Source organism: Gymnoscopelus braueri (assembly GCF_963280865.1).
Source record: "Gymnoscopelus braueri genome assembly, chromosome: 12".
NCBI lineage: Eukaryota > Metazoa > Chordata > Actinopteri > Myctophiformes > Myctophidae > Gymnoscopelus > Gymnoscopelus braueri.
Window position 1 is genome coordinate 48929537 of NC_137614.1, and position 144179 is coordinate 49073715.

Here is a 144179-nt window from a genome sequence, read left to right on the forward strand (position 1 = left end):
TAAAAACTAAATTCTATATTCCAATTTATTTCATAAATAACCCATCAATACAAGCTCAAAACTTTTAAATGTTGATGCTATATTAACTTATTTAGCCGGGGGAACCCCTGGAACACCTTCAAGGAACCCTGGGGGTTCCCGAATCCCCCACCCCACTTTGAGAACCACTGTAAATAAAGACTATAGGGTCAGTTATTTCAGTGCACGACCATAAGGCTTTATTTGAAGATGTGTGTTTTAGAGATGTCAAGGATTACAGATCTCTTTCCTCGGCGGTTGAGTTAACTACAGTTCTACAGATTGCAGCAGAGTGTCGTCTGCATACAGAGTCAGGAGTAATCAGCACAAATGGGAGTAAACAATTTAATTTTTTTTGCGGCTACATGTTTGGCTACGTCATTGTTTTTGTTTTTTTAAGCTACAAGGTGATCTTAAAGTGTACCTTAAGAGTACCATTTTAACATGCAAGAGTACTTCACTTATAGACTCTACTAATTGGATTGCACTTATTTTTGATGGCGTTAATTTCTCCAGAGTTTGATTACCGTGTTTCACTGATCTGAAGTTAACCTACTGTTATGGAAAACCATGCAGACATAAGTCAATAAAGTTCAGGACAAGTAACCTTTACCGATATGAAAGCAGGTCCTACATATGGATCAAAATGACACCCTTGGTTCAATTGCTCCACTGAGACCTTCTGAAGTTTTCAGACCCAAATACTTGTCCAGATTAACACAATTTACTAAGTATACAAACAAAGGCAAAAGCAGGAATGTAAAATGCATGTTGTCGTCATGGAATGGAAGGGGTTGACACTAAACGGTTGCCCGACTGCCCCGTGGTAAATAAAACGTTCGGGTTTGCTTTCAGATTGCCCGACGGGCAAGTGCATTCCGTCTTCATTAAATATTACTGGCTATTCATGAAGAACAATGCTAACTTTTTACAACTAGCAGTTGCGCTCATTCTGGTATTTCAAAGTGACTGTCACCAGTCGGCAGTTATCGATTGGATTTAACATTTATTAGTTCTACAAGCTATCATTTCATAATGGACAATGTACTTTTCGGGCAAGTAGGCATGACCTTTGGGGCAAGTAGAACATGACCTGTACTTGCCCGACGGGCAAGTGCCTCCGAGACCATAGTGTAAACCCCTCATAATACCAAATATCAAGCGATTATGGCAGTATTAATTAATGAAATGTGCATGCCAATGTGATGTAAGAACCACTGTCATGATTGGCCAAACAGACATGGCTTAAAAACATGAGCACTACTGTTTCATTGTTGCTTCACATCATCATAGGAACAAAATGGCACTTGATTTTTTTGAGTTTTTTCGATTGCACTGCTTTGTATCTGCGCGGTTTATTTGCACATTCCATATGAACATGAAATGTGAAATATCATGGCTAATAGAAAAAAATTGGCACCAAGAGGTAGAAAGGCCACTGCGTTTCGAACTAGTCAGAAGTTAAGTGGCAAGAAAGAGTTATCGGACAAACTGTCCCAAGTCCTTTTTTCACAGTTTCACATCAGCTGTACAATCTTCAAGGTCAAACAAAGAAAACCGCATTACACAGTTTCCACTGCAGCAAAAGTCCTGAAAATGTCTTAAATCTCGGGGGGCCAGAAATGAAAAGGATGAGATCTGATTCGAAGCTTCGTTTCTGTATCCAACAGGTTGATATCGCAAACCAATTAATAAACATAAAGGCACCCAGGCATTTGGGGTAAAGCAAACTTTAAAACCGAAAGATAAACCACGTTAAGTCCCTCAAAATATAACATCTTCACTTTCCACTTTGTCTTTAGTTTATTTTCCGAGTTCTGCTGCTGCCAACTGGAATAACAACAAAAATACTACAGCGTTAAAAAAATAAAAATGGAAGCTGAGAACCAGAGGAGGGCTGTGACAGGACAGTCATTCCCTGGATCTCAGCCTTGCTCTGATATGTACACAGGTGGAGGGCCACTACTGTATGGCCAATGCTAGGAATGGACACCGGTGGGGAACATTCTGAACCGATCGCCATTTAAGCCCGATTTAGACTGGGCAGCGCATCGCGTCTCTACACCGAAAGATAGCCGATCTACATGAGTATTCTGTTCATTCAAGTGTAATGTGCAAACAATCGTTACTATCTGACCATTTATTCCAGGTCTTAGCCTGGTAAACCATAGCCTGGCATGGCAAACCATCCCGGTCGCGTGAATTCACATTATCATTGTCTTCTGCAGAAACCAAAAAGTGGAAGAGCCAATCAACGTCTGCGCTCAGGGCCCTGTGATTGACAGACACTGAATGGCTCTTCCACTATTTTGGTTTTTTGCAAAACGCCCACCCAGAGCATCTGGGGCCACAGACCAGTCATTGTTGTTTTGTCCTCTGCGGGGAAAAAAAGCTGACCACAATCCAGCTCTTGCCGCCCCGCGGCCGTGTGCACAAGCGCGAGAATTTCACAGGGCCGCGCCCGCTTGCCTCTCCGCCCCTCAACTTCTCCACACGTCCCAAATAAATCACCCGTCTCTCATTGAGTCTTTGTGTCTCCTACCGGAACCCACTGCTCGTCGTCAAATTATTGGCTTAGGAATGAGACAAAAACAACAAAAAAATATCCATGAATTCAAGTCTCCATGGGGTGAGTGATCGATAGGAAAAAAAAGTAATTTTGGGGGGTGAACTATCCCTTTAACCCATTAAGACCTGAGGCGATTATTGAAAGTGTTTTCTAAATCCTAACAGTTTTTTTTTTTTTTTTAATACATTTTTTTTTTCAAGATTTTCGAAAAATAGCAGATCTACAAGCTCATAGCGCGGCACTCGGTGCCGCGCTATGAGCTTGTATATCTGCTATTTTTGAATAGCCAAAGAAATCTAAAGTGACACAGATGCGTTCCAGGTCTTAATGGGGTAACTCTTACTTTGAGGAAAATAGATGATATACAAGCTCACAACGCATTGTGAACTTGTAGATGGGCTCTTTTCGGTGCGAGACACCAGCGTGCCAACTAAATCAGTCGATATGCTATACTATAACTTCATCTTCCTCCGCACAGGGTCATCAACAACAATCAGATATTAAACTGATAAGAACAGATTCTACACTTGATCTTTAGCCAAAAGACAGAGGAGAGTGGAGGCTCAACGATGTGCCACTCACCGGTGTCCATTCTAGCCAGATTTGGGCCCCTTGGATGGAGATGGAAAGTAAATACATTGTACAATCTTTTTTTATATACAGTGTGATGGATAGGGCACAGTGTGTGTTAAATGAGGTGCTCTCCATTTTCTTTCTGTCACAGCAGTGAGTGTTGGGCCGGCTCCACTTCTCAGAGGATCCGAGATCTCTTGCTGGCCAGCGACCCATGCTGAAAGAAAGAAGAGATATATATTAAATCCGGGAAAGCATCTGTGTCATTTTAGAGTTCAGAGCAGGGGTCTTCAACGTTTTCAGGCCAAGGACCCCCTAGCTGAGAGAGAGATGAAGCAGGGACCCCCTCAATATTGTATAATATTGTGTTTCAGATAACATTTGGCTCCTCTTTTTTTCCCCTTGACACCTATAATAACTCTTTGCCAAAAATAGCCGATCTAGAGCTTGTAGATCTGCTATTTTTGGCTAAAGTTCTGTGTCAAGTGATGCTAGGGTTCAAGTGGTTAATGTAAAAAAAGAAAATCATGTCACACAAAGATTTGGCGGACCCCCTTTAGTAACTCTGAGGACCCCCTAGGGGTCCCGGACCCCCTGTTGAAGACCCCTGGTTTAGAGAGAAGAGAGAGATAGTGAGATAAGAGAGAAAAGACAGACAGACAGACAGACAGACAGACAGACAGACAGACAGACAGACAGACAAACAGACAGACAGACAGACAGACACACAGACAGACAGCACATTGGTTCTCAAAGTGGGGTCACAGCAGGGTTTCCGGCAGACCATTTCTGCCTCGGCGCCCCGCTGAGGCAGAAATTTGTAGCGACGAGCCCAAAGTTTCTGGTGAAAATGATGCAATGTTGCAATGCACATGCGCACGGCTCAGGAATGTTTGCAGCGCCGCAGAACAAATCTAAATAATGTAGCTCACGTTAGTTAACAAAAGGAATGGGCTCAAATCTGTCTTCATTTTAGTTCACGAAAAAAGACGAGACGAAATGTTTGCAGCGCTCTGTTTATAAACAGCTGCTGCTAACGTGCAGCGGCACACACACACACACACACACACAGTTGAATGGACAGTTATGCTGCACTCTTACAAATCCAAATGACTAGGGGTGTGCCGACACTAATTTCACGAAACGATACGATACGATATTGGGCTCACGACATCGCTACGAACGATATATGGCTTTTTTTTATTATGAAAATATATGGGGGGGGGGGGAAGCTTATGAAAATATATGGGGGGGAAAAAAGCTTATGAAAATATATGGGGGGGGGGGGGGGAAAGCTTATGAAAATATATGGGGGGGGGGGAAGCTTATGAAAATATATGGGGTAAAAAAAGCAAATGCAAACAAATACTTCTGTTTTTGCATTATTATTATTGAAAAAAATATATATAAAATTTTTTTCAAAACGATATTTTTTTCCCCCAAAACGATATCGTCACGAAAACATATCGCGATATATCGCGGGACAATATATCAATATATCGGCACACCCCTACAAATGACTGAAATCAGTTGGGGCGACTGAGAACTTTAATCCATGTGCAGCCCTGGAAACATCCACATTTTTCAGACCGAGGTGCAAAACAAACAGAGGATGAGTGTGTTAGTTTCTACGGCCTACCTTAGCCTGCTTGTAGAAGTGGGGAGCCAGTTCAACCAACCAGGATGATTCAACCGCAGTCACGTCACGCATGTAGTACTTTGAAGTCTGAACCACTTCATTGAAGATAACCCTGGAGAAGGACAGAATGTGATAGATTTAATTTGATTAATAATCATGTCGTCGCTGTCAGGCACAAACCTTCTATCTCTGTACTGCAACTTTTTTATTTTCTTTAATAAATCTCTGCTATTGAACACCCTTTACGTCTGTCTGTGGGTTTTACAAATATTGAACCAATAAAAAGTATTAAAAAGCGCTCCTTACTAAAGGCCTTTGCAGACAGGTCAATAGTCAATCAGTTTTTACCGCATGCGAAAAGACGCACAAATCGAACTGGGTTCGATCTGGGAAAAAAAACGCATTGCCGCAGCCACTTGCCACACGGCAAATTCGGAGGCGTTGTGCATGAGGTCATAGAGAACCATGTGTTCATGTAAAAAATGTTATTGTCCGTTTTTTCCGTGCGAAAAATCGCACCCCGTCTGCAAAGGCCTTAAACCTCCTAACTTCGTATGAAACGGAATAGTGATAGTCTGCACACTACTAGAACATGCTCCGATAGCATCTCATAATTCATGTTCGAAAAATCAGTTTTCACTTTAAATTGACCCATAAAATGTTAAAAGTAAAATAAAACCCCCCACTAGTTTGTCGTAAATTGCTAGAATATACAGTATGTGTATTGTATGAATGAATTTATCAATGACATATATGGACAGACTTAACGTACCATTTTGGAGGCGTCTCCCCAAACAGCACAGAGTTGGGGTGGATGAGAAGCTCACGGTCGTCACGTAGAGTCCTGAGAGGGAGAGGCAGTGGGTTATTATTATCCTTGTGATCGCTTAAATCAGACATCAAGCTTGCCATGCCTTAGTTTATGGGTTCCCAGACTTTTCAGGGCGTGACCCCCCAAAATAAATCATATTTGAACTGGGGAACCCCCGCCCCTGACAAGCACTTGGAATTGTATAGGAGTTGAGGCATTTACATTTAGTTTGACTCGGCTCCACAGATAAATATTGTGAAAATAGTCGCTCAAAAATTAAAAGTAATTAAATTGTAACTTTAGAAATGTGCAGATATACCCTGTACAGTTATACTGTATGTTGGTTTGTTTACTGTTAACTCTATAAACGCCATTGACTCGAAAACGCGTCAATTACTACTTAATCCACCCACGCCATTGACGCGTTTGACGCGTTGGACTCGCGTTCATTGTTTAATCTCTGATCGCGCTATGCTGCTTAAAATTCAATGTTATTTTCGAGTTCCACTTACTTGCATCCGGTTTCATGACCTGGGTTCCGTTTCCGGTTTTTGATTTTTTTCCCCGGTCATTTTCGTCAAGAATAGGTAAACAAACGGTTTTTCACACGGTATGACAGACAAACGGACAGGTTCTCTTCTATAATCTATGGTCTGGGTGACGATCAGTCATCGCCGTCGTGTATCACATCGTAATTTTGGCGATCAGACGATGTGTGACGACGTCACATCCGTTTTCATGTTTTTCCCTGTCTAATCACTCAAGAAGGGTGACAGAGACCCAACGACCTGATCAAGCTGTCATGTGCTGCTCTCTAGTGGCGGATTTGTGCTGCGTCTTTTAATTATTTTCATGAAAAAAAATCAAAATATAAAAATAAAAAAACACGAAAATTGCTGGCACTGGGGGGTACTTTATGAAAATACTCTGGCAGTCAAAGAGTTAAGTGAGAAAACAATGTTGCACATTAAGCTAATCATCTGAGGACCCCCCAAAATAATTTGGGTCCCGACCCCCAGTTTGGGAACCACTGGCACCGAGTTAGGAAACAACACAAAAACATAACAAAGTGCCACGACAGATACGCCCGAGTGTGTGTTTGGTGATGACTGACACAACAGGTGTGCCGTCTAGCTCTGACTCAGGCCATGTGTGACTGCTTAAATCAGCCATCATCCCATCTGAGAAATAGTTTCATATTGTACGTTTGACACATAAAAATCATTTCTCTTCCTTTCTCCATGGTCGGTCTCTCACCTGTAGGATCCTGAATGGTGAATGCGGGCCGCGTTGGCAAAGAACCCGACAGCAATGCACTTCAGGATCACATCAGGGTCACCTGGACAGCAACATAACGGCAGGAAAAATAAATTCAACGCCTTCAACTCCACATGATACTGTATGATGGTACTGGCACCACATGACACACATGCAGACACACACACACACACACACACACACACACACACACATACCTTCACTGGTGTTACGCGGCACTTTGAACTTGTTCATGAGCCGACGCAGCTGCTCTCGGACCGTCACGGCTCGCAGGAGACCCTTGTAATTGAGGAAGTGTTCCTGACACCACTGGGAACTCTTCAGGTGCTGAAGACAACAGAGAGAGACATGGGTGCAAGGTTAGCCAATGGAATACAACCACTACAACGACTACTAACCACTGTGTTTCCTGCACTATCTGTACCGAGTGGACCTCTGACATAGACCTACTGCACATATAAACGGAGGAGCTACTTTTAAACACACATAGGCTTTTTTGTATACTATTTAAATAGTTTTAAGAAAAATGCTGTTAATTATCCCAAAAGTGACGCAGAAAGTTCCCCCCAGAATAGGCATGCTGGGGTTCAAGTGGTTAATGTGGTTAAAGAAAAATGTATTGATATTCAGAGGCTTAGACAAAACACACTTATTGTGTATTTTACCTAACACCTTGGTGGTTTCATAAAACATCTGTAACATTTTAAATATTGACCTCTGCTAACATATAAAATGTCATACTGTATGATGTCATAACATATAGATATGTTATTTTATGCAGCTGATCTGAAATCAAACGAAATGTGTGGCAGCTCATTTTAACTTTTTTAGTTTCTTTACAGATCTTTCATTAGAACTCATTCATATCTCAGAATTAGAGTGACAGGATATCAAAATGGTTCAATAAAACTATTTGACATTCATCCAAACTCGTTCAGCGATTCTATAATTTATGAGGACGCTTTGTAGAAATAGATTAGAATATAGTATAGTTTATAATAAAATACATGTTAATCTTCCTTTATGCACTCATTATTATGACACTGCAAAAAGAAAACACTAAATGTTGAAAATGTTTGTAATTCACCATTTATGAAACTATCTTTTCAAATACTTAATAGAAATTACTCACCAGCGTTACTAAAATATTTCATGCCAACACACCCTGCGGTAAGACTAGACTAGAATCACACATGCAGTCATGAATCATGAAAATCCACTATTGTACATCCACTATTGTACACTATAAAACAACCAAGACTTCAGATTTCAACTTTTCAATAGTCAGACTTTAATTATGAATGCAGTCACATTACACATTACATCAGAAACACTGTGTCTCCCATCTCATTGAGTGACTATAATATAAACAGTTAACAGGGCATTTCAGTGAGCATGTAGACCATAGTACAGTTAAAACAACTCTACAGGATGGCTCTCTATCATTTTAGTTGAGTGTCTTGTTTTCCTGTTCATTTCCATCCTTCTCCTTATCTATCCCTTTAAGTGTATTCATACATTTCACTCCAGTTATTTATTTATCCTTCACATTCTTTTCTACAGCAGGACAGGTTATCAGTATGTAAATCAGTCATTTTCATTAGTAGGATCAACGTTTTTAACCACATGTTTGTGTTATTGTTCTGGGTATAATTACATGAAAATAATGAAAAAAATAAAATACAGAATTGGTACATTAGTCTGATACATTATACAGTAAAACTACAGATGCTACACAAATCAGAATATACATTACATTATTATATGTTTCAGTGTTGAACAAGGTGTGTAAAATGAATTTTAAATCTCCAAATAGGTGTAGCCATCAGTTCCAAACACATTCATTCATGGGTCTGGTGCAAATGTGGCCATAAATGAATGACAGTTTGTCCAAACATCAACTAACTAGATGGATATGTTTAATGATCCTATTGAAACCCATAAATGTCCCCTTAAATTGAAGAGTAGGGTGATGGCATTGCTGAAGAAGGCCATGACCTGGCACAGATTTTACCATGAATGATTTTTAGGATATGTCCTTTTGCACACCTACAAACGGACAGGTGCGTCGGAGTATGAATGCTGCATATGGAAGAGAGTGGGAGTCCCGCACACTGTCTTCACTTATAAAGAGGTTTTTATTTAGGATGCAATGTTTCGGCCGCTTGGACCTTCATCAGGCATAAAAGTAAATGATTGAAATGTCTGATTGTCATAAAATCTGTTAATTATCTTTAACTCTTAAACTGACAGGGTTTTTCAAAAAAAAATGTCAGAAACTGTCAAAGGACAAATTTCCGCTTTGCAGTTATATTTATCATTTTGATCATTTAACTCTGAACATAAAATATTATAATAATAATCATTGATAAACAATCATTACCATTATTAATTATAAACATTACATCATTTTTAGCATTACTATTATTATTGATAATAGACAGGTGATAATAGGATTTATAATTATTGGTTATGGATATTAACTAAAAACCGTAGATATTATTCATAACAACACAATCATCCCATCATATGAACATGTTGATGACATCACAGATCAGAGACTAGTGTTACTTTAGACACTTGATTGTCATCCATAGACACAACACATCATATGGTCTCTGTCGGGTGGAAACCTCATACAGTATGTTCCAAAACTGTTACTTTACAGGATTTAAATAAGCATCATTTTTTGATGCTTTTGTGTGACGCTGTTTAATGATCAAGTACAAGTAGGGCGTTCATTTACGAAAAATGTTTTGTTTAAAATGGAGATAAGAGGTTTCTGCCCGACAGCGACGAAATAGACACTATACTACTAGTAATGTTCCTTTACTTGTTCCCCTTTAAAGTACTTCTTACCATCCATCATCATCATGTCTAACTATCCAGAGTTACACTGACCTTCCCTGGTAATATCTTCAGAGTACCACCAATCTGACCAGTGTAAATGTATGGAAAGAGTGTGTCAGTGAAAGTGTGTCTGAAGGTGTGTAGGTGTGTGTTAGTATCAGGATCAGAGAAGGACAGATTTCTTTTCTTCCAGTCCAGCTGGACTCTGATTCTCTGAGGTTTCTGCTTCACTGAGAGATCAGTGGAGTGTGCTGTGTATTTACCATTATTTAACCTTATTCTACATTGTTTACCCCCTCTGTCTCCTTTCCTCTGGTAAGACTCTGCTAACACACCTACTATCCAGCATGTATTGTCTCCAACCTCAACATCCCAACTGTGAGTCCCTGAGTTAAAGCCCTCAGAACCCAGAACATAGCCTAAGTGATCAAACCTCTCTGGGTTGTCAGGAAGCTGCTGTTCCTCTCCACGTCTCACACTGGTCAGATCATCAGACAGGATGTACACTGGATGGGCAGTGTTGGGGTCCAGAATGACAGGAGTGTAGGAGACAATGTCCTTCATCTTGTCCCAGACTCTGAAGGTCAGGTTGCTCAGGTGTTTGGTCACGTCTATCAGTGCTCCTGAGACCGGCTGTGGGTCCTGCAGTGTGAACTGGACTCTTTGCATTGTGGTCTTGTAGTTCTGCAGGAATGAGACGTGTTCAGCTCTCAGCTCCACCTCTATGGCTCTGATTGTGTTTGAAAGGGTTGATATGTCTCTGTTTAGACCCTCAGTCTTCTGCCTCATCATCTGACTCTTCTGCTGCTCTTCCTCCCACAATGCAGCAATCCTAGCATCCTCTTCCTCTTGTAGAAACTGACGCATCTTCTTAAACTGTTCCTTAATCTGCATTTCTGTGTTCTGAGTCTGGGACTGAATGTGTGCTGCTGTTTTATCATAGTTTGTTTTAAATTCATTAAAAACCACCAGTTTCTCCTGTAAAGGCTTCAGTGATCTCTGGACTCCCTCCTTGTGATCAAGTGCAGCTTCATCGATGGGTCTGAATCTGTGGTCGATATGTTTTTTAGAATATCGACACACAACACACATTGGCTGTTGACATTCCAGACAGAACAGTTTGAGTTTCTCAGCATGTAAACGGCAGAGAACCTCAGACCCTGTTGAAGCTCTTTGATGTCTCTCCTGTATGAAGGCCTCACACACGTTCTTCAGAGCCAGGTTTCTGGGAGGATCCATTGAATGTCTCTTCTTACAAACTGGACATTCCTTTATTACCTTCTCTCTCCACCATTTCTGCAGACAGTCTTTACAGAAGCTGTGGCTACAGGACAGGATAACAGGATCTTTAAAGATGTCACGACACACGGGACAGGAATAATCCTCTTCAGGGCGAGACGACGTGGAAGCCATTTTGTCTTTGAGTGAAGCTACAAGCACTCTGCTCAATACAGGAATTCAGTCAGTCATAGTAACTCTCCCTCCTCTAGAATGTTGCCTGAAGTTTACTCACTGTGAATTCTGGTTCTTGTTAAAGTCCATTCAGCTGACAGAGTTAGCAGCAGGTTCCAGTGGTCTGGGTCAGTATTCCCTCCTGTAGCTGTCTATCCTCCTCACTGGAAGTTGTGTTTGATCTGAAGGTGATTCTTATTGTCAGTCTCTCCGTGTGTGTGAGGATGATAGTACTGCAGTGTGAGGAGTAAGGTTAACAACCTCTCTGTTTCCTGTTTTATGTCAGGTAGGACTGGCAAGGGGCAGAGCCTTGATAACACCATAAAATTGTTGCAAAGTTCAGTTATAATCACCTTTTCACCTACTGAGGGCGGAGGCAGCAATGCAAGTCACCTGCTGCTGCATGTCCACTCAGCGGGAGCAGTTACTGTAGGAGTTCAGTGTCTTGTTAAAGGACATTTTTAAACGCAGTGTCAGGAAGAGAGCTTTTCAGAGGATATCAAGACATCACAGAAAGACAGGAGAGACAGTCATGTGAAATGTCTTAAAGAGAATTTGGAAGTCAACAGACAAAAAACAGGAGGATTGATTTTTTTTTTTTTAATTTTTAAGGATTTGAGTTTGTGGCAGTGATGTAGTGTTGGTGGACATGGTGACATTAGTGGTAAACAAATGGCCCTCTAACAAAGATTTCCGTACCATAAACCATAGAAGAGACTTTAAAGAGAAGTTAAATATAGGCATCTACAAGTATATGCTGAAACACAAGAAGTGATCTCATACATGGAGATTCTGACCTCTGTCCCACTACCTAATAATTGAATCAAGTTTAATCATGTGACTTCAAATTACAGCACCAAACCTGGGGGGATTATATCTCCACCCTGGCCTTGGAACGCCTCAGGATCCCCCAGGAGGGAAGTGGCTAATGTTGCTCTGGAAAGGGAAGCTCTCTGCTGGAACTGTTACCCCCGCGACCCAATTCCAGATAAGCAGTTGAAGATGGATGGATGGATGTCTACGGGAATGTCCAAGTCCAGTCTTAAACTTACTGTACCTGTGTGCAGTTATTGCACAACCAACCAAGTATTAAGGCATTAGTCCACATACCTTGATGAATGCTTCATACACGTTCAGCATGGTGAGATGATCTCCCTCAGCCACAGCAAACTTCCTGTGTTCTCTAGCCTGCAGAGTCAAACATCAGACAGATGTGATTTATGTTTTATTAAGTACTTTTCTGTGACGATGTACATAACAGTGATTCTCAACCTTTTTTTTTTCATTTCAAGGACCCCAGTTTGATATGCAATAGAATAGGCCAAGGACCCCCACTTAATACAATGTGTTATCTCTGGGACCCATCTACACTCAGGGTTCCCTCACATTTTTAACAATCAATTTTCAAAACTTTTCCAAAGTATTTCATCCCATTTCCAGTCCTATAGCAAATCATACAGTGCAATAAGGCTCTTACACCAGTGTGTTAGCAATGCCCCAAGACAGAGTCGAGCGAAGACGTCACGTGACAAAAAGAACAGATCTGTAAGCTAACAACGTATCACAGTGTAGTTAGCTTGTAGATCTATTATTTTTGTCCTGTATACATTAGGCCTCACTCACGCAGCTTGCGCAGCGCAGCACTACATTCTACCATGTTACATATTTCAGGTAATGGACAAAAACAATGTACTGTATGTGTATATCCAAACATTTTCCAAAACATTTGACAAATTCCAAACCTTTTTCAGGCCTGGAAAACTGTTTTTCTAATTTCAAAATATTTCCAGGAATTTCATGACTGTGGGAACCCACACTGTAAATTCCTGAGTGTTGGAATCAAACGGACCGTAAGGGTCCATTTGGACCCCTGGTGGTCCCTCAGACCCGATGTTGAGAAACAGTGATGTACAAAGTATTGCTTTAGAAAAGCCCCAGTTTGGCCAGGACCGCTGGCGTAGCGGTCCAGGCACCTAGGCTCAGGGTAGCCTGACAGCGCGTCGCGGGTTCGAGTCCCATTCCCGACGGCCTTTGCTGCATGTCACTCCCATCTCTCTCCCCATTTCCTGTCAGTATCAATAAAGGCATAAAAAAAAATTTTAAGCCCCAGTTTCAACTCACAGCAGCTTTCTTCTGATTGGGCGGTACGACAAAGATGTTCTGAATCTGCATCATGGCGGCGATGGTGACGATCTCTTTGGAGCAGCCGAAGGTCCCCGACTCCAGGAGCATCTTGGCAAACATGGGGCTGAGAGGGAACTCTGCCATCCGCACGCCCATGGGGTCAGTCAGCCGGCCATACTGGTCCAGGCCTGCCAGTGTACACACACACACACACACACACACACACACACACACACACACACACACACACACACACACACACACACACACACACACACACACACACACACACACACACACACACACACTGCTGTGACGATGTACACAGCAGTGATTCTCAACCTTTTTCTTTTAATTTCAAGGACCCCCCAGTTTGAATGATGTGCTTTAGGCCAAGGACCCCCGCTTAATACAATGTGTTCTCTTTGGGACCAAAGGATTTTATCCCATTTCCAACAATCCCATTTATAGCAATTATACAGTGCAATAATGAGGCTCTTACACCAGTGTGCTATCAATGCCCCAAGACAGAGTCGAGCGAAGGTGTCACGTGACAAAAAGGAACAGATCTACAAGCTAATAACGTATCACGGTGCAACGTGTTGTTAGTTTGTAGATCCATGTGTTAATTGTTTTGAGACAAATTCATTTAAGTCGACTCCAATTAATAGTAATTAATATTTACCATTTGAGTACATACCTGCACTCCTCCATCCGTACTCAAATGTTTTATGTTTATAATATAACAGTGAAACAGCCTTGAGCCCATATTTGTATGTACATAATGCAATGTGTTTTATCAGTGACCTACAGTATGGAGTGGTGGATATCAGTTAAGATAAGATACTGAATAGGCTCATTTAAAGGTTATTGACCTGGATTGTTTTATGTAAGATTTATTTTCATTGTAACCCATGTACAGAGTACACCAGAGTGATACAGTATATTACAGCTGTTAAAAAAAAAAGAACATTCTTGTTGTGAAAGCAAGGACCTTATTTTAAAGTAGTCTGGCATGTCTACCAAATTCATGCAGTTTTAACATAATTCAGCACTTTTCAGCAAGTTTCAATGTGTGGCCCTTTACTCACTTTATCAAAGTCAGTATGGCCCTCTGGAAATAAATGCTGCCCACCCCTGCTGTACATTGTAAAATCCTGAGAGTTTATTTAACTCCATTTGTACACTCTAATGAGTCACAGACTCGTAAGGGTCCCTTTTGGACCCCTGGTGGTCTCCCAGACCCGATGATGAGAAACGGTGATGGTACAACGTATTGCTTTAGAAAAATCCGCACGCCCATGGGGTCAGTCAGCCGGCCATACTGGTCCAGGCCTGCCAACGCACGCACGCACGCACGCACGCACGCACGCACGCACGCACGCACGCACGCACGCACGCACGCACGCACGCACGCACGCACGCACGCACGCACGCACGCACGCACGCACACACACACACACACACACACACACACACACACACACACACACACACACACACACACACACACACACATATGGATTAAAGCAAAAATCCAATCAGATTCAACCAATCAAAAAACCCTAGAGCGTACAATGTAAGTCAATGAGAAGACCGTTTTTGATTGTAAATCTCTAATCCAACAAAGCAACTATAATTGAAGATATTAGACATATCATTGAAGATATTATATTTGGAATTACACCATGGCCAGATAACTACAACAGCCTAAACCTCTACCGACGTGTAAGGTTTGCTTTAAGGAGTCATTTCTTACCTCCTAGAGCGTAGAGCAGCTCCAGAGCCTGGACCATGGTCTGGGCAGGGGGAGGCTGTTCAATGACAACACAGGAGGTTATGTCAAGTCCAGCAATATAATTACAAAGTTTAACATTTAAAAACATAATGCCACATGCCTCTACATCCACTTTATTTGAACCATATAACACAGGGGTGGGCAACGTTGACCACTATATTTCCACACTTGCACTTCCACATTGCATACACTGTTGGGCAGACACCTCTTGTCTCCGTATTTTAACCTTTTTTCGTAAATGAATGCCGTACTTCGCCATTCTATGTCACACAAAAGTAGCAAAAATAGCCAATCTACAAGCTCAAAACGCCTATTTTTGAATTGGAATCCTGATATTTTTTTTTGCTATTTTTGAATTGGAATCCTGATATTTTTTTTTGCTATTTTTGAATTGGAATCCTGAAAAGTAACATTTGTATTTAATTTCAAATGCATTTAGTTATACTTATGTTAACTTTTTTAACTTAAATACAAATACATTGGACATGAAAAAGACAACAGAATTGTAATACTAGTCATTATGCTACTAATACAGACTGTAATTAAAGCGGGTCATGCTTGCATGTTTGGAATTGTAACAGCTGAAATCAATAATAATATCAGTAACTATTCCGCCATTTGCCCATGTATGATATAACCCCTAGTGCCATCTGGACTGAACTTTGAAATGGGAAAAGTTTGTTTTAGTAAGAGTTTTGTCCCTTCAGCCATTAGCTGCACTAAAAAAGCTGCCTCGCCAACCGGATGGTTTTTGTTTATACGGGGGACTGTCGTGTGCTATGTTGTTCTGTGCTATATGGTTGTGTGTTTTTCTGTTGGAACAGACTGTGAAGACGAATATCCCTGAGGGGACAATAAAGACTTTATTGTCCCTGAGGGGACAATAAAGACTATTATTATTATTAGTGCCCCTGTTCTGGGGCGAACATTCTGTGATAACATTCTGTCAAAATAAGTAAGTAGGTCAGAGTGGCGAGAACAAGGGAGTCCATCCCCTTCTCTGTGCCCTGGGAGATGGACTGCTGAGGTGGAGCACCACACCTACCATCAGCTCCCAGTAGTTACCACACATTTTAGTTACCCCCAAGCCCTCATATGCTGAGTTGGCGGTGCCCGGGATTGAACCTAGAACCTTGTGGTCCAAAGCTTTCTGCCGACTAAGCTATGTGACATGTTGTGAGCTTGTATATCATCTATTTTCAGCGAATATATAGGGTTTAAGTGGTTATTAAGGAAACATTTTCTCAGTGATTTCAGGAGCGCCACTATACAGATATAGCTAAAAGACTGTGTCAATTTCACAGATTTAATTCCAGTAGTCCTCTCGGGTGGACCAGTCTAAGTTAATTAAAAAAGCAGAGATCAAATCACAGCCACCTCTCCCTTGTGTAAAACCCAGAGTCAGTTATACTCACAGAGAGGAAGCTGAATCTCAGTACGTTGTCGATGCCCAGGGCCTTGAGCTGCAGGATGACGGGGGCCAGGTTGGTGCGCTGCATCTCTGGCACTGTGGTGGCGGGCAGTTTCTCAAAGTCTTCCTCTGATGACAGGTATAGGCAGAGAGAGAGAAGTTCAATTACATTTTATTATTGTGCCAAATCAGCCCAGGGGCCTTGTGGCAGAGTCCTGCAACGGGCCGGGTACCCATGGATACCCGATGGGCACCCGCGTTTAACGGGTGACAACGGGTGAAAAATATACTTTTATAAGGTGACGGGGAAGGGGACGGGCGGTACTGAACCAAACGCGGGTGGGTAACATTTTATTGTGAAATTGTTTCCGCCCAAACAACGTCACTTGTGTAACTTATCACAGCACGCCGGTCAGTTGTCTTAACTCACAAAAAACACATTGAACATCCTGTTCAACCTTCAAATTAAAATCATCTGACAATGTAAACAATGACACGTGCGTTCTGCATGTATGCGCGTTCTCGCGCGTGGCTATATGGAAAGCTTGCTCCTCCGTTCTTCACTTGACGTGCAGATTTCTGAACGAATCTGACCATTGAATGTATCGCTATTGTTGAAGGCTGCTATCTTGTGTTGAAAGCATTTTAAAACACGTTTAAATTGAGCGACTGAAGGCTATTCACTGCAATGTAATCACGGGTAACCGGGCGGACAACGGGTCCATTATTTGACGGGCGGGGCGGGTCTGTTTTTTTATTTTGATATAGTCAGGGGTGACGGTTTGGTCTACAGATCTGATTATTGATGGGGGCGGGGTGGGTGCGGGTTGTCAAACATTGGACCCGTGCAGGACTCTGCCTTGTGGTTAGAGTCATAGATATAGAAACCCCCCTGAGGACTGGGAGGTCGGGGTTCGATCCCCGGCCGGGTCATACCAAAGACTCTAACCAATGCCTCCTTCTCTACCCAATGCCCCCCTGCCTGGCACTCTGCATCAAGGGTTGAATTGGGAGCAAGCCCCTGTGACATACTAGCGTCATTCATGTACAGGGGGTGCACTTGTAAGTACATTTTGATACCAATATCAACATATTATACTAAAATATTGTACTTTTACTCAAGTACATTTTGAATTCCAGACTTGTACTTTTAACCAAGTATTTCTACATTGCAGTATTGATACTTTTACTTAGGTAAAACATTTGAGTACTTTTTCCACCACCGTAAAATACGTAGTTTGCTCGTGAGTTGGCCTGCAAGCAACTTTTAAATGTTTACTTCCGACTAAGGTTGGACTAATGTGTTTTTTTGTGTGTTCATTTGCTCATCTGGGTATGTGACATTAGATATGCTAAATCCCTGGGACATAAATATGTCTCTTTTGGTGCTCGAGATAAAAAGTTTGGGAGCCACTGCCTATGGGGTTTGGAACGTGTGACTAGGCTAACTGTAGACAACCTACGCATTGTGCAGTTCCCCACCCCACCGGCACACGCACTGTCGCGCGCACACGCACGTCAGAGCTTCTCCAAACCGAGTGGAATTCCTTGTACATGCGCAGAGCCCAGGGTCTGGCAGGGCGTTAGAGAGAACTCACTAATAACCTCTACACACTGTACGATATTTGACCCGATTTGGCTCTCGGGGATATTTTTTGGTGATCGCCGAGAAAACCACCGATCTCAGTCCAGATCGGGCGTTCCTCGGCGAGGTGTTGATCGCGCAGTGTGTAAGGTACTCCGAGAAGAAACACCCCGATAAATTGCGGTCGGCGAGCGGTTAGTCCCGATAATTTTTACTTTTCTAGCATGTTGGATATTTGGGTTTGTCGGATCCGATGAGAGCCGTGCTACAGCCAATGAGAGCACATTACAGCCACGCACCGGTCCGTGGCTAGTCCTCCCGCATAGAACCGCAATATTACCGTACAGACAGTCCAGTCCTGTATTAGATAAACATGATAAACAGATTGATAGAGTGAGCAATGCCTGCTCGACAATGGGGCTGTTTATTATTAGAGAGGAATAGGGCTTGCAGACAGAGAGAGAGAGAGAGAGCTGTGTGTGTGTGTGTGTGTGTGTGTGTGTGTGTGTGACGCAGGTATGTCTCTCTGTACAGTATTGCCAGGTTTTGCGCGAGAAATAAGCAACCAGGTCTAACGCTCTGGACCAGGGCTAGTCTGGACCAGACCTGTTCAGTAAAAAATATTAAGTATAGAATCAAATAAAAAAACAACATCACTGACTTCATGATTAAGATTAATGGAAATATAACTTAAAGAAAACTAAAAAAAATCTTAAACTGACCTCTTGCTGGCGCTGAAGTGAAAGCCGCTGGTCCTCCTGGAGTCCTGATCGGTCTCAAGGTTGCATCCTTCACACAGCTGGAGATGATAATTTTTTTTAATGTGGCTCGAATCTGAGAAAGAAGTTCTCTGGTCCTATCCAGTGGTGGAAAAAGTACTCACATTTGTTACTTAAGTAAAAGTATCAATACCGAAATGTAGTTATACACGCACCCTGTTACAAGTACATCGGTTCCGTATTCAAAATGCACTCGAGTAAAAGTACAAAAGTATCGGCATCAAAATATGCTTTAAGTACCAAATGTAAGATTAATCATTGGGCAAAATATTTTTAAAATAGCAGATCTACAAGCTCACTCACAACACATGTGATTTGTAATAATAATCCAAATCTACAAAGTAACTATACTTAACATTTTCAAATAATTGTAGTGGAGTAAAAAGTACAATATTTGCCTCTGAGATGTAGTGGAGTAGAAGTAAAAGTATTGAAAATTGGATATACTCCAGTAAAGTAAAAATACCTCAAAAATTCTGCTTAAGTACAGTGCTTGAGTACATGTACTTAGTTACTTTCCATCACTGGTCCTATCAGACAGTATAGTAGCCTACTGTACTACTAGAAGGCCTACTGTCCCTATGGCAGTGGTTCTCAAACATTTTCAAGCCAGGCAAGGACCCCAAAATGGATATGTATTTGGCCTCGGACCCCCATCTGAAAAGGTTTTGTGCCAGGGACCCCCAGACACTTTCAAGATTTAATCTAAAATGTTCAAAAATAGCAGATGTACAAGCTTGTAGATCTGCTATTTTTGAATAGCCAATGGATGAAGTGATTAAAATGATTGAGATTCCATATTAACTATGTTTGCTGGGGACCACTGTTGGTCCCTCCACTGGAGGAAATAGTCCTCTCTTGTTTACCACAGTATTAGTGTCTATTTTATTTTGAATTCGAACATAATGAGCGCATTGTATTTTTATTAGTGTGTAGTAGACGATGTCCATGTTTCAAGCTCACAATGGTTTAAAAGAACTATTTCTCTTAAACTCAAAAGGATGATGTGTGGGAACTCTTAAAAAGTTCCAAGTTCCAATTTGAGTTAAAGGGTTAGGTATAATTTAGCCTGTTATTACAAGCTAGATTTATATGTACATGTACACATAGGCCATTGCATTAAATAAGTCCTAAAATAAATCTAGAGACACACACACACACACACACACAGTTATGTATCATTGAAGTGGACAGCTGCACTGGTAAGTGGATCCTCAGCCAGCTTGAGTTAGCTACAAGCAGGTTCAATGGCAGGTGTCTAAATCACTACACCCCCTCCATTAACATTTTCACATTCATTTAAATAACATGGGACATATAAACCTACTTTTGTCAACGACACAACAACCCTACTCCTACCATAATCATCATTACATAAACTGATAGCTACTATTACTCTGAGCATATATTATCATATGCCTAAGAACACGTGGTGTGTGTGTGTGTGTGTGTGTGTGTGTGTGTGTGTGTGTGTGTGTGTGTGTGTGTGTGTGTGTGTGTGTGTGTGTGTGTGTGTGTGTGTGTGTGTGTGTGTGTGTGTGTGTGTGTGTGTGTGGACATGGATGTTGGAACCAACATCATAGACCAGGGGTCCTCAAAATTTTTCAGGCCAAGGACCACTTAGCTGAGAGAGATGAAGCAGGGACCCCCACTACATATTGTATACAATTGAGTTGCGGGAACTTGCGGATTCAACTTTTTCATAGATTTCATACTCAGCTTCATAGACTATCATCAGTGTCGTGTAAATGCATGTTTTGTTATGTTTGTTTTAGACATTTAACCACTTAAACATTCAATGCTTAGTAAACTTGACATTTGGCTCTGTACTTGGTCTGCTCTTTTTTCCCTCTACACCAAACCCTCCAAAAATAGCCGATCTGCAAGCTCACATGTGAGCTTGTAGATCGGCTATTTTTGGCTAAAGTTCTCCTCAGAATAGGGATGCTATAGGGTTGAAGTGGTTAATGTAAAATAAAATATATTTATATCAAACAAAGATTTGGCTGGCCCCACGTAGTAACTCTGAGGACCCCCCTAGGGGTCGTAGACCCCCTGTTGAAGACCCCTGGCATAGACAGAAGTACAGACATTTCTAATGATAGGGCTTTAGCAGTGAAAATACAAAGTATAAAACTCCTCCAAATAGTCATCATAATACAGAGGAGTAAATTCCCATTTATGATTAAACACTGCCACCTTCTGGTAAAAATAACACACTACAGGACTTGAGGAGTGAGTAGTATGCTTCACTGGCAGACATGGATTGAAACATGGATTCAATGTAATAAAGCCAGTGGTTCTCAAACGTTTTCATGTCAAGGACCCCCAAATTAACATGTGTTTTGGCTGCGGCGCACCCCATTTTGAAAAGATTGTATGCCAGGGACCCCCAGAAGAGAAGATTTTTCGCCCACCATTCAGTTTTTTGTATTTTATTTAAATAGTTTTAGGAAAAATGCTGCCAATCATCCCAAAAGTGACTGCAAAATATTGCTGCTATTTGTTTCAAAAAACGTTATACCCCTGTATATATATATACAGCCCCACTGGGGCAACAGAAGCTCAGGGGTAGAGAGGCCGGATGGAAACCGTGAGGTTCCCAGTTCGATCCCGGGCTCCCCCAGTCCCCCAGAGTTAGAGTCGAAGTGTCCTGGAGCAAGACGCTGAACCCCTAATGGCTCCCGATGAGCAGGTTAGTGCCTTGCATGATTTCCTCTGCCATCGGTGTATGGATGCGTGTGTATATGGGTGAACGTAATGCACAACCTATGTAAATCGCTTTGGATAAAAGCGCTATATAAATGCAACATTTACCATTTATTATTTTACCATATAACACAATGTGACATACTGTAGCTCTGTTTAACACAATGCTGCGACATGCTTTCCCCATTTTATTTCTTAATTATTTGTATTATGTTTTGACACTGGCTTTGGAAATGTAAACTCATGCCAATAATGCTCCTTTGAATTGAATTGGCATGTTCTTCAACAGTGTCAAATTAAAACCTTTGCTTGTCTCGATCCACAAGCCCCAATGTTGGTCTGCATTTCTACAGCGTCTTTTATCCCAAACACTTTACAATGTGCTTTTACATTTCACACACCAACAGCGGAGGCAACCGTGTGTGTCAACCTCTACCTGATGGCAGCAACACGGTTTAGTTTAGTTTTGAGTTTGCACCATTCAACACCCCACACTACATTTACCCCACATCCATACATTTCTGACACTACTGATTAACACATCTCATGTTATGTTTCAGTTATTGTTTATGTAAATAAATATATTGCTTTGTACACTTTTAAAATCTGTGTCTTCCTCCTTTTTGTTATGGTCTACGAACCGGGTCGTAACACCTTTGACCTTTGAGTATCTTCCCATACTCAAGAGAGAGCCCTCTGTCATCACGATCACAACATATCCATCTGCTCTGGCTTCTTCTAACATCCTGCCACCATCTACAATACCCGACATGCGGGTATTGTAACCTGAGTTACAACTGTACTTAGACCGCTTTTTTCCGTCTACACCAAAAACTCTTCGGCAAAAACGCAGAAAGTTCCCCCCAGAATAGGCATGCTGGGGTTCAAGTGGTTAATGTGGTTAAAGACAAATGTATTGATATTCAGAGGATTAGACAAAACAAACTTATTGTGTATTTTACCTAACACCTTGGTGGTTTCATATCTGTAACATTTTAAATATTGACCTCTGCCTACATATAAAATGTCATACTGTATGATGTCATAACATATAGATATGTTATTTTATGCAGCTGTTCTGAAATCACACGAAATGTGTGGCAGTTCATTTTAACTTTTTTAGTTTATCTTTACAGATCTTTCATTAGAACTCATTCATATCTCAGAATTAGAGTGACAGGATATCAAAATGGTTCAATAAAACTATTTGACATTCATCCAAACTCGTTCAGCGATTCTATAATTTATGAACACGCTTTGTAGAAATAGATTAGAATATAGTATAGTTTATAATAAAATACATGCTAATCTTCCTTTATGCAATCATTATTATGACACTGCAAAAATAAAACACTAAATGTTGAAAATGTTTGTAATTCACCATTCATGAAACTATCTTTTCAAATACTAAATCATAATTACTCACCAGTGTTACTGAAATATTTAATGGCAACACACCCTGCAGTAAGACTAGACTAGAATCACACATGCAGTCATGAATCATGACAATCCACTATTGTAATTCACTGTAAAACAACCACGACTTCAGATCATTTTTCGATAGTCAGACTTTAATTATGAATGCGGTCACATTACACATCAGAAACACTGTGTCTCCCATCTCATTGAGTGATTATACAATAAACAGTTAACAGGGCATTTCAGTGAGCATGTAGACCATAGTACAGTTAAATCATCTCTACAGGATGGCTCTCTATCATTTTAGTTGAGTGTCTTGTTATCCTGTTAATTTCCATCCTTCTCCTTATCTATCCCTTTAAGTGTATTCATACATTTCACTCCAGTTATTTATTATTTCTTCAAATTCTTTTCTACTGCAGGACAGGATATCAGTATGTAAATCAGTCATTTTCATTAGTAGGATCAATGTTTTTAACCACATGTTTGTGTTATTGTTCTGGGTATAATTACATGAAAAGAATGAAAAAAGAAAATACAGTATTGATACATTAGTCTGATACATGATATAGTAAAACTACAATTGCAACACAAATCAGAATATACATTAAATTATTATATGTTTGACTGTTGAACTAGGTATTGTATTTTAAATCTCCAAATAGGTGTAGCCACTAGCCACCAGTTTGAAACACATTCATGGGTCTGGTGCAAATGTGTCCATAAATGAATGACAGTTTGTCCAAACATCAACAAACTAGATGGATATGTTTAATGAAGCTGTTGAAACCCATAAATGTCCCCATAAATTGAACAGTAGGGGTGATGGCATTGCTGAAGAAGGCCATGACCTGGCACAGATTTTACCATAAATGATTGAAAGGTCTGATGGTCATAAAATCTGTTAATTATCTTTAATACATGTTGTCAGAAACTGTCAAAGGACAAATTGCCACTTTGCAGTTATATTTATTATTTTGATAATTTAACTCTGAACATAAAATATTATAATAATAATCATCATTAACAAACAATCATTAACATTATTAATTATATTACATAATTTTTTGCATTACTATTATTATTGATAATAGACAGGTGATAATAGGATTTATAATAATTGGTTATGGTTATTAACTAAAAACTGTAGATATTATTCATGACAACATAATCATCCCATAATATGAACATGTTGATGACATCACAGATCAGAGACTAGTGTTACTTTAGACACTTGATTGTCATCCATAGAAAACAACACATCATATGGTCTCTGTCGGGTGGAAACCTCATACAGTATGTTCCAAAACTGTTACTTTACAGGATTTAAATAAGCATAATTTTTTGATGCTTTTGTGTGACGCTGTAGAATGATCAAGTACAAGTAGGGCGTTCATTTACGAAAGAAATGTGTTTAATATGGATATAAGAGGTTTCTGCCCGACAGCGACGAAATAGACACTATACTACTAGTAATGTTTATGTTCCTTTACTTGTTCCCCTTTAAAGTACTTCTTACCACCCATCATCATCATGTCTAACTATCCAGAGTTACACTGACCTTCCCTGGTAACATCTTCAGAGGGACAGTATGACCAGTGTACATGTATGGAAAGAGTGTGTCAGTGAAAGTGTGTGTGAAGGTGTGTAGGTGTGTGTTAGTATCAGGATCAGAGAAGGACAGCTTTCCTTCATTCCAGTCCAGCTGGACTCTGATCCTCTGAGGTTTCTGCTTCACTGAGAGAACAGTGGCTGACCCTGGGTTGAAGCCTGCTGTGTATTTACCTTTATCTAACCTTACTCTCCAGTGTTTACCCCCTCGGTCTCCCTTCCTCTGGTAAGACTCTGCTGACACACCTACTGACCAGTTTGTATTGGCTCCAACCTCAACATCCCAGCTGTGAGTCCCTGAGTTAAAGCCCTCAGAACCCAGGACAAGATTGAATCGGTCAAACCTCTCTGGGTTGTCAGGAAGCTGCTGTTCCTCTCCAAGTCTCACACTGGTCAGATCATCAGACAGGATGTATTTTGGATGGGCAGTGTTGGGGTCCAGAATGACAGGAGTGTAGGAGACAATGTCCTTCATCTTGTCCCAGACTCTGAAGGTCAGGTTGCTCAGGTGTTTGGTCACATCTATCAGTGCTCCTGAGACCGGCTGTGGGTCCTGCAGTGTGAACTGGACTCTTTGCATTGTGGTCTTGTAGTTCTGCAGGAATGAGATGTGTTCAGCTCTCAGCTCCTCCTCTATGGCTCTGATTGTGTTTGAAAGGGTTGAGATGTCTCTGTTTAGACCCTCAGTCTTCTCCTTCATCATCTGACTCTTCTTCAACTCTTCCTCCCTCAGTGCAGTGATGCTGGCCTCCTCTTCCTCCTGTAGAAACTGATGCATCTTCTTAAACTGTTCCTTCATCTGCCTCTCTGTGTGCCGAGTCTGGACCTTAATGTGTTCTGCCGTTTGATCACAGTTTGTTTTAACTTTATTAAAGACCTTCAGTTTCTCCTGTAAAGGCTTCAGTGATTTCTGGACTTCCTCCTTGTGATCCAGTGCAGCTTCATCGATGGGTCTGAATCTGTGGTCGGTGTGTTTTTTAGAATCTCGACACACAACACACACTGGCTGTTGACATTCCAGACAGAACAGTTTGAGTTTCTCAGCATGCAGACTGCAGAGAACCTCAGACCCTGTTGAAGCTCTCTGATGTCTCTCCTGTATGAAGGCCTCACACACGTTCTTCAGAGCCAGGTTTCTGGGTGGATCCACTGAATGTCTCTCCTTACAAACTGGACATTCCTTTATTACCTTCTCTCTCCACCATCTCTGCAGACAGGCTTTACAAAAGCTGTGGCTACAGGACAGGAGAACAGGATCTTTAAAGATGTCACAACACACAGGACAGGAATAATCCTCTTCAGGGCGAGACGACGTGGAAGCCATTTGGTCTCTGAGTGAAGCTACTAACACACTGTTCAAGCCAGGAAATCAGCCAGTCAGTCGTGGTAACACTCCCTCCTCTAGAATGTTGCCTGAAGTTTACTTTCACTGTGAGTCCTGGTTCTTGTTAAAGTCCATTCAGCTGACAGAGTCAGCAGCAGGTTCAAGTGGTCTGGGTCAGTATTCTCTCCTGTAGCTGTGGACAGACAGTCTGTCCTCCCTCACTGGAAGTTGTGTTTGATCTGAAGGTGAATCATATTGTCCGTCTCTTTGCGTGTGAAGAGGCAGAATAACAACCTCTCTGTTTCCTGGTGTCTCTCGGATGAATATGGTAGGAGTGGCGCTATGACGCACACGCACGCACACACACGCACACGCACACACACACACACACACACACACACACACACACACACACACACACACACACACACACACACACACACACAGTTGTTTGTGCCTCACTCAGGTATGTTATCAAACAGGTATGTGGTGTGATTTCTTCAGAGGGTATTTATGGGAAAACAGGTACAGCCACGCAATGCAAATTCCTACGTGGAAGCCATTTTGTCCTTGAGTGAAGCTACAAACAGTCTGCTCAATACAGGAATTCAGTCAGTCGTAGTAACTCTCCCTCCTCTAGAATGTTGCCTGAAGTTGACTTTCACTGTGAATCGTGGTTGTTGTTAAAGTCCATTTAGCTGGCAGAGTCAGCAGCAGGTTCCAGTGGTCTGGGTCAGTATTTCCTCCTGTAGTTGTAGAAAGACTGTCCTCCACACTGGAAGTTGTGTTTGATCTGAAGGTGATTCTTATTATCGGTCTCTCCGTGTGTGTGTGTGTGTGTGTGTGTGTGTGTGTGTGTGTGTGTGTGTGTGTGTGTGTGAGGATGATAGTACTGCAGTGAGGAGTAAGGTTAACAACCTCTTGGTTTCCTGTTTTATGTCATACTGTATGATGTCATAACATAATAGATATGTTATTTTATGCAGCTGATCTCAAATCACACGAAATGTGTGGCAGTTTATTTTAACTTTTTTATTTTATCTTTACAGATATTTCATTATAAACCTCATTCATATCTCAGAATTAGAGTGACAGGATATCAAAATGGTTCAATAAAACTATTTGACATTCATCCAAACTCGTTCAGCGATTCTATAATTTATGAGGACGCTTTGTAGTAGGCCTGACCTCGAATTATGAAAAAAAAAAAAAGAAAACATATTTTGTATTTATTATTCGACTGAGAGATTGGCCTAATTTGTTATATTAATTAACTAATAGTTTGCCAAAAATAGGATATACATCATGATTTATTGGGAGAAACCAAGCAAGTATATGTTAAATCAGACATTAAGCACCCCTACAGCCCAAATGGAATGTTCCTCTATTGCATAACATCTTTTTTGCATGATTCGACTGAGAGATTGGCAGTCGAATCAGACTGCCAATCTCAGTCGAATCATGACATATATAAATAAATACATATTTAAAAAAAAAGATATATATTATTTTTTTGGTGTTGCATTAGTCGACCATAGGCAGCATTTGGCCAATCAGATTTGACTATAGAAATCCTTAGTCGGGGACAGGCCTACTTTGTAGAAATAGATTAGAATATAGTATAGTTGTTTTATAATAAAATACATGCTAATCTTCCTTTATGCACTCATTATTATGACACTGCGAAAATAAAACACTAAATGTTGAAAATGTTTGTAATTCACCGTTTGAAACTATCTTTTCAAATACTAAATAATAATTACTCACCAGTGTTACTCAAATATTTCATGCCAACACATCCTGCAGTAAGACTAGACTAGAATCACACATGCAGTCATGAATCATGAAAATCCACTATTGTACTTCACTATAAAACAACCACGACTTCAGATACCTTTTCGATAGTCAGACTTTAATTATGAATGCGGTCACATTACACATCAGAAACACTGTGTCTCCCATCTCATTGAGTGACTATACAATAAACAGTTAACAGGGCATTTCAGTGAGCATGTAGACCATAGTACAGTTAAATCATCTCTACAGGATGGCTCTCTATCATTTTAGTTGAGTGTCTTGTTTTCCTGTTCATTTCCATCCTCCTCCTTATCTATCCCTGTAAGTGTATTCATGCATTTCAATCCAGTTATTGTCTCCGCCAGGCCGAAAGGCATGGCGAGTGAGTATGTTTTTCCCCCTGTCCGTCCGTGTGTGTGTGTGTGTGTGTGTGTGTGTGTGTGTGTGTGTGTGTGTGTGTGTGTGTGTGTGTGTGTGTGTCCGTCCGTCTGTCACCAGTTTATCTCCGGCATCGTTGGCTTGACCGCAGCAAAACTGTGCACACACACTCCCTGGATGCCAATTCAGAACCTCTGCCCCAAATGTTTCTCATGGGCCTTTTATAGCGCCACCAGGAGGCTGATTTGTGCAAAACATATTTTTTGACAGTACTCCTGCAGATTTTGTCCAAAAATCCTGCAAATCGGTACACAATATCTCTATAGTCATTAAACAAAATATGTCTTTCAGATTTTTCATATTCCATCCTGATTGGCTAAAAATGTCTTCCAAAGTTATAAAAGCTATAACATGCCGATTCGTGTTTTTACCTATAACTGCACCGATCTGTGTAAAACTTTGTATGCACACTCCCTAAAGGTCAAGGAAAAACCTTTGCCCTGCATTTTTCACATTTGCCTTTTATAGCGCCACCAGGAGGCCGACGTATGTAAAACACATTATTTTATACTACTACTTCCAATTTTATCCAAATTTCATGCGAATCGGTACACATGATCTCTATAGTCATGTGATCAAGAGGGATGTGTTTGATTTTTCATATTCCATCCTGATTGGCTAAGATTGACATCAAAAGTTTGCATTATTGGCTTGTTTTGAACAAAATTCCGCAAATCATGAACGCACCGTCCGATTGCGGTCAAACTTTGCAGGCACATTCACACTATGTTGAGGAACAAATGTCACCCTTTTAAAATTGGCCTGTTATAGCGCCACCAGCAGGTCTAATTTAGCAAAACAAATGTTTTTAACAAAATGCCTCAAATCATGAATGCAGTCATTGTCCGATTGTCATGCAAGGCCTAAGACGAAATGGCACCCTTTTCACATTGGCCTATTATAGCGCCACCAGGAGGCCACAATAGCCTACCTGACCTGGCGGAGACCTGTGCTCCGAGGAGCACTTTATCTAGTTTATTTATCCATCACATTCTTTTCTACTGCTGGACAGGATATCAGCATGAATCAGTCGTTTTCATAAGTAGGATCAACGTTTTTAACCACATGTTTGTATTATTGTTCTGGGTATAATACATGAAAATAATTAAAAAATAAAATACAGTATTGGTACATTAGTCTGATACATGATATAGTAAAACTAAAAATGCAACACAAATCAGAATATACATTAAATTATTATATGTTTCACTGATGAACCAGGCATTGTATTTTAAATCTACAAATAGTTGTAGCCACCAGTCCGAAACACATTCATGGGTCTGGTGCAAATGTGGCCATAAATGAATGACAGTTTGTCCAAACATCAACAAACTAGATGGATATGTTTAATGAAGCTGTTGAAACCCATAAATGTCCCCATAAATTGGACAGTAGGGGTGATGGCATTGCTGAAGAAGGCCATGCCCTGGCACAGATTTTACCATAAAATGATTGAAATGTCTGATGGTCGTAAAATCTGTTAATTATCTTTAATACATGTTGTCAGAAACTGTCAAAGGACCCTTGCAATCTATGTGGGCTTGAAACCCCAAATTGCCGCGTTGCAGTTATTTATAATTTTGATAATTTAACTCTGAACCTAAAATATTATAATAATAACCATCAGTAACAAACAATCATTAACATTATTAATAATACAAAAATTACATACTTTTTAGCATTGCTATTATTATTGATAATAGACAGGTGATAATATGATTATAATTATTGGTTATTAACTAATAACTGTGATATTATTCATAACAACATAATCATCCCATCATATGAAAATGTTGATGACATCACAGATCAGAGACTAGTGTTACTTTAGACACTTAAGTTGATTGTTATCCATAGACCACAACACATCATATCGTCTCTGTCGGGTGGAAACCTCATGTGAGCAGGCCTGGTGTTTCGGGCATCAACTCGCGAGTTGAAAAACAGTAGAAACTAGCTAAATAACTTTTTTTTTTTTTTTGGCTGATTTTCGTTTTTTTCCATATTAACACAGTTCGAATGTTGAGGAAGCTTTCGATCCCAACAGATATCCGTTTTAGAATCATTAAGTGGTTTAAATTACATTACAAACACAGCAGTGTTTCTGTGTGTTTCTGTCGGTCTTGTGGGGGCGGAGAGTGGTTTTAACTTGCAGGGACAACAGTAGCATGAGTGGTTTTGGTTGGTCGTTGGCCCATTGTTCTCCGGTTACAAGCCTAATCCCCGCCCATCAGTTTCGCTCCTCTCTGTGGTGGTGTAAAGTGACTAAGTACATTTACTCAATTACTGTACTTAAGTACAATTTTGAGGTATTTTACTTTACTGGAGTAATATCCACTGGGTGAATATTCAACCTGAGGCTGAAACTAACTTCACCACGGTGGGAAGCGGCTAGCCCTGGTCCAGAGCGTTAGTCAGTTCCATCAAGTTCCCTCAAGAGTAGTGAAAATAAACAAAACCATTTCGCTACTCACCGAAACAAAGGCTGTTTTGTGGTGTTGAAAGTCTATTCTCGGAGGTGGGAAGCCTCTCAGCACCCCACCTACTCTGTAAAATACACTTTTTGGGCAGAAAATAAAATATGTCCACGAGACGGAAATTATTTTTATTTACTCCACAGTGCCCTCTACAGATTTGGTTAATGGTTAGTTCAAATTGTCCAGATCTGTAGAGGGCGCAGTGGAGTAAATAAAAATAATCTCACTAACGCTCTGGACCAGGGATAGGAAGCGGACAGTATTGCGTCTTTTTCGGGACAGAATCTAGTTGTATAAACAATATAACATTGTAGCGAACACAGCAGCTACAGTAGGTGAGGGCAGCCCCAGCTAAACAACAGGCCGCTCGACGTTCGTATGGGAGTATTACCCTGAAGGGGGTGCTCCTTCCATTCCGACATCTCACCACTCCGACTAGTGGCTTCCGCGTGCGGTTATGGTTAGGGTTAGGGTTAGGTATAGGGTTCGTCAACGTCGGAAAGGCGACATGTCGGAAAGGAGAAATGCACCCTCACTGAAGATGTGGCCAAAACAACAGTGGAGTAACGAGGCTAGGAGCTAGCATTGTTAGCTCGCGTCATGGCAGAACGTACACCTGGTGTTTGCATTTCTCCATGTACAACTCGTACATCTACATAAACGTTCATATTTCAAATATAAAGTGCTTATCTCATGGCCACGGGTGTTATAATTATCTACGGGCCCTCATAACACCCGTATCTTCCGTATTGTTCAATAAAAAGCATTTTGATCCGATTGATGGCCATCTCCGGTTTTTTTTTCAACTACGCGGCCGTATCGGTTGGGGGGTGTATTGCACTCCTGATACGTTATAACTCTATGAGAAAATGGCCGCCGATCGGATTAAAATGCTTTTTATTGAACAATATGGAAGATACGGGTACTTAGACCCACCCGAAGTGAATGGTAACATCCGTGGTCATGAGGTAAGCACTTTATATTTGAAATCTGAACGTTTATGTAGATGTACGGGTTGTAAATGGAGAGTGTAAACACCAGGTTGGAGTTAATCCAGGACCTATAGCTGGTGCGTATCTTTATCATTAGTAGGTAAACCTCGACTATAGTCGACTACCAGTGGGTCAAATTTAGTGGAGGAAGAAGCACTTGGTGGTAGCAATACCACAATATAAAAAGTAAAAGGCCTGTGCTCAAAATGTTACGTTCAAGCAAAGTAAAAGTACAAAAGTATTGGCATCAAAATATACTTAAAGTACCTAAAGTAAAAGTACTCAAATGTTTGAAAATAGCTGATCTACAAGCTCACAACACGTTGCAATGCGCATTGTGAGCTTGTAGAGCGGCTATTTTCAAATAGCCTATGTATAAAATACCTAAAAAAAATGTACTTAAGTACAGTAGCCTACTTGAGTAAATGTACTTCGTTACTTTCCACAGTAAAAATCCGAAAATGGGGGAGTGATTAGAGGAGTGGCTAGGTTGAATAAATTACCCATTGTTCACGCCCATTACCTGGAGCTGAGAGGTGCTAGAAAGTGGAAATCCTTTAGAAGGGATTATCTCAGTTCAGACTATTATAGATGACAAGATTCAAATGATCACATCTTCTTCAAATGTGTTCCAATTTCAATGAATGATACATCATATGAAAGCTTATATTCTGTACTTCAACAATCTGTAATAAAATGAAAAATAAAAAATGCCCCGTTGCTGCCTAAAGCACTGTACCCTATTATGTTCCAAAACTGCTACTTTTCAGGATTCAAAAGCATATTTTTTTTACACTTTTGTGTGACGCTGTAGTATGATCAAGTAGGGCGTTAATTTACGAAATTACGAAAATAAAAAGGTTTCTGCCCGACAGCGACGAAATAGATACTATACTAGTAGTGATGTTTTTTTACTTGTTCCCCTTTAAAGACTTCTTACCATCATCATCATCATCATCATCATCATCATCATCATCATCATCATCATCATCATCATCATCATCATGTCTAACTATCCAGAATTACACTGATCTTGCCTGGTAAGATCTTCAGAGGGACAGTATGACGATCAGTGCCAATATATGGAAAGAGTGTGTCAGTGAAAGTGTGTGTGAAGGTGTGTAGGTGTGTGTTAGTATCAGGATCAGAGAAGGACAGCTTTCCTTTGTTCCAGGTCATCTGGACTCTGATCCTCTGAGGTTTCTGCTTCACTGAGAGATCAGTGAGTGACCCTGATGAGGAGCGTGCTGTGTATTTACCTTTATTTAACCCTACTCTCCATAATTTACCCGCTCTGTTTCCCTTCCTCTGAAAGGACTCTGCTAACACACCTACTGTCCAGTATGTATTGTCTCTAACCTCAACATCCCAGCTGTGAGTCCCTGAGTTAAAGCCCTTAGAACCCAGGACGAAGGCATAGTGGTCAAACCTCTCTGGGTTGTCAGGAATGTGCTGTTTTGCTCCAAGTCTCACACTGGTCAGATCATCAGACAGGATGAGGTCTGGATGGGCAGTGTTGGGGTCCAGAATGACAGGGGTGTAGGAGACAATGTCCTTCATCTTGTCCCACACTCTGAAGGTCAGGTTGCTCAGGTGTTTGGTCACGTCTATCAGTGCTCCTGAGACCGGCTGTGGGTCCTGCAGTGTGAACTGGACTCTTTGCATTGTGGTCTTGTAGTTCTGCAGGAATGAGATGTGTTCAGCTATCAGCTCCTCCTCTATGGCTCTGATTGTGTTTGAAAGGGTTGTTATGTCTCTGTTTAGACCCTGAATCTTCTCCTTCATCATCTGACTTTTCTTCGACTCTTCCTCCCTCAGTGCAGTGATGCTGGCCTCCTCTTCCTCTTGTAGAAACTGACGCATCTTCTTAAACTGTTCCTTCATCTGCCTCTCTGTGTTCTGAGTCTGGACCTGAATGTGTTCTGCTGTTTGATCATAGTTTGTTTTAACTTTATTAAAGACCTCCAGTTTCTCATGCAAAGGCTTCAGTGACTTCTGGACTTCCTCCTTGTGAGCTAGTGCAGCTTCACCAATGGGTCTGAATCTGTGGTCGGTGTGTTTTTTAGAATCTCGACACACAAGACAAACTGGCTGTTGACATTCCAGACAGAACAGTTTGAGTTTCTCAGCATGCAGACTGCAGAGAACCTCAGACCCTGTTGAAGCTCTCTGATGTCTCTCCTGTATGAAGGCCTCACACACGTTCTTCAGAGCCAGGTTTCTGGGTGGATCCATTGAATGTCTCTTCTTACAAACTGGACATTCCTTTATTACCTTCTCTCTCCACCATTCCTGCAGACAGGCTTTACAGAAGCTGTGGCTACAGGACAGGAGAACAGGATCTTTAAAGATGTCACAACATACAGGACAGGAATAATCCTCTTCAGGGCGAGACAACGTGGAAGCCATTTGGTCTCCGAGTGAAGCTACTAACACACTGTTCAACTTCAAGCCAGGAAATGCGCCAAGCAGTGGTGGCAACACTCCCTCCTCTAGAATGTTCCCTGAAGTTTACTTTCACTGTGAATCCTGGTTTGTGTTAAAGCAGCAGGTTCCAGTGGTCTGGGTCAGTATTCCCTCCTGTAGCTGTAGAAAGACTGTCCTCCACACTGGAAGTTGTATTTGATCTGAAGGTGATTCTTATTATCGGTCTCTCCATGTGTGTGAGGATGATAGTACTGCAGTGTGAGGAGTAAGGTTATCAACCTCTCTGTTTCCTGTTTTATGTCAGGTAGGACTGGCAACGGGCAGAGCCTTGACAACACCATAAAGTTGTTTCAAAGTTCAGTTATAATCACCTTTTCACCCACTGAGGGCGGAGGCAGCAATGCAAGTCACCTGCTGCTGCATGTCCACTCAGCGGGAGCAGTTCAGTGTCTTGTTCAAGGAAATTTTTAAACGCAGTGTCAGGAAGAAAGCTTTTCAGAGGATATCAAGACATCACAGAAAGACAGGAGAGACACAGTCATGTGAAACGTCTTAAAGAGCGTATTGAAGTCAACAGACAAAAAACAGGAAAATTTAAGGATTTGAGTTTATGGCTGTGAGTGGACATGGTGACATTAGTGGTAAGCAAATGGCCCTCTTACAAAGATTTCCATACCGAAAACCACGCCAGTGGAAGAGATAAATACAGGCATCCACGAGTTCATGCTGAAACACAAGAAGTGATCTCATTCATGGAGATTCTGACCTCTGTCCCACTAGCCCATCCGCCGAATTGCGTAGTTTTCAGCAGGCATTTCGTACCTGCGTACCGAGACCTAAAATTGCAGCATTAAGGCATTCGTCCACATACCTTGATGAATGCTTCATACACGTTCAGCATGGTGAGATGATCTCCCTCAGCCACAGCAAACTTCCTGTGTTCTCTAGCCTGCAGAGTCAAACGTCAGACAGATGTGATTTATGTTTTATGTACTTCTCTGTGACAATGTACATAACAGTGAGTCTCAACTTTTTTTTTCATTTCAAGGACCCCCCAGTTTGAATGATATGCATTAGGCCAAGGACCCCCACTTAATACAATGTGTTATCTCTGGGACCCTGATCTACACTCAGGGTTCCCTCACATTTTTAACAATGAATTTTAAAAACTTTTCCAATGGATTTTATCCCATTTCCAGGCCTATAGCAATCATACAGTGCAATAATGAGGCTCTTCCACATGTGTGCTATCAATGACCCAAGACAGAGTCGAGTAAAGGTGTCACGTGACAAAAAGGAACAGATCTACAAGATAATAACGTATATGGTCCAATCCAATCCACTTTATTTATTGAGCACATTTAAAACAACAGTGTTGAACATAAGTGCAACGTGTTGTCAGCTTGTAGATCCATGTGTCAATTGTTTTGAGACAAATTAATTTAAGTCGAATCCAATTAATAGTAATTAATATTTACCATTTGAGCAAAATACCTGCACTCCTCCCTCCGTACTCAAATGTTTTATGTTTATAATGTAACAGTGAAACAGCCTTGAGCCATAACATAATGCAATGTGTTTTATCAGTGACCTATGGAGTGGTGCATATCAGTTAAGATAAGATACTGTATACATGTATAGGTTATTGACGTGGATTGTTTTATGTAAGAAATCTTTTCATTGTAACCTCGTACAGAGTACACCAGAGTGATACAGTATACTACAGCTGTAAAAAAAATATAAGAAAAAAAATCTTATTGTGAAAGCAAGGACCTTATTTTAAAGTAGTCTGGCATGTCTATACCAAATTCATGCAGTTTTAACATAATTCAGCACTAATGTGTGGCCTGAAGTAATTAAAGCGGGTCATGTTTGCATGTTTGGAATTGTAACAGCTGAAATCAATAATAATATCAGTATTCCGCCATGTATGATATAAGCCCAAGTGCCATCTGGACTGAACTTTGAAATGGGAAAAGTTTGTTTTAGTAGGAGTTTTGTCCCTTCAGCCATTAACTGCACTAAACAAGCTGCCTCGCCGACCGGATGGTTTTTGTGTATACGGGGGACTGTCGTGTTGCTATGTTGTTCTGTGCTATATGGTTGTGTGTTTTTCTGTTGGAACAGACTGTGAATACGAATATCCCTGAGGGGACAATAAAGACTTTATTGTCCCTGAGGGGACAATAAAGACTATTATTATTATTAGTGCCCCTGTTCTGGGGCGAACATTCTGTGATAACATTCTGTCAAAATAAGTAAGTAGGTCAGAGTGGCGAGAACAAGAGAGTCCATCCCCTTCTCTGTGCCCTGGGAGATGGACTGCTGAGGTGGAGCACCACACCTACCATCAGCTCCCAGTAGTTACCAAGCCCTCATATGCTGAGTTGGCGGTACCCAGGATTGAACCTAGAACCTTGTGGTCCAAAGCTGAGTTTTCTGCCGACTAAGCTATGTGACATGTTGTGAGCTTGTATATCAGCTATTTTCAGCGAATATATAGGGTTTAAGTGGTTATTAAGGAAACATTTTCTCAGTGATTTCAGGAGCACCACTATACAGGTATAGCTAAAAGAATGTGTCAATTTCACAGATTTAATTCCAGCAGTCCTCTCGGGGGGGGCCAGTCTAAGTTAATTAAAAAAGCAGAGATCAAATCACAGCCACCTCTCCCTCTCTCTCCCCTGTGTAAAACCCAGAGTCAGTTATACTCACAGAGAGGAAGCTGAATCGCAGTACGTTGTCGATGCCCAGGGCCTTGAGGATGACGGGGGCCAGGTTGGTGCGCTGCATCTCTGGCACTGTGGTGGCGGGCAGTTTCTCAAAGTCTTCCTCTGATGACAGGTATAGGTAGAGAGAGAGAAGTTCAATTACATTTTATTATTGTGCCGAATCAGCCCAGTGGCCTTGTGGCAGAGTCCTGCAACGGGCCGGGTACCCATGGATACCCGATGGGCACCCGCGTTTAACGGGTGACAACGGGTGAAAAATATACTTTTATAAGGTGACGGGGAAGGGGACGGGCGGTACTGAACTAAACGCGGGTGGGTAACATTTTATTGTGAAATTGTTTCCGCCCAAACAACGTCACTTGTGTAACTTATCACAGCACGCCGGTCAGTTGTCTTAACTCATAAAAAACACATTGAACATCCTGTTCAACCTTCAAATTAAAATCATTTGACAATGTAAACAATGACACGTGCGTTCTGCATGTATGCGCGTTCTCGCGCGTGGCTATATGGAAAGCTTGCTCCTCCGTCCTTCACTTGACGTGCAGATTTCTGAACGAATCTGACCACTGAATGTACCGCTATTGTTGAAGGCTGCTATCTTGTGTTGAAAGCATTTTAAAACACGTTTAAATTGAGCGACTGAAGGCTATTCACTGCATGTAATCACGGGTAACGGGGCGGACAACGGGTCCATTATTTGACGGGCAGGGCGGGTCTGTTTTTTAATTTTGATATAGGGTGCGTTCGAAAATACAGCACTGAGCGCACTGGCCAATACAAACTAATAGGCGAGTGTGCTCCGGTGCGTAATTTTCGAACGCGCCCATTGTCAGGGGTGACGGATCTGATTATTGACGGGGGCGGGGTGGGGGCGGGTTGTCAAACATTGGACCCGTGCAGGACTCTGCCTTGTGGTTAGAGTGTCCACCCTGAGGACTGAGAGGTCGGGGTCATACCAAAGACTCTAACCAATGCCTCCTTCTCTACCCAATGCCCCCGTGCCTGGCACTCGGCATCAAGGGTTGGATTGGGAGCAAGCCCCTGTGACATACTTGCGTCATTCATGTACAGGGGGTGTACTTGTAAGTACATTTTGATACCAATATCAACATATTATACTAAAATATTGTACTTTTACTCAAGTACATTTTGAATTCCAGACTTGTACTTTTAACCAAGTATTTCTACATTGCAGTATTGATACTTTTACTTAGGTAAAACATTTGAGTACTTTTTCCACCACCGTAAAATACGTAGTTTGCTCGTGAGTTGGCCTGCAAGCAACTTTTAAATGTTTACTTCCAACTAAAGTTGGACTAATGTGTTTTTTTGTGTGTTCATTTGCTCACCTGGGTCTGTGACATTAGATATGCTAAATCCCTGGGACATAAAATGTCTCTTTTGGTGCTCGAGATAAAAAGTTTGGGAGCCACTGCCTATGGGGTTTGGAACGTGTGACTAGGCTAACTGTAGACAACCTACGCATTGTGCAGTTCCCCACCCCACCGGCACACACACTGTCGCGCGCACACGCACGTCAGAGCTTCTCCAAAACGAGTTTTGAACGGCATAGGCCCGCTGCAAAAATATCATAAATAAATAATTGTCATAAAATCAAGACATTATAATACATATATATATATAATATATTTTTATTTACTCCACAGTGCCCTCTACAGATTTGGTTAATGGGAAGTTAAATTCCTCCAGATCTGTAGAGGGCACTGTGGAGTAAATAAAAATAATATCGCTGACATCTTTTATTTTCTGCCCAAAAAGTGTATTTTACAGAGTAGGTGGGGTGCTGAGAGGCTTCCCACCTCCGAGAATATACTTTCAACAACACAAAACAGCCTTTGTTGCCGTGAGTAGCAAATTGTTTTTGTTTATTTTCACTACTGTTGGAGCACTCGCAGGGCAGTGGAATTCCTTGTACATGCGCAGAGCCCAGGGTCTGGCAGGGCGTTAGAGAGAACTCACAAAACGCTCTGGACCATGGCTAGTCTGGACCAGACCTGTTCAGTGGGAGGACGGGTGGCTTCGAGCGAAAATATTAAGTATAGAATCAAATAAAAAACCAACATCACTGACTTCATGATTAAGATTAATGGAAATATAACTTAAAGAAAACCAAAAAAAATCTTAAACTGACCTCTTGGTGGCGCTGAAGTGAAAGCCGCTGGTCCTCCTGGAGTCCTGATCGGTCTCAAGGTTGCATCATCCACACAGCTGGAGATGATATATTTTTTTTTTTAAAGTGACTCGAATCTGAGAAAGAAGTTCTCTGGTCCTATCCAGTGGTGGAAAAAGTACTCACATTTGTTACTTAAGTAAAAGTATCAATACCGCAATGTAGATATACACCCTGTTACAAGTAGATCGGTTCCGTATTCAAAATGCACTCGAGTAAAAGTACAAAAGTATCGGCATCAAAATATGCTTAAAGAAAATCTAAATTATTCAAAATCTTCCAAACACTTTCAAGATTTAATGTAAAATGTTCAAAAATAGCAGATGTACAAGCTTGTAGATCTGCTATTTTTGAATAGCCAATGAATAAAGTGATTAAAATGATTGAGATTCTATATTAACTACGTTTGCTGGGGACCACTGTTGGTCCCTCCACTGGAGGAAATAGTCCTTTCTTGTTTACCACAGTATTAGTGTCTATTTCATTTTTTATTTGAACATAATGATCGCATTATATTTTAATTAGTGTGTAGTAAGTAGACGATGTCCATGTTTCAACCACACAATGGTTTAAAAGAACTATTTCTCTTAAACTCAAAAGGATGATGTGTGGGAACTCTTAAAAAGTTCCAAGTTCCAATTTGAGTTAAAGGGTTAGGTATAATATAGCCTATTATTACAAGCTAGATTTATATGTACACATAGGCCATTGCATTAAATAAATCCTAAAATAAATCTAGAGACACACACACACACACACACACACACACACACACACACACACACACACACACACACACACACACACACACACACACACACACACACACACACACTTATGTATCACTGAAGTGGACAGCTGCACTGGTAAGTGGATCCTCAGCCAGCTTGAGTTAGCTACAAGCAGGTTCGATGGCAGGTGTCTAAATCACTACAACACCTCCATTAACATTTCACATTCATTTTAATAACATGGGACATATAAACCTACTTTTGTCAACGACACAACAACCCTACTCCTACCATAATCATCATTACATAAACTGATAGCTACTATTACTCTGAGCATATATTATCATATGCCTAAGAACACGTGGTGTGTGTGTGTGTGTGTGTGTGTGTGTGTGTGTGTGTGTTGGACATGGATGTTGGAACCAACATCATAGACCAGGGGTCCTCAACATTTTTCAGGCCAAGGACCACTTAGCTGAGAGAGATGAAGCAGGGACCCCCACTACATATTGTATACAATTGAGTTGCGGGAACTTGCGGATTAAACTTTTTCATAGATTTCATTCTCAGCTTCATAGACTATCATCAGTGTCGTGTAAATGCATGTTTTGTTTTGTTTTGTTATGTTTATTTTAGACATTTAACCACTTAAGCATTCAATGCTTAGTAAACTTGACCTTTGGCGCTGTACTTTGTCTGCTCTTTTTTCCCTCTACACCAAACCTCTTAGCCAAAAATAGCCGATCTACAAGCTCACATGTGAACTTGTAGATCGGCTATTTTTGGCTTAAGTTCTCCTCAGAATAGGGATGCTATAGGGTTCAAGTGGTTAATGTAAAATAAAATATATTATATCACACAAAGATTTGGCTGGCCCCATGTAGTAACTCTGAGGAGCCCCCTAGGGGTCCTAGACCCCCTGTTGAAGACCCCTGGCATAGGCAGAAGTACAGACATTTCTAATGATAGGGCTTTAGCAGTGAAAATACAAAGTATAAAACTCCTCCAAATAGTCATCATAATACAGAGGAGTAAATTCCCATTTATGATTAAACACTGCCACCTTCTGGTAAAAATAACACACTACAGGACTTGAGGAGTGAGTAGTATACTTCACTGGCAGACAATAATAAACATGGATGTATTCAATGTAATAAAGCCAGTGGTTCTCAAACGTTTTCATGTCAAGGACCCCCAAATTAACATGTATTTTGGTTGTGGCCCCATTTTGATGCCAGGGACCCTCAAGAAGAGAAGATTTAAAAACAAATTCTATATTCCAATTTCTTTCATAAATAGCCGATCTGTACAAGCTAAAACTTTGAAATGTTGATGCTATATTAACTTATTTAGCCGGGGGAACCCCTGGAACACCTTCAAGGAACCCTGGGGGTTCCCGAACCCCCACCCCACTTTCAGAACCACTGTAAATAAAGACTATAGGGTCAGTTATTTCAGTGCACGACCATAAGGCTTTATTTGAAGATGTGTGTTTTAGAGATGTCAAGGATTACAGATCTCTTTCCTCGGCGGTTGAGTTAACTACAGTTCTACAGATTGCAGCAGTGTCGTCTGCATACAGAGTCAGGAGTAATCAGCACAAATGGGAGTAAACAATTTCATTTTTTATGCGGCTACATGTTTGGCTACGTCATTGTTTTTTGTTTTTTTAAAGCTACAAGGTGATCTTAAAGTGTACCTTAAGAGTACCATTTTAACATGCAAGAGTACTTCACTTATAGACTCGACTAATTGGATTGCACTTATTTTTGATGGCGTTAATTTCTCCAGAGTTTGATTACCGTGTTTCACTGATCTGAAGTTAACCTACTGTTATGGAAAACCATGCAGACATAAGTCAATAAAGTTCAGGACAAGTAACCTTTACCGATATGAAAGCAGGTCCTACATATGGATCAAAATGACACCCTTGGTTCAATTGCTCCACTGAGACCTTCTGAAGTTTTCGGAGCCAAATACTTGTCCAGATTAACACTATTTACTAAGTATACAAATAAAGGCAAAAGCAGGAATGTAAAATGCATGTTGTCGTCATGGAATGGAAGGGGTTGACACTAAACGGTTGCCCGACTGCCCCGTGGCAAGTAAATAAATCGTTCGGGTTTGCGTTCAGATTGCCCGACGGGCAAGTGCATTCCGTCTTCATTAAATATTACTGGCTATTCATGAAGAACAATGCTAACTTTTTACAACTAGCAGTTGCGCTCATTCTGGTATTTCAAAGTGACTGTCGCCAGTCGGCAGTTATTGATCGGATTTAACATGAATTAGTTCTACAAGCTATCATTTCATAATGGACAATGTACTTTTCGGGCAAGTAGGCATGACCTTTGGGGCAAGTAGAACATGACCTGTACTTGCCCGACGGGCAAGTGCCTCCGAGACCATAGTGTAAACCCCTCATAATACCAAATATCAAGCGATTATGGCAGTATTAATTAATGAAATGTGCATGCCAATGTGATGTAAGAACCACTGTCATGATTGGCCAAACAGACATGGCTTAAAAACATGAGCACTACTGTTTCATTGTTGCTTCACATCATCATAGGAACAAAATGGCACTTGATTCTTTTGAGTTTTTTTGATTGCACTGCTTTGTATCTGCGCGGTTTATTTGCACATTCCATATGAACATGAAATGTGAAATATCATGGCTAATAGAAAAAATTTGGCACCAAGAGGTAGAAAGGCCACTGCGTTTCGAACTAGTCAGAAGTTAAGTGGCAAGAAAGAGTTATCGGACAAACTGTCCCAAGTCCTTTTTTCACAGTTTCACATCAGCTGTACAATCTTCAAGGTCAAACAAAGAAAACCGCATTACACAGTTTCCACTGCAGCAAAAGTCCTGAAAATGTCTTAAATCTCGGGGGGCCAGAAATGAAAAGGATGTGATCTGATTCGAAGCTTCGTTTCTGTATCCAACAGGTTGATATCGCAAACCAATTAATAAACATAAAGGCACCCAGGCATTTGGGGTAAAGCAAACTTTAAAACCGAAAGATAAACCACGTTTAAGTCCCTCAAAATATAGCATCTTCACTTTCCACTTTGTCTTTAGTTTATTTTCCGAGTTCTGCTGCTGCCAACTGGAATAACAACAAAAATACTACAGCGTTAAAAAAATAAAAATGGAAGCTGAGAACCAGAGGAGGGCTGTGACAGGACAGTCATTCCCTGGATCTCAGCCTTGCTCTGATATGTACACAGGTGGAGGGTCACTACTGTATGGCCAATGCTAGGAATGGACACCAGTGGGGAACATTCTGAACCGATCGCCATTTAAGCCCGATTTAGACTGGGCAGCGCATCGCGTCTCGCACCGAAAGATAGCCGATCTACATGAGTATTCTGTTCATTCAAGTGTAATGTGCAAACAATCGTTACTATCTGACCATTTATTCCAGGTCTTAGCCTGGTAAACCATAGCCTGGCATGGCAAACCATCCCGGTCGCGTGAATTCACATTATCATTGTCTTCTGCAGAGGGGTGGGCGTTTTGCAGAAACCAAAAAGTGGAAGAGCCAATCAACGTCTGCGCTCAGGGCCCTGTGATTGACAGACACTGAATGGCCCCTCAACTTCTCCACACGTCCCAAATAATCACCCGTCTCTCATTGAGTCTTTGTGTCTCCTACCGGAACCCACAGCTCGTCATCAAATTATTGGCTTAGGAATGCGACAAAAACGAAAAAAATATCTATCCATGAATTCAAGTCTCCATGGGTTGAATGATCGATAGGGAAAAAAAGTAATTTTGGGGGTGAACTATCCCTTTAACTCTTACTTTGAGGAAAATAGATGATATCCAAGCTCACAACGCATTGTGAACTTGTAGATGGGCTCTTTTCGGTGCGAGACACCAGCGTGCCAACTAAATCAGTCGATATACTATACTATCACTTCATCTTCCTCCGCACAGGGTCATCAACAACAATCAGATATTAAACTGATAAGAACAGATTCTACACTTTGATCTTTAGCCAAAAGACAGAGGAGAATGGAGGCTCAACGATGTGCCACTCACCGGTGTCCATTCTAACAAGATTTGGGCCCCTTGGATGGAGATGGAAAGTAAATACATTGTACAATCTTTGTTTATATACAGTGTGATGGATAGGGCACAGTGTGTGTTAAATGAGGTGCTCTCCATTTTCTTTCTGTCACAGCAGTGAGTGTTGGGCCGGCTCCACTTCTCAGAGGATCCGAGATCTCTTGCTGGCCAGCGACCCATGCTGAAAGAAAGAAGAGACACATTCAATCCGGGAAAGCATCTGTGTCATTTTAGAGTTTAGAGCAGGGGTCTTCAACGTCTTCAGGCCAAGGACCCCCTAGCTGAGAGAGAGATGAAGCAGGGACCCCCTCTATATTGTATAATATTGTGTTTCAGATAACATTTTGCTGCTTTTTTTCCCCCCTTGACACCTATAATAACTCTTTTCCAAAAATAGCCGATCTAGAGCTTGTAGATCTGCTATTTTTGGCTAAAGTTCTCCTCAGAAAAGTGATGCTAGGGTTCAAGTGGTTAATGTAAAAAAAAAAAATCATGTCACACAAAGATTTGGCGGACCCCCTTTAGTAACTCTGAGGACCCCCTGTTGAAGACCCCTGGTTTAGAGAGAAGAGAGAGATAGTGAGATAAGAGAGAAAAGACAGACAGACAGACAGACAGACAGACAGACAGACAGACAGACAGAACATTGGTTCTGACCATTTCTGCCTCGGCGCCCCACTGAGGCAGAAATTTGTAGCGCCGAGCCCAAAGTTTCTGGTGAAAATGATGCAATGTTGCAATGCACATGCGCACGGCTCAGGAATGTGCATTTGCAAATCTAAATAATGTAGCGCACGTTAGTTAACAAAAGGACTCAAATCTGTCTTCATTTTAGTTCACGAAAAAAGACGAGACGAAATGTTTTATATTGTTTTCTTCTCATCTTTCCTGTGAAGCGCAGCGCTCTGTTTATAAACAGCTGCTGCTGACGTGTAGCGGCACACACACACACACAGAGTTGAATGGACAGTTACTGTATGCTGCGCTCACAGCAGCTACAAAAGTTACAAATCCAAATGACTGAAATCAGTTGGGGCGACTGAGAACTTTAATCCATGTGCAGCCCTGGAAACATCCACATTTTTCAGACCGAGGTGCAAAACAAACAGAGGATGAGTGTGTTAGTTTCTACGGCCTACCTTAGCCTGCTTGTAGAAGTGGGGAGCCAGTTCAACCAACCAGGATGATTCAACCGCAGTCACGTCACGCATGTAGTACTTTGAAGTCTGAACCACTTCATTGAAGATAACCCTGGAGAAGGACAGAATGTGATAGATTTAAGTTTATTAATAATCATGTGGGGGCGGCCATAGCTGAGTGGTTAGTGAGCCCGCCTAGGGAACCAGCTGGCCCTGGTTGCCCCAGGTTCGATTCCAGGCTATCCCAGCATATGTGCCGATGATATGAAATTTGTCCCTGAGCAAGACTCTTAACCCCAATTGCTCACAGGTTCTCATTGGAAACAAGACCGTAAGGACTTTCATGAACGACCTGTTAAAAGGAATTATCCTTATCCTTATGTCGTCACTGTCAGGCGCAAACCTATCTCTGTACTGCTACTTTTTTATTTTCTGTAATAAAAAGAACAAAAACATTGCTAGAATATACAGTATTTGTATTGTATGAATGAATTTATCAATGACATATATGGACAGACTTAACGTACCATTTTGGAGGCGTCTCCCCAAACAGCACAGAGTTGGGGTGGATGAGAAGCTCACGGTCGTCACGTAGAGTCCTGAGATGGAGAGGCAGTAGGTTATTATTATCATTGTGATCGCTTAAATCAGACATCAAGCTCGCCATGCCTTAGTTTAAGGGTTCCCAAACATTTCAGGCCGTGACCCCCCAAAATAATAATAATATTTGAACTGGGGACCCCCCACCCTGACAAGCACTTGGAATTGTATAGGAGTTGAGGCATTTACATTTAGTTTGACTCTGTTCCACAGATAAATATTGTGAAAATAGTCGCTCAAAAATTAAAAGTCATTAAATTGTAACTTTAGAAATGTGCAGATATACCCTGTACAGTTATACTGTATGTTGGTTTGTTTACTGTTAAGTGAGAAAACAATGTTGCACATTAAGCTAATCGTCTGAGGACCCCCCAAAATAATTTGGGTCCCGACCCCCAGTTTGGGAACCACTGGCACGAGTTAGGAAACAACACAAAAACATAACAAAGTGCCACGACAGATACGCCCGAGTGTGTGTTTGGTGATGACTGACACAACAGGTGTGCCGTCTAGCTCTGACTCAGGCCATGTGTGACTGCTTAAATCAGCCATCATCCCATCTGATAATAGTTTCATATTGTACGGACACATGCAAATCATTTCTCTTCCTTTCTCCATGGTCGGTCTCTCACCTGTAGGATCCTGAATGGTGAATGCGGGCCGCGTTGGCAAAGAACCCGACAGCAATGCACTTCAGGATCACATCAGGGTCACCTGGACAGCAACACAACGGCAGGAAAAATAAATTCAATGCCTTCAACCCCACATGATACTGTATGATGGGACAGGCACCACATGACACACTTGCAGAGACACACACACACACACACACACACACACACACACACACACACACACACACACACACACACACACACACACACACACACACACACATACCTTCACTGGTGTTACGCGGCACTTTGAACTTGTTCATGAGCCGACGCAGCTGCTCTCGGACCGTCACGGCTCGCAGGAGACCCTTGTAATTGAGGAAGTGTTCCTGACACCACTGGGAACTCTTCAGGTGCTGAAGACAACAGAGAGAGACATGGGTGCAAGGTTAGCCAATGGAATACAACCACTACAACGACTACTAACCACTGTGTTTCCTGCACTATCTGTCCCGAGTGGACCTCTGACATAGACCTACTGCACATATAAACGGAGCAGCTACCTTTAAACACACATAGGCTTTTTTGTATACTATTTAAATAGTTTTAAGAAAAATGCTGTTAATTATCCCAAAAGTGACGCAGAAAGTTCCCCCCAGAATAGGCATGCTGGGGTTCAAGTGGTTAATGTGGTTAAAGATAAATGTATTGATATTCAGAGGATTAGACAAAACACACTTATTGTGTATTTTACCTAAGGTACCTTTAAATATTGACCTCTGCTAACATATAAAATGTCCTACTGTATGATGTCATAACATATAGATATGTTATTGTATGCAGCTGATCTGAAATCACACGAAATGTGTGGCAGCTCATTTTAACTTTTTTAGTTTCTTTACAGATCTTTCATTAAACTCATTCATATCTCAGAATTAGAGTGACAGGATATCAAAATGGTTCAATAAAACTATTTGACATTCATCCAAACTTGTTCAGCGATTCTATAATTTATGAGGACGCTTTGTAGAAATAGATTAGAATATAGTATAGTTTATAATAAAATACATACATCTTCCTTTATGCACTCTTACTTTATGACACTGCAAAAAGAAAACACTAAATGTTGAAAATGTTTGTAATTCACCATTTATGAAACCATCTTTTCAAATACTAAATAATAATTACTCACCAGTGTTACTAAAATATTTCATGCCAACACACCCTGCGGTAAGACTAGACTAGAATCACACATGCAGTCATGAATCATGAAAATCCACTATTGTACACTATAAAACAACCAAGATTTCAACTTTTCGATAGTCAGACTTTAATTATGAATGCAGTCACATTACACATTACATCAGAAACACTGTGTCTCCCATCTCATTGAGTGACTATAATATAAACAGTTAACAGGGCATTTCAGTGAGCATGTAGACCATAGTACAGTTAAAACAACTCTACAGGATGGCTCTCTATCATTTTAGTTGAGTGTCTTGTTTTCCTGTTCATTTCCATCCTTCTCCTTATCTATCCCTTTAAGTGTATTCATACATTTCACTCCAGTTATTTATTTATTCTTCACATTCTTTTCTACAGCAGGACAGGATATCAGTATGTAAATCAGTCATTTTCATTAGTAGGATCAACGTTTTTAACCACATGTTTGTGTTATTGTTCTGGGTATAATTACATGAAAAGAAAGAAAAAAAGAAAATACAGAATTGGTACATTAGTCTGATACATTATACAGTAAAACTACAGATGCTACACAAATCAGAATATACATTACATCATTATATGTTTCAGTGTTGAACAAGGTGTGTAAAATGAATTTTAAATCTCCAAATAGGTGTAGCCACCAGTTCCAAACACATTCATTCATGGGTCTGGTGCAAATGTGGCCATAAATTAATGACAGTTTGTCCAAATATCAACAAACTAGATGGATATGTTTAATGATGCTATTGAAACCCATAAATGTCCCCTTAAATTGAACAGTAGGGTGATGGCATTGCTGAAGAAGGCCATGACCTGGCACAGATTTTACCATGAATGATTTTTAGGATATGTCCTTTTGCACACCTACAAACAAACAAGTGCGTCGGAGTATGAATGCTGAATATTGAAGAGAGAGGGAGTCTTCACTCATAAAGAGGTTTTTATTTAGGATGCAATGTTTCGGCCGCTTGGACCTTCATCAGGCATAAAAGTAAATGATTGAAATGTCTGATTGTCATAAAATCTGTTAATTATCTTTAACTCTTAAACTGACAGGGTTTTTCAAAAACTTTTGTCAGAAACTGTCAAAGGACAAATTGCCGCTTTGCAGTTATATTTATCATTTTGATAATTTAACTCTGAACATAAAATATTATAATAATAATCATTGATAACAAACAATCATTACCATTATTAATTATAAACATTACATAAGTTTTAGCATTACTATTATTATTGATAATAGACAGGTGATAATAGGATTTATAATTATTGGTTATTAACTAAAAACTGTAGATATTATTCATAACAACATAATCATCCCATCATATGAACATGTTGATGACATCACAGATCAGAGACTAGTGTTACTTTAGACACTTGATTGTCATCCATAGACACAACACATCATATGGTCTCTGTCGGGTGGAAACCTCATACAGTATGTTCCAAAACTGTTACTTTTCAGGATTTAAATAAGCATCATTTTTTTATGCTTTTGTGTGACGCTGTAGAATGATCAAGTACAAGTAGGGCGTTCATTTACAAAAAAAATTTGATTAATATGGAGATAAGAGGTTTCTGCCCGACAGCAACGAAATAGACACTATACTACTAGTACTGTTCCTTTACTTGTTCCCCTTTAAAGTACTTCTTACCACCCATCATCATCATGTCTAACTATCCAGAGTTACACTGACCTTCCCTGGTAACATCTTCAGAGGGACAACAGTCCCTGACCATTGAAACCATTGACCATGACCATTGAAAATGAATGGAAAGAGTGTGTCAGTGAAAGTGTGTGTGAAGGTGTGTAGGTGTGTGTTAGTATCAGGATCAGAGAAGGACAGCTTTCCTTCATTCCAGTCCAGCTGGACTCTGATCCTCTGAGGTTTCTGCTTCACTGAGAGAACAGTGGCTGACCCTGGTGAGAAGCGTGCTGTGTATTTACCTATATCTAGCCCTATTCTCCAGAATTGACCCCCTCCTGTCCCCTTCCTCTGAAAGGACTCTGCTAACACACCTACATCCCAGTATGTACTGTCTCCAACCTCAACATCCCAGCTGTGAGTCCCTGAGTTAAAGCCCTCAGAACCCAGGACAAAGCCATAGTGGTCAAACCTCTCTGGGTTGTCAGGAAGCTGCTGTTTCTCTCCCCATCTCACACTGGTCAGATCATCAGACAGGATGTAGTGTGGATAGGCAGTGTTGGGATCCAGAATGACAGGAGTGTAGGAGACAATGTCCTTCATCTTGTCCCAGACTCTGAAGGTCAGGTTGCTCAGGTGTTTGGTCACGTCTATCAGAGCTCCTGAGACCGGCTGTGGGTCCTGCAGTGTGAACTGGACTCTTTGCATTGTGGTCTTGTAGTTCTGCAGGAATGAGATGTGTTCAGCTCTCAGCTCCTCCTCTATGGCTCTGATTGTGTTTGAAAGAGTTGAGATGTCTCTGTTTAGACCCTCAATCTTCTCCTTCATCATCTGACTCTTCTTCGACTCTTCCTCCCTCAGTGCAGTGATGCTGGCCTCCTCTTCCTCTTGTAGAAACTGATGCATCTTCTTAAACTGTTCCTTAATCTGCATTTCTGTGTTCTGAGTCTGGGACTGAATGTGTGCTGCTGTTTTATCATAGTTTGTTTTAAATTCATTAAAAACCACCAGTTTCTCCTGTAAAGGCTTCAGTGATTTCTGGACTTCCTCCTTGTGATCAAGTGCAGCTTCATCGATGGGTCTGAATCTGTGGTCGGTGTGTTTTTTAGAATCTCGACACACAACACACACTGGCTGTTGACATCTCAGACAGAACAGTTTGAGTTTCTCAGCATGCAGACTGCAGAGATTCTCAGATCCTGTTGAAGCTCTCTTATGTCTCTCCTGTATGAAGGCCTCACACACGTTCTTCAGAGCCAGGTTTCTGGGTGGATCCACTGAATGTCTCTCTTTACAAACTGGACATTGCTTTATTACCTTCTCTCTCCACCATTCCTGCAGACAGGCTTTACAGAAGCTGTGGCTACAGGACAGGAGAACAGGATCTTTAAAGATGTCACGACACACGGGACAGGAATAATCCTCTTCAGGGCGAGACGACTTGGAAGCCATTTGGTCTCCGAGTGAAGCTACTATAACACTGTTCAAGCCAGGAAATCAGCCAGTCAGTGGTGGTAACACTCCCTCCTCTAGAATGTTCCCTGAAGTTTACTTTCACTGTGAATCCTGGTTCTTGTTAAAGTCCATTCAGCTGACAGAGTCAGCAGCAGGTTCAAGGTCTGGGTCAGTATTCCCTCCTGTAGCTGTGGACAGACAGTCTGTCCTCCCTCAGTGGAAGTTGTGTTTGATCTGAAGGTGATTCTTATTATCGGTCTCTCCGTGTGTGTGAGGATGATAGTACTGCAGTGTGAGGGGTAAGGTTAGCAACCTCTCTGTTTCCTGTTTCATGTCAGGTGAGACTGGCAATGGGCAGAGCCTTGATAACGCAAATTTGCAATGCAAAGTTCAGTTATAATCACCTTTTCACCCACTGAGGGCGGAGGGCAGCAATGCATTTGCATTTGAGATTATGGCAGTGATGAAGTGTTGGCGGACATGGTGACATTACTTTAAAGACAAGTTAAATATAGGCGAGTTCATGCTGAAACACAAGAAGTGATCTCATACATGGAGATTCTGACCTCTGTCCCACTACCTAATAATTGATTCAAGTTTCATCATGTGACTTCACACATTACAGCACCAAACCTGGGGGGATTATATCTCCACCCTGGCCTTGGAACGCCTCAGGATCCCCCAGGAGGGAAGTGGCTATGTTGCTCTGGAAAGGGAAGCTCTCTGCTGGAACTGTTAACCCCGCGACCCGATTCCGGATAAGCAGTTGAAGATGGATGGATGGATGTCTGAAGAGAATGTCTGAGTCCAGCCTTAAACTTACTGTACCTGTGTGCAGTTATTGCACAACCAACCAAGTATTAAGGCATTAGTCCACATACCTTGATGAATGCTTCATACACGTTCAGCATGGTGAGATGATCTCCCTCAGCCACAGCAAACTTCCTGTGTTCTCTAGCCTGCAGAGTCAAACATCAGACAGAAGTGATTTATGTTTTATGAAGTACTTCTCCGTGACGATGTACACAGCAGTGATTCTCAACCTTTTTCTTTTCATTTCAAGGACCCCCCAGTTTGAATGATATGCATTAGGCCAAGGACTTAATACAATGTGTTCTCTTTGGGACCAAAGGATTTTATCCCATTTCCAGCAATCCCATTTATAGCAATTATACAGTGCAATAATGAGGCTCTTACACCAGTGTGCTATCAATGCCCCAAGACAGAGTCAAGTAAAGGTGTCACGTGACAAAAAGGAACAGATCTACAAGCTAATAACATATCACGGTGCAACGTGTTGTCAGCTTGTAGATCCATGTGTTAATTATTTTGAGACAAATTAATTTAAGTCGACTCCAATTAATAGTAATTAATATTTACCATTTGAGTACTATACCTGCACTCCTCCATCCGTACTCAAATGTTTTATGTTTATAATGTAACAGTGAAACAGCCTTGAGTCCATATTTATAACATAATGCAATGTGTTTTATCAGTGACCTATGGAGTGGTGCATATCAGTTAAGATAAGATACTGTATACATTTATAGGCTAATTTAAAAGTTATTGACCTGGATTGTTTTATGTAATATATCTGTCTGTCATCATGATTTGTGTGCGTGGGAACTCATTTTAAACAAGCTTAGTGCTTAATGTCTACCAAATTCATGCAGTTTTAACATAATTCAGCACTATGTGTTTCAAGTTTCAATGTGTGGCCCAATGTGTGGTACATTGTAAAATCCTGAGTGTTTATTTAACTCCATTTGTGCACTCTCCCCCAGACCCGATGATGAGAAACGGTGATGGTACAACGTATTGCTTTAGAAAAACCCCAGTTTCAACTCACAGCAGCTTTCTTCTGATTGGGCGGTACGACGAAGATGTTCTGAATCTGCATCATGGCGGCGATGGTGACGATCTCTTTGGAGCAGCCGAAGGTCCCAGACTCCAGGAGCATCTTGGCAAACATGGGGCTTAGAGGGAACTCTGCCATCCGCACGCCCATGGGGTCAGTCAGCCGGCCATACTGGTCCAGGCCTGCCAGTACACACACACACACACACACACACACACACACACACACACACACACACACACACACACACACACACACACACACACACACACACACACACACACACACACACACACACACACACGGATTAAAGCAAAAATTCAATCAGATTCAACCAATCAAAAAACCCTAGAGCGTACAATGTAAGTCAATGAGAAGACCGTTTTCGATTGTAAATCTCTAATCCAACAAAGCAACTATAATTGAAGATATTAGATATATAATTGAAGATATTATATTTGGAGTTACACCATGGCCAGACAACAACAGCCTAAACCTCTACCGACGTGTAAGGTTTGCTTTAAGGAGTCATTTCTTACCTCCTAGAGCGTAGAGCAGCTCCAGAGCCTGGACCATGGTCTGGGCAGGGGGAGGCTGTTCAATGACAACACAGGAGGTTATGTCAAGTCCAGCAATATAATTACAACGTTTAACATTTAAAAAAACATAATGCCACATGCTTCTACGTCCACTTTATGTGAACCATATAATCCAGGGGTGGGCAACTCACACTTCCACATTGCATATACTGTTGGGCAGACACCTCTTGTCTCCGTATTTTTCGTAAATTAATGCCATACTTCGCCATTCTATGTCACACAAAAGTAGCAAAAACAGCCGATCTACAAACTCAAAACGCGTCGCACCGCAATGCGTTTTGAGCTCGTAGATCTGCTATTTTTTGGGGGGGAAATCAGATTTTCTTTTGCCATTTTTGAATTGGAATCCTGAAAAGTAACATTTTTATTTAATTTCAAATGCATTTAGTTATACTTATGTTAACTTTTTGAACTTAAATACAAATACATTGGACATGAAAAAGACAATAGAATCTTTATGCTAGTCATTATGCTACTAATATAGACTGAAGTAATTAAAGCGGGTCATGCTTGCATGTTTGGAATTGTAACAGCTGAAATCAATAATAATATCAATATTCCGCCATTTGCCCATATATGATATAACCCCTAGTGCCATCTGGACTGAACTTTGAAATGGGAAAAGTTTGTTTTAGTAGGAGTTTTGTCCCTTCAGCCATTAACTGCACTAAACAAGCTGCCTCGCCGACCGGATGGTTTTTGTGTATACGGGGGACTGTTGTGTGCTATGTTGTTCTGTGCTATATGGTTGTGTGTTTTTCTGTTGGAACAGACTGTGAAGACGAATATCCCTGAGGGGACAATAAAGACTATTATTATTATTATTAGTGCCCCTATTCTGGGGCGAACATTCTGTGATAACATTCTGTCAAAATAAGTAAGTAGGTCAGAGTGGCGAGAACAAGGGAGTCCATCCCCTTCTCTGTGTCCTGGGAGATGGACTGCTGAGGTGGAGCACCACACCTACCATCAGCTCCCAGTAGTTACCACACAACTTAGTTACTTTTGAATCAAGCCCTCATATGCTGAGTTGGCGGTGCCTAGGATTGAACCTAGAACCTTGTGGTCCAAAGCTGAGTTTTCTGCCGACTAAGCTATGTGACATGTTGTGAGCTTGTATATCAGCTATTTTCAGCGAATATATAGGGTTTAAGTGGTTATTAAGGAAACATTTTCTCAGTGACTGATTTCAGGAGCGCCACTATACAGATATAGCTAAAAGACTCAAGACTGTGTCAATTTCACAGATTTAATTCCAGTAGTCCTCTCGGGTGGACCAGTCTAAGTTAATTAAAAAAGCAGAGATCAAATCACAGCCACCTCTCCCTCTCTCTCTCCCCTGTGTAAAACCCAGAGTCAGTTATACTCACAGAGAGGAAGCTGAATCGCAGTACGTTGTCGATGCCCAGGGCCTTGAGCTGCAGGATGACGGGGGCCAGGTTGGTGCGCTGCATCTCTGGCACTGTGGTGGCGGGCAGTTTCTCAAAGTCTTCCTCTGATGACAGGTATAGGCAGAGAGAGAGAAGTTCAATTACATTTTATTATTGTGCCGAATCAGCCCAGTGGCCTTGTGGCAGAGTCCTGCAACCGGCCGGGTACCCATGGATACCCGATGGGTGAAAAATATACTTTTATGAGTTGACGGGGAAGGGGACGGGCGGTACTGAACCAAACGCGGGTGGGTAACATTTTATTGTGAAATTGTTTCCGCCCAAACAACGTCACTTGTGTAACTTAACACAGCACGCCGGTCAGTTGTCTTAACTCACAAAAAACACATTGAACGTCCTGTTCAACCTTCAAATTAAAATCATCTGACAATGTAAACAATGACACGTGCGTACTGCGTGTATGCGCGTTCTCGCGCGTGGCTATATATGGAAAAGCTTGCTCCTCCGTTCTTCAATTGACGTGGACATTTCGGAACGAATCTGACCACTGAATGTACCGCTATTGTTGAAGGCTGCTATCTCGTGTTGAAAGCATTTTAACACACTTTTAAATTGAGCGACTGAAGGCTATTTACTGCATGTAATCACGGGTAACGGGGCGGACAACGGGTCCATTATTTGACGGGCGGGGCGGGTCTGGTTTGTATTTTTGATATAGTCACACGGGTGACGGGTCGGTCTACAGATCTGATTATTGATGGGGGCGGGTGGGTGCGGGTTGTCAAAATTGGACCGGGGTTCGATCCCCGGCCGGGTCATACCAAAGACTCTAACCAATGCCTCCTTCTCTACCCAATGCCCCCGTGCCTGGCACTCTGCATCAAGGGTTGGACTGGGAGCAAGTCCCTGTGACATACTAGCGTCATTCATGTACAGTGTTGCCAGATTCTGTGAGAGAAACAAGCAACCAGGTCTAGGAAAACCAGCCCAAAAGAAGCGACTATGGGCCACCTGAGCACTTTAACATATACATCAGCTATTTGAAAATAACAGATCTAGGGAAATTATAATAAGCAGATCTGGCAACCCTGTTCATGTACAGGGGGTGTACTTGTACATCAAGCTGCCTCACGCTAAGGAAACAGGAGATAGGCTCCTGCCCTATGGGCCTCAGGGCTCCTGCCCTATGGGCCTCAGGGCTCCTGCTCTATGGGCCTCAGGGCTCCTGCTCTATGGGCCTCAGGGCTCCTGCCCTATGGGCCTCAGGGCTCCTGCCCTATGGGCCTCAGGGCTCCTGCCCTATGGGCCTCAGGGCTCCTGCCCTATGGGCCTCAGGGCTCCTGCCCTATGGGCCTCAGGGCTCCTGCCCTATGGGCCTCAGGGCTCCTGCCCTATGGGCCTCAGGGCTCCTGCCCTATGGGCCTCAGGGCTCCTGCCCTATGGGCCTCAGGGCTCCTGCTCTATGGGCCTCAGGGCTCCTGCCCTATGGGCCTCAGGGCTCCTGCCCTAGGGGCCTCAGGGCTCCTGCCCTATGGGCCTCAGGGCTGCTGCCCTATGGGCCTCAGGGCTCGGTAAGGCTTACTTATTAGTGCCGAAATCACAACAAGTTGTCTCTCAAGAAACTTATAGAGCAGAGAGAGACCCGACGTTCCCCTCCTCCACAGTGAGCTAGCATTTTTTTTTTTTGGCGTCGGTTGCAAGGAAAAACTCCCTCTTAATTGGAAGAAACCTCATGCAGAACCGAGCTCTACGGTGGGCGGCCATCTGCCTCGACTGTGTCGGGCGGAAAGACAAGAGGAAGAGAGACGGAGAGAGAGAGAGAGAGAGAGATACAAGCAATGGCAACTAGGCCTGTCACAATTATTACATAATTATTTTTGCATAATCGTCATAATCGTTTCTATGTTGAAAAATGTTCACACATTTTCAAATATTAAAAAAAGCAGAAATAGCTGATCTACAAGCTTACAACGCGCGTTGTAAGCTTGTAGATCAGCTATTTCTGCTTTTTTTTTAAATATTTTCTTTGTATATTTCAGTTATTTGTCATATCTGCCCTGTGCAATATTTGATTACGAAACCTAAAAGGCTTCACATGTTCCAAAGCCAAGCACACAATTAAATGAATTGTTAATTGCAATTAATCGACAACTTAAACTTGTAATGGTGACAGCCCTAGTCTGAAGTGTAGAGTTAAACACCGGCCTGGCATCAACAAATAAGAAGAACTGTGGTTGACCCCACCTGGCAGCTTGTAAAGTCAAACAAACTAAAACACCAGAAAACCTGCACTGCCTACAACCCGCAACTAAGCAAACATGGGACATTAGTCCGTTTGTGTTGGCTACAACGCTTCACAAGATGTGTGACTGTACCCTAAAGAGTTACCAAGTCGCGCACTGTAAAATAGCAGATCTACAAGCTCACAGCATGTCGCATTGTGAGCTTGTAGAGCTTGTAATGCCTGCCTCCCCTCTGCAGGTTGTACCAACAAAGTATAAATCAGGCTTGAAGAGAAGAAAGGGAAAGAGAGCCGTGACAGAATGCAGCGCCGCTCCACTGAAGAAACAGCTTTAATGATGCAGCATTTCTCTATTAGAGACATACAGTATTAATGATGCAGCATTTCTCTAATAGAGACATACAGTATTAATGATGCAGCATTTCTCTAATAGAGACATACAGTATTAATGATGCAGCATTTCTCTAATAGAGACATACAGTATTAATGATGCAGCATTTCTCTAATAGAGACATACAGTATTAATGATGCAGCATTTCTCTAATAGAGACATACAGTATTAATGATGCAGCATTTCTCTAATAGAGACATACAGTATTAATGATGCAGCATTTCTCTAATAGAGACATACAGCATTAATGATGCAGCAGTTCTCTAATAGAGACATACAGTATTAATGATGCAGCATTTCTCTAATAGAGACATACAGTATTAATGATGCAGCAGTTCTCTAATAGAGACATACAGTATTAATGATGCAGCAGTTCTCTAATAGAGACATACAGTACTACCACACACTTATCACAGCTTATTTCTCACACTCACTCACACAGCCAGGCAGCCATTAGCTTGCAGAGTTCGGCTATTTTAACGATTCAAATGTCAGCCCAAAATGTTATTAATTATGATCACTTAACCCATTTAAGCCTGAGCTTCCGATTCTACAAAATGTCTTCTTAATCCTAACAGTTTTTTGAAAAATTCTATCTATTCTCAAACTTTTTCATGTCAAGGACAATATTATATGTATTTGGCCGCGGACCCCCATCTCACAATATTCTTTGTTCCAGGGACCCCCCAGAAGCAAAGATTTGAGTTACAAATGTTCGCTTTAAAAATATATAAATATAAAAAAATGTGCACAAATCTTTTTTCAAACAAAAATAGCAGATCTACAAGCTCGTAGCGCGGCACTCGGTGCCGTGCTACGAGCTTGTATATCTAGCTATTTTTGAATACCCAAAGAAATCTAAAATGACACAGATGCTTTCCTGGTCTTAATGGGTTAAATTATTTAAAAACATATTTTTATAAATCGCTTAAATCGATTAGTTCGATTCACCCTTAGTTGATTCCAGTTCACACATACCTGTGTAGAGTCGGAAGCATTTGCCGGGGCGGTTGCGCCCGCCTCGGCCAGTCCTCTGACTGGCCGAGGCCTTGGAGATGGGCGTGACCACCAGGGACTCGATGGCCGAGCGAGGGTTGTAGGCTCGCAGCTTCACGAACGCACAGTCGATCACAAACACCACGCCGTTTATGGTGATGGAGGTCTCCGCTATGTTAGTGGCCACTATCACCTGGGGAAAGTGAACAGGTAAGGTCAGGTACACCTTTATTTATAAAACACTAGGCCTGTCCCCGACTAAGGATTTGTTTAGTCGACTCTAATTGGCGACTAATTGCCAATAGTCGACTGACAGTCGACTAATTAAAAAAAAAAAAACCTTTTTTTTTTTTGGGGCCAAAATACATTTTATTTTAAAGGGCCAAGTCTACACAGTTTGTTTTGTCTCCAGCAGAGTTTCTAGTGTCTCTATCTCTCTCTGGAAGAGGTTGCACATGAACTCTGCAGCCGCACTGAGGCGCTCCAACACAAACAATACCAATACAAAGACGAGGAATAAGAAGAATAAAGTGGAAGTTACGTGTGGTCGACTTAGTCGAGGTCAGGCCTATAAAACACCTTTCCAAAATCAGACTTCAAACGTTTTCGTGCCAAGGACCCCCAAATGTATATATATTCGGCCGCACACCACCGTAAGAAAATGTTTTGTGCCAGGGACCTCCAGAAGAGAAGATTTGTGTTCATAATTTTTTTTTCAAATGTTCAAAAATATCAGATGTACAAGCTCACAGCGCGGCACGAAGTGACGCGCTGTGAGCTTGTACATCTGATATTTTTGAACAGCCAACGCATAAAATATGGATAGTGTTTAAAATGATTGTGATTCATCTGTATTAACACAATTAGCGAGAAATGAGAACCAATGACTGTGAGAATCAATAAAAATCATTACAGGAGAATAAAACAGAACACCTGGACAATATCAAGTTAAAATCAGAAGTCATAACTAATTGCACAGACGGCGAACGCGTTCACAAGACAAAGTGCTTCGCGAAACAAATGAGTTCTTAGCAGCTTTTTAAAAGAATCGACTGACTGTGCATGTTCTATCACCAGGGGAAGGTGATTCCATAGAGTGGGGCTACAACCGATACAAGATGCTTTGGATAATGATAAACGCAGGGACTTGAATTTCTACCTGATATTTGCATTGAGCTCTAATCAAAATTAAATGTAAAAAAAATTATAGTATGAAGCAACTATCATGCCGAGTACCTTTGATTTTTATAATCGCTTTTATAAGCAAATTCTTACAATATCTCAGATTTAAAGGGCCATTCAACCCAAGAATACTAAATACAAAGACAACTGTAACAATGATGTGATCATCATCCACACTGATGGACGTGTTGCATGTGTTGAATGCAGTGGTGGAAAGTAACGATGTACATTTACTAAAGTACTGTACTTAAGTACAAGTTTGAGGTATTTGTACTTCAGTGCAATCAATATCAATCAAAGTATTTCCAATTTCCAATACTTTTACTTCTATTCCACTACATCTCAGAGGCAAATATTGTACTTTTACTCCACTACAATTATTTGAAAACTTTAGTTACTAGTTACTTTTCAGATATAAATTATGAAACATACATTAAGCACTTTAGCTATATTTTATACCTAGGATATTTGAAAATAGCCGATCTACAAGCTCACAACGCGTCGCGATGCGACGCGTTGTGAGCTTGTAGATCTGCTATTTTCAAATATTTTAGTACTTTAAGTACACTTTGATGCCGATACTTTTGTACTTTTACTCAAGTAAATTTTGAATTCTGACTTTTCCTTGTAACAGAGTATTTCTATATTGCAGTACTGGTACTTTTACTTAAGTAAAGCAGTTGAATACTTTTTCCACCACTGGTTGAATGTGAGCTCCTGTAAAATTAAATTGGGATGGGCTTTGATTGGCTGCCATTCATAAAAATCGCCCTGAAAGTGATTCCAATGACATTGTTTACCGCTGTCATTTTTGTCATAGTGAACTCCGCCATCCACTTGACTTTTTAAAAAGGACATATTTCTGTTATCATTGGTGTTCACTGCATTAGTGTTTCAACAATTGGCCCTTTATTCAAAAGAAATAGAATGGAGTGCATCATGTGACATTCACCTTCCGGACATTACTGGGCGCCCTCTCAAAGACCTTCATCTGCTCGGCATAAGGCAGACCGGCGTACATGGGCAGAACCCGCAGGTATTTCTTCATGCCGTATCGTGACAGAGACCTGGTCTGGTCCTGAAGAAGAGACACCACCTTCTCCACCTCGTCCTGCATCGATAATAAAACACAAGTTTGACAGCGCTAAAGCATGATCTAATTCATGCAAGGGTTCCCAAACCTTTCAGGCCGTGACCCCCCAAAAAATTATCATATTTGAACTAGGGACCCCCCACGCTGATAAGCACTTGGAATTGTAGGAGTTGAGGCATTACATTTAGTTTCAGTTCCACAGAAAGATAGTGAAAATAGCCGCTCACGTAAAAATAGCCACTCACAACGCCTCGCAGTGCGAGGCGTTGTGAGCTTGTAGATTGGCTATTTTCACAATGTTTGCCTCTTTCTTACATAATAATTGACCATTTGGCCAATTTGGTGTTAAATTGTAAATTTAGAAATGTGCAGATACCCTGTATACACTTATACTGTATGTTAGTTTGTTTACTGTTGAGTGAGAAAACAATGTTGTACATTAAGCTAATCATCTGGGGACCCCCCCAAAATAATTTGGGGACCCCCGCTGGCGGTCCCGACCGCCAGTTTGGGAACCACCGGTCAAATGAGTTTGGAAAAAAACATCATACATAGGAATTAGGAAGGAATGTTGATGGCCTATTTCTTGCCTTAAAATAAAAGCAGGGTATGTAAGTGTTAAGGCAACCATAAAGGAAGGATGGTCACTAACCTGCCCGGTGAGGAAGGCCAAGACGTCTCCATCCTCCTCTGTCTCGTGGATCTTCAGCACGGTTTCCACCGTGGCCTTCACGTAGTCTGGCACCGGACTGAGAACAGAGGGAAACACACACACACACACACACACACAAACACACACACACAGACAAGAACATCATTGGGGGATTAAACGAGAGGATTATCTGGGATTGTCTAGTGCCTAATGTAACGAGACCATTACGGTTGAGTAAAGCCTAATTTATACAAAACACAGTACAATGCTGTGTGGTTTGATCTGCAGGCTAACAACGCGTCACGTTGCTAATACAGATACAGTTGTTTTCGGGCAAGCGATACAGCCATGTGATATTATGAATTAACCACTTTCAACCTGGTGTTCCAGTTTTTGGCCATGTTATCATATTCAATTCAATTTTTATTATGGTGCCAAATCACTACAAGTTGTCTCAAGACACTTCACATAGAGCAGAAAACCTGAGGTTTCTCAAATCCACGTTTTTCAAATTGATAAGAATTTATTGATTTTGTACTTGACATCAGTACTCGGTGGTCTAGGACAAAATATGGATCGAACCCAAAACTCTTACATGGGTCGGGGCTCTAGTGCATTGGTTCGCAAAATGGGGTCCGGCGACTCCCAGGGGTCCTTTAGGGAGTTCCAGGGGGTCCCCAGCTAAATGATAGATAGTTAGGAACCAAATGGACCCTTATGGGTCTGTAACTCTGACAGTATACAAATGGAACCAAATGGACCCTTATGGGTCTGTAACTCTGACAGTATACAAATGGAACCAAATGGACCCTTATGGGTCTGTAACTTTGACAGTATACAAATGGAACTAAATGGACCCTTATGGGTCTGTAACTCTGACAGTATACAAATGGAACCAAATGGACCCTTATGGGTCTGTAACTCTGACAGTATACAAATGGAACCAAATGGACCCTTATGGGTCTGTAACTCTGACAGTATACAAATGGAACCAAATGGACCCTTATGGGTCTGTAACTCTGACAGTATACAAATGGAACCAAATGGACCCTTATGGGTCTGTAACTTTGACAGTATACAAATGGAACTAAATGGACCCTTATGGGTCTGTAACTCTGACAGTATACAAATGGAACCAAATGGACCCTTATGGGTCTGTAACTCTGACAGTATACAAATGGAACCAAATGGACCCTTATGGGTCTGTAACTCTGACAGTATACAAATGGAACCAAATGGACCCTTATGGGTCTGTAACTCTGACAGTATACAAATGGAACCAAATGGACCCTTATGGGTCTGTAACTCTGACAGTATACAAATGGAACCAAATGGACCAGTTAGGGTCCATTTGGTTCCATTTGTATACCGTCTTTAATTTGTCTGTAATTTTGGGGTCCCAGAGATAGAAATGTCATTAAATGGGGGTCCGTAGTAGGGCATTCACAACTAATGATTTGTGTGAGTCGACTGTTTTGACCAATTAGTAGTCGACTAGTCGACTAGTCGAAATTAACATTAAAAAAATAAATAAAAAAAATAATAAAAAAATAGTTTTTTTTTTTTTTTTTAGGGGGGGCATTGTTTTAATGCCATCCTACTACTATATTACTATTATTATTATCCTCCTGCCCTTATTTTTATGGCGTTTTAAGGGAAGCGCTTCTGGCACAGCAGCACAGCACCACAGCAGCGTCTCCAAGGATCCCCCTGCCCCATTGCCCAATAATAGGCTTTTATTGGGCATACTTTTGACCCCCTTTTGATAAAAAATAAAGTCAGGAGGATAATAATAATAGTAAGACGGGCCATTACTATGGCATTAAAACAAATAAAAAAATAAAAAAAATAAAACATTTCTTTTTTTCAACTATTTGACTAGTACCAACAGAGTCGACTAGTGGTTATACTAGTCGACTAGTCGACTAGTTGGTGAAAGCCCTAGTCCGTAGCCCTAATGCATGTCAAACTGGGGTGTCCTTGAAATTAAAATGGTTGAGAATCACTGCTAGAGCCGTAAAAATCTTCTCTTATGAAGGTCTGGTCCCTGGCATATCTATTCAAATGGGGGTCCTTGTCCTTGACATGAAAAAGTTAGAGAACCACTGCTCTAGTGGACTCAGTACCTGACAGTGTAGAAAACATCCACGGGGAAGGTCCGTCCCTCCACCGTCAGAATCCCACACGTGTCCTTGCTGGGATCGTCAGTCTCGTTCAGGTTGAAGAACTCTTGGAATTTCTGCATCCAGACAGAAGGGCATGGACCGGTTAGAAAAGCCTCATGTAGGAGTCGGACACAACGTCGTATTTCCAAACCAAACGCCAAGGCCTGATTGTCTTACCGAATACTAAGTTGTGCGTAATTTACCGGAGCATAATAAGTACTGAACATAAAATGGCAGGAATACATAGAAAGAGATTTTAACCCATTTAGACCTGGAACGCATCTGTGTCAGTTTTAGATTTGAGCTAAAAAGCAGTATTTTACACTTTGGCTATTCAAAAATAGCAGATATACAAGCTCATAGCGCGGCACCGAGTGCCGCGCTACGAGCTTGTAGATCTGCTATTTTTGAAAAAAATCGAGAAAATGTGTGCAAATGAATATGTTTATATTATTTTAAAGCAATTTTTTTAACTCAAATCTTTGCTTCTGGGGGTCCCTGGAACAAATTTCTTTTTAGATGGGGGTCGGCGGCCAAATACATATCATTTTGGGGGTCCTTGACATGAAAAAGTTTGAGAACCACTGATATAGTAACATACGTTTTTCAGAATACTGTTGGGATTTAGAAGACATTAGTAAGAATTGGCCTCAGGTCTTAATTATTTAATTGAAAGACAACGTGACCGTCAGAACAGTGGTCTAACAAGACGATAAATTAGCGTCATTGATGGTCTTTTGTTTTCCCTTTGTCAATAATAAATGTGTCCGTATTAAAGCAGCGCGAGCTCTGCTGTTGAGATATAACAAAGAGCGCGGCGAAATATTTTCCTTTGAGTTTCAGGCAATACCTCTTGTCAACCTGTAGCTACAGTAGGTGTCCTACCAGACACAAGAGTTTAATCTTTGTCATTTCAGGTTTTAGCTACATATATATATATAGCAACATAAGTTTTTCAGAAAAGTATTAGGATTTAGAACAGTGGTTCTCAATATAGATATTTTTTAACACAAATCTTCTCTTCTGGGGGTCCCTGATGGGGGTCTGCGGCTAAATATATATATCAATTTGGGGGGTCCTTGGCATGAACTAGTGATTTAGAAGGCATTTAGGTCTTAATGTGCCAAATGCCTCAAAAGGAAGAACAAGGAGAACCACCTCCAACCACTGCATTTGTGTTGGTTATATTCTAATAATATTCTCTACCATAAAGATAAGATTAACCCATTAACTCATTCCCTGCCTAGGACCTAAAAAACGTAATTTTTTCCAATTACCAAACCTGCCTAGGACGTAAAAAACGTAATTTTGAAAAAGATTTTTTAAAAACAAGATCTCACGTTCCCCTTCATCTCTCGCCACGACACATTTCATTGTAGCACACCCGGATATGGAAATCCGTCCGCTTCCTGTTTAGGTCCCGCCCTAAAACGGTCTTTTCTCGGCTTTGCATTTCTCCGCCGTGGAATGCTGTTTAGCGACGCTGTTTTGAAACTGCTACTACTGCAAAATGGAATGTCGCCGATTGAAAATTTCTTCTCTGGGCCACTCACACAACTACCCTGTGTATCTACAAACAGTTGAACACGCGATCATAAGGGATTTAGCGAGGTCTGTGGCGAGGTGGAAAAAGTAAGTGAGTTTTCCGTTTACATAGCGATACATGGTGTTTTCACACTGGGCTGGAGGAGAGAGACTCCGCCCCGATCGGAATGTTTGTTGTTTGAGCGGCGTGCACGACTCGCCTGTGTGTTTAGAAACGATTGCACTTGCGATCATAATGGAGGAAAAAAAATGATTTTTTTAAAGTTATAAAAAACACTAAATCGCTGGCAGTGGGCAAACACAGCCAGAAATAAGTCTGGCGGGGAATGAGTTAATGGATTCAAATAACGTTTTGTTCACAAAAAAAACTTACAGATTGCTGCTTTAATGAGGCATCACTCTCACCTTGGCATCGAGCGTGGCAGAGGCTATGATCAATCTGAGGTCTCTCCGTTTCTTCTGGATCTATTGAACGGTCAGGAAGGACAGAGTATTGAGCAAGAAGAGGAAACAAAAGGGTCATTATGTAAAACGAAAAGGTTAACAGATAGAATGTTCTCTTTGTTTTGAGCGTCAAATTCACCTTTTTCAGCAGTCCAATGGCTATGTCTGTGCACAGGGTTCTCTCGTGTGCCTCGTCTAACATCAGAACGCTGGGAATGACAACATCACAAGGGTTAGATAGCATTGTTTTATTGTTTATTAGGATCCCCATTAGCTTTTGCCATGACAAAAGCTAGTCTTCCTGGGGTCCGACAGAGACAAACATTTTGACTGAAACATTCATTACATCAACTTTACAATCACTATAATAAGAAAATAAAAAAAGTGCAATAAAGTAGTACAATTAAAACTAAAACGAAATCCCTTATAACACATGCATGGATTAAAGGCTTAAAGCTAAATAAAATTGCACGACTGAAAACATTTTGTTAATATGCAATGCACACACACACACACACACACACACACACACACGCTGTGTTTGATAAACAATTAGCACAATATGTAGAATTATGATGTTTTGGTAGCCATACACCCAACCAGTTGCAGAAATTGCAGCTTGATGCTAAAGTCAGCCATACCAGCCCTGACAAAAAAGGATACCGGTAGTCATTTTTGTATTTTAAAACAAAATGCCAGACGCCAGAGGGTTAACCTTTTCTTTTATGCAGTGGTGTAAAGTCACTAAGTACATTTACTCAAGTACTGTACTTAAGTACAATTTTGAGGTATTTTTTACTTTACATGAGTATTTCCAATTTTCAGTACTTTTACTCCACTACATCTCACTCAGAGGCAAATATTGTACTCTTACTCCACTACAAAAAAAACTTTACTTACTAGTTACTTTACAGTTATAAATTATCACATTATAAAACATACATTAACCACTTTAGCCCTATTTTATATATAGGCTATTTGAAAATAGCAGATCTACAAGCTCACAATGCGTCACGATGCGACGCGTTGTGAGCTTGTAGATCTGCTATTTTCAAACATTTTAGTACTTTTACTTTTGGTACTTTAAGTATATTTTGATGCCAATATCTTTGTACTTTTACTGAAGTAACATTTTGAACACAGGCCTTTTACTTGTAACAGTATTTTTATATTGTGGTATTGCTACTTTTACTAAAGCAAAATATCTGAGTACTTCTTCCACCACTGCTTTTATGAAATATCTGAGATCATTAGGAGTTTCTTGAAGATTGAACATGTTGTTAGTTTGACATACTTGACGTGTTGTAAGCTTGTAGATCGCCTATTTTCGGTGCACGGCATGCTTCCATAGAAGACATGCCGAATTCTATGGAATCCAAATGACAGAAATCAGTCGCGGCGACTGAGAACTTTAATCCATGAGTTAGTAGTTAGTTACTGCAAATTAAACCGATCAAGTGTCAAAACAGGCACAGACGAGCACAATGGTTAAAAAAAACTGCTACCATTTCTAACTTCCCTATTCTGTTCACAATGCATCGCAACAGGTTGTGAGCTTGTAGCTATTTTCATTAGGTACTCGTCAATGAAGAATGTAATTAAACCACGTACCTGTATTTTTTCAGCAGAGGATCCGACATCATCTCTCGCACCAGCATGCCATCTGTTAGGAACTGATATCAACAGACACGATTATTAGAGGGAAACCTGAGGAATTCAAATCATGACGACATGATTTATTTACGACGGGTATAACAACCTTGATCCTGGTGGCCTGGGGGTCCGAGCAGTCGTCGAATCGGATGGTGTAGCCCACTTCGTGGCCAATCAGGGCGCCCCTCTCTTCTGCTAGCCGGTTAGCCACCTGATGATGTGTGGAAGATGAACAGAACGGAACATCACTGAACTTGGTAGTTGGAAGTTTGGAAATGGTACCAGGGCTAAATAATGCTGCAACTCTGCGTAACGGAACGTCAGCTTCCACTTGCCCTATTGCACATCCTGAAGGGACAAACGTGGCATCTTTCCATGGGGGCAGTGTTGCTCCTTGGAGCGTCAATACAAACTCAACAAAGTTGCAGGACCCATGTTCAGGTGCCAGCCAGGTCGCTCAAAACGAGAGCGATTACCAACAGAAGCATATTGGGGTATTTTGGCAAATGTTTGGGGGGGCGCTACCCACACGTTTAGCTGTGTTGCCCATTCCATGATTGCGCGATCCTTACAAGTTATACCTCGTTTTACCGAGTGCCGCGCTACGAGCTTGTAGATCTGCTATTTTTGAAAAATCGTGAAAATGTGTGCAAATCTTTGAATATATATTATTTTAAAGCAAACATTAACTCAAATCTTTGCTTCTGGGGGTCCCTGGAACAACATATTTTGAGATGGGGGGTCCACGGCCAAATACATATCAATTTGGGGGTCCTTGACATGAAAAAGTTTGAAAACCACTGATATAGAAACATACGTTTTTCAGAAAACCGTTTAGGATTTAGAAGACATTTTGCAGAATCGGAACCTCAGGCCTCAATGGGTTAATGTCTGACTGTACCTCATGCCATTTACATTTCTGACTAATAAAGTATTCAATCAATCAATCAATCAATCAATCAATCAATCAATGGCCATCTGTTCAGGCTATGGGACTGCGAAAACCCACAAATCCCATAGCCCGGTGCCTCAAATATGTATAAACTTGCCAAAAATAAACGAATGAGCTAATAAACAGCTCAGATTTGGGGAAATGGAAACAGTCAGCTTCATCAGTGCCTGCCTATGGCCATCATGTGCACATTTCAGATCGATTGGCCAAACCGACCCACTGAGGAGAACAATGGATGCAGACAAGACAGTTTTTATGGCAGTACATCACAAGGTCTTTGTTTACATCACATTGTGGTTGCACTGCTGCCCCAGTGGGACCGATCTTACGTACCGAAATAGCAGCCACGCGCCGCGGCTGTGTCACCCCGATCACCTTCCCTTCTGCCGCCCATCCAGCTTCCAGGAGGTACTGCAATGAAAAGGGTTGAAGAGACAGGAAGCCAACAATAAGTAAAGATTACTCTCAAAGTGGGGTTGGGGGGGGGGGGGGGGTCCAGGGGGTCTCTAGCTAACTAAGTTAATAACATAGCATCACAATTATTTTACTCCATCCATTTATGTGTTGGCTATTCAAAAATGGAAGATCTACAAGCTCAAGGTTTTGAAGAATTCCAAAAATATTTGGGAGATTTTGAATATTTTACATTTAATTTTTTTTACATAAATCTTCTCTTCTGGGGGTCCCTGGCACAAAACCTTTTCAGATGGGGGTCCGCGGCCAAATACGTATAAATTTGAAACATCGGTAATCATCAGTGGGCCAATTCCGATTTGGCTAGGATTCTACCAACATCGGGATCGGACTCAAACATCTGGCATCGGATGGTCGGGCTCTAGTGTTGTTTATGAATATGAATGACTAATGTGGTGTACTGTAGAACATGATGATTTGTTCCCAAAGCCTGCTAAAAATATGCTACTAAAGCATTCAAACGAGACAAGGTCGTGTTCAATCGCTCGGGGAGTTTAGGCCACATGAAGGATATCAGTCCACTCACTGCTACAATCAGCTGCCTTATGCAGCCATCTAGCTTGGGGCAAAGATCAGTGGTTCTCAACCTGTGGGTTTGGGACCCCCAGGGGGGTCCCCACGTGATTTTTTTTTGAGGGGTCCGTCCCCAGATAACAGTGAAGTGACGATTTAATTTTAAGAAAAAGAAAGAAAGAAAAAAGACCATTACTGAATCAAAAGTAATCAACAAACTATAGTATAGAAACTGGTGAAACATTGGCCAAATTGTCAAATAATATAAGAAAGAGGCAGAAATTGTGAAAATAGCCGATCTACAAGCTAGATCTTGTAGATCTTCTATTTTCACAATATTTCAAATGTGTCATGGTGATTTTTTTTACTGGCAGGACACCGCACGCATTTTATTTTACCTTAAATTAGGAAACATGTTAGTATAGGAAATGTTTTTTAGCTTAGTTTTAGTCTTTTTAAACTAATAAAAATTCAAGGAATGCCATGAATTATAGAGCTGAAACTAAAAGTTTGCTTTGAACGAGTAGCCTATCTTTCTCTTCTTGGACGGTGGCTGAGGCATCGCTGCGTGCAGATGCAGACAGGATACTGGCAGCAGCCCTACTGAAGCCAACATGCTGTTGTTGCTGCTTACCGCGTGGCCTATAGATGCGAGGAGTGAGGAATCTGAGGATTCATTTTCACACTCACTTGTAAATCTGTTATGCAAAGTAGCCATTTGGGTACTTGGCTCGTGAATCTATTGGGGGGGGGGGGGCACGCGCGTGCACTGTCCCGTGCCGTACCTTGCGCGTGAAAAAATGACTGGCCACACGCCGTCCTACTCCGTGTGGGCTCCACGACACCACTGGTTGAACTACAATTCCAAGTGCTTATCAGGATGGGGAGTCCCCAGTTCAAATATGATTATTTTGGGGGCGGGGAAGGGGCGCAGCCTACGTCGGGTCTGGGTACCACCATGGGTCCAAACCATATATGGGCAACTGGTCATGGCCACCTTCACTTAATGCAGCCCGCAGGTTAATATCGGAATACTGATATATTGATTTCAGCTGTTACAATTGCAAGCATGACCCGCTTTAATTACTTCAGTGACTAGTATTACAATTCTATTGTCTTTTTTATGTCCAATGTATTTGTATTTAAATTCATAAAGTTAAAGGGATACTTCACTTTCACATAAAATAAAGATTTTAAAAAAATATTTTAAAAAAATGAAAGAAGTTATGGCAAAATAAAGGCCCCCTCACACATTAGTAGGACACTCTAATGCGTGAGGGGGCCATGAATTTTCCATTACTTTTTTCATTTATTTTTAATATATTTTTTAAATGTTTCCCCGACCCGAAAGTGAAGTAACCCTTTAACATAAGTATGACTAAATGCATTTGAAATTAAATAGAAATGTTACTTTTCAGGATACCAATTAAAAAATAGCAAAAAATAGCAGATCTACAAGCTCAAAACGCTACTTTTGTGTTACATAGAATGGCGAAGTACGGAATCAATTTACGAAAAAAGTTAAAATACGGAGATAAGAGGTGTCTTCCCTACAGTATATGTAATGTGGCCCTCTGGAGTGAGTGTGGAAATACAGTGGCCCTCTCCATCATCAAAGTTGCATCACCCCTGGTCCAAACAGACCCATGGTGATGTCATGTTGATTATGTCATGTTATGTCTTGCCCAAATATGGAGGGGCCGCGGGATGGTGGATCTGAGATGATCAATTACAAAAATGTGAAACATATTCACACGAAAGTCTACCCGTGGGCCTACTGGCAGGCAGCATGCACGATTTGCAAGATCAGTCGCAGACAGACACACAGACCCTCTTCTAGACGGCTTGCCCCCAACGTGCCATGCTGTCAAAGTGTCAATGTTCTCCATACATCTGGCCAGTTCGTTGGTACTTTGTGCTCATGTATCATTCTAGAGTACGTCCACGTATGTTAGTGTGGGGGCGTCCTCGTGACCGATGCCCGTGTGTTGGTAGCCTGGTAAACCCTCCCTCCGGAAATCTCATTTCTATTTGATTCCTGGAGTGAGTCTGGCCTGATCCGCCTTTCTGCAATATTGGCTGTGTATGCCAAACGGCCGAGCCTATCAGCGTCGTCGCTCATTGTTCTGTGATTGACAGCTTACGTTGGCCAATCAGGTGGCGAGTTCGAGTGAGCCCAAAACACGAACGGCAGCCATCTTTTTCTTGTGCGGCCAATTCTCCGCTATTTTTTTACTTCAAAAAGCTCTCTAACTTCTATTTTGAGGCACGGAATTTACTTATAAGATATCGTTTGGATAGAATTTAGTTGTTTAACTTCATATATGTGGTCAATTAATCATTTAAAAATAAAAATTTAGAGAACCGGTAGGGGCGGGCAGTGACACCATTGTGTCCGAATAAGGCAACCCATTTTGGGTATGGCTGTCTCAAAAGTCCCGTCGCGTCACATTAAGACTGGTGAACTGCTGATTGGCTGAAGGGGAAAAATTATCATTGGCTGAAGGGGTTGTCAGTCAACGGTATTACTCCCGCCCAACTCCAGCACAGCCAATATTGCAGAAAGGCGGATCAGGCCAGACTCACTCCTGAAATCAAATGGAAATGAGATTTCCGGAGGGAGGGTTTACCAGGCTAGTGTGTTGGTTCCCACAGCACCAATTTTCTGGCTGGCAGCTCTTGATGCCTTTGGCAGTGTCCTGCTAGTCTCATTCTCCTGGCTGCTATTTTCTCGCTCACCCTTGGTATTCCCTCGTACAGGGTTAGGGTTGGGTACAGGATCTTGTTGGTTACATGTACACTACACTCTTGCTGATGTTAAGTACTGCTCGCAACATTCTGGTGTAGCATCCGTCTAGAGAACTTCTGCAGGGTTGGCTTCAGGGTCCAGCATTCACTGCCATACAGGAGAACAGACTCTACCGTTGCATAGAAGAAGCTGAGTTTGATTTGACGGGGGAGGTTGGGAGTCCCATACACTGGCCATGCCGTTCAGGGCCCTCCATGCAAGTGGCTTCCTCACTTTAAGATCTTGCTCGGTTGAGTTGACCCGTGTGAGCCCAGGTACTTGAAGTCCTTGACTTCCTTAAGCACAGTGCCTCCTGTTGTCGTCAGAGGTGGATGTTCCGGTAAGATGTTATAGCTGAAAACCTCCGTTTTCTTGGTATTTAGCCGAAGGCCAACCTTGGCACACTCTTAACTCCACTCTGTATTAATCCTCGTTTAAATGTTTGACCTTATCAACAAAAGGTGCAAAATCAATTCTAATCCATTGGAAAACCTATATTGCAACACATTGTGAACCTGTAGATGGATCTGGCTCTACTACTAACCTGAGGTATCTGCGTCGTCTTGCCACATCCTGTCTCTCCAACGATGATGACCGTCTGGTAGCTCTCCACCAAGTATAAGATGTTGTTTCTGTGCTGGAAGAAGGAACCACCAACGCAATGCAAACCGTTCAGAACAACCCATAGAAGTTTAGAAATAGAAACATCCAGATTTCCAGAATCAGTGACACCTTTTGATAAGATCGCCGTACAATGATTTAAACTCTTTTTTAACCCATTAAGACCGGGAAAGCGTCTGTCATTTTATATTTTAAGCACTTTAACCATTAGCTTATACTTTGGCTATTCAAAAATAGCAGATATACAAGCTCATAGCGCGGCACCGAGTGCCGCGCTATGAGCTTGTAGATCTGATATTTTTTGAAAAATCATGATATTTTTTGCAAATCTTTTAATATATATATTTTTAAAGCGAACATTTGTAACTCAAATCTTTGCTTCTACAAATTCTACAATTTTCTACAAATGCACAAAAAATTTACAAAATGATATGCATTTGTCCGCAGACCCCCATCTCAAAATATGTTGTTCCAGGGACTCCTCAGAAGCAAAGATTTGAGTTAAAAAGTTATATATATAAAGAAGAACAAATATATTCAAAGAATTGCACTAATGTTCACGATTTTTCTAAAATAGTAGATCTACAAGCTCATAGCGCGGCACCTGATCTTGTAGATCTGCTATTTTTGAATAGCCAAAGTATAAATTAACGTTTTAAAGTGGTTACACAGATGCGTTCCCGGTTTTAACGGGTTAATGTCACACAGCGTCAGACGAGGCAGGCGGCAGCCAGCCAGTCAACTAACCTTGAAGACGGGGAGCTTCTGTCGCTGCTTCTCGATGGACAGGGCGGTGTGAGGGTTGAAGATGATGGGAGAGCCGGTGGTCTCCGTGGTCAGCTCCCGCTCCTCTGATATGCCAGGTGCCTCGGACCCTGACCATGAAGATGATGATGATGATCATAATGGCAAAAGATGGTAAAGATACTGTTACAACGGGGTCATTCCTATGTTCCCAGGGTCCTATAGAGCAGTGGTTCTCAAACCGTTTCATGTCAAGGACCCCCCAAATTGATATGTAATTGGCCGCGGATTTTTGGAAAAATGCTCAAAAATAGCAGATGTACAAGCTCATAGCGTGGTACGAAGTGAGGCACTGTGAGCTTGTATAGCTGCTATTTTTGAATAGCCAACGTATAAAGAATGGTTAAAATGATCGTGATGCTGTATTAACCATCTTGCTGCAGGGGACCCCCTGGAACCCCCCCGGACCCCACTTTGAGAACCAATGCTATAGAGCAGTGGGGTCCAGGGACCGCCAGGGGAACCTTGAGGAGTTTCCAGGGGGTCCCCAGCAAAATGATTAATAGTTAGGACGGAACCAAAATGGACCCTTGGGAACCACTGCTATAGGGGGTATAAGACTGTCCGACTGGGGTTAAGGTTGGGAGCCATCACAGTACATAGTTTTGTTTTTGTTTTCAAACTGTTGCTATGATGTTTTGCATAGTGTATACCTGTCTGTCATTAACCCATTAAGACCGGGAACGCATCCGTGTCATTTTAAGATTTCTTTGGGCTATTAAAAAATAGCAAATATACAAGTTCATAGCGCAGCACCGAGTGCCGCGCTATGAGCTTGTAGATCTGCTATTTTTTTTTAAATCGTGAAAAATGTGTGCAAATCTTTGGATATATTTTCAAAGCGAACATTTCTAACTCGAATCTTTGCTTCTGGGGGGGTTCTACAAATGTCTTCTACATCCTATCCTTGAAAAAACTTATGTTAGTATAATATCAGTGGTCCTCAAACTTTTTCATGTCAAGGACCCCCAAAATGATATGTATTTGGCCGTGGACCCCCATCTCGAAATATGTCGTTCCAGGGACCCACCAGAAGCAAAGATTTGAGTTAAAAATGTTTGCTTTGAAAATGTATATATTCAAAGATTTGCACACATTTTTTCATAGCAGATAGCTTGTATATCTGCTATTTTTGAGTAGCCAAAGTATAAAATAATGGTTAAAGTGGTTACACAGATGCGTTCACGGTCTTAAAGGGTTAAATGTCTCTATGAATTGAGTACAAAGGACCCCAATGGAAACAAGCCATAGGCTTTCTTGGGTTTTGAATCCTCTTAGCTGAGTATTGAACTGTACTTTCCTGTGCTTTTTTTAAAAAGTATTCAATAAATTCAATCAAAAACCACTAACCCTAACTTAGCCTTAACCATATGAACCCCAGCATCCCTATTCCTTCTGGTAAATTTGTGAGCTTGTAGATCAGCTAGTTGCACCACAGGAGGGAAACAACACAGTTGTGCATTATGCTGCTCCCGTTACAACGTTTTATCATCACGATTCCAGTGTTAAAATGACCAAATCTAACACCATGGTTTCACCTTTACAATAAACAGGAACAGCTACACAGTCAAATAAGATCCTCAGTGGAACTCTAGGACAAACTTTTTCATGTCAAGGACCCCCAAATTGACACTTATTTAGCCTGCGGACCCCCATTTGAAAAGATATGCCAGGGACCCCCCATATAAGAGAAGAGTTTTACGACTCTAGCAGTGATTTTCAACCATTTTAATTTCAAGGACCCCCAGTTTGACATGCATTTTAGGGCTACGGACCCCCATTTAATGACATGTCTATCTCTGGGACCCCAATTTATATTGTACAATCAATGTCAATGTAACTCTGAGAGTGTACAAATGGAACCAAATGGACCCGTTAGGGTCCATTTGGTTCCATTTGTACACTCTCAGAGTTAATAATTTGGTTCCTAACTATCCATCATTTAGCTGGGGAGTGGACCCCCTGGAACTCCCTCGAAGACCCCTGGGGGTCCCTGGATCCCACTTAGAGAACCAATGCTCTCTAGGAGGAGTGTACAAATGGAACCAAATGGACATTAGAGACCCGATATTTTACTCTCTCACAGTTACCAACCTATGTCATAGTTTCAATTGTGGCTAGCTGTAGAATACAATACTCTCGTAGACGTATTTATGATTCTGGCGTTTTCAATCTACGAGAGTTGTAGGGTTCACCCCCCATGGACACAGGGACTTTCTGCACTATGCCCCGTAGACACTCCAAACATGTACAAATTGAAAATAAAGGTGCTTACCCCCACGCCCCAAATGTTAACTCTCGCTACGGGGTAGTAGTTTAATGTAATAATCCATATCTTTCAATAAAGAAGTGTTTTAACGCCGTCTGTGGCCGAACGCCATGTTTTCACCCTCGTTTACTTCCTCTTTACATTGAGTGTAATTCCGGGTTTCACCAGATGGGGCGCGTCACTAACCGCCCATTGGGAACTTCCGACAGAATCGGCCAAAGACGGCATTAAAACACTTCTTTATTGAAAGATATGGATTATTACATTAAACTACTACCACGTAGCGAGAGTTAACATTTGGGGCGTGGGGGTAAGCACCTTTATTGTCAATTTGTACATGTTTGGAGTGTCTACGGGGCATAGTGCTGAAAGTCCCTGTGTCCATGGGGGGTGAACCCTACAACTCTCGTAGATTGAAAACGTCGGAATCATAAATACGTCTACGAGAGTTGTATTCTACAGCTACGAGAGTTGTATTCTACAGCTAAATTGTGGCCATCGCATTAATCTGATCATGTTTAATATTAGCATAATATAACGCTTTAATCCCCGGAGGGTCTGCAGAATGAATGAATGATCCCCGCAGCAGATAGATTACGCAGCTTAAACGTTACAGTACTTTATACAGTAAACGGCCACGGTAGAGGCTGCCAAGGATAACCCCGCTGACGTCATTCCCGTCCAAACGCGTTCTCGTCGCATCAAACGGGGAACACCGAACATTTGACATGATATTTATATGTGTTTATTAAATTATTATTGACACACTTACCCGGCTTCCAAAATTTCATCGTGGCGGGCGGAGCCGCCATCTTGCTTTCTCTACGTCACGTGTGATGTTCGCGTCGGCGCAGTTGGGCTGAGTTGTGACGTCATTGGGATTTCTTTTTGACTTAATAGCAAGTTCATAATTTGATAAATTCCTAAATGTACTCTTCTATTGGATTGAATGTTCTGCATGTATTATTTGGACTTTAAAAAAAAAAAAAACTTAATATATAAAATAAGCATAGACAAAATGTATGTTTGTCAACTTATCTTAATTCTTGCAAAATGTCATATTCGTTGTACCAAATTTGCTAGCCAACGTCCAAATATTGTTGTTTTTAAAGCCTTATTATTATTGTCATTCTTAGAAACCTTAAAACATTGTTCACACACTAAAGCTATGAAAACCAGAAGAATCTGTATGATGAATATATTGCCTAACCTCAAGCTTATTTATTTATTTTTCCAGTATTGTAACTGCATTTCGTCCTGTTATTTGTAACTATATGTAAAAAAATAAATAAAAAAGGGTGGGGGGGGGGTAAGAAGTTTATAACCATAATGTAGGGGTAATGTTACCGTAACATATTTATTAGGCCTACATTATGGTTATTATTGTGACTAGTAGTGATTAGATTGTAGATATATCTGAGATGTGAGTTTCTCTGGGTACGAATTCTATTGCAGATATGTTGACTTTAAGATATCCAAAAATTGTATTATTGTGGATATCTGAAATATGAAAGCCCAAATACACACGAATGGTGAAAATGACGTAATTCCTCTGACGTCATTGACATCTGAAATGACAATTGTGGATATAGGAAGACTAGAGATCTGAAATGTTCATTTAGACAATAAGAAGAATTGAATTACACATCCAGTCTAGCTGTTATGTTTAAAGGTAGGGTAGGCCCAAGTGATTTTATTTGGTTAAAATAAATATTATATAATAGAATTATATTATATTCTGATAGTAGGCTACGTATTGCTATAGAGTGTTTGTTTAGTAACAGGAGTCTCCATGTCTGATAAATGGGTACTCTCTCTCGATTGGCTGAAATTATGTCACCTACCTGAAAATGTGTTTTCTGTTTATTAAAGAGCTGGACAGACAGGGAGACTCCTGAACAAAAACTATGGCAATGATTACTATCAGAATATAGTGCTTTAACCTTTTAACAAAACCCTTTCTGTTTCAAACCAACAAATATCACTAGGCTACCTTTGCCATAGACGGACTGTGTACAAACCCCTGACCGGCATGGACACACATCATGTCACGACCAATCCAGTGGAAATCTCCAAACTCTACAGAGAACTCAGCCTCTTCCCCTCTCCGAGCAGGGCTGATGTAGGGCCTGCCATCACCTCGCCGTATGGAGGCAAATACAGCAACATCTACACAGAATGGAGCCAGCGTGACCTGTCGAGGAACGTCAAAGTTAAGTTCTGCCGGCAGTACGTCGTGTTCCACGACGACAAATCGGTGGTCTACTCCGTACCCACCGGAAGCTGCACCGAGATCAAGGGAGAGCTAGTGCTGAGTGAAGATTCACCTTCTGGGGAAATGAAGGCTGTGGTCAGAAAATTCTCCCTCAAAAGGGAAGACAAGCAGTTTGTGGAGATCTGGGGTAAGAACACCAAGGCGAAGAGCATCGACCTAACTGCCTCGAAGAAGCACGGCAAGGTCTACGACGATGACCAGTTTGGCTGCTTGGTGTGGTCCCATTCTGAGACCCATCTCCTGTACGTGGCAGAGCGGAAGAGACCCAAGGCCGAGTCCTTCTTCCAGACAGAGTCACCAGAGTCTTCCTTCTCTGGAGATGAGGAGGACACTTTGAAAATGGAGAAGAAAGAAGCCACCAAGGGGGAGCAGTTTGTCTTCTATGAGGACTGGGGAGAGTCTCTGGTCAATAAAAGCTGTCCAGTGCTCTGCGTGTTGGACATCGAAGGCGGCAATGTCTCCGTGCTGGAGGGAACACCTGACGGTATTTCACCGGGACAGGCGTTTTGGGCTCCGGGTGACACGGGTGTGGTTTTTGTGGGCTGGTGGCACGAGCCATTCAGACTCGGCCTCACGCACTGCCCCAACAGGAGGTCGTCTGTGTTCTACGTGGATCTCACGGGAGGGAAATGTGAAGAGCTGTCGTCGGGCACCGGTGCGGTGTGTTCTCCGAGACTCAGTCCGGACCGGTGTAGAATTGTCTACCTGGAGTGCAGCGTCTACGGCCCACACATGCAGTGTAGCAAGCTCTGTATGTACGACTGGTACACCAAGATGACCTCGGTGGTTGTAGACGTGGTGAAAAGACCTGGACCGGATGGTTTTGCCGGTATCTATAGCTCCCAGTTGGCCCCTCAGTGCTGGTCTGCCGATAGCCAACGTGTCCTCATCGCTTGTCCCCAACGCAGCCGTAAGGACCTGCTGGTGATAGATACGACCACGGGGAGTGTCACCTCGCTCACAGCTCACAAGCCCGACGTGGGTAACTGGTGCCTGCTGAACATACAGAGAGACTTGATGGTGATCAGCTGCTCTTCTCCAAACCGCCCGCCTAGCCTCAGGGTGGGCTTCCTGCAACCAAGGGGGGCTTCTTCCCAAGAGGAAGTGGACTGGGTTACTCTGGAGGAGTCTCAGAGCCAATCCTATATCAGCTGGCAGATCCTGAGTTTTGACCCTCCTCCGGACCAGGACAACGCTCAATACCCTGGCCTGGGTTTTGAAGCCTTGCTGCTCAAGCCAACAGAGGAGGCGAAGGAGGAGGGAGTGAAGCTGCCTCTCATTGTCACCCCTCACGGTGGCCCTCATTCTGTGATCGTGGCGGACTGGCTTCTGTCCTCCGCTGTGCTGTGTAGGATGGGCTTTGCCGTATTGCTGGTGAACTATCGGGGCTCCATCGGTTACGGCCAGGACAGCATCCTCTCCCTACCGGGCAACGTGGGCACTCAGGACGTCAAAGATGTTCAATTTGCCGTAGAGAGCGTTTTGAAAGGCGGGGAATTCGACGAGCAGAAGGTGGCGGTCGCCGGGGGCTCCCACGGCGGTTTCCTGGCTTGTCATCTGATTGGCCAGTACCCGGGGTTCTATAAGGCGTGTGTGGCTCGCAACCCCGTCACCAATATGGCCTCGATGATGGGCAGTACGGACATCCCAGACTGGTGTATGGTGGAGGCTGGTTTTCAATACACCACAGACAGTCTTCCTGAGCCTGGGGTTTGGGAACAGATGCTGGACAAATCTCCCATCAAACACGTCGCACAGGCGAAGACTCCGGTGCTGCTCATGTTGGGGGAGGATGACAAGCGCGTGCCTAACAAGCAGGGAATCGAGTACTACAGAGCTCTGAAAGCGCTGCGGGTCCCAGTGCGGGTGCTGTGGTACCCGGGGAACAATCACTCACTGTCCAAGGTGGATGCCGAGTCAGATGGCTTCATGAACATGGCTCTGTGGATGACTCAGCACCTGTCAGGGGTGATTAGGGTTGGGGATCCTTTAGGATTTTAATGACTCCGGTTCCTTAACCATTCCCTCTTAACGGAACCAAGCTATAGGGGGTTCCAAATGGCCCCTTACAGGTCTGTAACTCTGAGAGTATACAAATGGTTATGGTTGTACTTGAAATTATAAAGTTTGAGAACCCCCAGTATTAAAATTGTATAGCAGATGTGAAGTCCACTTACCAGCTCTGACAGTGAGATAAACCGACCAACCCTATCCAGAACCCGTCAAGCTCTTTTTTTCTCTCTCTTTTTTACGTCTCCATTATAACCAGAAATAGCAAGATCTACAAGCTCACAACGCATCACTACGTGTTGTGAACTTGTATGTAAATCTGCTATTTTTGCTATTTTACAAAACATTTTAGTTTTGGCTTGAACTTCACACAGCTGTTCTTAGCAGGGTAAACAAAAGCTCTCACGGATCTTTTCGACCGAAATACTCATTTCACGGGTTCTGGACGTTCCATGCGCTACGGCTCGGCTTCAGATAAGGTTCTCAGAACATCACTTGGACCCTGCTCAGGAGGTGGTTAGCAACCCTGAGTTCTGAACTCTGAAGAGGTAGTACAAGTTCCTCCAAATTGTACTGAAAGTACAGAACTTGAATTAGTTACATTCCACCATTGTCTTAAAAATCGTCGCAGTCGGCCAGAAACCTCTCATCTCCATATTCTATTCCGTTTTTTTTTTCATAAATTAACGCCCTACTTGATCATACTGATTGATCACACAAAACCATCAAAAGTAGCAGATCCACAAGCTCGGTTTTGAGCTTGTGGATCTGCTACTTTTGCTTTGTTTTTACTTGAACCCTGAAAAAGTAACTGTTTTGGACATAAGGTTTCCACTCGATAGAGACGATATATAAATTAGGTGGATGGATGGATCTCCATCTGTCATCCATCTATCTAGTATCTCTATCCATCCATCTACCATGATAGATAATCACCAAGATGTCTGTGATCAAATACTGTGAATATAAACCATGCAAGTACATAACAAACCATTTAATTGGAAAAACAGTGAACAGAATCTCTTTGAAAATGGAGACTAAACAAAGCCCATGTTTAATGTGATTGCCAAAAGATTTCAATCAGAAAATACAGTCCTCTCAAACGCCATGTGTGATGATTCTATAGTCATAGAACAATATTACAGTCATCTTGCCAGAACTGTTTTTGTCTCTTTTTTTTTTTTTTAATGTATACTCACTATAAAATACTGAGAATTATGTTACATCAATCATCATGATATAACAGACAAGTACAAATAAATCAACATAATACAATGTGGGACTTTTTGACATTGTACAGAATTTACAGACAATATTTAAATTAATTACATTAGGTAAGACTTGGATCTTGGAAGCTACATGTGAATGAAAACAAACCTTTTAAATTAATGCTATAATCCTCTCTACATATAATGACACTGATGATATATTACATCAAGACATACTAATAGCAAGTCATGGCAGTGCACAGAACCATTTAGCTCAAAGCCGGATTTTTGCGTCGCCATACAACTGTGTCATGCGCCGAAAATAGGCGATTTAAAAGCTTTTAAGAGCTTGTAGATCGCCTATTTTCGGTGCGCGACGCCGTCATACAATGGGGCATAAAATAAGCAGAATTTTGTGAACACGGATTCCTCAAATCAATATGCATGTTTCCTTCCCCCCGAATTTAGTCTCAGTCTGGCTGGATGGGTGATTAATGGTGCTGTAAGTGATTGATTTTATTTTTTATTAAGTGTTAAAAAGCTTCCCATAGTAATCATTGCAAGTGTTTGTTCAGTAATACGCGTCTCCCAGTCTATTTAGTAAACACAATAAACTTTCAGCTCGGGATACCAATCTCACTCAATCAGGAGAGAGAACTCATACAGGGTACACAGGATAAACAAGTGAAATTGGAAGTGATGAAAAAACTAAATGAGCACTGGAACATAAGTCCATCAATTACCTTTGTGGGGTTCTCTCTTCCGATTGGATGAAATTAGCATCCCACCTGAAAATGTATTTTCTCTCTACTAAAAAGCCAGAGAGACCCATGTTACTGATGAAACACAATAACAAATACCATACTATCAGAATATATTAGTTTTTTAACACCGACTAGTTTTAACCCAATAACACTTGCAGCACCTTTAATACTGATACTGATGTTGGCATTAATATTCATCCGGGATATTGCCTACATCCAATCAACTACACAATGTAGCATTCTGTGGAACACGATGTGTAATTAAAAAAAAAAAGAGATTTCAGCACAATACAATCACATCCACTGTGCTGACTGACTGTATAGAGATACTGTAGCAGGTGGTTAACAAAATCATAACCCAAATACATATCGTCGCTGTTGGGGGGAAACCTTGGATGTCCAAAAGGTAACTTTTTTTTTAAGGAAATGGAAAATATATTATTAGTTATTATTTAGTTACAAGTTATTGTTAATACTTTTGATTGGTTAAATATTTATAAAACTAACAGTGATCAACACAGGACATTAACAAGTTGAAATATACTATACAACTTCTCTGGCCAACAGCAACGATATGTAGAATTCTCTAGAGCGTTGGTTCTCAAAGTGGGGTCCGGGGACCCCCAGGGGTCCTTGAGGGGGTTCCAGGGGGTCCCCAGCAAAATGTGTGATTTTAGCATCACAATAATTTTAACCTTTTATACTTTGGCTATTCAAAAATAGCAGATATACAAGCTCCATGAGCTTGTAGATCTGCTATTTTTGAAAGATCTTGAAGATTCGTGCAAATCTTTGAATATATTTCTTTTAAAGCGAACATTTTAACACAAATCTTTGCTTCCGGGAGTCCCTGGCACATCATATTTTCAGATGGGGGTCCGCGGCCAAGTATATATCAATTTGGGGGTCCCTGGGATGAAAAAGTTTGAGAACCACTGCTCTAGAGGGGGGTTATGAAGACGAATTATTATGACAAAACAATGAAGCTCATTTCCCAGTCCCAGTCACATTGAGTATCAGCAGATTAATTCACCAGCATTGGATAATTCATCATCATAATTCATAATCAACCAGACCAGACCCATTTTTACCGTCATATTCCTGACCTTGCCGTGATCAAATCATGAAGGAAAACACAGATGAATAAAAAAAACATTAACCATTTAACATCCTTTACAGTGCCAGCTCATCTCAAGAGAAGAACTGGCCATGTCCACAAAAATAAAAAACAGAATGTCCTTGCCTTCCTTTCAAATCAAGTTCCTGCCATGCATTGGGCTTCAGAAGAACCGCGCTTTCCGCATTTCAACAGCGTTTAAAGTTGCAATCCATAACTTTTATACACCTTCTGGCGATTCCAACCCCCCCCGGTCCTGTGTGCAAGCGCCAACATTTCTAGTACTGCTGCCGAGCTTAAACGGAGGATAAATTGCAACTTGACCTTCATGCAATACCAGTAGTGGTCCTACCCCAGAACACAGGATGTAAATGTGGGAGACCCACTACAACCACCACAGTTGTGGTGTTGTTAGTTAGTTAGTTATATTGTATTAACACACTCTACCACATTGGTCAAAAATAATGTTTTATTCACTAAAAAGAAGTTATGGATTGCTACTTTAAAACCACTTAAGCTCTACAAAAAAAAAATGTCCCAAAAAAAACTGCCGATCTACAAGCTCACAATGTGTTGTAGATCTGCTATTTTTGAAACATTATTGAAAACAATTCCTGTAATTGCCCGTTATAATTACATTCCCAAAAATAGGGATGCCAGGGCGAAGGTGTTGAACCCATTTAAACCCAGGAAAGCATACGTGTCATTTTATATTTTATGCATTGGCTATTCAGAAATAGCAGATCTACAAGGTCACAGCGCGTCACTTTGTGCCATGCTGCGAGCTTGTACATCTGCTATTTATTTTTTTAAATCCTGTGAAAAATCTTGAAAGTGTGATAACTACTGATAGAAGGCATTTGTAGAATTTGCCTCATGGGTCTTAATGGGTCAACAATGGGAGGAAGGAACTAGAACATTTTTAGAAGCATATAATGTTAAGGTGCCTTTGAAAGGCAGCCTTCACTCTTACACATATGCATTTGACACATAGTCATCATGATGGGTCTTTGTAGTGTCTTGCCATTCATCAAACTTACTACATTTCCCACAATGCATCACTGCACACTGAAAAAGTCCCGTGTAGGAGTGTCGGATCCCGTCGTCACGCCATGAAGTTCTACGCTCTTTTGTGTCTTGACTTTTTTCTTTTTTTTTTACTTCAACGGAAATGTTCATATTTTAGTTTATCCTCCGGTGCTGGATTCCTCTCAGTCATAATGAAGAGCTGTGTAAAATATTATCCACACCACCTAGTGGAGACAGGAGTAAATTACATACAAATTATTATAAAATGATAAGCCTCAGGAACAGTAACATAATCAATGTACCATACATACCCCCCCAAAAACAAGGGATATGCCTAACTTTGCAATAAGCATAATGAAATCATGGTAGATATATGATAAAATATACACTGCTCAAAAATAATTAAAGGGAACACTTTGATCCCTTAATTCTTTTGAGCAGTTTTTGTTAGCAGTATGTACACAGTTCATGAAAACTAAAAAAGATAATTAAGGGATCAAAGTGCTCCCTACATTTCTTTGAGCAGTATACATATTAGTTCACTCAATGATTGTGATTCAAAGAGAACAAACACTCATGTTTCAATAAAAAATGGGTATACTATATATGCCTCATCCAGTTGTCTACCAGTAAAACATTCTCATTCTGTTTTGAATGCGTCAGTCAGTTGAAGTGGATTCATCTGTAAGTAAGTAGGTCAGAGTGGCTTACTGTTGGAATTTCAGTCCAGTGAGGGAGTCTATCCCCTTTTCAATGCGCTAAAGCAGTGGTGCTCAAAGTAGGGGTTCCAGGGGACCACCTGGGTTCCTTGAGGGGGTTCCAAATGGACCCTTGCAGGTCTGTAACTCTGAGAGTGTACAAACGGAACCAAATGGACCCGTAAAGGGTCCATTTGGTTCCGTTTGTACACTCTCAGAGTTATGGGGGTACTTGAAATTAAAAAGGTTTGAGAACCACTGCGCTAGAGTCTAGCACATTGATGAGGTTCTCAACCTTTTCAGGCCGTGACCCCCAAAAAGAATCATATTTGAACTGGGGACCCCCCCCCCACCCCCCGCCCTGACAAACACTTGGAATTGTAGGAGTTGAAGCATTAATTACATTTAGTTTTGACTCTGCTCCAGATAAAAATTGTGAAAATAGCCGATCAACAAGGCGTTGTGAGCTGCGCTAGACGCCTGGGAGATAGCCTGGTTCCAGACGAATCTGCCTTTGCAAAATTGCATTGCACTTTAGCCCTCGGCAGATTAGGTCTGGCCCCCCTCAATAGAGATTTCATTTCTCTCCCTCACCTTATTTGGAGCAATGACGTACAATGCAGGAGACTCATTTTCGGTTTTTCACAACAAAGACGGACGCCGCCATAGCATCGGTAGTAAACGCGTTAGAAAATATTTCTTTTCTAACAGACGAACAAACAATTGCCCTTAAAGCTTTTGTTGGAAAGAAAGATGTGTTAACAATAGTTTCATCTGGTTACCAGACTAAATACGAGTGGAGCTAGCTTTCGCTGTTTACTATTTCAGCACCGGCGCTTGTGTGTGACGTAGCAGGAAGCACTGCTCTGATTGGTTTTAGGTCTAACCAATAGAGTCCGTTTGGATCTTTTTGTAACCGCCCCTTGGAAAAAAATCTATCGCTGAGAGGGACCAGACTAATATCCACGCAGTGTGTCGTGTGATATTGTCTGGCCACGCGAGGCTACCTGGGAGATGGATTGCTGAGGTAGAGCGCCACACCTATCATCAGCTCCCATTACTTAACATACAATTTAGTGACCCAAGCCGTGCTACTCATACGCGGAGTGAGCGGTACCTGAGATTGAACCCAAAACCTTGTGCTCTACCAACTGAACTATCCGGACACATGCATCTCTGTACATTGTTTAATTCCCTTTACAATGTACAGTATGTGACCTCTTCATTAAATACTGAAATCTCTTAAATTATGGCATATACTATACTATGTTACTTTAAATATAGGCCGGCTTTTAAGATGAATCCCTCCAAATGAACAATGCTGCCATAGTTTTCTGCAGAGAATTTGAAGATGGCACGTTTCATTCCAACATCTCAATGAATATTGGTTTGAATACTATGATGGCTTTGTAAAATGAGGGCCCTTTAACGCGTAGACAGTGTAGTACCACAAAAATCTTTTGCACAATATGTTGCAGATATACTGAATATATATATATGAAAAACCTTAAGTATATGATGTGTAAGCCGTTTGCCGTACCCAGCATCATAAAGTAAAAGTCAGACTCGGTAAAATACATCTAAGACAGTCTTGATCTAAGGCTAGCTCAGGCCATTCAGATCCTGGCCAGCTTAAAGGTAAAAGGCCTAAGCACTTAATGATGGTGTAATTTGCATCAGGTCTGATAACAGAGCTAGGTTATCATGCCATAGAAGTTCTGTCTTTAAACTTACATTACTTGCAAAATATTTGGACGTGAACTGCAACCTTAGAGAATACCTGTACTGAATGTATCTGGGATCGGGATGTTTTTTGTTTTGTTTTTTGGAGACCACATGACAAATGCTTGTTAAAAAAAAAAGAAAGAAAAAAAAGTTTGATATCCTCACCATAAACAGCGCAAAAGAAGTCATGAAGCCTTCTTTGGTGAGCTCCCACGTGCCTCCATACTCCTCCTCATCAACCTGCTGGAAGCTGCTGAAGTACACGTACAGAACTCCAGCATTGATGATGCAGAATCTAGCAGGGGAGAGAGAGAGAGAGAGAGAGACACCATGATACGTTAGAACAATGGTTCTCAAACTTTTTTAACTTCAAGGACCCCCAGTTTGATATGCATTCAGCCCCCATTTCATACACATTTTCCATCCCTGGGAGGCTGGAGCGCAATCTTACAATAAAAAATCCTAATTCCAGAGACTGCACAAATGGAACCATTCGTGCAGTCTCTGGAGTTACAGTCCCGTAACTCCCCGGTTTGAGAACCACTGCGTTAGAACACAGTTAAATTCTTCTTCGTCTTCAGTAATAAGCCTAATTCACACTTGGGTAGAAAGCGTACATGTTGCTTGCCGAAAACATCAGATCCTCAAGCTAACGTAGGTTGAAGATCTGTTGTTTTCAGCAAACACCACTGCCGTGCGATGGAGTATAAATTATATTATTATAAATTGGGAAGGTTTGACTATTTTCTTCTTTAAAAAAAAAAAATCTAAATCCCATTTCCCTTGAAGCCATTGTACGGCTGTTTAGTTGGCACCCCATACGATCCAGAAAAACAAAGATAGTGTAAGTCATTTATTTGGATTAAAACAAAATGTTTTTTGTTAAAAAGTTAATACTCTCTATTCCGATTTATTTGAACAAAAAGATATCCCTTTCCACCACCTTTAACCCATTTAGACCTGAGACTAAAAACACCTCCTAAATCCTGACCTTTTTTAGTTTTCTAAAAAACATAAAATATTTATTCAAAAATTACAACAAACGTATGTTGCTGTTTACCGTACATAGCAACAGGAACCCCAAAAGGGGTTCCCGTCCTGAAAGGTATGGTTACAAATAGGGGTTCCCGCCCAAAATGGGCTAATAATGCATAGCAAACAGATATCTAAAAGTATGTGCTCAGCAACAAGTGTAATGCAGTAAAAAAAAGGGATAGTGGTTATTCTGAATACCATCTCTGTCGAAACTGTTACTTTTCAGAATTCAAATTCAAAAACAGCTAAAGTAGCAGATCTACAAGCTCAAAACGTGCCGCTTCACGCCGCCTTTCAAGCTTGCAGATCTGCTACTTTTGTGTGACGCTGCAGTATGATCAAGTAGGGCATTAAACAAATGGAAAAAATAGAGGTAAAAAAAGTTAAAATATGAGGACAACAGCGACGATACATAAACTTACATGGCTATCCCCAGGAATCCTTTCAGCGGTGCCACGCCCCATATGACGCCAAGGATTATTGCAATGATTTGCCGGATCCAGTAGATCACATCTAAAAACTCATCCTGTTAAAAAAGAAAAAGGAATTAGCGGGTTAAAACATGATCAAGTATCCATCCATCCATCCATCTTCAACCGCTTATCCGGGACCGGGTCACGGGGGCAACAGTTCCAGCAGAGAGCTCCAGACTTCCCTTTCCAGAGAAACATTAGCCACTTCCCTCCTGGGGGGGGGGGGGTTTCGAGGCGTTCCAAGGCCAGTGTGGAGATATAATCCCCCCCCCCCCCCCCATCTGGTCCTTGGTCTGCCAGGGGGTCCAGCAGCGAGAGACACTCGGGAGGCATCCTTACTAGCCCATTAAGACCCGGAGAAGCATCTGTGTCATTTTTAGATTTGAACTAAAAAAATTCATTATTTTACACTTTGGCTATTCAAAAACAGCAGATCTACAAGCTCATAGCGCGGCACCGAGTGCCGCGCTATGAGCTTGTAGATCTGCTATTTTTGAAAAATTTAGAAAATGTGTGCAAATCTTTGAATATATATAAAGCAAACAATTGTAACTCAGATTCTTTGCTTCTGGGGGGTCCCTGGAACAAAATATTTTGAGATGGGTGTCCGTGGCCAAATGCATATAAGTTTTGGGGGTCCTTGACATGAAAATGTTTGAGCACCACTGATATAGAAACATACGTTTTTCAGAGAACTGTTGGGATTTAGAAGACATTTGTAGAATCGTCTTAATGGGCTAGATGCCCGAACCACCTAAGCTGGCTCCTTTCCAAGTGAAGGAGCAGAGGTTCTACTCCGAGTCTCTGGTGGATGACTGAACTTCTCATGTTACATTTGTACTGTGTGTGATGATCAGTCCTTCTAACCGAGAAAAATAATCCAATTATGTTGATTAGTTTTAATGCAGATTAGGGGGAAAGATGAGCACTCCGGCTGCCATCCCAATGGTGGACCCACAAATTAACCACTTAAAGGGGGAGACCACTCATTTTCAACATTGATCTATGTCTTTAATACACCTTAGAGCTGTTATGGAAATAGGAAAAAAAGTCCCCCCCCCCTCTATGTTGCCTAGAACTGGATAATTGATTGAGGTCATGTGATCAGTGACATACACAGGGTGTACTTTTGTCTGAGGGGCGGAGCCAAAAGTACACCCTGCGTATGTCACTGATCACATGACCTAAATCAATTATCCTTTTCTAGGCAACACAGAAGGGGGGGGGACTTTTTTCTTATTTCCACACAACAGCTCTAAGGTGTATTAAAGACATAGTTCAATGTTGAAAATGAGTGGTCTTCCCCTTTAAGCCTGATATTCTTTTGTCTTGAATATTTTGGAAAATTACTGCCTATGGTGACATCGCCAAAAAAAGTCGTGACTTCTGTTAGGAAAAAAAAATCCAATGAGAAAATGCTACATCACCAAATGTTGCATTTGTCAGTGGAATTCCATTGCTAGGGCTAGTGGGGTTCCAAGTTTTTTTTCCTGACACAGCTACTCATATTCACAAACACTGCAAGAAGAAATAAACGAAACGCAGACCCAATTTGAATGTTTTTACAATGTAAAAGGTCTATAAATAACTAATATGGATGGTACGAGAGGTTAGAGCTGCTGGCATTGTGAACTAAATCAAATTATGACAATATTTTTGACTATTGATTCTAAGATTTCAAAAATGTTCAATGCATGGGGGAGGGGGGTACTGATTGACTGATTATTGTATTAGTAAACAGCACATGGTACAGTCAGACATTAAAGGGATAGTTCACCCCAAAAAATTATAATTTTCTATCGATTAGTCACCTCAAGGAGACATGAATTCATGGATATATATTTTTTTTTTGTCGCATTCCTAAGCCAATAATTTGATGACCAGCGGACCGGTAGGCACTGGCAGCGGTTCCGGGAGCAGACACAAAGGAAACTCTTTGTGTCTCTTACCGGAACCGCTGCCGGTCGCCAAATTATTGGCTTAGAAATGCGACAAAAACTAAAAAATATCCATGAATTGAATGGGTGACCGATAGGAAAAAAAGTCATATCCCTTTAAGGCTAACAAACAAAAAGTCCTGGGGACTTGTTTCCGTTGTGGTATTAAAGTGAGAGGATAAATAATATTGACTGTGTGTATTAAGGTCTACTTTGCTAAATTGTTACAGCACCCCTGTATGAGGAGTTAATAATAGCATTGTTTACACACCATAACCAACACCTCCCCCGGTGAACCCACCCCACCCCCCAGCCTGACAACAACACCTGTCCTTCACCTCAGCTTCTTCACAGAGAGGAAGAGGGGGGGGGGGGGGGGGCATGGGGAGGAGGGGTGAGAGGTCACTCAGAAGCTGAGGGCGAGGATTGAGACACATGGGATCTGGATTAAGAAAGGCCGGGGACTCAGATGATACAGAAGAAAAGTAGAATACAGAATACCGGTAGCAACAAGATACTAACTACAAGATACTAGGCCTGTCACAATTATTACAAAATCATCTAATAGCAATTATTTTTAGCATAATCGTTTCCATGTTGAAAAATGTTCACACATTTTCAAATGGTAAAAGAAGCAGAAATAGCAGATCTACAAGCTTACAACGTGTCACTTTGTGACGCGTTGTAAGCTTGTAGATCAGCTATTTTTACATTTACATAAAATGATTAAATATGTCAATAATTTCTTTGTATATTTAAGTTATTTGTCATTATGTGCCCGGTGCCATTCTTTATTATGAAGCCTAACCGAATTTTAATTTGTATTCATATTATGTTCCATTGTTCAATGGCCAAACGCACAATTAAATCGCAATTATTTGGGTGACAATTAATCATCAACTTAACCCTTTAAGACCTGGAACGCATCTGTGTCACTTTAGATTTATTTGGCTATTCAAAAATAGCAGATATACAAGCTCATAGCGCGGCACTGAGTGCCGCGCTATGAGCTTGTATATCTGCTATTTTTGAAAAATCGTGAATTTTTTTTTTTTTACATTATTTACAAATAATTGTGTTTATAATCGTGACAGCCCTACAAGATACTAGTACTAGCTGGTCGTCCGGTATGAAGCTGTACAATAACGCTACCGGTCTGTGGCCGTGGTCAAATGACCAATATGTGACTCTTGTAATTGCTAGCCTTCTTATCCCTGTGGACTAAAGGACTAATGTGACTCTTGTACTGTTGCCTCTGTATCTTTCTTTCCTGCTGTGTTCTCATTATCTCCTCTTATTGTCTTTTGAAGGACTGCTGTTAACTGCCATGGGGAATACATTTCCCTCATGGAATCAATCAATCCATCCATCAAGTAATGAAAAGAATACAGTATCAGTCATGTTCTAATGGCTGTTAAGACAAATCCCCCAAAGACCAGAGCAAAAACAGTATCATTCAATACAGTAAATGTACTTTTACTGCTCCTAAGTATTGATGATCTCTTTAGTATTGCGTGTCTTTATGTGTCGTGACTCGTGATGAATTGTATACACAGGACCACAGTGGAAACAAGCCTTCAGGGCTTTTTGTGTTCATCATTTTAGCATAATTGTATAACTGTAGTTTTTGCAAACTGTTAATGAAGTATTCAATCAATCAAAACAGTGTCATTATTACAGTATATGTGTCAGTATTGTCATTTTAAATGGCCAGCAGAATTCAGACAACCCCCCACTGTCCTGCTGAGCTCTCAGGGGTGGGGGGGGGGTGAAAGAATTGTCATATGAAAAAATGTAATGTAAACAATGTAGGCTAACTATAATCCAATTACACGTTTTGTTTCCTGACGTAATCTGGGGTTTATAGTTACTTATTTTTCCTATAGTCTTATTACATAATCCTAGTGTATCTCTCCTGTTAGGATAAAATTGGTATCCAGACCTGAGAATGTTTATATATTTCCTGTTTATAAAAGTCTGGAGAGACGTGGCTGGAGACCCCTGTTACTGAGCAAACACTAGTATATAGAATATATACTAGTGTTTGTAGTAATCATATATATATGATTACTATCAGAATATAGAGCTTTAACCTTTTAATTATAAAGCTATTTAACAAAAAATATCATTTACAGTGGCTTTAAATTAAAGACAGGATTTCACAGTGTAGGCATCTCAAAACTTCTCGGTCTTGGAAGGCAGAAATGTGACGTTAAGTTATTAGCAGATCTACAACAGACTATTTCTACAATAGGGACGGTATTGATGATACTTATACTCAAGCACAAAATGTGAGTACTTCTTCAATAACTGGTAAAAGAAAACCCATGTGAAACATAATGTAAACATGATCTGACCCTCTAATCCCAGACAGCAGTGCTGTTAAAGTGTAGAGACCCTCTGTTACTGAGCAAACACTAAGTATATTCATATACAATAGTGTTTGTAGTAATCATATTATATGATTACTATCGGAATTTAGAAGCTTTAACTTTTTAATTATAGAGCTATTAAACAAAGACTATCAGTTACAATGGCTTTAAATTAAAGACAGGATTCCACAGTGTAGGTATCTAAAAACTCGGCAAAACATTGTGGAAAAAAATAGTTATTACAATCATGAATGAATAAAATTAGTAAAAATATGAATATGATCTGACCTCCTCCCAGACAGCAGTGCTGTTAAATATTATAATAATATAATATTATAATAATAATGTAATCTGACCTTCTCCTCCCAGACAGCAGTGCTGTTAAATATAATAATAATATAATAATAATAATAATGTAATCTGACCTTCTCCTCCCACACAGCAGTGCTGTTAAATATTATAATAATATAATAATAATATCTGACCTTCTCCTCCCACACAGCAGTGCTGTTAAATATAATAATAATATAATAATAATAATGTAATCTGACCTTCTCCTCCCAGACAGCAGTGCTGTTAAATATTATAATAATATAATAATAATAATATTATCTGACCTTCTCCTCCCACACAGCAGTGCTGTTAAATATTATAATATAATAATAATATTATCTGACCTTCTCCTCCCACACAGCAGTGCTGTTAAAGGCTTTGCTCCATGGTGACTGCTTCAGCCCTCCATTCACCACATGCATTTCCTCTTTCTTCTTGGAATTGTTGTTCGTCATTGTTTCTAGTGTTTTTTACTTGTTCACACAGCGGGACACACACACGACGCGACAAGCGGCAATACCGTAGGTGCACAAACACATGAATTAAGTGGCGAATAGCCTTAGAAATGAACGTTAAACAGAACTAAATAAAACGCTGTGTTCGTCTAAAACCTCTCACAGGTTGCAGAGAGAGAGAGAGAGAGCAAGACGCTTAACAGGATATTCGGGAGTCTGCGCACGCGCAACGACGTTTGAACCCCGTCGCTGGTGACCAATGAGCGAGTGCGACGTTCCTGCATGTCTTTTGCCAGAAAGTTGACATAGAAAGCTACAGCGACACCCAGAGGACACAGGGTGGGATAGCAGAGTCCTTACTTTCTTGTTCTGTTGTTTTGTGTTTTGCTTACTTGCACTATTATTCAGTGGTGGAAAGTAACTAAGTACATTTACTTAAGTACTGTACTTAAGTACAATTTTGAGGTATTTGTACTTTACTTGAGTATTTACAATTTCCAATGCTTTTACTTCTACTCCACTACATCTCAGAGACAAATATTGTACTTTTACTCCACTACAATTATTTGAGAACTTTAGTTACTAGTTACTTTTCATATATAAATTATTATTTTTAATCACTTTAGCCCTATTTTATACCTAGGCTGTTTGAAAATAGCCGATCTACAAGCTCACAACGCGGTATTGATACTTTTACTTAAGTAAAACATTTGAGTACTTTTTCCACCACTGCTTGCACTATTATTCATTAATTTATTAGTATAACTAATGGTATTTATTGAAGTATTGCATGTAAATACAACTTTGAGGTACATTTACTTTCATTGAGTTTTTCCATTTTCCAATACTTTAAAAAAAAAAATTTTTTTCTTATTTGCTTTTTTCCATTTTTAAATACAAGACCTGCATGACCACATACAGAACAGAAGAAACAAAACATGACAAAACAAAAAAGAGACAAAAAACAACCACTATACACCAAAACAAACCCTCACAGTTATCCACCCACCATTTCCCCAATACTTTATACTTCTTCTCCTCCACTCCATCTCATAGGCAAATATATTGTACTTTTTACTACACAACAATTATTTGACAGCTTCAGTTACAAGTTACTTTGTAGATTTAGATTATCATGACAAAACATACATGAACCAAATAAGCACTATTTTATACTTGTATTCGGAAACAGCTGATCCACAAGCTCACAATGTGTTGCATCGGCATTGTGAGCTTGTAGAAAGGTTTGACAAATTAAAAAATATTTTAGTACTTTTACTTTGGTACTGTATAGTATAAGTATATTTTATGCCAATAGTTTTATTCTTTTACTCAAGTCAAATGTTGAATACAAGAGACTTTTACTTATAACGGAGTAAATCTACATTGTGGTATTGCCACTACTTAAGTAACAAATCTGGGTACTTCTTCTTCTTCCTAATAGCCTAGTACCCATTAATGTTTATGACGTAGGTAGGGAATCGCTTATTAATCATTTTAAACCCTATTATGCTTTGTTGACCGGGGTCCCCCAGGGGTTTTGGTCCCCAACATTTCCCTTCTCTCCCCTAAATCTCTTTGCTGAAAATAGCAGATCTACAAGCACACAATGCCTTGTGATGCATTGTGAGCTTGTAGATACGCTGTTTTCACTTTATGCTCCCTATATGCCCAGAAAAGGGATACCAGGGTTCATGTGGTAAAAAGAAAATATGTTTTTAAAAGAAATAGGGAATAGGGTAAGTGTATGGAAAAAAGTTTATCAATTAATTATGGAGCCCAGGTTTAGTTTTTTGATTAGGTTGTTATCCAAAAGAACAAAATATAAGGAAGGAAGATTAGATTCTTTATCTGACTGTGCCCTGGGTTGGCTGAGGCTCCCACAGTGTCAGTTTACTTGCCACCAGTTCCGTGCAGTGGTTCTCAAACCTTTTCATGCCAGGGACCCCCAAATTGATATATATTTGGCCGGGGACCCCCATCTGAAAATATGTTGTGCCAGGGACCCCCCAGAAGCAAAGATTTGTGTTAAAATGTTTGCTTTAAAATAAATATATTCAAAGATTTGCACAAATCTTCAAGATTTTTCAAAAATAGCAGATCTACAAGCTCATAGCGCGGCACTCTGTGCCGCGCTATGAGCTTGTAGATCTACTATTTTTGAATAGCCAAAGTATAAAAGGTTAAAACTATTGAGATGCTATTTTCACACATTTTGCTGGGGACCCCCTGGAACCCCCTCAAGGACCCCTGGGGGTCCCCGGACCCCACTTTGAGAACCAATGCCGTAGTGCACAGCCTCATCCTTTTCTCTCTGACCTTGTCTGTGACCCGTTGTATAGGTCCCCGTAGGGGTCCACTTCTCTGATGTGGAAAGGATTAACTACTCTATTAAAGGAAAACAAGAGACTTACAAAAAATATATGGGTTCCTTTTGTTGACTATTATACTTGGAAAGCACGGATTTGGAAGGGATAAAAAAAAAAGTCTATTCTATTCTCTTTTTTTTTCTCGCATGATTCGTTGATATATATAAAAAAAACGTGCATCTCAGTTATTTGATTAATAGTAATTGAGAGAATAATCACCAAGAAAATAATACACAGTTTGGGTGTAAGGAGCAGCACAGCCTGTAGGGGTCTCTAGCTGGGCTTTTAGACTCATATGGTTTTACTACTCCTATGATTGATTGATTGATTGATGTAGTTTATTTAGAAAGACATGAGAATAGTACATGACAGTACATAACAGTACATGGAAGTACAAATTCACAATACAAGGTCTACTAAACTGGAAACCCTCATTAAGCACTAAGCTTGTTTAAGATGAGAACCCCATGCACACAAATCATGATGAAATATAAGAGGCAGGCAGATATACACACTACTATACAGAATGTCATACAATCAGCTTTCAGGTTACTGGTATGACGAGAGAAAAATAAAAAAAATATATATATATAAAAGAGGAAAATGAAGGAGGGGGGGGGGGTAGGGGGGGTAGGGGGGGTAGGGGGGGGTAGGTTAAGACTTAGACAGGGGCCATTTTCGAATTGCAGCCTCCTGAAGGTGTATCTTTAGGGCAGTTTTGAAAGTGAGTAGGGTTTTACACTCCTTTACTCCTTTTGGTAGGGCATTCCACATTTTTGTTGAATAGCATGAGAACGAGTTCATACCCTTAGTTGAGCCAAATCTGGGTTGAACATGATCCGTGGAGCTGCCTCTGGTGTTATGATCATGGACTGCATTAACATTTTGGAAGTATTTTGACAAATACAGGGGGATCCCAATGTTGTGGTGTATCTTGAAGACCAGGCCCATAGCAAGTTGCTGTACTCTGTCCTCAACCCTAAGCCATACAATCCTAGCAAAATGAGGGCAGGGCAAGTGGATGCACCTGTGAAAACAACAACAACCGTCATTGTGGTTGCCTGACAGTTTTAGAATAGATTTTAAGATCCTCTTCCACTTGTTTTTAAATGGAAATGCACCTGCCTATTTGTTTGCAATGCTTCCTAAGTATATGCCCGGCAGGGCCCTTAGATCCTCTGGCGCTAGTCTCCTAACTGTTCCAGAGACTAGAACAAAAAAAGTATGGAGAAGCAGCTTTTAGCTATTATGGTCCCCAAGCTTTGGAACAGCTTGCTGGGTCTCTGAATCGACATTTGGACATTTTTATTTATTTATCTTAAAGGGATATTTCACTTTCAAATAAAATAAACATAAAAAATAAATATTAAAAAAAAATGAAAGAAGTTATGGCAAAATCACGGCCCCCTCACACATTAGTAGGACACTCTAATGCGTGAGGGGGCCGTGATTTTTCCAATACTTTTTTCATTTATTTTTAATATATTTTTTAAATGTTTATTTTATTTGAAAGTAGAGTATCCCTTTAAGACACATATTTTTAGCATTGCTTTTACTTAGATTGCTGCATTTCTCTTCCTGCCTTGCTTGTTATTTAAAAAGATGTTAAATGCATTTTTATGTATTTGTATGCAGCTCTGCTTTTTTGTTTGGAAGGGACACAATTGTTCTTTCTTTTAAAACTTTTCTTTTTCCTGTGAAGCACATTGAACTGCACTTACTGTCTGAATTGTGCTATATAAATAAAGCTTGATTGATTGTCATTTAAAGGTTGCCTGTTCTTTTACTTTTGTGTTCATTGCACCAGCTAGCGCGTGAGGCCTTCCACCATCTAACCAGGTCACCTTGGGTTTTACTTTCCTGTCCACTATTATTGGTGTCCAATCGACGAGAGGGCCTCCTTTGCAATTCAAAAGAGCTGATCTCCTCAGACATGGTCATATCCTATCCAACTCTATCTTCTCCTTGTCAGCTGTTTGGTGTGGGGGTCATGTGTAAAGAAACCCTTCTTGAGACCCTAATGTAAGTCCATATCTCTCCTTGTGAGGGTGGATGTTCATGCGATTGATCAATAGATTGCTTTGCCCAGTGTGAGATGCAGGTTTGGGTTCATTCAGTTATAATGGCGTGCAAAAATGTTTAAAAAAAAACAGGGTTAGACTTAGATTATATTAATCCTCTGGCGTCTGGCATTTTGTTTTATAATGCAATTTTTAGTCATGGGTGGGATGGACGACTTTGACTTTATTGTCCACATACAGTGGAACGTTTTAATTAAACAAAAACAGAGATATATTAAAAACAAGACCAGGAGACCTGGTTCTGCCAGACCCAGAATGTGTCCATATATGGTCAAAAAAGGGACAAGATGCTCATGTATGGACGAAATGGGTCAAAGCCTCATGTAGGCCGACCCCTTGGGTCTGGCAAAAACAGAGATATAAGGTTCCGGTGACGTCATGGCCAAGACAGACGCGTGAATCACTAGCTCTGCCAAGCCCTATTCAAAATAGCCCTAAAAACAAAGCAAATTCTAACAAAAAAACAGAGATACAAAAAAAACAAGAGCAGCATATCATCACAGTGTATTATCTAGATCAGTGGTTCTTAGGGGTGTGCCGATACACTAATTTCACCAAACGATACGATACGATATTAGGCTCACAACTTTGATACGATTTCGATACGATACGATACGCACTTTTTTATTATGAAAATATATGGGGGAGAAAAAAAGCAACAAAAAAACAACATGTTGTCACCCTTTTCACCTCGGGGCTGTTTGCATGCCTGATTATTATTATTGTGTAAAAAATTCAAAACGATTTTTTTTTTTAACAAAACGATACATATCGCCACGAAAACGTATCGCGATATATCGCGGGACGATATATATCGGCACACCCCTACTGGTTCTCAAAGTGGGGTCCATGACCCACAGGTGTCCCCGGCAAAATGTGTTAATGCATCACAATCATTTTAACCATTTTAACCTTATTTTATTCATAATTTCGGACACAGCTCTTCTCTCCTGGGGGTCACTGGCACAAAATCAGAACATCCACTTCTTAACAACAACAGGAGGCACTGCTCTGAAGGAAGTCAAGGACTTCAAGTACCTGGGCTCATGGGTCAACTCAACTGAGCAAGATCTTAAAGCGAGGAAGGCACTTGAAGGCATGGAGGGCCCTGAACGGCATGGCCAGGGTACGGAACTCTAACCTCCCCCCCCTCACAAATCAAACTCAGCTTCTTCTATGCAACGGTAGAGTCTGTTCTCCTAAATCAATGGCAGTGAATGCTGGACCCTGAAACCAACCCTGACACTGCCAAAGACATCAGGAGCTGCCAGCAAGCACATTGGTGCTGTGGGAACCAACACATGGGCATCGGTCACGAGGACGCCCTCACATTATCATACGTGGACCTACTCAAGAAAGATGCAGGAGCGCGTGAATAAAGGATAAGAATGCTCAGGGTTTTGGACAGTGGTGGTAGAAGTACTCAAATGTTTTACTCAAGTAAAAGTGTGGAATTCAAAATTTACTTGAGTAAAAGAAAAAAGTATAGGCCTCAGAATATACTTAAAGTACCAAAAGTAAAAGTACTCAAATAATCAAAATCTTCAAAGTAACTAAAGATTTGAAATAATTGTAGAGTAAAAGTACAATATTTGTCTCTGAGATAATGGAGGAGGAAAAGTATTGGAAATTGGAAATACTCAAGTAAAGTACAAATACCTCAAAATTGTACTTAAGTACAGTACTTGAGTAAATGTACTTAGTTACTTCACACCACTGGTTTTGGATCGTATAGGACCTATGATCCAAAGCCTATATTATAGGTTACTCATCTGGGTCTGAGGTTTCTTCGCTAGTTCTCCAGCCAAGCAAAACATTTTGGCAAGCTTAAGCTTAAGCCCCACTTATACGTCTGCATTGCATAAATTGGGCATAACTCATTAGTCTGCTTTTGAGGTTGCCAAACCATGATGTAAGATTAAAAGTGAGTGCACTCTCGATCAGAGCCTTACAGACAGTTTCTATAATTGTTTGGCTCAGGTTAAGAATGTTGAGTCTTCTGAGAACATTTCTTTTATATGCAGAGTAGCCTATATTCAGTACTTTCAGAAAAACTCAATTTACAATCCAGAATTGTGACCAGATACTTGAAGTTTCAACCAGTTGACCATTAAGTACAACTGGCTTTGTAAGAAGTAGCAGTGAAACGGTTAATCGAACTAATCGATTATAATACATTATTGCTGATCGATAAAATAATCGATTTCCAAACATAGCAGTAGTATTGTGAGCTTGTAGATAGACTATTTCTGCTATTTTTATGCAACACCGTTGTAAAGCGATAAAATATTGGTTTGTCAGACTTATTGATTTTGTAGATCGTAATTACATTATAATTTTTTCATATTGGTTTGTTAAATCAACATAAAATTTGATTAATCGAATAATCAAATTTCATGTGTTTTTGTTCCCACTTAAAAGCACCCAGTGACTGCTGCTTATAGTGACATAATCACATTACAATGCAATAGTGCTTATAGTGCATTATAACATTATTACAGGTTCAATTGTAGAACAAAACGACAGCCAAGGTTTTGAGATGACAAAATTCTTTATTCTGTGATTTATATAGAATCACATGCTGCTTGCTGTGGTTGCGGGCACTTGTTAAATGTGGGCCCCTCAGAAGAGTGGGCACTTAGTATATCCGTCTTCCGGAAGACATCTTCTCCCCAAAATAAGTGCCCAAAGAATAGTGCCCAGACTTCTCAGGTGGCCACTCTTCTGGTTAAATTAAAGCAAGTGGCTCCCCCCAGTGGTGGTACTTTTACTTACTGGAGTATGTTCATTTTTTTCAATAATATTCAGAGGCCAATATTGTACTTTTTACTCCACCACAATTATCTAAAGTCAGGCTACTTTATAGATTTAGATTATTACAAAAAATACATTAACCAATTAAGCCCCATTTTATACTTAATCTATTCGAAATTAGCCAATCTACAAGCCCAAAACTTTTGAAAATAATTGCGAAATTGGGACATTCTGCATGAGCACTTTTATGTTGGTACTTAATTTTGATGATAATACATTTGTACTAATACTCAATTACAAGTTTGAATTCAGGCCGCTTCTTGCACACACACAAACAATAGACAGTGGCTGATTGATTGATTGATTGATTGATTGATTGATTGATTGATTGATTGATTGATTGATTGAACACTTTATTAACAGTTTGCAAAAGGTACATGTACAGTTACAATAATGCTAAAAGGATAACACAAAAAGCCCCTGGGAGCTTGTTTCCATTGTGGTCCTATGTATTCAATTCATCAAGACATATAAATACATGCAATACTTTACACAATAAATCGTCAATACTGCAGTAAAAGTATATTTACAGAAAAACTGTGGGCGGTAATTTCCCTGAGTGTGTGGTTGACTTATCTTGTGTGCACCCGATGACCAGTGGAAAAAGTACACAATTATTTTACTTAAGTAAATGAGATGTAGTGGAGTAGAAGTAAAAGTACTGAAAATTGGAAGTAAAGTAAAAAAATACATAAACATTTGACTTAAGTACAGTACTTGAGTAAATGTACTTAGTTACTTTACACCACTGCCGATGACCTTGATGCACAACAGGTGTGCAGAGCAGTCTCACCCAGCTCCAATTAGTTTGACTCCCTATGCACAGTTAAAGGAGTAGGCTAGTTCACCCAGTATTTATTTTCTATCAATTACATACCCCATGAAGCATAGAAGTCAATGACTTTGATGACTGGGCTGAGGAATTAATGCAACAAAAACAAAACAATCCCCAGTAATTCAAGGCTTCATGGGGTGTGTAATTGATAGAAAATATTTTTTTTGGGGTGAACTACTCAAATTAGCTGTGATTCCTGCCCCCACCAGTCTGTGAATGACCAGCAAGTATGAAGTATTACGATACTTGACCTTATAAGTCATTGTAAAATGCTTTATAATGTGACATCACAATTCTTATCAAACATTATGAGTACACTTCTGAGTGCTTAGAAGTGTAATTATAGTGTTGTAAGCACATAATAATGGATTTATACTTGACCTTATAAGTCATTATGAAATGCTATATAATGTGTTATGATTACTGTTATAAAGCATTATGAGTATTTATGATTATAACTATACAGTGATACAAACAGATTATAATGCATTATTATATCAGCCTGTGGGCAGTGTTGCCAGATTTACCGAGATAAATAAGCAACCAGGTCTAACCAAACCCAAAAGAAGCTACTCTTATAGGCCCTATGAGCACTTTAAACCTATATCAATCGGGTAAGAGTGATATTGAAGGGTAATGGATGCCGGCAACACAAATCTGGTATGGCGGTCTCTGGCACAAAATATTTTCAGATGGGGGTCCATGGACAAATACACATTAATTTGGGGGTCCTTGACATGAAAATGTTTGAGAACCACTGGTTTAAACTATGTTGAAAAACAAATTGGTCGCCCAAATAAGCAACTGCACTTAAGAAACAAGCCCCAAGTTGCTTATAATAAGCAGACATGGCAACGATCCCTGTAGGCCAGGGCCCAGACAGACGCTTTCAAGATTTTCTGCATTATAACTATGATTATGATGCATTGACATAAAGTGCTACGTAAGGTTTTAAACACAAGTTGCAATTAAACACATACAGACATGTTTAAATCTGGGCAAAACAGGACAGTGTCTTCTTGCTTTGACCCAAAATAATTTATTGGCTGTAATTAGAATATATATGAAAATAAAACTCTTCCTTCCTGATGTTACAGGACATTTTAAAAACAACAACAGAAGATTATACATGCTTCTGTGGTCGATTGTACAAATTGCCTACATGGTGTGTGACTGTGAAGGCCAGGGACAGTTTATTTTTCCAATCCTAAAACTGACATTGATTCAATTAGCATTTCGTCGCTATTTTATTTATTAGTTGCTGTTTTTTTTGTAAATTAACGCCCTACTTGATCATACTACAGCGTCACACAAAAGTATCAAAAGTAGCAGATCTACAAGCTCGAAACGTGACAGGAAGCGACGCGTTTTGAGCTTGTAGATCTGATACTTTTGCTATTTTGGAATTTGAATACTGAAAAGTTTTGGACATAATACTGTATGAGGTTTTCACTCGACAGAGACAATATATACTTATATTATACATTTACTTACACACACACACACACACACACACACACACACACACACACACACACACACACACACACACACACACACACACACACACACACACACACACACACACACACACACACACACACACACACTCTCTCTCTCTCATTGTTGATAGACTTGTATATATATTCATTCTCAGTGTTGATATACTGGTAATAGACCATCCATATCCACACCTATATACTCATTGTTGATAGACGAAACATACATACATTCATTTCATTTATATATTCACTGGCCATAGATGTATGAAGATACATGTCAATTCAAAATCATGCCTAGGTTTATTGATAGACATATTTTTCAATCATTCACTCATTCGAGGATCCATTGACCATTGCAGGTATCTAGTAGTTGAGTATTTTAATGTCACTTATTTTAGTTCAGGTCTCTTCGACATTTTTCAGGCCAAGGACCCTTCAGCTGAGAGAGAGATGAAGCAGGGACGCCCACTATATCATAGATTTCATAATAGGCCTTCACCAGTGTATGTTGGATTAATGTGTATTTTCAGACATTTAACCGCACTCAAACCGTCAATACTTAGTAAGTGAAAGGTCAATACTAAGTGAAAGTATTGACCTTTCACTTAGTACTGAAAGGTCAATACTTAGTGACCTTTCACTCTGTACTTGGTCTGCTCTTTTTCCCCCCTACACCAAACCTCTTTGCCGAAAATAGCCGATCTACAAGCTCACAACGCCTCGCACTGCGAGGCGTTGTGAGCTTGTAGATCTGCTATTTGTGGCTAAAGTTCTCCTCAGAACAGGGATGCTAGGGTTCAAGTGGTATAATAATATATATATATATTTTTTTTAAAGTTCCTATCACATAAAGATTTGGCAGCCCCCCTATAGTAACTCTGAGGACCCCCTAGTTGGCCCGGACCCCCTGTTGAAGACCCCTGTTTTAGTTTGTTTCTTGACTCTCTTATCTCTGTCCTGTACCTCAAGTGTTGTGTTTCATTCTCACTGCTGTTGCTGTGACACCTCCATTTCCCTCTGGGCCTGCATGCTGGGATCAATGAAGCTTTATCTTATCTCGTCCTGTCTTGATATTATGGAGATGGATTAGTCTAATACGTTAAACAATATGAACAAATGAACTATCGCTTTAAGAAGAAGGGTCACCTGGGGGACAGCGAGTGGCGGAAAAAGTACTCAAATTCTTTACAAATACTGCAATACTGCAATACTCTGTTACAAGTAAAAGTCCAGAATTCAAAATGTACTTCAGTAACAGTACAAAAGTATTGGCATCAAAATGTACTTAAAGTACCAAAAGTAAAAGTACTAAAATATTTGAAAATAGCAGATCTACAAGCACACAACGCGTCACCATGCGACGCGTTGTGATCTTGTAGATCGGCTATTTTCAAATAGCCTAGGTATAAATAAAGCTAAGGTGGTTAATGTATGTTTCATGATATCATAATTTATATCTGAAAAGTAACTAGTAACTAAAGTTTTTAAATAATTGTAGTGGAGTAAAAGTACAATATTTGCCTCTGAGATGTAGTGGAGTAGAAGTAAAAGTATTGGAAATCGGAAATACTCAAGTAAATACCTCAAAATTGTACTTAAGTACAGTACTTAAGTAAATGTACTTAGTTACTTTCCACCACTGGGGACAGCTATAACAAAAAAGAGGAATATGTTACTGTACATAGGGGTGCAGCAGTTACTCCAACTGATCAATTTAATTGATTGTGAAAAACAATCCATAATTGAAATACAGAAAATAGCAGATCTACAAGCTCACAAACCACCGTGATGCGAGGCGTGGTGGGCTTGTAGATCTGCACAATTTTTTGTGCAACACAGTTGCACAAAAGTGATCCATGGAATAATTGCTAGGAAAATTAAATAATCAATATAGTTACAGTCAATTATCGATAATTGATACACAGAGAAAATAGCAGATCTACAAGCTCACAAAGCAACTGATGCCAGGCGCTGTGAGCTTGTAGATCTGCTATTTTTGTGCAAGACAGACAGTTGAAAGAGTAATCCATGAGATAATTGCTAGGGAAATGGAATAATCAATAGTTGCAGACAGTCCCTAATACTGTATCATGATCCCTTGATCAATGCCATGCACATGACAATGGGATGCAGCTTGACTCACTTGCCACCCCCCCCTCTCTCTCTCTCTCTCTCTCTCTCTCTCTCTCTCTCTCTCTCTCACGCCAAACTCCTGAGTGTGCCGACCGTCAAAAAAAAAGTGACGTCGGCATCACGTGGGTCGCCTCTCCACCACCAACCAGCCTGATCGGTACGTACGTCGTATTTTCCCCTCCGTCCCTCTAGTCTGCTCTCTCTGCCAGGAGGGCTCTATAGCTGCTGCTCCACTACAGTCAGAAGAACCAACTGATCATCCGAAATAAACAAGAGGCGGGGGTCTTTCTCTCTACTCTACGGGGGCCATCGTAGCACCCACCGACCACCGACCATCATCATCATCTATCTTCACCACCCAGTCGATGGGAGTCAGGAGAGAGGAAGAAGCGATCGGGGGAGCTTCCTTCCACCGAAAAGTTGGCGTCAATAACGCCCCACAAACATCTGATCTCAACGTTTAGTTATTTAGGAAAAACACTTTAATTGTACAAAACTTTTCTCTGTCTCTCTCCCACAACGCCACACACACCCGATCATCCAACGGATCCTCTCTTAAGTACAGAAAGGTGAGTGAGTGCTGTGGGTTTGATCATATCTAGAGATCGGTCTATATTTGTTGTTGTTTTTTAGATTGTTAACACCCTTTTTTTTTTTTTTTTTAACAAAGTTGGCTATTGTTGTAGCCTTACCTTTGCGGGCTTTGCAGTATAACTGACCATCAGAGCCAGCTGCATGTCGCTTTGCCTTAGAAAATGGCGACAGCGAGGGTGGGGGGGGCGATCAGTGGGTTTTTGGGGGGCTCCTGTGTGAATTGGTTACATTATTATAAACATAAGAGTGGCGACTATGTATCCGATTGCCGAAAATAGCCGATCTGTGAGCTTGCAGATCGGCTATTTTCGGTGAACATATTTAGTGTGCAGCTTAAAGGAGTAGTTCACCCAAAAAAATATACTTTATTTTCTATCACACGCCATGGAGATTTTTGTTTTGTTTTTAAGAAGCCAATCATTTAAAATCTCCATGAATTCAATACTGGGGTGTCAGTGTAATTGATAGAAAATAAGTTTTTTTTTTGGGGTGAACTACTCCTTTTAAAACATAAGGGGGGTGGGGGGGGGGGGGCTAGTTATGAGTCCTGGGGGGGGGGGGGCTCCGCTCAACTTATAGGTGTTTAATTGTTTATTAATAATCCAATAATGAATATTTATGAAGAACAACACGCGCCACATTGTAACCAACATGGTCTATGATTACATTGTAACACGTTTTTCAGATCCTCTAGAGGCACTTTAGTGGCTTTGCCTTGTTGTTTCCATCATTTATTCTGTCCCTGGTTGTTATTAGAAACATGACGCGTTGTTGTTTACACGTGTGTGTGTGTGTGTGTGTGTGTGTGTGTGTGTGTGTGTGTGTGTGTGTGTGTGTGTGTGTGTGTGTGTGTGTGTGTGTGTGTGTGTGTGTGTGTGTGTGTGTGTGTGTGTGTGTGTGTGTGTGTGTGTGTGTGTGTGTGTGTGTGTGTGCGCGCGTTGTTGTTCACAGGCCCTGTAACATTGTAGCTTTAGCCAGCTGTCATATTTCCCTGACATATCTTCTTGTACACAAACAAACACCTGTCTGTGTGCTGCCATTTATTTGGTATATAATGTATATTTTTCCCCACAGCAATAACCACGTGTATGTCTATTTAGCAATAACAGACAGATTGATATAGTTTGTTAAATGTTTTTGCCAGTTGTTGTTGTTTTTTGGGCCTATTTCTGTTTGATGTATGTTATTGTGCCACATCACAACAAGTTGTCTCAAGAAGACACAGCATAGTAAGAGTAAAGACCATACATACAGAAATCCTACAGCTCCCCTTTTGGTTAAGTTCTGAATGCTAATATGATTGATATTGATATTCCTAGTTTGAAGTATATGGCTATAAACTTCCAGATGTTTCTCTCAGTGTACAAGCTATCACAGTATATAGCCTACTGTGTGTGTGTGTGCGTGTGTGTGTGTGTGTATATATATATATATATATGTATGTGTATATATATATATATATATATATATATATATATATATATATATATATATATATATATATACACACACACACATGTACACACATACAACCACAACACACACACATACGGTCAGACAATTATGAAACAATTATGAGACTTATCTAGATTATTTATCATGTCAACATTGTCATGAGTGTGTGTGTGCTGCCTCCGGGGATTAGAGCAAATCTTTTCCCAGACAGCCAATTTGTGTTTGATGTCCATGTGATTCCGCAGCCATAGACACTGCAGCTTAATCCAGCTATCTATTCATCAGCCCGTGTCACAGCTATTACCCTTGACATTAAGCCAATTGCCTTACCATTGTTGCTGATCAAAAAGATAGAATGACAAGTCACTCTTCAGGGTTCTTCAGGGCAGACCGGGGTGGGGGGGGGGGAGTGGGGTCTTCTTAATCTCAGACCCTCCATCATAGAGAGTATCTGCAGATAATTTTTTCTATTCACATGGATTAAAGTTCTCAGTCGCCACGACAGATTTCAGTCATTTGGATTCCATATGAAGCCAGCGTGTCTTCTATGGAAGCGTGTTGTGCAGCGAAAATAGACGATCTACAAGCTCTCAATGTGTCTGCGTCTATATGTACAGATCAGAAGCGTCTTCCATTAAAATCTTAATGGTCTCGGATATTTCATATAAAATCAAAGGTTAAAGCCTCGATCGGTGATTTCTTCCTCCGGCTGGCAGAATGTAGAACAGCAGGAACAATATCACTAAAACATCATCATTTTATATATTGTGTTAAAATTGTTTATGAATCAGTGCTTGTGTGTGTGTGTGTGTGTGTGTGTGTGTGTGTGTGTGTGTGGGGGGGGGGCTCCATTCAACACTTTTTCACAAATCGCCCATTAGGACTTTTCAGTGGTGCGATTTTCTTTAGCATAATGATGAGGGTGTGTTATTGTGTTGCTGTGGTGACGGTCTGAGTCCATGGTGGTTGTTATATCTCTCTGATCAATCTCATCTCTCTCTCTCTCTCTCTCTCTCTCTCTCTCTCTCTCTCTCTCTCTCTCTCTCTCTGCTCCCCATTGTCTCTCTGCATCTCACATTATCTTTATCTGTCTATCTCTTGCTCTTCCTGTCGATGTAATGTAAGTAATATTTTTGTTTTGGCATATCTCTGGGCCTTTTCTTTTTTGTGTGGAGAGTAATTCAATCGAGTATAACGTATGGGAACCAGGTTTTTTGGCCTGATCTCCAAACTATCACAACAAGAGCCATGTTGCCTTTACTGCTCAGAGATAATTTTGGTTTGTTTTTGCTCGCCTTTTATTGCTTGTGAAGAATTCGCTTGCTTAATCACAAGAACCCTAATACCCTACTATTCTTTGGCGAACATTTGGCGAAAATAGCCGCTCTACAATCTCTTGTGAGCTTGTAGATCGTCTATTTTTGGCAAAGACCCCCCCCCCCCGGTCAACTTAGTAAATAGTGTTTAAGTGAGTTTTCATTTCAAACATTCCTTTGAGCCAGTGCTTGGTGAACAGGAACACGGTTTCGCTGCTGGAATTTCACTCAAGTGTCTTTTATCTCTACCTGTGTTCTTTAGACCCAGCAGATCTCTACCAAATTCGCCCGCCCCCCCAAAGAAAGTCCACTGCTACAGCTCAAGCCTCGCTTATACTTAGGTGCACACTGGTGGTTAAATATCAGATCTACAAGCTCTGTAGATCTGATATTTATTTACTGAGCACGACACTGGGCACACCCAACTATAGTATGAATCAGGCTTCGGCCTCTGCTGAGTGGAAGCAAGAATAGTGTTAGTGTGCTCCAGTCCCACGTCGTCCACAGCAAAGCAGGTTCGGGTCAGCAGCAGCAGCAGCCCTGCCTCTACAGTAAAGTCTGCTCTGCCTGGCTGGTTAACAGGCTGTGATGTCAGCCATTTTAGGTTGGACACAGAATAGAGAGCATGGTGCTGCTCCCTCCGCCATTTTTCTCTCCCTCCCCTTTCTTAACAACCCAATTTTAACGCCTGCACTGCCAGTGGCCACAGCAATGCAGCCCTTTCGCAACCCACACAACAGCCAGCCGAGCCCAGTCCCGCTCTCCCTTGACCTGGGAGCAGCCAAAACGGGACTCGAAGGACAGACGGGCGGGCGGATGGACAGACGGACGGACGACTGAATGGCATTGTAGTTTACGCTGTCATTAAGTGGTTCTCTTATGGTTACTGGAATTGTGGGGGGGGGGGGGGGACAACAAATGTAACAACCCAAAGTGTGTGTGTGTGTGTGTGTGTACGGGAGGGAGGGGGTTCTTCTTATAGGCCATTGGCATCGGCAAAAGTATACATTGAGTTGACCGACGGTTAAGTCGTGGACTGGGAGCTTAGTAAAGTGGGGGGCCTATAGGATGGTTGAAAGGGATTTTGTACAGAGAACACAAGCGGCGAATGGTTTGCAATTTGGTACAGAATTGATAGTCGGGTCTCTGGCCTCGGTGACGTTTGTCGGTACCACCGTCTCTGAAAGGGGGATGGCGTGCGTTCGGGGCTCGCGCCCCGTTTTGTGCATATATCTCCCCGTGCCCGCTTGGCTTCGCCTACTGAATAGAGGATCCCGGCAGCAAGCCCCCCCTGGCTGCAGTGAACCGAGCCAATACATCCAGAGAGAGAGAGAGAGAGAGAGAGAGAGAGCCACGGGGAAGCTGGGGGAAACGGACAGACAGGGCACTAGCCCTCCAGACAGATGTCTGGACAGAGAGTCTCTCTAGAAGCACTGAGCTGAACAGGAAGAGAAGAGAAAACGCCATTGGCCCCTCTGACCAATGGCGTGCAGTGGCGACAGCGACCACACCTAGCCAGGGAGAGAGACATGCACACCGCGTGAGTGAGGCGCTGAAATAGGAGCAGGGCAGGGACTCTCCAATCACCACTCACACAGGGGTGTGTGGAAAAAACAAGCCCTGCTTACAGCCAGGGACTTGATGGCATACGAGGTGTGTGCATGTTTAGGTGTGTGTGTGCGTGCGCGTGTGTGTGTGTGTGTGTATGTGTGTGTGTGTGTGTGTGTGTGTGTGTGTGTGTGTGTGTGTGTGGGGGTCTGTGTAACTGCATGCGTGTGTGTGTGTAGGTCTGTGTAACTGTGTGTGTGTGTGTGTGCACACGCGTGTGCCTTAGAGAAATGAGCTGGTGGGGGGGGGGGGGGTAGGAGGTGGTTGCCATGGGGACAGTAACACACCAGTGGCGCTGCCGACCCGTCTCACTGGGCCGAACTTGTTCAGAGAGGGAGGGAGGGAGGGAGGGAGGGAGGGGAAGAAAGAAAGGAGGGGGAGAGGTGGGTGTGGAGGCAGGGAGGGTGGTGGGGGGGCGGGGGGGGGTAGTAGAGGGGGAAAAAAAGAGGGGTGGAGAAGTGAGGAAGGGAGCAAACATGGAGCCATGGAGCAACCATGGTGTACACAGCCTATTGCACACCTATCTATCCTCTGGTTCTCAAAGTGGGGTGCGGGGGGGGGGGGGGGTGTTCCCCAGCTTAATGAGGAACAGTTTAAAAAGAACGTACTTTTATGCAAAAAAAAACATTTTTTATTACACATTTTCTCATTTTTTTGCGGACAAATAACGTACATATCGTGGCCGTCGGGGCAGAAACCTCTTATCTCCATATTCCATATTTTTTTCGTAAATTAACGCCCCTACTTGATCATACTACAGCGTCACACAAAAAGCATCAAAAGTAGCAGATCCACAAGCTCGAAACGCGGCGCGAAGCGACGCGTTTCGAGCTTGTGGATCTGCTACTTTTGATGCTTTCTTTTTTATCCTGAAAAGTAACAGTTTTGGAGATACAATGTTTCCACCCGATAGAGACTATATCATTTCTGGGGCCATGGGGGAAATTGTTTGACAACCACTGCTCTGTCTTTGCCTATAAACACATTTAGTTTGCAGACAGGAGGAGAACACTGACAGACATTCAACATTCCTGCAGCATCTCTCAGCTAAAGAGGAGTCGTTTAGTTAAGGCGTACGTACGGGGCTCGGCTATTATGCAGCCTAGACTATTTCCAGCTTTAGGCCGTCTAATGTATGTGTGTGTGTGTGTGAGGAGGGTTATTATTGGCCTCTTACTCTGAGGATACAGCGTGGGCTCAGAGACCCAGCGGTTGATTGAAGGCCGTGCCACTCAGTGCCGTGGATGTTGCGTTGGATAATATAATGTAGGTTGCGAGCGAGGCACAGGACAAAAACACACTGTGTGTGTGTGTGTGTGTGTGTGTCACGGCCGGGGCGGGCGGGCGGGCTTTTCTCTCCCTCTCTGTGTCACACACAGGAAAATGGCCGCCCAGCCCTCAACAATCTCGGTAAACAAGCCTCGCACACAGGCATGCAGGCACCCACCCACCCCCGCACACCACACCACACATAGTCGCAACACGCTATCGCCTATCGACTCACAAAAAAAACATCACACAGGAAACCCACGCGCATGCGAGCGCTGACACAACCGCGGACACAAACACTATACCGTCGTCAGCAGCAGCAGCAGCAGCACGGTCAGGCTGCGCTCAACATTTCTGACCCAAATTGGGAGTTTTTGGCCGGTGGCCTCATACTGTAGCAGTGAGTCAACAAAGACTCGTCTGAGCCTGGCACCACCGCAGCCGGCGCTGCTGTGAGTGAGACGAAAGGAAGAGCTATACCCACTTCAGCTCACCTATATAACGGCTCAACCCGTATCGCACGATCGTACTCTGTCCTCGCCTGTCTTTTTGGGCCTTCCTGCGGAACAGGTTTTCTTTTCAAAGCCCGTTCTGCGCGTGAGGCACTCTCTGCTCGCTGAGCCCCCACAAGTCTTTACAGACGAGAGGAGATGTACCCCCCACACAGACAGAGTTGTGCTTTAGGATTTTGAGCACACCTTAACCCATTAATACCTGGAACTGTGTCATTTTTAGATTTGAGCTAAAAAACATTATTTTACACTTTGGGCTATTCAAAAATAGCAGATATACAAGCTCATAGCGTGGCACCGAGTGCCGCGCTACGAGCTTGTAGATCTGCTATTTTTGAAAAATCGTGAAAATGTGTGCAAATCTTTGAATATATATATTTTTAAAGCGAACATTTTTAACTCAAATCTTTGCTTCTGGGGGGTTCCTGGAACAAAATATTTTGATGGGGGTCTGCGGCCAAATACATATAATTTTGGGGGTCCTTGACATGAAAAAGTTTGAGCACCACTGATGTAGAAACATACGTTTTTCAGAATACTGTTGAGATTTAGGAGACATGTAGAATTGGCTTCAGGTCTCAATGGGTTAAGTCAAATCAGTCAGTCACCAGGAGTCGGCAGTCTGCTTTACGATTCTAGTAGCAACTGGTGCCTTTCGTTAGGAGGCATTAATAATGGAATTGTGGTAGCTTGTTGTGGCGCTCTTAAGTTTTAAGATTTTTTTGTGTTGTTCGGGGGGTGATTTGGATGGGATAGTGAAATAGACAAACACAGACATTGAAGCTGGGCTCTCTCAGGTTGTGTCCACTGGCTGAAGCGCTTGGGGTGGAACATTCCAGGCTTCGCAGTGCAGCGAGGAAGGGGGGGGGGGGGGTGTAGGAGGGAGGGAAAGGGAAGGGAACGACTCTGTGATTGTAGTGCAGTGTGTGTGTGAGAGAGAGAGAGGGTGCGTAGAGGAGCGGGGGTTGGTATGATGGGGTGGTGTTGGCTCGGAGGGGGGGACGTGGGGGGGCGGGGGTGGTATCAGGGCAGAAAATTCCTCGCTGAAACACCTCAGTGCTTCCTTCGCGACAGTTAACACCCCCTCTCCTCTCCTCTCCTCTCCTCTCCTACCCTCCTTCTTCTAACTCTCACCCCAACCCATGCCGCCCATCCCCCACAAACCTCTCCCGTTCTCTCCCTCTCTCGTCTTGTCTGCCACCGCGCCCCCCCCCCCCACCCGTGTCCCCCCCCCCCCCTCCTCCAACTCCACGGACCCACGTGATGGATGGCTGGGACTGCCCACTCATAAGCCTTTGTGTTTGGTCATGTGACCCAGCCTGCCTTGGCAGAGCCGTGCCCCCTGATGCAGAACTGAATGGCAGGGGGTAGGAGGGGGGTAGGAGGGGGTGCACAACAGCCCAAGCCAAGGGCAGTTACTCTCTCTGGGGGGTTAGGGAGGGGATGGGGGGGACAAGGGGGCATCACGTTCCCTCCACAGTGGCAAACTCCATTTTCTTGTTAACCCCTCGCACGCCGATCAAAGGCGAGGTGCAGCCTCGCCTGTTGTTCGTTGGATAAAACAGAAAAGGGGAAAGAAAAGTACGTTCTGCTCCTTTTAACTTGAAATTTTGAATTGTAGCTAATGGAAGGCGAATGATCGTTCGCTTTGTTTCTGTGTGGGACGATGGCGGCGCAACTGTTCTGCCAAAGTTGAGGCTATAGTGTTCAAACTCATCGGTGATGATGTTGGCGTCAAAACCTGTTAACAACATGAAACCTAACGCCACTATTCTGGGGGCCAATTTTGTACAAAAATAGTTGATCTACAAGTTCACAACGCGTCTCAACGCTACGCTTGTAGACTGGCTAAAGAAAGAGATTTGGTGTAGAGGGAAAAAGGAGGGGGGCCCAAGTATATAGACCCCTGGGGGGACACAGGTTTAAGCAGGTTTTAAAGCTGCTCCTGAAATGTATATTGGCTTATGTATATATGCTATTGTATACAGATCAAGGGTTATTAGATATCACACTCAATAACTAGAACCTTTATTTAGACCTGGGTGAGAAAAAAAAGCTGAACTTTCTTTACTTCTGTTTAGCCGGTGAGTGTGAAAGGGCAGCGTTGGAGAGCCCCAGTTCTGCGAGGGTTAACTGGGCTTTGAGCTAATGTACCGTGACCTTTCTGTGGCAAAGCTAGGCCGTGCGTGTGTGTGTGCAGGAGTGAAAGAGAGGGGCGGGAGAGAGAGAGGGTGCGAGCCAGTGTACTGTAGCCGTGCAAGAGCCTGTATGTTTGGATGTAGGAGGGCAGGATTAGAGTAAGATGGCTCTGACCTACATTGCTCACCTGACAGAGATGGTGGGACTGTTGTATTGGTAATGCCAAGAGGTGAGATGTTGTCAGACAATGGTTTACTTTGGACACAAGTTTAGCCTTAAACTGGAATTCAGTTTTTTTACACTGGAAAAGATTAGATTATTTCAGAGCGGGGTTGACTACAACACGAGCTGTGTTTGGTGCAGATTCGTTGGCTATCATTTTATAACGAGCCAGGCTGGATCGGCTTCTAAGGGGTTTCCGTTTGCAAACTCAAGTGGGACTTTGAGCTTTGGCTCCTGTGTGCGTCGTCGTGTGGTGTTAGGCTGTTGCGGTGTGTTTGGGAAGCGTAATTGCCCCCTAGAGCTGTACTCCAATGCATCACCAACCAACAACTCAGTCAGAATGGAGGGAGGGAGGGAGGGAGGGCTTGCGTTCTTCACAGGAAGCGTCGCCATTTTGTGGAGGAGAGACGGGGGTATTAAGAATACAGGTGAAATTTGAATTGCCTCCTGTAACATTCACGACCGTACGCGACTACGCGTGCATTTATCCGTAGCTCTACGTGTGTCACACATACATTTAATTAGGTATGAATGCCACCTTTAAAAAAATTAAAAAAAAACTGTGAAATTGTTTTGAGTCTATTACTTGCGCAATGGGTCGGTTTCCTTAAGCAACACTCCAGCGAGTATTCTTATAGCAAATCTTTGCAAGGCTTTGGCTGTGTGGAACTGTGGAAGCTCCGCATTAAAAAAAAATAAGTGTACGCGCTCCTGTTCTCTACTCTGAGGGGGTGTGTTTGAACGAGGGGAAGTGAGAGAGAGAGAGAGAGAGAGGGACAGAGCCGTGTGGGGGAAGGGAAAGAAGGGGGCAGACAGGAGCTCTCCCAAAAAGCCTTTAGTGAAGAACTGAGACCTTGGTTGAGTGCCCTCATAAAAGAGATAGCCTTGAGTTTCAGGGGAGCACGGGAAGTGAGAACAAGACTTAATTTTTATTTGAAAGTCGAAGGAGCACAGGATTTTTAGAGGCTGCAATAAACACCCTTCACGGGACTGGACTGTCATTTTTTTTTTCTTTTTACTTTTCGTCTTCCAACCGGGAAACATCAGCTCGTATTTGCGTAGTGTACAAACTCAAACCTCGCTGTCAAGTTGTGTTCTTATCTGGAGACTTAACGGGGGTATGTGGCATGTGCTAGATTGGTAAGCATATTTTGTAATGAGATAAAATTAAGATTTATAATGACCTAAAACAGGGGTCTTCAACAGGGGATCCGGGACCCCTAGGGGGTCCTCAGAGTTACTACAGGGGGTCCGCCAAATCTTTGTGTGATATGTTTTTTTTTACCTTATCCACTTGAAACCTAGCATCCCTTTTCTGAGCCCTTTTCTGAGCCAAAAATAGCAGATCTACAAGCTTGTAGATCGGCTATTTTGGTAGAGGGGAAAAAAAGAGCAGACCACGTAAACAAACGTTGAATCTAAAACACAATGTTATTCAATATGGCGGTCCCTGCTTCATCTCTCTCTCAGCTAGGGGGTCCATGCTTCATCTCTCTCTCAGCTAGGGGGCTTTTGGGCTGAAAACGTTGAAGACCCCTGACCTAAAAATGTAAAGTGATTTTCTTTTCTCTTCATTCCCAGATTTGTTCCCCCTGCGTCGCAGCGAGGAAGTCAAAAGTCAAACAACAGACGCATGGTCACCATGTCGCGCCATCTTCTTCCACCTATGGCTGGCCCATAGCCCCACCAGGAACCGCCCATTTTTCTCAAGTCACACGCATCCCCCGTTTCGGGTCAGTCAGTCACTCAAACAGCCCCCCCCCCCCCGCCCACCCACCCCCCGGCCACACCATGGCCAGCAAGAGGAAGTCCACCACGCCTTGCATGATCCCCAGAAAGACCATGCACCTCCGGGAGGAGCTGGAACAAGAGCCCCCCGTCCTCGTTCGCCAAGGAGGAGGGGGCAGACAGAGCCCCCTGGACCTGGGGGTGTCCTCCAAAACGGAGTCGTCGTCGGCGGGGGATCACGGCGACGACCGAGACGGCGCCGGCACCTACACCTGCAGGCCGTGCAACTTCGAGACCCGCGACCTGAACCTGTTCCTGGACCACGTGTACAGCGGGCACCCGGACTTCCGCGCCGACCCCAGCTTCCTGTGCGTGGACTGCGGCGTCTCGGCGGCCAAGTTCGAGGGCCTGGCGCTGCACAACGCCCGCGTGCACCCCAGCACGTTCAGCACCACGCTGCAGCTGAGGAAACGGGACAGGAAGGTGGTGGTCGTCGAGCAGCACCTGGTCACGGGGACGGACGCGGCGGGGAAAGACGCGGAGATCTCCATCACCAAGACCCCCATCATGAGAATGCTGAAGGGCAAGTTCGAGTCCAGGAGGATAGCGGTGCCTCACGCGGCCTCCGACGAGGAGCTTCACTCTTCACTCTCCAGGGACGCGGAGAAGAAGGAGACGCCCGCGGCGGTGACCGTCGCGCACGTCCCCACCATCGTCCACAACGGCGCGACTACAAAGGTCACTCTGCCTTCGGCCATCCAGATCGTCAACGGCTCGGGGACACTGCCAATGCTCAAGACCGCTATGACACAGGTAGGTGGCATGGTGGGTGTCCTTCATTTAATTCTGAACCATATTAAGGTTTTTTTGAATGAGGACCATTACAAATAAAATCTTCTAAATTCTTAGTTTTCTGAGAAATCTATGTTGCTCTATATCGTTGCTGTCGGACAGAAACCTCTTATCTCCTTATTCTAACGTTTTGCGTTTTTTCGTAAATTAAGGCCCTACTTGATCATACTACAGCGTCACACAAAAGCATCAAAAGTAGCAGATCTACAAGCTCGAAACGTGGTGCGAAGCAGCGCGTTTTGAGCTTGTAGATCTGTTCCTTTTCTCTTTTTTGGGGGGGGGGGGGGCTTTTTGGCCTTTATTTCTAGTTGCTGTAGAGACAGACAGGAAACAGGGAGAGACATGCAGCAAAGATCCCCAGGAACGGGACTCGAACTAGCAAATGCGCTGTCAGGCTACATTGGAGCCTATGTGTACCAGGACCGCTAGGCCAGCGTTCCGGATCTGCTACTTTTGATGCTTTTGAATTTAAATCCTGAAAAGTGACAGTTTTGGACATATGAGGTTTCCACCCGACAGACAGACGATGTATAGCTAACATCTAAAATGACGCAGATGCTTTCCAGGTTTCAATGGGTTAAAGTCTGCCATACCAGCTCTGACAAAAGAATGAGAGTCATTTAGTATTTTAAAACAACATGCTGATGCCAGAGAGTTTAAAGTGATGTTTTTTTCTGGTAGCAATAATTGCTGTAGAGTGTTTTGTTTTCAAGTAGGAATACCAATATTATTCAATCAGGAGCGAGAACTCCACAAAGATCATTTATCAGCTTTATAGCGTTCCGATTCGGTCTTCTCATTTAGTTTTTGTTTCATCACTTAACATTTCACTTGTTTATCCTGGTATGAGTTCAATCTCCCTGATTGGATAGAATTGGTATCCTCCTGACCTGAAAATTTATTTTCTATTTTCTGTTTATTAAAGGTACGGGGAGACGCCCTGTTTTACTGAGCAAACACTGTGTTAGCTTTATTATAACAAAAGAAAATATCATCTAATACAGTGGTTTTCAAAGTGGGGGCTCCAGGGACCCTCAGGGTTCCTCGAGGGGGTTCCAAATGTACCCTTACAGGTCTGTAACTCTGACAGTGTACACATGGAACCAAATGGACCCTTACTCTCAGAGTTAACCCATTCAATCCGGGATTGTATCTGTGTCATGTTAGATTCTAGCTATAACCATTATTTTATACTTTTAGCTATTCAAAAATATCAGATCTACAAGCTCATACCCTTGTAGATATGTTGTTATTTTGTTTTTAAATCTTGACATTTTTTGCAAATCTTTCAATATATGTATATTTTTTTAACTCAAATCTGTGCTTTTGGGGGTCCCTGGAACAAAATATTTTGAGATGGGGGTCCGTGGCTAAATACATATAATTTTGGGGGTCCTTGACATGAAAAGGTTTGAGCACCACTGATATTAAAGCAACGTACGTTTTTTTTTCTCCAAAAAACTGTTAGGATTTAGAAGACATTTGTAGAATCCCCAGCAGCAAACATTTGAGTTACAAATGTTCGCTTTAAAAATATATATATTTGCAAAACAAAATCACGATTTTTCAAAAATGGCAGATCTACAAGCACATATATCTGCTATTTTTGAATAGCCCAAAGAAATCTAAAGATGACACGGATGCTTTCCCGCGTCTTAATGGGGTTAAGGGGGTCCTTGAAATGAAAAGGTTTGAGAACCACTGATCCTAATACGCCCCCCTATTTGAAAAGAGTTGATATGCAAGGTTGCCAGATCTGCTTATTATAATTTCCCCGCAAGATTTTATTTGAAAATAGCCGATCTACAAGCTTACAACGCGTCGCATCGCGACGCGTTGTAAGCTTGTAGATCTGCTATTTTCAAATAGCTGATGTATATGTTAAAGTGCTCATGTGGCCCATATTCGCTTCTTTTGGGCTGGTTTTCCTAGACCTGGTTGCTTGTTTCTCTCACAGAATCTGGCAACACTGTTGATATGATGTATGAAATGAGCTGTTTGTTGTTGTGTGGTTCATCCTCCAGGTGGTGTCGGTGGTCCAGAACAGGACCCTCCATCAGACCTCCCCCATCACGCTCTCCTCACCCAGCCTCTCGTCTGCCCAGTCGCACTCACACCACACTTCTTCCAAAAACCTGCCCAAGGTAAATTCTTTGTGGAGGATTAAACAACACGTTTAGGCTGTGGCTTTGACTAGGCTGCTTCAGTTATGTTGTCCAATCAAAAATATCATCATATTGTGTCCCTGCTCTACTCGAAACCAATCTAGAGGCTCAAAGAGATACTGTAGTTCACCCCAAAATGACTTTTTTTTCTATCGATTAGTCACCCCATGGAGACTTGAATTCATGGGTATTTTTCTAAGCCAATAATTTGATGACCGGCAGCGGTTCCGGTAGGAGACGCAAAGAGTCTCCTTTGTGTCTCCTACCGGAACCGCTGCCTACCGGTCCGCAGGTCATCAAATTATTGGCTTAGAAATGAGACAAAAACGCAAAAAAATATCCATGAAGTCAAGTCTCCATCGAGAAAAAAAGATTTGTTTTGGGTGAACTATCCCTTTTAAACCCTGCTTAATCCTTTCAATCCGGGAATGCATCTGTGTCATTTTAGATTTGAGCCATAACCATTATTTTATACTTACGCTATTAAAAAATAGCAGATATAGAAGCTCATAGCGTGGCACAGAGTGCCAAGCTATGAGCTTGTAAATCAGCTTTATTTTTTTCTTATCGTGAAAATTTGTGCAAATCTTTGATGAATATATATATTTTTAAAGCGAACATTTGTAACTCAAAGCTTTGCTTCTGGCGGTCCCTGGAACTAAATATTTTGAGATGGGGGGGGGCTGCGGCTAAATACATAATTTTGGGGGTCCTTGACATGAAAAAGGTTTCAGAACCACTGATATTATAGCAACATAGGTTTTTCAGAAACCTGTTAGGATTTAGAAGACATTTGTAGATTGAATGGGTAAAACCCTATATACTTAGTTGACAAGGGTCCTTCTTTCCGTCTACACCTGGCGAGGCTCCCGTTTGCGTCGTGAGACTGTAAGATCTATTTTCACAGATATTTCACACCAGAATAGGGACGTTAAGGTTCATGTAGTTAATCCCATTTCATAAACGTTTTCGGGGGATTTCTTTCGTCAAACCGCAATTAGCCGTCATAGTTTGTTACTACCGGTGCCTAAAATGTATTTGAAATACAGTTTTGCAAGCTTATAAAGATGTGTGTATCTAGAAATTGACAAAATGGATGAAACGATACATTGGTCAACAACAGTACTAACACGTGCAGCATTGCTGTATAAATCAACAGATAACCATTACAAGGAAATGTTGAACATGAACATTGTGAGCTGCTTTGCATGTGAAATGGGTCCAATTATTATTCTGCATCCTAACAGGGGGCCTTTTTTCCCTCAAGAACATAACGGATGACAATCTGCCATTCGAGCTGCCTCAAAACAATTTGACTCTGTTTGAAAGATAAAGAATTGTTTCTTTCATCCAGTGAACAAAAGTCAAAATGTCTTTGCGGCGACATCAGACAGATTCTTTTGTACAATCGATAATAAACAAATTGCCTCTGTCGGGTGGAAACCTCACATGTCCAAAGCTGTTACTTTGCAGGATTCAAATTCAAAAGTAGCAAAAGTAGCAGATCCACAAGCTCAAAACACGTCGCTTCGCGCCGCGTTTCGAGCTTGTGGATCTGCTAGTTTGGATGCCTTTGTGTGACGCTGTGGTATGATCAAGTAGGGCGTTAATTTACGAAAAAACACGAAAAGTTAGAATATGGAGAGACGAGAGGTTTCTGCCCGACAACAACGACGGAAAAAACGTTGTTTGTCTCTTATAACTTTCTTCTCTTTTTGTGTCTTCATCACAACCAGGTGATGATTCCTCTGAGCAGCATCCCCACGTACAGCGCCTCCATGGACTCCTCGTCCTTCCTGAAGACCTCCTTCAGCAAGTTCCCGTACCCCACCAAGGCCGAGCTGTGCTACCTGACCGTGGTCACCAAGTTCCCCGAGGAGCAGATCAAGATCTGGTTCACCGCCCAGCGGCTGAAGCAGGGCATCAGCTGGTCCCCCGAGGAGATCGACGAGGCCCGGCGCAAGATGTTCAACACCATCATCCAGACGGCGCCCCCCAGCTCCCAGCACCAGCGGCAGAACCACCACGGCGCCCACCACAACCACCTCCACCACCAGCACGCCCAGCACACCTTCACGGTGCTGCCGGCGGGCATCCCCCAATTCCTCCAGGGCTCGCTGGTCAGCCAGGGAGGGGTGATCGTCACCCAGCCCATGACCATGACCAACGGCATCCAGGTCACCAGCGCTCCCATGGCCCTGGCCGTCACGCCCAAGCCCCAGGCCGCGGCTCGGCCCATGATGCAGGCGCGGCCCGCCGCCGCCCTGGTGGCGGACAAGGGCGTCGGCATGGTGGTGGGCACGGTGGGCAGCAGCGGCAGCGGCGGGATCAACGTCATCAGCAGCAGCAACAGCAGTCGGAGCGGGGCGGGCAGCGGCGCGAGCAGTATTATCAGCAGCAGCAGCAGTAGCAGTAACAGCAATAGCAGTAGTAGCATTAGCAGTCACGCCAGCGTCATCAACCTTAGTCTCGGTTACAGCAACCACCACCATAGCAGTACCAACGGCAAAGTCGGCAGCGTCAACGGTAAGCCTAGCGGTGGCAAAGCTAGCGTCGGCGACAAGAGCAATAACGCCGGCGGCGCGAGCGCCGCTAAAGACGGCTGCGAAAAGAAAAACAGCGATATCAACAACAAGACCAGTAACACCAGCACTACTAGTAAGAGCAACAGCGAAAGCAAAGTTCACGCCGACGTTAAAAGCAGCGCGGACAGCAAACCTAGCGATAGCAGCGGCAACGGCAGCAAAAACGGCAGTAATAGCGGACAGAAGAGCAAGGACGTCGTTAGCGGTAGCAACAAAAGCAACACCACCAGCACAGCCAGCGTTCCCACAAGCACAGCTCCCCGAAACACCCCCACCCCCCCCACCACCACCACCACCACCACCAGTAACTCTCCAGGCCTCAAAATCGAAGCCGCTTCCTCCCCTGCCCCCAAATCCTCGTCCCCCTCCCCCGCCGCCGCCGCCGCCGCCGCGGCTCCCTCGAGCGGCGGCGCGCCGAGCTCCCGGACGGCCCTCCCCAACACATTCCTGGACCCCAGCTTCTACAAGGGCAAGAAGTCCCAGGAGCAGCTGGCCGCCCTGAAAGACAGCTTCGTGGTCAACCAGTTCCCCAACCAGGAGGAGGTCGACCGCCTCATCTCCATGACGGGGCTGACCGTGCGGGAGGTCCGCAAGTGGTTCAGCGACCGGCGGTACCACTTCCGCAACCTCAAGGGCTCCAAAACGACGCCGACGGCGGCGGGCGAAAAGACGCCTAAGTCCGGTTCCGCGGCCGGAACAACGCCGGGGAGCGGTAAGGGCGCTTCGGGGAGCGGCGCGTCAGAGACTCCTATGGACCTCTCGGATAGCGGTTCCTCTGCCGGGTCCAAAACCACCCAGCAGGCCTCCGGGGGGGGCGCCGCCAAGACGCCCAAGCAGGACTCCTCGGCGCCCAAGACGCCCCAGCAGGCGGCCGCCTCCTCCTCCGCCCCCCTCAGCCCCCCCCCTCCCTCTCAGACCCCCACCTCTCCCTCCACGCCGTCCCGCAGACCCCCCAGACCGCCGTCTCCGGACTTCACGGCGATCCGCTACAAAGAAAGGGAGCCTCACCAGGTGCGACTCAAAAAGCTTTTTTGTATGTAAATAGTAAAGCCTGTTTGTTTTGCATGTGGAGCAGAGCGTCATTTAACCCATTAAGACCTGAGGCAATTCTTAAAAATGTTTTCTAAATCCTAACAGTTTTTTGAAAAAAATCAAAAAAAAAAATTTGTTCAAGAATTTTCAAAAATAGCAGATCTACAAGCTCATAGCGCGGCACTCGGTGCCGCGCTATGAGCTTGTATATCTGCTATTTTTGAATAGCCAAAGACATCTAAAGTGACACATATGCGTTCCAGGTATCAATGGATTAACCCGGTGGTGGAAAAAGTACTCACATTTCTTACTTGTAGAAATACTCTTTCTGACAAGTGAAAGTCCCGTATTCAAAATGTACTTGAGTAAAAGTACAAAAGTATTGGCATCAAAATGAACTTAAAGTACCAGAAGTAGGAAGTACTCATTATTGTGCAGAATCCTTTGAAAATAGCCGATCTACAAGTTCACGACACGTCGCAAGCTTGTAGATCGGCTATTTTTCAAATTGCCAAAGTTTATAGGTCTGAAGTGGTTTCGTAATAATAATCTAAATCTACAAAGTAACTAGTTACTGAAGTTTTCAAATAATTGTAGTGGAGTAAAAGTAATGAATTGTAAATACTCCAGTGAAGTAAAAAATACCTCAATACCTTGTACTTGAGTAAATGTACTTAGTTACTTTACACCACTGCGTTTAACTACAACATCAGGGGTCTTCGACGTTTTTCAGTCCAAGGACCCCTTAGCCGAGAGAGAGATGAAGCAGGGACCCCCCTCTACATTGTATATAATTGTGTTGCAGATCAAACTTTTTCATAGATTTGTTAGATGGCTTCATTGACAATGTTGTGTACATTTATGTTTGTTTTTATTTCAGACATTTAACCTCTTAACCCATTAATACCTGGAATGCATCTGTGTCACTTTAGATGTCTTTGGCTATTCAAAAATAGCAGATATACAAGTTCATAGCGCGGCACCGAGTGCCGCGCTATGAACTTGTAGATCTGCTATTTTTGAAAAATCGTGAAAAAAAAAATGTTTAGATTTTTTTCCAAAAACTGTTAGGATTTAGATTTTTTTTAAAGAATCGCCTCAGGTCTTAAAGGGTTAAACCCTCAATACTTAGTGAACTTGACCTTTGGCTCTGCACTTGTTTTGCTCCTTTTTCCCTCTACAACCTCTTTGCCCAAAATAGCCGATAGATCTACGAGGTTGTAGATCTGCTATTATTGGCTAATGTTCCCCTCAGAATAGTTATGCTAGGGTTCATGTGGTTAATGTGAAAAAAAAAGTTCCAATCACACAAACATTTGGAGGCCTCCCCCTGTAGCAACTCTGAGGACCCCCTAGGGGTCCCGGACCCCCTGTTGAAGACCCCTGCCCTACATACTTAGTTGACCGGGGTCTCCCAGGGCTCAATACTTGGTCTTGCTCCTTTTTCCCCTCTACACCAAATCTCTTCGTTGAAAATAGCCAATCTACAAGCTCACAAGTGTCAACACTGGCAATTTTTGTGGCCAAATTTTCACCCCGGAATAGGAACACTAAGGTTTCATGTGGTTAAGTCCTGTTATATACCAGAATCATTGAGAGACAGGGTTGCAACACTTCCATTGTAAACAGAGAATATTCATGTAAATTGAATATTTAATAATTTATTGCAAAAAATAACAACTTTTGTTTGGTTGTGCACAGAGATAACAACAAGAACAATGTGGAAGTAATGTGTATTTGGCCGCGGACCCCCATCCGAAAAGACCCCACAGAAAAGAAGATGTTTGAAAATGAATTGAAAATGTTTCAAAAATAGCAGAAGCTTGTAGATCTGCTATTTTTGAATAGCCAACTTCTAACTGGATAAAGTGGTTACATTGACGTGTGACAAATTTGAACCTAGCGATTAATCACCCCAAAATTGTATGACCAGCCTACCGGAAACGCTGCCGGTCATCAAATTATTGGTTTAGGAATGCGACAAAAACAAAAAGAAATCCATGAATTCAAGTCTCCATGGGGTGACTAATCAATAGAAAGAAAGTCATTTTGGGGGTGAACTATCCCTTTAAAGCTAAAAGGATAACACAAAAAAAGTCCTGGGGACTTGTTTCCATTGTGGTCCTATGTATTCAATTCATCAACATAGCATACAAAATTAACACAATAATACATGTCATCAACAAAACAATCGGGCCAATTTGTAAACAAACCAGTTGTTCCACATCCGTTGACGGAAGGTTGTCAGGGCGTTTAATCATTTCCTGTTTCCTGTCTCCAGGTGAGGGCGCTAGAGGCCAGCTTTGCCCAGGAGGCCGAGCCCTCCGGAGAGGAGGTGGACCGGCTGCGCCAAGAGACCAAGATGACGCGGCGGGAGATCCACGGCTGGTTCGCCGACAAGAGGAAGCGGGCGGCGGCGGAGAAGAAGAAGAAGGAGGAGGCGGAGCGGGCGGTGAGAGAGGAGGAGGACCTGATGATGATGGAGGTGGCGGCCGGGGGGGCGGGGCTGGGGGCGGGGCTGGAGGAGGAGAAGCAGAGAGGAGAGGACTGCTCCTCCTCCTCCGGGGGGGAGCCCAAGGTCAACCCCATCAAGATCAACCTGAAGATGCTGAAGGTTAGTGTTAGTGGTGCAAAGCAGTGGTGGAAAGTAACTAAGTACATGTACTCAAGTACAATTTTAAGGTACTTTTACTTTCCTGGAGTATTTCCAAATGTCAATACTTTTACTTCTACTCCACTACATCTCAGAGGCAAATATTGTACTTTTACTCCACTACAATTACTTGAAAACTTAAGTTACTAGTTACTTTTCAGATATACATTATGATATTACGAAACATACATTAACCACTTTAGTCCTATGTTATACCTAGGCTATTTAAAAATAGCAGATCTACAAGCTCACAACGCGTCGCTTTGCGACGCGTTGTGAGCTTGTAGATCGGCTATTTTCAAAAAAATGTGTACTTTTACTTTTGGTACTTTAAGTACATTTTGATGCCAATACTTCTGTACTTTTACTCAAGTAAATTTAGAATTCCGGACTTTTACTTGTAACAGAGTACTTCTACAGTGCAGTATTGATACTTTTACTTAAGTAAAACATTTGAGTACTTTTTCCACCACTGGTGCAGAGTAACTCTTTATTTACTAACTTTACTCTCCATTTTTTATTTATTTTTTATATATTGTATTAGGGAATTTTATGCAAGGTTACAAAGGTACAGGTGCATAATATATGCACTAACAATTATATCCCTCTTTTTCTTTTTTACCCCACATTGTCTCTGTATATAAGAAAAAAAATAAAGAAGAGAAAAAAGAAATATATATGTATAGTCATACAGGTACTCACATACTGTACCTAAGTATAGTAGTAAAGAGAAATAAAAAAATACCGGGGAATGTCTACGCTGTTGTCAGAAATGAGTTAAATAACGCAGTTTTAAATAGGGATAAGTAAAACTTTACAAAAAATAAGAAGTGTTAAAAAAAAGGAGAGAGAGGGAACAAAAAGAATATAGAAAGAAAAGAAAAAGAGGGGAGGGAAGGGGGAAGGTAGGTGGGGGGGAGGATACTTTGTTTTTGATACTTTATATTACATATATTAGTCAAATTATCCTCTAGAATCTTCTAACTTCAAAAAATGTATAAATTGGCTACAAGCTCACAAGTTCTGAGCTTGTGAGCAGTGGTGGAAAAAGTACTCAAATTCTTTACTTAAGTAAAAGTACCAATACTGCAATATAAAAATACTCTGTTACAAGTAAAAATCCAAAATGAAAAATTTACTTGAGGAAAAGTACAAAAGTATTGGCATCAAAATGTACTTAAAGTACCAAAAGTAAAAGTACTAAATATTTGAAAATAGCCGATCTACAAGCTCACAACGCGTGAGCTTGTAGATCTGCTATTTTCAAATAGCCTATGTATAAAATAGGGCTAAAGTGGTTAATGTATGTTTCATTATATCATAGTTTATATCTGAAAAGTAACTAGTAACTCAAGTTTTCAAATAATTGTAGTGGAGTAAAAGTACAATATTTGCCTCTGAGATGTAGTGGAGTAGAAGTAAAAGTATTGGAAATTGGAAATACTCAAGTAAAGTACAAATACCTCAAAATTGTACTTAAGTACAGTACTTGAGTAAATGTACTTGGTTACTTTACACCACTGCTTGTGAGCTGCTGGCTATGATACAAACTTTACTCGTAAACAAAGTATTTTTTACACTGTGCTGCTATTACTACTTCTACTAAATTCCCCCCAAAAAAACCTTCTTCCCCCACTGCTGAAGGTGACAGAGGCCAACGGCAAACCGGAGGGCGAAGGATCGGAGAGCCCCGCCTCCAGCCCCCCTCCTCCGTCCTCCACCCCAAAGCCAGCCCCTTCGCCGTCCTCCTCCTCCTCCGCCACCCCCCCCCCCGCCGGTCCCCAAGCCCTCCCCGTCCCCGAAGCCCCCGTTGCCCGCCGTCCGCGGCAAGAAGACGGCGGAGCAGCTCCACCTGCTGAAGTGCGTGTACGCCCGCACGCAGTGGCCCAGCGCGCCCCAGTACGACGACATGATCTCCGGCACGGGGCTGGCGCGGCCCGAGGTGGTGCGCTGGTTCGGGGACTGCCGCTACGTGCAGAAGAACGGCACGCTGAAGTGGCTGGAGGAGTACCAGGACGTCGTCAACGGGGAGGACTGTGAGAAGGGCGACGTGCGGGTCCTCCAGGCGCACCTGGACGCCAACGACGGGACGCTGGACGAGTCACGGGTAACGCTTTGTCCTTCCTGGACAAATTAAACCCCTATTATCAAGGGTTCACAAACCCGCCCCCCCAAAATAATCATATTCGAACTGGGGACGCCCCCATACCCTAGCCTGGTAAACCCTCCCTCCGGAAATCTCATTTACATTTGATTTCAGGAGTGAGTCTGGCCTGATCCGCCTTTCTGCAATATTGGCTGTGCTGGAGTTGGGCGGGAGTAATTTGACTGTAAGTTGACTGACAACCCCTTCAGCCAATGATAATTTTTCCCCTTCAGCCAATCAGCAGTTCACCAGTCTTAATGTGACGCAACGGGACTTTTGAGACAGCCATGCCCAAAATGGGTTGCCTTATTCGGATACATGGGTGTCACTGCCCGCCCCTACCGGTTCTCTAAATTTTTATTTTTAAATAGGCTTTGTCATGATTAATTGACCACATATATGAAGTTAAACAACTAAATTCTATCCAAACGATATCTTATAAGTAAATTCCGTGCCGCAAAATAGAAGTTAGAGAGCTTTTTGAAGTAAAAAAATAGCGGAGAATATAGCGGACAAGAAAAAGATGGCTGCCGTTCGAGTTTTGGGAACTCGAACTCGTCACCTGATTGGCCAACGTAAGCTGTCAATCACAGAACAATGAGCGACGACGCTGATAGGCTTGTCCGTTTGGCGTACACAGCCAATATTGCAGAAAGGCGGATCAGGCCAGACTCACTCCAGGAATCAAATAGAAATGAGATTTCCGGAGGGAGGGTTTACCAGGCTACCCATACCCTGACAAGCACTTGGAATTGTAGGCATTACATTTAGTTTGACTCGTTGCCACAGATGCATATTGTGAAAATAGCCGAACTACAAACTTGTCAGCTTGTAGATCGGCTATTTTCACAATGTTTGCCTCTTTCTTAAGTCATATTTGACAATTTGGCCAATTTGTTATTAAAAAGGTCTTAAGTCATTGAATTGTGGCTTTAGAAATGTGCAGACAGACCAACATACACTATAAGTGTATACACTTATAGTGTATTTTGGTCTGTTTACTGTTGAGTGAGAAAACAATGTTGCACATTAAGCTAATCATCTGGGGACCCCCAGTTTGGGGGGTCTCCAGATGACCGGTGTCACCCAGGGCTCTATACTTGGTCCCCCTGCTTTTTCCCCCTCTACACCAAGGGCCCGATCTTGCACGCCGCCTTACCTCTTATGCCTATACCTTTTTTGCTTATTTTTTTTTTACAATTTTGAAAAACAGCCAGCTATATAGATTGACTATATTTTAAAATGTTTTTCTAAATAGTAAAACAAGGCCTAAAGAGTTTAGCCAAAAGGTGCTTATTGTGTTTGCTGGCTACAGCAGATAAAATATACACAGTGACCCCTCCAGCAGCAATTCACCGGTGTAGATTTAACTCTGAGAGGGTACAAATGGAACCAAATGGACCCGTGGTCCATGTATTTGTACCCTCTCGCTCTCAAGAGTAACAAAAACACCCAAAATGACTCTTCTTTTTTTTAAGCCACTCGCGTTGAAAATAATTCCTGCTATACAACTAATGAACAGCTAAATCAGTTGGGTCCTCCTCACGTTGGTCACGAGTCACGACGACCCCACTTTTCTTGATAACCCCCCCATAGTTTGAGAACTGCTGATTTAAATAAATAAAAAACTGACTATAGTAAAACAACAGAGCAGAGGCTTTGATTTCATAACATGAGATAAATGTGTTCTATTCCAGGTTGTGGAGCTGGCTCAGGCTAGTAACTTAACAGAGGAGCTGGTCCGACACTGGTTCTCCATCAAGGCTGCTGCTGCTGCCGCTGCTCTATCCCTGGATAAAGACACTGCTGCTGCTGATGATAGGACGGGATCGGATTCTGAAGCTGCTCCGCCGGGCTCTGATAGGACAGAAGCATCTGAAGCAGCTCCACTGGTCTCCTCTGATAGGACGGGGTCCGAAGCCACGCCGCCGGGCTCCTCCGATAGGACGGGAGCGTCTGAAGCAGCTCCGCCGGGCTCCTCCGATAGGACGGGAGCCTCTGAAGCAGCTCCGCCGGGCTCCTCTGATAGGCTGGGATCTGAAGCAGCAGCTCTGCTGGACTCTGATAGGACGGGAGCATCTAAAGCAGCTCCGCTGGTCTCTGATAGGACGGGAGCATCTGAAGCAGCTCCGCTGGTCTCTGATAGGACGGGATCTGATGCAGCTCCGCTGGGCTCGACGCCAGAATCACAACAAGGCAGCAAAGGAGAATGTGGATCCTCCTCCTCCTCCTCCTCCTCCTCCTCCTCCTCCTCCTCCTCCTCACCACCACCTGGGGAGGAGGAGCCACAGCAGGGAGAGGTGAAGGAGGAGAACATTGAACAGTCTGTGTGTGGCGGCTCCACAGAAAAAGCACAGGAGGAGAAGCAGAGCGACAGGACTGTGAATCCTACTAAAGGTGAGTGTGATGCTTCTTTACCACTGGTTCTCACACTGCTTCAGGTTAACCACTTAAAGGAGTAGTTCACCCAAAACATTACTTATTTCCTATCAATTACACACCCCATGAAGCATTGAATTAATGGGGTTTTTTTTTGTTTTTGTTCGCATTCCTGAGACAATAGTTTGATGACTGGCGACCGATGACCTGGTCATCAAATTATTGACTTAGAAATGTGACAAAAACAAAAAAATAAACATGAATTCAATGCTTCATGGGGTGTGTAATTGATAGGAAATAAGTCATTTTTTGGGTGAACTACTCCTTTAACCCATTAAGACCTGAGGCCGATTCTACAAATGCCTCCTAAATCAGTGGTTCTCAAACTTTTTTCGTGCCAAGGACCCCCAAAATGATATGTATTTGGCAGCGGACCCCCATCTGAAAATGTTTTGTGCCAGGGACCCCCCAGAAGAGAAGTTTCAAAAATGGAAGAAGTACAAGATCCCAGCTCGACACAAAGTGACGTGCTGTGAGCTTGTAGATCTGCTATTTTTGAGAACCACTGTTCTAGATCCTTAGTTTTCTGAAAAAACGTATGTTGCTAGACAGAGTATATACAGTATAGTTAAAATGTAGAATGACACGGATGCTTTCCCGGTTTTAATGAGTTAAACCCTATATGGTTGACCGAAAGACCCTCAGGGCTCGACACTAGTGTCCTTTCTGTTTTCGCTCTACATCAAACATCTTCGCTGAAAATAGCCAATCGACAAGCTCACAACGCGGCGCTGACGCGAAGCTTGTCGATCTGCTATTTTCTTGCGAGAGTTTTTCTCCCCAGTATACGGATACAAGGACTCCCAAAACACAAGATTTGTGTTTTAAAAAAAATCAAAAACAGCAGATGTACAAGCTCACAATGTGCTTGCGGCTTGTAGATTGGCTATTGTTTAACCCATGAAGACCGGGAACGCATCTGTGTGTCATTTTTAGATTTCTTTGGGCTATTCAGAAATAGCAGATATACAAGCTCGCTATGAGCTTTGTAGATCTGCTATTTTTGAAAAATCTTGAAAATTCGTGGCAAATTCTTGGATTATTTATTTTTTAAAGCGAACATTTGTAAAATATTTATTATATATCTTGTATGTTTTTGAAAAATCTTGAAACTTTTGAATATTCTATATAACAACATATTTTGAGATGGGGCGGGGGGGGGGGGGGGCAGCCAAATACATATCATTTTGGGGGTTCCCAAAATTATGTTTTTGGCCGCCGACCCCCATCAAAATATTTTGTTCCAGGGACCCCCCAGAAGCGATTTGAGTAAAAAAATGTTGTTTAAAAAAATATATGTATTCATAGATTTGCAAAAGGTTCAACATTTTCAAAAATAGCAGATCTACAAGGTCATAGCGCGGCACTCGGTGCCGTGCTATGAGCTTGTATATCTGCTATTTTTTGAATAGCCAAAGTATAAAATAATGGTTATAGCCATTAAATCTAAAATGACACAGATGCGTTCCCGGATTGAAAGGGTTAAAGGACTGATTTCAGATTTTTGTCCTTGCAATAGAACGACAAGATTCGGGTTAAAAAAAACAAGGAAGGTCAAGGTCAGCCTTTGTTTGTGTTGCACGCTTTGGCAGCACTGTGTCGATGCTATGATGTGCATTTAGCTTGAACCGCTTTCACTTTGGCCAGAGTGGTTGAGCTTTGGCAAAAAAAAAGCCAAAGCGAAAGCTTTGCAACGTGATGCATTGCAAGCTTTTGTAGAGCCGCTATTTCCGCTGAATGTTTGCCTCCAGAAAAGGTACGCCAGGGTGTGTCATGTGACTCATGTCATGTGGTTAACGTGGTTAAAGTGATTGCCCCGGATATCTCGTTTCACATTGTGTTTATCTTCCAAGAATACTGAGATATACTCAGTGGTCCAGTGGTTCTCAAAGTGTGTGGGGGGGGGGGGGGGTACCAGGGGGTCCCTGGAACAAAACGTTTTCAGGTGGGGGTCCGCGGCCAAATGCGCATCTAAAAATGTTTTCTAAATCCTAACAGTTTGTTGCTGTATCAGTGGTGCTCCAACTTTTCCATGTCAAGGACCACCCAAAATGATATGTATTTGGCCGCAGACCCCCCTCAAAATATGTTGTTCCAGGGACCCCCAGAAGCACAGATCAAAGTAAAAAATGTTCGCTTTAAAACATATATATATATTCAAAGTTTTGCACACATTTTCAAGATTTTTCAAAAATAGTAGATCTACAAGCTCATAGCGCAGCACTCGGTGCCGTGATAAGAGCTTGTAGATCTGCTATTTTTTTAAAAAGCTTAAATCTCTTCCTGGGGGTCCCTGGCACAAAACGTTTTCATATGGGGGGGGGGGGGGGTCCGCGGCCAAATACATCAATTTGGGGGTCCTTGACATGTAAAGGTTCAAGAAGCAGTGCTCTAGGTCAACGTCCTGTGTAACTTTTTTTCTTTCTTTTTTTTCTCTCTGTTAATTCATTTACGTTTTATTTGCCAACAGGAACAGACTGAAGAGTGGAAGAAGACCCTTGCTGTAGCGGTGGGCCTGAAACCTCAACGCAGGTGGTCTTTGTGTCGGGGGCGGGCGGGAAGGGGGGGGGGGGGGAGAGAGACGGACAAGGCAGATGTGATTGTAACAAGATCACAGTGAAATGGACCTGGACAAACGCTCCCACCTTTTACAAACCCTTCTCTCACCCCTCGAGGTTGGCCATGACCCTACCCTCTGTCTCTCTCTCTCTCTCTCTCTTTCTCTCACTTTACCACTACGTGAGATGGACACTAAAAGCCGCCAGCCCCCCCTCCTCCTCCTCTCCCCGTCTCTCTCTCTCCTGCGACGTCTACCTCTCCCCTCTCTCCCACACACACACACACACACACACACACACACACACACACAGACAAACAGTATCCTCCTTCTTCCTCCCCAGCCACCATTTTCCCCTTGAAAGGATGTTCCAGGCTGAGTGTGAGGCACAGGACTGGTGGAGGGAGGGAGGGAGGGAGGGAGAGAGAGAGAGGGAGGGAGAACTGGCTGCGCTTCGCTGCCGTGTTTGTTCCGCCTGCCCCGCTGCGGTCTGGAGGAGGAGAGGAGGAGAGGGAGGGGAGGGGAGGGGAGGGTACTTTTGGTGGGAGGTGGAGGAAAGAGGGAGAAGAGCAGAGACTGGATTTCGGACAGAGCTCAACAGATGTTGAGAGGATAACGGCGGGGCGGGAGGTCGTCTCGAAGTCGTCACGCTTCCCAACTGGACGTCGGATATCATCGACCCGCCCGAAACTCTCTCCGAATACGAACTCTTCACGACGATCGTTCTGTTTTTACGGAGAAAAGACTGGGTTTTATAGGCGTTTTGGCAGTAAGACACACACACAACAACAAAAAAACACGAAACTGCACAAGAATCATCCCACTTCAGTCTAGGGTGCTTGCCCAGGCCTTAAAAAGTAAAACAAACAAAAACCCCTTTTTCCTTTTGGGTCATCTCTCTCCGTATCGCTTTGTCCTCCTGGTTTTTCTGCAATAACGCGCTTGTCGACTTTGATTTCACGCCCTGAGCTCACTTTGTAATGCGCCGGGGCGAGGCTGTTCATGTACGGAATCACGTGAAAACGGGCACAGCAGCACTGATGCTTTTTTTAATACGTGATCATTCACAAATCAGACTTAAAGCCTGATGACGACGTGCAATGAAAATAGCCGATCTACAAGCTCACAACGCATTGCGATCGCAAAGCGTTGTGAGCTTGTAGATCGGCTATTTTTCCCGCTATTTCTGAAAATGTTTGATATGTTTTTTTTTAAAAAGATTTGCCCAAAATAGGAACACTGGGGTTACTATGGTTACGTTTGTTTCTTTGTACATACTCTTTGTTGGGGGAGGACATTAACCCTTTAAGACCGGGAACGCATCCGTGTGTCATTTTTAGATTCCTTTGGCTATTAAAAAATAGCAGATATACAAGTTCATAGCGCGACACTCGGTGCCGCGCTATGAGCTTGTAGATCTGCTATATTTTGGAAAAATCTTGAAAATGTGTGCAAATCTTGGAATATATATATTTTTGAAAGCGAACATTTGTAACTCAAATCTTATTGCTTCTGGGGATTTTTAAAATGTCTTCTAAATCCTAAAAGTTTTTTTTTTTAATGTTGCTGGTTCTTACACTTTTTCATGTCAAGGACCCCCAGAATTATACGTATTTTTCCGCGGACCCCCATCTGAAAATATTTTGTTCCAGGGACCCCCAGAAGCAAATATTTGAGTTAAAAATGTATACACACAAGATCTTAACACATTTTCCCGATTTCTTTAAACAAAAAATGACTGCAGATGCAGATCTACAAGCTCATAGCGCCGCGCTATGAGCTTGTAGATCTGCTGTTTTTGAAAAGCCCCAAAAAATCTTAAAATGACACAGATGCGTTCCCGGTCGTAATGGGTGTAAAATAGTGCTCGTTTGATATGGACAATGTGTGTAAAAGTCTGTCATCCCAAAGAGGGCAAGCACCCTGTTTGTTTGTGTCTAAACGGAAAAAGCAAAACCAAGGTGAACACATTTGACTGACTTTGTTTGTTTTTAGCATCAAGTGCTTCAGTACGTTACGACTGTACGTATTATTTCTGTTTTTATGGAACCTTTCTTATGTAATGAAATTTGACTGTAAAAGGATTGTTGAACTTTACTCCAGAGTTCCCATTCCCTAGGCCTGTTGTATAATTTTTACAGATGTTATTTGCAGAATAAAAACACAATGTAACAAACTTTAGCTTGTTGTTGCTGCAGACCTATTGTTATCGTCAAACTAAAACATAAAAGCGTTACTTATTACGCAAGTGTTCAATTTGAGGGTTATATTTTTAGCACGCTATGAATTCTGTGAGACTGGGTACTATGCAGTGGTGTAAAGTAACTACGTACATTTACTCAAGTACTGTGTTTGAGGTACTTTTACTTTACTGGAGTATTTCCAATTGTCTATTCCTAGGCTGTGTGTTTTCCACTTCCTGTCGATTTGATCCAATGATATCCAATGAAATCGACAGGAAGTGGAAAACACAGCCTAGGAAACAGGTGAATACTCTTACTTCTACTCCACTACATCTCAGAGGCAAATATTGTACTTTTACTCCACTACAATTATTTGAAAACTTACTAGTTACTTTTCAGATATAAATGATTACATTATTAACCACTTTAGCCCTATTTTATACCTAGGCTATTTGAAAATAGCCGATCTACAAGCTCACAACGCGTCGCGATGCGACACGTTGTGAGCTTGTAGATCTGCTATTTTCAAATATTTTTGTACTTTTACTTTTGGTACTTTAAGTACAATTTGAGACCTACTCAAGTACATTTTGAATTCCGGACTTTTACTTGTAACAGTACTTCTACATTGCAGTATTGATACTTTTACTTAAGTAAAATATTTGATTACTTTTTCCACCACTGGTACTGTGCATGAAATACTGTTCCTACCACAACTCGAGTCCAAAGCTCTAAATAAGCCAACCACCACATCACATTGCCACCAACACCCAGTGAAAACCAACCTAGAGGTGAGCATAGCTGAGCTGCTAAGTTCAATGCTTTCCATTTGGCATGTGTGTGTGGTAGTGTCTTCTAGCACCCTCTGGTGGACAAATTGTAGCATGCAATGCATACAGATGGCCTGAGTTGAACAAAAGGTGCCGCATTACGTCAGTCACAGCCGTGTTGATTTCGTCCACTAAAACTATGACACAAAATGTTCGTCGACTACCTTTTATCACGGAGAAACTAAATATATTGAAGAAGAGATCCAGTAGAACTAAAAGACAAGTCATTTTATGCTTGGTTGCGCTCAGGTGTTGCGATCTGAAAATAGCAGATCTACAACTATTTTCAGCATGCAACCAAGTGTAAAATCAGCCAATATGACGCCATCAAGGCGAAATCAACTGTAGATTTAGTCGAATATAAATAGAATCTATAATAAATAACTAAAACTAGACTAACAGTAAAACTTTTCAGATGACTAAAATTGCCGTCAAAATCTAAACTGCATCGCAGCTTAAAGGACAACTTTGTTTTTTTACAACCAAGGTTTATATTTTAGCTTGTAATTAAAGTAAATAAAGATGTGTTATTTTTTTTTTCATTTACTGCTTTCTATAGTTTTAGCAATTTTTGCAATATCTTTTACAGTGGGCGGGGGCATTCTGTCCGGTGGCTAAATATGCCCTTTTTACACAATAAAAAAGGTACGGTGGTCTTTGATGGCCAGATGTGAGTTATTGGGGGCTAGAAGAGCTACTGTAAATAATAATAAAGTTATTGTGTAAAAAAAGACATATTTAGCCACCGGACCGAATCGCAGATCGCAAAAATTGCTCAAACTATAGAAAGCAGTACATTTTAAAATTTTAACACTCATCTCTTATTTACTTTAATTACAATCTAAAACATAAACCGTGGTTGTAAAAAACCAAAGTTGTCCTTTAATCAAAATATCGTCTGTCGGGTGGAAACCTCATACTTTGTGTGACACTGTAGTATGATCAAGTAGGCCATTAATTTACGAAAAAAAACATGGAGATGAGGTTTCTGCGCGACAGCAACGATATATACTAAAGATTTCATCAAAGAATATCACTTTAATAGCACCTTCTTCAATAACATGGTAGTTGACCGTTTCTGCACTTCACAGGTAACAATGACAGGAGTTTAGATGCAAAGAAAAGAAGTCAAGCGTAGTCGTATAAGTACTTTATTTTTCAGGCTTGAATATGTTTCATATGAAAGGCAAAAAAAATTAAATGAATACTTTTCTTCTCAATAGCTTAGGCACGTTACAGAAAGGCGTTGTTTCTAAATGAGACCATCGTAGTAACAAAACGGAAAAAGAAAGATTTCAAAAACATAAAAACAAATGACACTGGAGCGCCCCCCCCTGTGGGGGGCCAGAAGGTGATGTGTGTGTACGGAAAAGCTCTAATTTATACGCCCCAGTCGCCCCGGGGCAAAAAGAACAGATCTCTGTTCTTTTCGGTGCTCCCGGAGTATAAAGTTTGGCTTTAAAGACACAGGAAGAAGAGGCACGTATAGACGTCAGCAGCAGGAAGCTACCTACGCAGCATCAGAGGGAGGGCGGGAGTCGCCACGACAACGGGCCGTTCATTGACCAATCAGAGAGGAGGGAAAACGAACCTCCAAAAAAAAGAATGCATTTGAGATAATAGCTTTGGGATAAAAAAACTTTTACTAAAGGTCATTGTAATGAGCATTAATTCATAGGTAATAATCTCGAGGTGCCGTAGATCGGTAGGTGCCATTCAAGACTAGGATTGGGGTCCAGAACCGAGGGAATCGGAGGAACCGTTTCCAGAACCAGTTTTTATGACACCGTCAGAGCTGGTAATGTGGACGTCTGCTATACCATTGGTTCTCAAAGTGGGGTCCGGGGACCCGGCCCAGGGGTCCCCAGCTAAATGAGTTAATATAGCGTCACGATCAGTTTAACCACTTTAACCATAATTGTATACTTTGGCTATTCAAAAATAGCAGATATACAAGCTCATAGCGCGGCACTCGGTGCCGCCCTATGAGCTTGTAGATCTACTATTTTTTTAAAATCTTAATGTACACAAATCTTTGAATATATATATATTTTTAAAGCGAACATTTTTTTTTACTAAAATCTTTGCTTCTGGGGGTCCCTGGAACAAAATATTTTCAGATGGGGGTCCGCGGCCAAATACATATCATTTTGGGGGTCCTCGACATGAAAACGTGTGAGAACCACTGTGCTATACAATTACTATACCAGTGGTTCTCAACCGTTTTAATTTCAAGGACCACCATGACTGTACAAATGGAACCAAATGGACCTTCAAGGGTCCATTTTTAACCCCCTCAAGTTACCCAGAGGGTCCCTGTACCTCACTTTAAGAACCAGTGAGGTATATATATATATATATAACCCTATTCAAGACTTGACATAACTGAATAATGAATGCTGTGGACTAATAGGTACATGCCTCTCGCCCCTTCCCTGACAGAGCCCTTATAACTCCTTATAAGATGCCTATTGACATTATTTACGCCTAATTAACTATTAACTAACGCTTCATAACCTTAGTTGATGAGTTGTTTACCAAAGCAATGACTTGCGGGTACAAATCAAAACACAAGTTTTCTTTTCTCCGTAAAACAGAAGTACAGTGAGACCTGCAAGTCTCCAGTGTGTGTCCCTGCCTTTTAATCTACACCGTTTCATATTATATACTGTTATCATATGGCTTTAGGAGCGTCTCGATTCGTTAGAAACATTACAGAGTGAGGAAATACTGAGTCGACATTACAGGGTCAATAACAAATTGACAACTTATATATAAGCTATGAGAAAACAACAAAAACACTGTTTCCAATGTGTGAGAGATTGGAAAAGACAACACCATCGATTAACAAAGCTTGGTATGGCATCCCCTCAAAAGGTACAGATTCAGCCCCATAGTATCTCTACCAATAATATGGCCTTAAGAACTGATTATTATCAGGAGTGAAATGCAGCCTAACTCCTAGGAACCAAAGTTTTTAAAAGGCAGTTATCGTCCATAACTCTTGATTTCATATCAGGAGACATCTTGAATTTCAAGAACGACATACAGTACATGAGTAAATGTCAGTATGATTATTAGAGCCCGGTCGATCTACTGGTTTGGCCGATATATCGTTCATTGTTTGACCTTTTTTGACCACATCGGTTTCAGCAATTATGCAGCCAATATGTCCCGATTACTTTTTACCATATCAAACAGTATTTTGGGCACGTTGTATAGGCAAAATGTTCAAAAAATAGACTATCTACAAGCTCACGTGTCACAGTGCAACACGTGAGCTTATAGCTAGCTATTTTTGAAGGTGGTTAAAATTAAATAAAATGGTTCCCAAAAAAATATTGGTTCCCAAACATCGGTCACCTGTGGTTTTTAGGACAACCCCCAAAATCAGGCATCGCTAGGGCTCTAATGAGAATACCACGTGAAGAATGGCCAGCGACGCTGACTGTCAAAGGCCAAAAGAAAGACATTCAATTACAGAGTAGACCTCTTCCAGTTTATGTACAAAATCTCAGATTTTTCTCAGTTCATAAAGAATAGTAATTCATCCACTGTTAGCTTGTAGTTAGCGGTTTGTCACATGCTCTGGCACGTGGAAACTTGGTACTTTCTGCTACTAACCTCCCCAGAATACTGTGGCACACAACAAACACAAAATTGGCCCCTTTAAAAGACTTGGTGGTGCATTAAAAAAAAAGGTTAAAACACAAAAAAAGCTAAAGCTATACTGAATAATTTTGTCTTTATGCCAGGTACTGGCAATTCCAAACCATTCTATTTGGTCACTGTTGTTGACAATACTGTATTCAATTTGGTTACTCGTCCCTCTCTTTTTAGGCTATATTCATAATTTGCACACACACACACAAAGAGACCCATAACCAAAAAAAAGAACATAACAATGAAAACAAAGAAAAAACACAAAGCCATGACATGTTAGGAGGGCCTTTGCTGAAGACTGTGAAAATATCTTTTTTAACAGACAATCTGTTAAGATTCTTCAAACACGCATGTTTCCAAACAGCCACTGACTTCAAATCTAATGAGATAACGTGAACAGTGGTCACCATCAGTCTTATCATCATCATATGGCTTGAGGCTGTTTTGGGAATAGTCATAATCATGTTCAACTCATTAAAATAACTCCGTAAGGGAGCTGTGATTGCTTTAAAAAAAAGACCTTTGACACAAAATTAGGGCTAGGCCGTATGGACAAAAACAAATATATATTTTGACCAAATATACCTCAATATCGATTGTGATGAATAATATCGCATCGTGACAATTATATAAATTCTTGTAATCTTTCAAAGAATCCTCGAAAATACCACAAATAGCTGATCTAATAGTTCACAATACACCATCGTCATGTTGTGAGATTGTAGATAGAGCTTAAAAGGGATAGTTCACCCAAACAATTACTTATTTTCTATTTATTAAACACCCCATGAAGCCTTGAATTCAGATTTTTTTGTTTTTGTCGCATTCCTAAGCCAATAATTTGATGAGCGGCGGAAAGATGCTAATGTCTCCAGTAGGAGACTCAAAGTTGACACTTTGAGTCTCTGCCGGTCATCAAATTATTGGCTTAGGAATGCGACAAAAACAAAAAAATCTCCACGAATTCAAGTCTTCATGGGGTGACTAATCGATAGAAAAAAAGTCATTTTGGGGGTGAACTATCCCTTTAAGTAATTACAACCAGGAAAAGACAACACTCGAGCCGTATCACGGATAATTACGATATTCAAAATCCCAAACGATATCTTAGCCTCACAACACGATATCGACATCATCGATACAGTAGCCCAGCCCTCTAAAAAATAAACACTTCTTCCGATGGCGATCCGAAAGAAGTTTCATTACGCTTTGAATAAATAAAACAAAAAACAAAACAAAAAGACAGTTTTAAACAGCTGCTTCGTCCAACCCTTGTAAACGCCGAGGGTAGATTTATATACGGGCAAAGATTCCACAATAAAAGCCAGACGACAGTTAAGACATAAAACATTGCCGTTCACCGTAACTTTTCCCAGAGAGACAGAGAGAGGACTTGCTTCACACAGTGTGGACCAAAAAGCTCTGATTTATACTGAGTTGTATAACTCACTATACAACCAAGTGTAAATCTGGCACTTAACCCATTAAGACCTGAGGCCGCTTCTAAACATTTTCTAAATCCTAACAGTTTTTCGGAAAAAAATGTAAAAAATTAATTTTCACGATTTTTCAAAAATAGCAGATCTACAAGCTCGTAGCGCGGCACTCGGTGCCGCGCTATGAGCTTGTATATCTGCTATTTTTTAATAGCCTAAAGAAATCTAAAAGTGACACAGATGCGTTCCAGGTATTAATGGGTTAAAAACCCTACAGTACATCGTCTCTGTGAGGGTGGAAACCTCATGTGTCCAAAAACTGTGCTACTTTTCAGGATTTCAAATCTTGAAAATAGCACATATGGTTCTCAAAGTGGTGTCCGGGGACCCCCAGGGGTACTTGGGGGGGAGGGGGGGGGGGGGGGGGGGTACCAGGGGGTCCCCAGGAAAAAGTGTTAATGTATAGCGTCACAATCATTTTAACCACTTTAGCTATTTAGCTAGCAAAAATAGCTTTAGCACTTTAGCTATTCAAAAATAGCAGATCTACAAGCTCATAGCGCGGCACTAGCTTGTAGATCTAATATTTTTTTTAAATCCCTCGCACAAAATATTTTTGAGATGGGAGGGGGGTCCGCAGCCAAATATATATATCATTTTGGGGGTCCTTGACATGAAAAATTTTGAGAACCACTGAAAATAGCCAATGTACAAGCTCACAACGCTTTCGCGTCCGCGGCACGTTGTGTGAGCTTGTAGATCGCCTATGAACGGGACACCGTGACACTGTCGTCGTTACGATTAAGTATGTGTCGGGTAAAGTCTGGTAAAAGCACCTGCGAGGGAGGGAGGGAGGGAGGGAGGGAGGGAGGGAGGGCAAAGAACGGAATGAGGTCCAGTTTTTGGAATGTAAGTGACCCATGTAGAGAAAACAAAAGTTCATCTGACAGTGAGTGTGTGAGTGTGAGTGTGAGTGTGAGTGTGTGTGTGTGTGTGTGTGTGTGTGTGCACGTGGCATGTCAGGCTGCCCTGCTCTCCGGCTGCTTCCAAGACAAACAGGCAACTACTTTCTCCTGATGTCTATTAACCACTGGTTCCCAAAGCTTTTTTTAGCTCAGGACCCAAAAGAGAAATTTGATGTCTCTCCCCAGGACCCAAACTGGTGACAATATCAGATCTACAAGCTCACAACCGTGAGCTTGTAGATCAGCTATTTTCCACTGCTTCTTAAGCATTGTTTTTGATATTTTCTTTGATTTATTTTATGAATTTATGAAATTATTTTGTAAAATCATTGAATGTCTTTAATTCATGAAAAAAAAAGTTTTTGGAATTTTAGATTTTTTATTTGTATTTTTTTGAAATAATTCAAAACAAAACGTAGGAAACCAAAAATAAGGTGATGTTTACTCCCGACCCACAAATGGGTCCCGACCCAGTGTTTGGGAACCAGTGACGTAAACCACAGATGGTTCGTTGACCGGGGTCCCTCAGGGCTCTGTACTTCGCACCGCCCCCACACACACACACAAAATCTCTTGTCCAAAAAATAGCCAATCTACAAGCTCACAACGTGCTGCAATGTTCGGATTATTCACATTTTTGGTTTGCTTTCTTTTCGCCTTTTAAATGTTTGCCTATTATGACATGATGCCCAGAAGAGAGATGCTAGGGTTCATGTGGTTAAATTAAAAACAAATCACTAAGGTGTGTGTGTGTGTGTGTGTGTGTGTGTGTGTGTGTGTGTGTGTGTGTGTGTGTGTGTGTGTGTGTGTGTGTGTTGAACGGACACAGACGTTCCTCCACAAAGCGCACGTGGAGCAACACGTTAAAAAACACTGCCATAGAGAGCCCTCGTGTTTTACACATAATACATGTAAGACAAAAAGAAAATGAAAAAAAAAATTTGAAGAAAAAAAAGACAGAACAAAATCACATTATGAATGTTTTCAGAGTTTAAATAAAAACATAATAATAATTAAAAAGCACGGGAGACCAAAAAGAGCTCTTTGAGAGCAGGTTGTGGGGCTGCTTGGGCTGTTCTCTGAAACCAAACAGCACAGCAGGAATAATAAATATATAACTATATATATATTCATATACGTTGAAGAGTGAGAGAGGAGTTGGAGGAGGAGGAGGAAGAGGGGGGAGACAAAAAAACACCTTTAACTTGGAAAACAGTTTCAAACTGGTCACCTTTTTTGTTGTCTTTTTAGTAGCTTTTTTTACAGCTCTCTCTCTCTCTCGTCCTCCAAAAACTAACTGTTGCGCTCATCTCAGGAAAAACAAAACAAAAAGAATAAACCCCCACACACACACACACACAACTGAGGAAAATAACCCCCCCCCCCCCTCCGGCAGGGTAGACCACCAGCCTTCTTCTTCTCCTCCTGTAGTTTTTGTCCGTTTCTCTCCTTCCTGTCCACCACAGGCAGCTTTCCTCCTCTCGCTCGCTCCCCTGACACACACACACACACACACACACACACACACACACACACACACACACACACACACACACACACACATAGACATAAAGGTAGACGCCTCCTCTGGCTCTGAAGCGTCTGTATGGCGGACGCGTTTCCGCTTCCTTGGGGGGCAGCTGGAAATTTCCGCGCGCGTCACAGAAGGGGGCGTTCAGTAGGCCAATCAGAGGCAGGTGGGGGCGGGACAACTAGATTCTGACATGTCCTGGAAAAGACGCGCTGTGATTGGCCAGTAGTCAACACGCTGTGATTGGCCAGTGCCTGTACCCCCCCCCCGGAAATATGGCAGCCACCATACGAAACAGGTCGGTCCAACGAACTGCAGAGGCCAATGAGGTATCTAGGTTTCTATATCTATGCACACACATGCACACACATACACACACACACACACACCCCCTCCCCGCTCCTAGCGACCACCGTTTCTCAACGTCGGGTCTGGGGGACCACCAAGGGGGTCCCAAATGGAAACCGTTTGGGAACGGTCTGTAACTCTGAGAGTGCGCAAATTGAACCAAATGGACCCCAACGCAGTGGGTCTTTTTCATGTCGAGGATTTTCGAGATTTTTCTAAAATGTTCAAAAATAGCAGATCCACAAGCTCACAGATTTTGAATTATCTTTGAGGTTGTTGTTTTTTTTAACACAAATCGTCTCTTATGGGGATCCCTGGCACAATACCTTTTCAGAAGGGGTGTCGGCGGGCCAAATACATATCAATTTCGGGGTTCCTTGACCGGAAAAAGTTCTGTAATTTGGTTCCATTTCTCTCCCAGAGTAAAATGATCACTGAGGATTTTAACTGTGTAGATTGGGGGTCCTCCCCCCAAAAAAACTAAATAGGTTTTCCATTTGTACACTTCTCTATGTTACAGACATGTAAAGGTGTGTCCATTGAGAAACGGTGTTTGTTACCTCCTCGACGCCTCCTCTTCTCTTGGGAGGACGATGGTAGAGGGGGGGGGGGGGGGGAGCAAGGGGGCGGTGACAGCTGCCTGAAATGTAGGCCAAAAGTGGTGGTGGTGGTGTGGGGAGTTTCCATGGAAACAAGTGTTCACAGCAGTCAGTGACATCATCGGTACGTTGGGGGGGGGGGGGGGGTTTGGGGAGGAGGAGGGGATGTGGGTGGGGAGGGGGGGGGGCTGCTGTAGAAACGCAGCCGCCCTGATTGGTCCAAATAAACCCTTTTACACGCGGTTCTCTCCGCCCACCCGGGTCCTACTCATCATCCTATAGGGTGGAGACAAAAGACAGGAAAAAAAACAAACTAAGAATCTTGTGTTGGTCAGAAGGTCTTACACTTTAACACACAGGTAGCAGTGGTTCTCAAAACACAATTCCAACGACCCCCGTAACTCTGAGAGTGTACAAATGGTGGGTCCATTTGGTAAACACATACATCAATTGCAGAGACGGTGTAGTGCCTCAGTAAACTAGGACCACAGGTAAACCATGAATCAGTCCAAAGAATATATACTGTCAAAATAACAATATGTAGCCTACATTGAAACTATAGGATACCAGGTAAACAATGAACCTAGCATCTCGTCTCTGTTGGGGTGGAAACCAACATTTGAATCCTGAAACCTGAAATCCCGAACCCCACCCACCGGCCCCTATTCTCACCCACCGGCCCCTGTTCTCACCCAAAAGGGTCCTGATGACACAATGGAAGCGTCTGATGCACGTCGTCATCAAACGCACCCATTGTTTTTACCAGCTGTTGGAGGCGTTTTTGCCATGATGTCCATTCAGGAAGGAGACCATAGACCCGGACTGGATCTATGGATCCGGATCTTAAACCAGTGGTTCTCAAAGTGGGGTCCAGGGAGCCCGAGGGGGTTTCTGGGGGGGTTTTCAGGGGGTCCCCAACAAAAGTAGTTAATATAGCATCACAATCATTTTAACCAGTTTATCTATTTATATTGAGGCCATTCAAAAACAGCAGATCTACAAGCTCACATCTGCTATTTTTGACTTTTTTTTAACCCATTAAGACCTGAGGCGATTCTTAA

At 42.0% G+C, this 144179-nt stretch overlaps 9 protein-coding genes across 10 annotated transcripts in view; 2 read left to right on the forward strand and 7 right to left on the reverse strand.

The window, feature by feature from the left end:
* Nucleotides 1-3338: 3338 nt before the first annotated feature.
* On the reverse strand, nucleotides 3339-11151 carry LOC308097403 (E3 ubiquitin-protein ligase TRIM39-like; the record flags this gene model as incomplete). Its single annotated transcript, XM_080445159.1, has 6 exons — nucleotides 3339-3377; nucleotides 4800-4911; nucleotides 5572-5643; nucleotides 6868-6949; nucleotides 7086-7215; nucleotides 9790-11151. 6 exons carry the CDS (start codon nucleotides 11149-11151, stop codon nucleotides 3339-3341), a joined length of 1797 nt encoding a protein of 598 aa, XP_080301285.1.
* Nucleotides 11152-23235: 12084 nt separating this feature from the next.
* On the reverse strand, nucleotides 23236-26249 carry LOC308097714 (E3 ubiquitin-protein ligase TRIM39-like). The gene has a single exon (XM_080445687.1). The coding sequence runs from the start codon at nucleotides 25948-25950 to the stop codon at nucleotides 24553-24555; it is 1398 nt and encodes a 465-aa protein (XP_080301813.1). The 5' UTR covers nucleotides 25951-26249; the 3' UTR covers nucleotides 23236-24552.
* A 6413-nt stretch (nucleotides 26250-32662) lies between these two features.
* Nucleotides 32663-34063, reverse strand: LOC308096640 (E3 ubiquitin-protein ligase TRIM39-like; the record flags this gene model as incomplete). Its single annotated transcript, XM_080444052.1, has 1 exon — nucleotides 32663-34063. One exon carries the CDS (start codon nucleotides 34061-34063, stop codon nucleotides 32663-32665), a length of 1401 nt encoding a protein of 466 aa, XP_080300178.1.
* A 9892-nt stretch (nucleotides 34064-43955) lies between these two features.
* Nucleotides 43956-76000, reverse strand: dhx35 (DEAH-box helicase 35; the record flags this gene model as incomplete). The annotated part of the gene is made up of 21 exons (XM_080445682.1): nucleotides 75899-76000; nucleotides 72801-72928; nucleotides 71977-72069; nucleotides 67991-68068; nucleotides 66812-66916; nucleotides 66664-66725; nucleotides 65192-65261; nucleotides 65014-65073; nucleotides 63025-63137; nucleotides 60899-60995; nucleotides 60106-60264; nucleotides 57954-58164; nucleotides 54322-54446; nucleotides 52892-52946; nucleotides 52344-52534; nucleotides 51376-51453; nucleotides 46453-46582; nucleotides 46185-46266; nucleotides 45480-45551; nucleotides 44953-45064; nucleotides 43956-43994 (listed from the first exon to the last, which is right to left on the reverse strand). The coding sequence occupies exons 1-21, from the start codon at nucleotides 75936-75938 to the stop codon at nucleotides 43956-43958; spliced, it is 2100 nt and encodes a 699-aa protein (XP_080301808.1). The 5' UTR covers nucleotides 75939-76000.
* Nucleotides 49067-50503, reverse strand: LOC308097404 (nuclear factor 7, ovary-like; the record flags this gene model as incomplete). Its single annotated transcript, XM_080445160.1, has 1 exon — nucleotides 49067-50503. The coding sequence occupies exon 1, from the start codon at nucleotides 50489-50491 to the stop codon at nucleotides 49067-49069; it is 1425 nt and encodes a 474-aa protein (XP_080301286.1). The 5' UTR covers nucleotides 50492-50503.
* A 1073-nt stretch (nucleotides 76001-77073) lies between the features above and the next one.
* LOC308096641 (acylamino-acid-releasing enzyme-like) lies at nucleotides 77074-79402 on the forward strand (the record flags this gene model as incomplete). Its single annotated transcript, XM_080444053.1, has 1 exon — nucleotides 77074-79402. The coding sequence occupies exon 1, from the start codon at nucleotides 77159-77161 to the stop codon at nucleotides 79400-79402; it is 2244 nt and encodes a 747-aa protein (XP_080300179.1). The 5' UTR covers nucleotides 77074-77158.
* A 1032-nt stretch (nucleotides 79403-80434) lies between these two features.
* Nucleotides 80435-92736, reverse strand: rab5if (RAB5 interacting factor). Of its 2 annotated transcripts, XR_013934126.1 has the most exons (5): nucleotides 92447-92736; nucleotides 87410-87513; nucleotides 86118-86247; nucleotides 82320-83753; nucleotides 80435-81969 (listed from the first exon to the last, which is right to left on the reverse strand). XR_013934126.1 is itself a non-coding variant. In XM_080443572.1 (4 exons), the coding sequence occupies exons 1-4, from the start codon at nucleotides 92555-92557 to the stop codon at nucleotides 83712-83714; spliced, it is 387 nt and encodes a 128-aa protein (XP_080299698.1). In that variant the 5' UTR covers nucleotides 92558-92736; the 3' UTR covers nucleotides 80435-83711. The 2 variants fall into 2 exon arrangements, 1 of the variants encoding a protein (XP_080299698.1); XM_080443572.1 differs by having other exon boundaries at nucleotides 80435-83753.
* Nucleotides 92737-104451: 11715 nt separating this feature from the next.
* Nucleotides 104452-131980, forward strand: zhx3b (zinc fingers and homeoboxes 3b). The gene is given in 9 exon segments (XM_080445437.1): nucleotides 104452-104860; nucleotides 114988-115947; nucleotides 118011-118130; nucleotides 119888-121747; nucleotides 124050-124382; nucleotides 126066-126187; nucleotides 126189-126528; nucleotides 128265-128964; nucleotides 131477-131980. Coding segments are annotated over 8 exon segments (4236 nt in total). The 5' UTR covers nucleotides 104452-104860; nucleotides 114988-115197; the 3' UTR covers nucleotides 131488-131980.
* Nucleotides 131981-135710: 3730 nt separating this feature from the next.
* plcg1 (phospholipase C, gamma 1) overlaps nucleotides 135711-144179 on the reverse strand; it is an 87661-nt gene continuing 79192 nt past the window's right edge. The window contains exon 33 of the mRNA XM_080443533.1: nucleotides 135711-143394. Within this exon, the coding sequence (XP_080299659.1) occupies nucleotides 143352-143394 (43 nt within the window). The 3' untranslated portion in view covers nucleotides 135711-143351. The remainder of the gene's footprint in view (nucleotides 143395-144179) is intronic.

Bases quoted from the DNA above. Each gene is read 5' to 3' on its own strand.
- LOC308097714 (XM_080445687.1), bottom strand. From the start codon at position 25,950: ATGGCTTCCACGTCGTCTCGCCCTGAAGAGGATTATTCCTGTCCTGTG.
- rab5if (XM_080443572.1), bottom strand. From the start codon at position 92,557: ATGACGAACAACAATTCCAAGAAGAAAGAGGAAATGCATGTGGTGAAT. The intron at 87,514-92,446 runs GTCAGATAATAT...CTTTTTTAACAG, and splicing joins CTGCTGTGTGGGAGGAGAAG to GATGAGTTTTTAGATGTGAT. The intron at 83,754-86,117 runs GTGAGGATATCA...TGTCTCCACTAG, and splicing joins CTTCTTTTGCGCTGTTTATG to GTGGTGTGGATAATATTTTA.